The sequence below is a fragment of the Hyperoodon ampullatus genome (genome assembly GCF_949752795.1).
Source record: "Hyperoodon ampullatus genome assembly, chromosome: 3".
Classification (NCBI taxonomy): domain Eukaryota; kingdom Metazoa; phylum Chordata; class Mammalia; order Artiodactyla; family Ziphiidae; genus Hyperoodon; species Hyperoodon ampullatus.
In genome coordinates, this window is record NC_136916.1 from 148,603,476 (window position 1) to 148,735,182 (window position 131,707).

A 131,707-nucleotide genomic window follows, 5' to 3' on the forward strand; every position below is an offset into this window, starting at 1 on the left:
TGAGGAAAGAAGCGTGAAAGGGGAGGGTGCACTTCTTATTTTAGACAGTTTTACAATGGGGAGGTTGGCCGCATCACTTCTTCCGCTCACATTTTATTGACCAGAACCCAGTCACATGACCACACCTAACAGCAAAGGACATGTCTGGCCAGAGAGCCAAGTGCTCAGCTAAAGCTTCTATTAGCGTGGATGAGAGAAGACATCTTGGGAGGACCTGTGGCTGTCAGTGTTTGTGGATAGCCCCATCTTCCACAGTTCTACTGGAGGAGCCACATCTTCAGCCAGCCTGCACTACAGACTATCCCCCTCAACACCTCCCACTTTCTCCTCTCCAACCCTTTGCTAGCCTTGTCCCCCGAGTGGGGCTTGCCTTCCCTTTTGCCCTGCCAACCCCAATCCTGTACACACTTCGAGGCTGAGCTCAATCGCACCTACTCCTTTATTATTTCTTTTTTTTTGGCCGTGCTGTGTGGCATGTGGGATCTTAGATTCCCTGACCAGGGATCCATCCCATGCCCCCTGCATTGGGAGTGTGGAGCCTTAACCACTGGACCACAAGGGTAGTCCCCCACCTCCTCCTTTAAACGTCCCCCAGATGTCCCACACCCAGAGCAAGGGCTTGCTTCTCTAACCTCCAAAAGGGTTTATTACCAGCCTGATGACCCAAATCTGAGTCATACTGGCTAGAAGGGCCCGTTGCCAATCTCTGTGCTTCTTCCCTTCCTAAAAGACTTCTAAGTTCTCGAGAGACTTAGCCCATGGTGTTTGCTTTTTCAAATCCCCACGTAAAGCATTGTATTAATTTGCTAGAGCTGCTACAGACTGGGTGGCTTAACAACAGAAATCTATTTTCTTACAGTTCTGGAGGTTAGATGTTGGAGGTGAAGGCGTAGGAAGGGTTGGTTTCTTCTGGAGGCCTCTCTCTTTGGCTTGTAGATGGCCATCTTCTCCTTGTCTTCACATGGTCTTCTCTCTGTGCCTGTCTGAGTCTTAATCTCCTCTTCTTATAAGGACATCAGTCCTGTTGGATTAGAACCCACATATACGACCTCATTTTACCTTAGTTACCCCCATAAAGTCCCTATCTCCAACTACAGTCATATTCTGGTACTAGGGGTTAGGGGTCTAACATATCGTTTTGGGGGGACACAATTCAGCCCATAACAACCATACTGTAGATGCTCAGGAAATATTTCTTATCTATCTGATTAAAAGACACAGAAGGAGAAAGAATAATCACGCTGTTAACTAACTCCTGTGCCCAGGACCTCTCAGTAATGTTCAACGTGTTTACTTCTCTTGCCTCCTCTTAGAACTCAATATTCTTTGGCTTCTATGACTCCACTCTCTCCTAGGTCTCCTTCTTCTCAGGCCACTCCTTCTTCATCTCCTTTGTGAATTCTTCTACCTCTATCATCCTCTAAAAAGTCAGTGTTTGCTGCTGTTCTTTCTCCTAACCCTAAGCTCTTTCCATGGTGATCTCATGTACTCCATTGCTGCAGTCATCTTCTGCATCCTGATGGTTCTCAGATCCATAGCTTCCACCAAGACCGCTTCTGAACAACTCATTTAAAACACTGTTGCAGAAAAAAAAATGGGGCACAAGAGGATGGTCATGTCCCAGGTCTCGAGTGAGTCCCTGGGATGGGCTGCTAAGTGAGGGTCCTTGGCTTCCAGCAGGAAATAATTCAAGAGCGAGCATAGTAAAGTGAAAGCAGGTTTATTTAGTGAGATACACACTCCATAGACAGGGTGTGGGCCGTTGCAGAAGGTGGGAGCAGAAGGCTGGAGCTGCAGTCCCAGGGCATGGGGTCATCTGGGAATGTGAGAGCAGTGGAGGTGTGGGGTGGTTAGTTTTTATGGGTTTAGTAATTTCATAGGCTAATGAGTGGGAGGAATATTCTAATTATCTTGGAGAAGGGGCGGGGATTTCCAGGAATTGGGGCACCACTCACCTTTTGGCCTTTTATGGTTGGCCTTGGAACTGTCATGGCGCTGGTCGATATGTCATTTAGCACGCTAATGTATTATAACGTGTGTATAATGAGGCTCAAGCTCTACTAGAAGTAGAGTCTTCTGCCATCTTGGGCCTAGTAGGTTCTAACCTGTTTTTGTCCTATCCTATTCTTTTTTTTTTTTTTTGGTACGCGGGCCTCTCACTGCTGTGGCCTCTCCCGTTGCAGAGCACAGGCTCTGGACGCGCAGGATCAGCGGCCATGGCTCACGGGCCCAGCCGCTCCGCGGCATGTGGGATCTTCCCAGACCGGGGCACAAACCCGTGTCCTCTGCATCGGCAGGCGGACTCTCAACCACTGCGCCACCAGGGAAGCCCTGTCGTATCCTATTCTTAATGGTTGTGTCATTATTTTAATGGTTGTGCCTTGCCTCCTTCCTTCCAGTCTCAGTACCAAGCTCTGTTTGGCCATCCTGCTGGTGCCATCACCTCAATATGCCCCAAACTGGATTATTTATTAATTCCTTCTATCTTCTCCATCATGACACACTATCTTCCCCAACACACACACACACACACACACACACACACATTCTTCCTTCTCTAAAGATCCTTATCTCAGTGAACTGTATCACCATCTCCCCAGGACTAAACTCTCCCTCAAGTTTTACCTTCTTAATACTTCTTTTCATTGCCTCTTCTACCAGTTCACTTTAGGCCACTGTCATCTCTCACTTAGATTACTGAAAGCAGCCTTCTTTCCAATCTCCCTGCCTTTAATCCACTCTCTCCTCTTCAACCAGAGCAATTTTTCGGAAACATAAATACAATGATATCACTCCCCTGATTAAGACCTTTTAGGAACTTACCACTGGCCTTAGACAAAATTCCAAATTTGTTAGTCTGGCAAAAGAATTCTTCATGCTGTGAGCGCTTTTCTATTCAGCTTCATCTCTCACCCATCCCCCTTGATACTATTATGTTACTTTACTTTATCACATTACATTATCATATTACATTACTTACAATTTCTCAAAGAGGTCTATACTCTCCTTCAGCCTCCAGCTTTTATACACGTTTTTCACTCTGCCTGGACTCTTTTTCTTTTTTTTTCTTCTCCTGGTCCATTCTTATTGATATTTCAGGTCTCAGTTCAAGATACTACTTCCTCCAAGAAGCCTGATCATCATTTGAGAATCAGTTTGTCTGCAAACCCCTTCCCAGGAACCAACCACCTCCCCCGAACTTCACACACATTAACACTCTCCCCGGCAGATTTCATTTCCTGACCGCTGAGCTCCTCCTGTCCTTTGCTCATGTCTTTGTTAAAGCATTTATCGCACTGTAATTTGCACTCCTGTCTCCCCTTCTGGTATGCAAGCTCCTTGAGGACGGAGGCTGTGCCGGACTTCTGAGCTAGAAATCTGTTTGTCCTTCCAGATCCCCACTCTGCTCTTCTCTGCCCTGCTGTGAACCCCAAGAGGCTGACTCATACCAACTACATCAACAGAGTTCAGCCAGTGGAGAGAAGTGAAGGAGGTCAAGGTTTTCACTCCACCAGCAAGATAAGTCCTTCAACCTAAGGTCACACACAGCTCCTGCCAGGTGGCCCTCTCCACGTGACTCTCTCTTTGGATTCTGGGAATGTTCTCTCCGTTTACCCCTTCAGCCCAGGGTTGATAACATCATCTTGATATTACTAGCTCCAGGGTACTACACTACGCCTTGTTTTTCTACACTCTATCCACCTTTGAAAAGTCTCTTTAGTAAGTCTCCTCAAATGACTAATTACCCAATTTAAGTTTGCCAGGAATTGACTAGTTTCCTCTTTGAATCCCTTGCAAATAATCTAGGACATAAAAGTTGAATGAATGAATGATGAGTAAGTGAATGACTCAGTGAGGAGAACAACCGAAGCCATTGGCTAGCTCAGCTTAATCAACCTCCATATCACCTCCATTTCACAAGGAGGGGGAAAAATCCCAGTTTAGAACTTGGGACTAAAGTGAGACAGTTTTAGGGTTGGCAAATAAGGGGATCCCGGGGGCTCTTTTGGCAGGACGTGTGGTGGGGAATCGGAAAGGGGCTGTTGAGCAGATGAGCTTTTACAAGCAGTGCCCAAGCCCTTCTGCAGAGCTTCCAGAGGGCTCGGCATATCTCCCCCGTGAGCCCACAAGGGAAGTCCATTTCCTGCAGTGATGTTGTCCCAGGCAGTGACTATGGGTGGGAAGGGCTCTCAAGCCTTCCTTTTATTTCTCTTGGTCTCACCCCTAGAGAAGTGCTTAGAAAATCACTAGATATGTTGCTTCCTCCACCCTCCCCCTCAAATCCAGCAGCCAGAAATTCAAGCTCTAGAGGTGTGGGAGGGGAAAGGCCAGCAATTGTCAAAACAGGATAGACTGTATTATTGAGGAGAGTGGGGTTATGGCCACAGCCTGGGGGGCAGGATCTTCCCTCATGATTCATACACCCCACAACCCGGTGGTGTCCTCCCACGGTCCTGAGGGCTGTTTTGAGCTGGGAGAGACCTCAGTGCTCATCAAACCAGTAGAACCTGGGGCCCAGGGAGGGGACGTGATTACCCAAGATCACACAGTAAGAACAAACCTACCATCTCTCTGCTACATTTACCACGATGCCTCCTGAGGACAGGGCATGCTTCCAAGATGTCAGCTTTCAGTGGGAAGGACAGGTTCACAACAGAAGAGGGGGCAGACGGGCCACAAGCTTCTTATGCTCTGTGACTTGGAGAAAGGAATTAGCCCTGGCCAAGCCACGGCTACACAGCAGGCCCTGTGCACGATGCTGTCAGGGTTAAGAGTGCTGGCTCTGGGCTCAAACAAATATGGACCTGAATTGTGTGTGACCCTGGATAGATGACAACTTCTCTAAGCCTCAGGTTCCTCTTCTGTAAAATGAAGATAAAAGGAATACCTCATAGGATTTGGGGGAGGATGAAACAAAATAATCCCCATTAAGCACATTTGAAAGCTGACACTGAATAAGCAAGCACGAAATATATGTTGGCTGTTATTTTTATCTCCAGCAGTTGTCTTATTTAATTCTCACACCATCCTTTAAGAGAGGGAGGACAGGGCTTCCCTGGTGGCGCAGTGGTTGAGAGTCTGCCTGCCGATGCAGGGGACACGGGTTCGTGCCCCGGTCCGGGAAGATCCCACATGCCGCGGAGCGGCTGGGCCCGTGAGCCATGGCCGCTGAGCCTGCACGTCCGGAGCCTGTGCTCCGCAGCAGGAGAGGCCACAAGAGTGAGAGGCCCGCGTACCGCAAAAAAAAAAAAAAAAAAAAGAGAGAGGGAGGACATAGGCTCAAAAGGTAAGTGACTTGCTCAAATTTATGTATCCATTTGTATTTGTTAAGTTCCTACCAATAGCCAGGCAGACACTGGGGTTGGAGCAGTGAACAAAGCTGATGAAAATCCCTGCCCTCGTGGAGCTTACATTGTAGTTGGGGAAGACAGACAATAAATAAGAAATATAGGTGAATTGTACAATATGCCAGAGGGTGATAAGTGCTGTGGAGAAACAGAGCAAGGAAGAAGATGGAGTGAGGGCGTGGCGGACTGCAATTTTAGAGAGTGGCCATGAAAGGCCTCCACCCGATCACATTGAGCAAAGGCTTGAAGGAGGCAGGGGTGTAGGCATGTGGATCTCTGGAGGAAGAGCATTCCAGAGAAAGGAAAGCACACATGCAAAGGCCCTGAGTCAGGCACCAAGGATTAGAGGCATAACCTGGAGGCTAATGCTCTAAAACAGCATTAGAAAAGTGTTGTCAGTTATGATGCTGGAAGCTGGGGTTTGAACCCAGGACTGATTCCCAAACCCAGGCCACAAACACACTCTGCCTTGCTCGGGCCCCCCGTCACAGGCTCCCTAGATAATTAGCTGGTGTGATTGTGAGGGCGGGGTGTTGATTCTGTTCTTTGTGTGGTTCAAAGTCAGATACCAGGAAGGGGGTGAAGAATTCCACTTCCAAATAAGTGTAATGTCTCTATCTTTAGAACCATAAACGGGAATATAAATTTCGGTAAGTACATGAACTTATAAAGGCAGAATATTTGAAATCAGGGCATCCAAGACATCCAGGACATGGTCACCGTAAACAAACAAAAATGCTTTTCAATCCCAAAGATCCTCAGCTATTTCTCCTTTAGCCACCCCTAATAAAGAGCATATGAGAAACTCCTCCTTCACTGGCCCAGGGAAGGGGAAACTGGGTCTCGTTCAAATCCTCTCTCTGCTGCGGTAGCAACAAGGTCCAAAGAGGCAGCATGAAGGAGGGGTGGCTGGAAGGCTCAGAGACCCCGTCCTGACTTCTGGTCACTCTCGGGACCTTCTGTGTGCCTTCCTTTTCGTCCTCTAGGAAGAGGCCCTCCACCTGCCCCCACCCACCCACATTTCTGAGCGCGTTGCTAGGAAGGATCGAAGAGAACCTCTTGAAAGGTTCCCACTCCAGATTATTGCCAGGTAAACACACAGTGTACTTATGATGTAATGGGCCTGTGCAGGCAGAGCTGAACAGAGGAAATTGCTCACTTTGGGGAGGGGTGGGAACTCTTCCAGGCCATTACGGTCCACTAAGTACGTTGCCTTTGCCAAGGTGAAATGGTTCCCTCGTGACTTGAAAAGTGAACTATCGTCTACCATTTCATAAAGCATTTAAATTACCTGGGCCATGACCTTCCTCTTCTCTCTCCATGAAACATCTGCAGCAGGGCTGCCATACTTCTGGTCAAAAGACTGGGAGAACAGCAATATTTCAAGAGGGTGGGAGTTCATGTGGAAGGAGGTTGGGCAGGGAGCAGGATGGAGAAGAGACAGCCTAGAGCTATGGGAGGAGCCTCAGGGTTCTACCAGAGAGGACCCTGGGCCCAGGTTCCCGTCCCGGGCATTTCCTGATACCACCCATCACGTGAGCCACCTTCAGGAAGTACACAACTCTGGCCTCAGATTTCTCAGATATAAAGTGAGAAGGTAATTGCCAAGTTCATATTCAGCTCTAAAATGCTGTGATGATAATAAGAAGAAATTGCATGGGAGCTTTTGTAATGACTGGGATGTCATGGTTGGGCTGAGATGATCCATCTTTGTTTCCGATCCACAAACCCCTCAACTGAATGTTACTGCCGCAGAACAGACTGAGACCTAGATGGGGTTTTCATCCGGGCGCCAAAACTGAACACATGAAGGGAGCTGGTCATTTTTACGTGGAGCTTGGAGGCCCAGAGGAAAATTGTACAAATAGGAGAGGGACACACACAGACACTCAGCCCCTGAAATTTTAATATCAGAAGATCATAAGCTGTATCAACAACCTGGTATCCCAGTTGGTGCCAACTAAGCCCGCTCGCTTAATTACATGCCGAGAGTACTACAATTTAAAATTCTGGCAACCGTGTTCTATGCAATTAAAAACAAACAGGCCTTCCTTGCGCCCCAGGATTTTGTTAGTTTGCTCCTGCTGTTCTCCCACATCCCTGGTAACACAATGCTTTTCACCAAACATCCTCACTCCCCTGTTCCCCTAATGCCTGTGCATCATTCTCTGACTTCACACAAGGGGCCCATGGTCAGCTATGATTTATTGCCATGAACAATAGCTTTGCTTACTCCCAGCCCCAGCTGCCAGGTCACTGTGCTTCCATTTTTCCCCATTAAGGAACAAGATTCCTGGACTGAGCTGAGGATGCCAAGTGGATTTTGCATCATCACTGGCTTTGAAAGTGAGAATTGAGCATCCAGCCTCAGTTAGCCTCCATTCATTAATCAGCTCTGCTTTTTCTGCCTTTCCAGGTTTCTGAGCAGAAATCTTGAGTGCCTAAGAGATGCTCTCCATTGGCCAGAATCACAGGGGACAGAGAGCCCTGAGCCCAGCACGCACACTTCCAGGGATCATCCCAACCAAATGTTAACGCCAACTACATATTCTCGCGAGAGCTAGGAACCAGAAGCTATCGGGTCGGGCGTGAAGTTTAACATCTCCCCAACCTCCCACCCTTTCCTGCCCCAGCAAATACTGACACTTCACCAGGGAGCAAAGGAGGCCCCATGGGGTACGCTTAGGGATGGAATCTCCACATCAAATCCATCAGCAAGACCTGGGTGTTCTCCTTTTCTTCACCTCCGGTGCCACAGCCCCAGTCCAGGCCTTCCTGGGTGTTGGGCAGACAACTGTAACAGCCTCCGTTGACAGCTGTGACTTTCTCTGTTACTCTAGTTACTCCACTCCACAGCCTGGAGCTTTTCAAAATTCAAAGTAGATGATGTCACCTATGACTAAAAACAATGATTTCTTTGTACTTAGAGTAAAATCCAAACTCTTTTACTATGGCCTCAAAGACCCCCCAGTGCAATCCTCTCTTGAGGGACTCCTCATCTTTCGGGTCTCAGCTTAAATCAGTGGTTCTCAATCAGGAACAATTTTGGTCCCAAGGGACATCTGGCAATGTCTGGAATCTTTTTTATTTTTATTTTTTGGTTCTTACAAATGGGGGTGGAAGGTCCTCCTCCTGGCATCTCGTGGGCAGAGGCCAGGGATGCTGCCAAACATTCTACAATGTGCAGGATAGTCACCAAAACAAAGAAATGTCTGGCCTGAAATGTCAATGGTGCCGAAGTTGAGAAATCTTGGCTTAAATTCATTTTCTCAGAGACGCCTTCTCTGACCGTCTTTATCTCAAGTTGGTTCCCACCCCATTGTCCTTCACATCACTAACCACAATCTGTCAGTATGTTTTTGTTGTTGTTTAACTACTTGTATTGTTGTTTACATACTTGTACGCTCCACCAGGTTAGAGACCAAGTATGTCTTGTTCAGCTCTTTTGCCTCAGCACCTATCACTTAGTAGATGCTCAATAAATATTTGTGGGAAGAAGAAGGACAGGAAGGAAGGGAAGAAGGAAAAGAGAAAAGGCAGCCAGGATTGCACAGCATCCCCTCCTATTATTTATGAGCCTCTTGCAGTGTCACGCCCACCTTCATCTTTATGTGGAAAATCTTCCGCTCAACTTGGCCAATTGCACGGATGGTTTTACTAGAGAATAAGCTTCCTGAACTTTGTTGTTTTTTGTTTTTGTTTTTTGCTGTACGCGGGCCTCTCACTGTTGTGGCCTCTCCCGTTGCAGAGCACAGGCTCCGGACGCGCAGGCTCAGCGGCCATGGCTCACGGGCCCAGCCGCTCCGCGGCATGTGGGATCTTCCCGGACCGGGGCACGAACCCGCGTCCCCTGCATCGGCAGGCGGACTCCCAACCACTGCGCCACCAGGGAAGCCCCTTCCTGAACTTTGAAGCGTTTAAAAAAGTCTGTGCTGGGGCTTCCCTGGTGGCGCAGTGGTTGGGAGTCTGCCTGCCGATGCAGGGGACGCGGGTTCGTGCCCCGGTCCGGGAAGATCCCACATGCCGCGGAGCGGCTGGGCCCGTGAGCCATGGCCGCTGAGCCTGCGCGTTCGGAGCCTGTGCTCTGCAACGGGAGAGGCCACAACAGTGAGAGGCCCGCGTACAGCAAAAAAAAAAAAAAAAAAAGTCTGTGCTGGGTTGTGTGGCATGAAGATATCTAGATTTCTTCAGTATTGACTTGGTTTCTTCATAAGATGTTACGGAAAACCCGAATGAACATTTTGGCCAACCCAATATGAGTGGAAGGCCCATGTAAACCCCCAGCCTAGAGGGGAGGGGTGGGCGATACCACACTGCATCCATTTCTCTAGCAGCTGGTAAACCCATTTTGAGGGCCAGCCCCCAGTTCAGGCTCTAGTTCCTTTTCTTTGTGACCCTTAAAAGAGCATTGCCAATAAGCACTTCACCTTTGGAAGAGCATTCTGTCCTTTGTCAGCTATTTTAGACTGTCCTTGAAGGAAAAATAAATTTGGCTTCAAGTTTTCCCAACGCCCATTTATAATTCCTCACACAAAGCCCAGCCATTTACACTATTTTGTCCTCTAGAGGCCAGCTAACTCTCTCAAAGATGACCTTCTCTCCACCTCCACCGCAACGACTCCCAACCCAGTCACCTCTCCGCCCACTCAGGGCCACCAAGGACCTGTGGGAAGGAGCTGCCAGCTCGGAGGTTACTACAATGCACTCCTTACTGGAATGAATCTGCCTACATTTCACTCTTAAACCCCAGAGATTAATGTTATCTTATTAACAACACAAAATGGAAAAGACGGAGCTCTTTCAGTTTAATCTGCTTAGTTTCCAAGGCTGCACAGAGCTTCTCCAGGGAATGCACTTGGCTTTTGTTAGAGGAAGTAAAAAAAAAAAAATGTCCAACATATTATTTGGCATAAATCTGCCTATTTAATTTATATTGTGAAAACCCACTGATTAAATCCTGGGCCTGTTACTTTCTTCCTACGGAGTCTACAAATATCATTGCTATTAGGACGTCTCATACCATAAAATTCCCTACTGCAAATCCCACGTTTATTCACACGCGCGCGCACACACACACACACAATCTGCTCTTTATTTTCATCAGCGCCATCTGGTGGTCTCTCAAATCCTCTAGGACTTTTAAAAATTATTGAAGCCCCCAAAGAGTGCCTGTGTATATATGTGCTTTCTATCTATCGTATTTGAAAATAAAACCAAGAAAAAAATTTTTTAATTATTGATTCAGGGCTTCCCTGGTGGCACAGTGGTTGAGAGTCCACCTGCCGATGCAGGGCACACGGGTTCGTGCCCTGGTCCGGGAAGATCCCACATGCTGCGGAGCGGCTGGGCCCTTGAGCCGTGGCCGCTGAGCCTGCGCGTCCAGAGCCTGTGCTCCGCAACGGGAGAGGCCACAACAGTGAGAGGCCCGTGTACCGCAAAAAATATATATATATATTGATTCATTTCAAAATAACAATAAGAAACTTGTTAAATTTTAAACATAAGTTATCTTAATGAAAAATAACTATATATTTTTAAAAATTCTATGAAAAGAGTCATTATTTTACATTTTCGCACATCCCTCTAATGTCTGGCTTAATAAAAGGCAGCCGAACTCTCCTATCTGCTTCAGCATTCAGTCTGTTTCAACATCTTGTTTTGGTTGAAACATAGGAATAAAACCTGGCCTCACACAGATATGTAGTTGGAAAAGAGAGGCATATTTTAATAGTCTTTTCAGGTAATTGTGGGTATTCTTCTTTGATACTATACCAAAACTCAACAAGTTGTAGTTTCTTAAAGATTAGTTGGAATGTAGAATCTGAAACCATATCCATCATCTTTTTATACTATGCTGCATTAGAATCCATTTAGTCTATCCTGGGCTTTGAGTGGATTTTTGTTTTGTTTGTTTGTTTTGGCTGCACCCTGCAGCACTGGGATTTTCCCTGACCAGGGAAAGAACCCACGCCCCCTGCAGTTGAAGCACAGAGTCTTAACCACTGGACTACCAGGGAAGTCCCTGAGTGGATTTTTGAATGCTTGATTTTGTAGCTTCATTCGCTGTATTATGGAAAATATTGGTTCACTGAGTTATGCAGAACTTCTAGATGTTGACACCTTTCATTATATGACATAAAAAAAATCACAGTCATTAATATTGCTACCAATCTCATCAGAAAAACCTTTTAAGTATCAGCAGGCTGTCAAGCACATGACAGACTCAAGTTTTCCAAAATCCTAATTTTTACTTGAAAGCTTAAATTTTATCATTGGGGAACAAATACTGTCAGTTGTTTTCCTTGAAGTAACAGTCTCACTTCATTCATTTTCGAGAAAATATCCACCAAATACTCAAGCCTGAATAACCATAGTTGGCTTGACAATCATTCTCTTGAGTAAAAATGGCGACCTATGAAAAAAAAAAAGCAGCCAGTGCAGCTAGCAACTCAATCACGTGTGCTTTCCCTCGAGAAAACCTCTACAGGCAGCAGATGTGCTTTATGTGAACTTCACATTTTATCACACAGAACCTTCAAAAGATGACCTCATGAGTCAAGATGTCATTAAGTTGGTAATATTTACTGTTTTATCAAGGATGTTCTTAAGGGGAACTGGCACCTCCTCCGTTACTGTAAGCACATGGTGGGGGAGAATACAGGGAGTTCTGTGCAGTTTGGTGTCACTGCCATGGCAGGTGCTAAGGTGCCAGGAGTTTTACCTATCACTGTTTTTGTACTCCCGGTGCAGATATCAACACAGCAAAAAGACAATTCTTTAATATTATTGGGAAAATGGTTTTGATCTTGCAGACCCCGGGACGTCTGTGGGCCACACTTTGAAAACCATTGCTCTATGGGCTGTGGGACGAAGGAGGGAGGGGCCGTTATATTCTGTCATTAACATCGTTTGCTCAGAGGTGGCGTCAGCAGTAAGATCCCCATGCCCAGAACCCACCTCCTAAACCCCACATCCCATGTTATTCCCATTGCCCGCAGCCTTTTCAGATTCCCTATAGAAAGTCTCCTTAGAGATACATTTTTTCCTCACTCCTGGGCAGCCTAAATAGCACAGGTGGGAACCCAGCTGGAAGCATCACCAACCCCCCCACCCCCCCACCCCCGTTTATCACCTAACCTAACACAGTGATAAAGAAAAGAGGACAAGAACAAAGTACCCTGTGAGGCGAGGAATGCAAGATAAGCAGTCTAGCAGAGGCTAAAAATCCCCTTTACATGGGCTGCTTGCAATCTTGGAATCTCAGTTACCTTCACCACCCAGTGCCTATTTCAGACTTACTCATCTTTCAGGTTTCAATTTAGACATCACTTCCCACCTCTCCTCTCTCCCTCTCCCCACCCCATTTCTCCCTCCCTCCTCCCTCTCCTTCTCTCTCTCTCTATGTATATATACATATATACTTAGAGAGAGAGAGAGAGAGAGAGGGAGAGGGAGAAACAGTATATTCTCATCGCGCCTCATTTGTCTGTAGCTTACCTGATTTTCCCCACTAGATGGTAAACTCCCAAAAGGGAGAAGTCATTCACTCTTGGGGTTTAAAACACGGAGGGGACGTGTTTAACACATTTTTCTTTAGTGGATGCCTTTAGATGGGGCTTGCCTCTCATGTGCCACAGTTCCCCCAGCCCCGCCCCCGACTGCATCTTTTTGTCATAAGAATGCATCATTCGTTGACCTGCCTGAGCCCCCAGCCCCCCACCTCCTGCATCCCAGACCAGAGTAGGCCCTCAATAAGCATTTATCAGAGGGATGATTTTTTTCTTTTCAGGTTGGGTAAAGCACAGAACAAGATGGGAGTCAGTAGTTCTTTAGCGACCGCTGCCCCCTCACTAGCCATGACCCTCAAGACTGGACTGTCTTTACCTGCAGGAGTCCTGATGCCCAGAGCTCAGCCTCTCTGTACACCTGTGCCAAACTGAATCTAAGACAGAGTTTGGGGCGAAGTAGAAAAGGATAGCTTTCCTGCTTTGCCAGGCAAAGGGGAACAGCGGAATCCTGCCTCGAAAAACTGTGTCCCAACCCAGGAGGATTTGATGAGAGGTTTTATAGCAACAGTTCAAGGGTGGGGTTGCTGACAAGATTAGGGTGTGTGCAGGGCCTCAGGTGGTCTTCTCCTAATCTTGATGAGCTTCTCTCTCCCATTAATCTTGCCTCAGGTGGTTTCTTGGCTGCTCCTCCCTTGATTAGCAAATGTTCAAATGTGCTCTTTGGAACTCAGGAAAGATCATGGAGGCTGGAGCCTTGCCTACAAGAAACAGGGGACAAAAAGGCCTCCATGCCTGGGAGCCCCACAGGGCCCCACTCGGTTTCACTCCCATTGTAAACTTCTTCAGTGCATCCTGGCATATTTGGTCTCACCAGGGAGACTATGAACTTCTAGGGGCAGAATCCAGCCTCTCTTTCTCTGGCCCAATTCTTCATTGCCTCTCCCCTCCCCAACCCAAATGTGACCACTTAATTTGTTAACCACTTAAGTTACAGTCAGCTTCGACACCTGGGTAGATGGCAGAGAGTCTTCTTGAAACAGGAGGGAAGGGGGCAGGGTACAACTTTTAAAAGAATGACATAGCCATAGGACATGACAAAAACTGGTTAGAACCAACTAAGTCCAAGATGGCGGAAGATTTGACTTCCAGTAGACCTTGAGCCCTCATTATACACTCATTGTAACACATCAGCATATGCTAAATGACACACCCACAGGCACCATGACAGCTCTGAGGCCAACAATAAAAGGCCAAAAAGTGGGCAGTGGCCCAATTCCTGGAAATCCCCACCCCTTCTCCAAAATAGTTGGAATAATCCTCCCACTTGTTAGCCTATGAAATTACCCAGCCCATAAAAACTAACCACCCCATATTTCAGGGCCACTCACCTTCTAAGATAGCCCACTGTCTGTGAAATGTGTTTCTCCCTTGACCGCTCTCACTTTCCGAGATGACCCCATACCTTGAGGCTGCTCTTGCCTTTTGAGACAGACCGCATTCTGTCTATGGAATGTGTCTCTCTCTAACTAAATCCACTTCTTACCTATCACTTTGTCTCTCACTGAATTCTTTCTGTGATGAGACATCAAGAACCTGAGCTTCACTGAGTCCTGAGACCAGGTGTGTGATCTCAGATGACTACGAGTTCAAGTCCCAATGTGGGTTTCAGCTGGGTTCAAGTCCCATCTGAGTTGTGCAGTTTCATGCTCATGAAGAAGAGAATGCTCTCCAAGCAGGAGGCCTCTGTTCCTGGAAGATCAAGTCTTACAGAAAACAGAAAGGGGTACAGTCTTATGTGTGGGGAAGGGCTGGGGGCAGGGAAAGTGTGGTAGGAGTTTGGGAAGGTAGGTTAGGAGCAGATCGTGAAGGCCGTGCTAAAGAATGTGGATCTTCTACAGACGTTGGGGTGTAACATGATCAGACCTGTATTCTGTGAGCATATTCGCTAGGGCTGATCTTTTGTCCCAACACTCCCCCTTTCCCTCTTATCACAAGGAAGTCTCCAGCGCCTGCCACTGAGACTGCACAAGAGGCCCTGCTGGTTGGGTGGTTGCCGTGGGACCAGCACCTGAGAGGAGGGGCGGGGCAGACGCCCACCCTTCCCCACCACCACCCAATGCCCCTATGCCAAAACATGTTCTCCAACTCAAGCTGGTTAGACTCGATCGGTGGGGACCGGAGGGCTCAGAGGATTAGTACATCCCAGCCTTGAATGAAGCACATTCCATAGTCAAGTAAACAGGGTGTGGTGTACCTTGGTCCAGCCCAGCTCCTTTCATGGAGGGGTGTGTCCATGTGTCACAAACCTAAGAGCACATTGCAGGCCCGTCCAGGACCTGACATTCCTAACCAGCTATGCCCTCTAGGAGACCTGCATGCACCTTCTCTCTTAGAACTTTCTCTGCTCATGTATTCTCACCAGGTTCTGCTTGCATTGTGCAGGTGGCTCCCCTCTCTCAGTTGGGAGGAAGAGATGAGCAAGGGAGTGAGGAAGAGATTCCATTAGGACCAGGAAACTGGTCCTGGCCCTGGCCCCAATTCTACTTTTCAAGAGCAGGGCTTCTGTAGTTACCTTGCTGTATTGCTTGGGGCAGGGGGGCAGCCTCGAAGCAAATGACCTCTGGAACATCTGCAGAGAAACCTGAGATCATGAAGAAGTACCCTCAAACTACTGTATTCACCGCTGTTTTGCTGACTGTAAAAGTAACATATATTCATTGAAGAAAAAAAAAGGCCTTAAAAGTTCTGAAAGTAAAGAACCTTTTTAGATTATCCATGAGACCTCTCCATAAAGATATCAGTAACTGACTATGTTTCCATCTTTTTCTTATGCCTATCAAGTGGATATTTTTTTAAAAAGATAGAAAGGAAAGGAAATATATTTTCTGTATATAATTGGGATCAAGTTATTTTTGAAGTTTTTGGTATCCTGCCTTTTAACTTTTGAACACTACCTTAACTATTCTTGAACAATCTAATTTTAATGGCTACGTAACCTCACATATGGTTGAATAATAAAATCAGAGATAGGAATTGAGGGTGAGGTATCGCCTGGGGCCACTTTCACACAAGGAAGAGACAGGCGTGTACTGCTTGCTATGAGAGGAAGCCATCTCAAGCCTTTGTGCCTTTGTGCTCCTCCTTCCCTTAAGACTCAACTCAGGTGTCACCGCCTCCATGAGGTCTGTGAAGCCCCAGCTCAGGCTAATGCCAAACCATGGTGTTCCTGTAGCACCATCATAGCACTGACCACATTAAACAGATTTCTGTACATTTCAATCTCTTCCAGCAGACCATAAAGTCTTGGAGAACTGGGCTGTATTTGAACAAGCTGTAAATCTCCAGTGTCCAGCTGGCACCTGGCACATAGAAGATATTCAACAAATGCCTTGCAGAGAGGCAAAGTTTAAGCAATCCCGTTGCTAGGCATTTAGACTGTTTAAAATTTGTAATTAAAAACATGCTCTCATTGGGACTTCCCTGGTGGCGCAGTGGTTAAGAATCCGCCTGCCAATGCAGGGGATACGGGTTCGATCACTGGTCCGGGAAGATCCCACATGCCATGGAGCAACTAAGCCCGTGCACCTCAACTACTGAGCCTGCGCTCTAGAGCCCGCGAGCCACAACTACTGAGCCTGTGTGCCACAACTACTGAAGCCTGTGTGCCTAGAGCCCGTGCTCCGCAACAAGAGAAGCCACCACAATGAGAAGTCCCCGCACTGCAATGAAGAGTAGCCCCCACTCACCGCAACTAGAGAAAGCCCAGCAGCAAAGACCCAATGCAGCCAAAAATAAATAAATAATTAAATAAAGTTTTTTAAAAAATGCTCTCATGTTCTCAGATCCCATGTTGACTGAGGAAGAGGGTAGAAGCAGACCCCCCACATCTTGTTTGGGTCATTTGCAGCCACTAGAACCCTCCTGTAAATAATGTTGAGATGACTCGTAAACAAGTCTTTGTCTGCATCTGACTCATTCTTTTTTTTTTTTTTTTGCGGTGCGTGGGCCTCTCACTGTTGTGGCCTCTCCCGTCGCGGAGCACAGGCTCCGGATGCACAGGCTCCGGATGCACAGGCTCAGCGGCCATTGCTCACGGGCCTAGCCGCTCCGCGGCATGTGGGATCTTCCCGGACCGGGGCACGAACCCGTGTCCCCTGCATCGGCAGGCGGACTCTCAACCACTGCGCCACCAGGGAAGCCCCTGACTCATTCTTTGATATGAGTGCAGAGGCTAGAATCAGACAAATCTCAGCTTCACTGTTTGAGAGTTCTGTGGCCTTGGCCCTGTTACTTGACTCCAATCTTCATTTTTCTCAGTATAAAATGGAGAGAAAAATGGGATCTACTCTTAGGATGCTGAGATGTTGTACATGAGATAATGCAGGTCAAGTCTTAGCATGAGGCTTGGCGCGTTGTAGCTAGTTGTTATTACTAAATGAAATTTCTGGGTCCACGTTATAGAATTAATGCCACATGGTCAAACTGCTTTGCAGAAACATGGAGCAATTTATATACATACTCCTCTCATGGCATCTTCTCAAGCAAGGAGTTGGGTCAATTTTTCATCTTTGCCCAATCAGCCTGACAAAGGTTATGTGGCCCTGGTCACTCCTACTTTGAAGTCTAGCACAAGGTCAACTTTCCCCTCACAGTCTTAGCACCCAGCACCCACCAGAGTCACTGTCCGTGGGTAGCAGAGGAAGGGGCTAAGAGGGATGCAGTGAGTGAAGGTCACAGTATTAAAGCATGAACGGGTCAATATAGAAATTCAGAAGCCACTTTTCCACATGCAGCTGAATAATGAAACAGTGGACTAAAGTGCCAAAGAATGCCCCCAAACAAGATTCTTCTGTTTTCACCCTCATCCCCACCCAAAGCACAATCACGGAAAGTGAGAGCACAAAGGCTGCTTTGTGATCAGCCTGCTCCAGAAGAGACCCAGAGAGATTAAGTGGTTTGCCCAAGGTCACAGAGCTGGCAAGTGCCATTAAGAGTTATCAAGACCGCAAGGAACCCATGACTCACAGCTGGCAAACCTTGTCCACAAGTGTACAAGTCCATTGGTGTTTGTCCTCTTAGCCACATTCACAGCTTCACCAGGAATGTCAGGGTGGACAGTGATAGTGGGTGAGAGACAGCACATACTTGCTAGAAGCTCTGAAAGCCAAAATTCACGACCTGGGCGAAAGGCAGTTATGCGAAGAAAATGAACTGCCCGGGCAGGCAGTGATCAGTGCTATGCTTCAGAAAGGCCCCTGTGGTCCAGCTGGGGGCTCTAGGACCTTCAGGGAGGTTCCTCAGCCACCTCCTTTTTCCTGCACCATATCTGCCCCTCTCTCCAGTTATTTTACCCCTACATATGGAAATTCTCGAGAAACAGCCAGTTACTTGGACATCTTGTATAATTACAAAGAAAAGAGGGGAAAAGGACAAGTTTACAAAGCACCACAGCAAACCAGAAGTCATTATTGTAATCGTTTTATTCAAGTCTGTGTGTGCTCTGGTGGTGAGACCAGGCTGAGATCAGCATCACACTGGAATACGATAAGAGGTTTAGCCATCGAACCAAGCCTGCTTGGCATCCCTAGTTAACAATTTACAGTACCTTGGAAAAAAAAAAAAAAGCCAAAGAAAAGAACCTGATAAGTTTCCTTCAGGACTTTTCTATTTTTAAATATTGTTGACAAATTACAATAACTTAAATTCCAAAGCAAAATGGGAATTCAAGGACACGGGGTCATCACACATGGACAAGACACTGGAGCAGAGAAGGCTTAAGATGAAAACTAGGAGCTACATACTGAGGAACAAAACTAACGTGTATGTGAACTTCCACTTTACCTAGACTGAAGGCTCTAAGGGGGAGGAAAATCCCAAAGAAAGGTTTACTGTGAATTAAATAAAACCCATCTCCAGCTCCTTTCCTTAACCCTCTAGAAGATACAGATACAGTCTCAGACTAAATCTCCGTGTGTGTGAACATGCGTGTGTGAGATTGTGTGTGAGCTGAGCGTGTGTGTGTGTTTATCATGGGTAGTTAGAGGAGAAAGTTGACAGGTTCATCACCTCCCTTCTTTGCTGCAACTGGGTATCAAGAGCATGTGGCTCAATACAATAAAAAGACAAAAGCCTGATTTCAAGTTCCCAAGAGGAGCTACAGTAAGGCTTCCAAACTCCAGAGGCCGGGAGGGATGTGGGTTGAAGCTGTGCTAAAGGGCAGTAATGGGGCAACTGTGGGCTGGAAACAGAGGCGAGAGGCCCATAGGCCTTCAGTGGTCCTGGGAGAAGAGCTACAGGATGGACACGTTCAACCCTCGCCCCCGTGGAACAGGTCCCTGAACAATCGTGGAGAGGAAATGATGGGCGAGGAAGCAGCAGGAGCAGAGAGGAGGTCGGCTGAGCTCCAGGGAGATTGCAAGTCCTGCTGGGTGTCTCCAGTCGCAAAGGGAGGTGATGCGTTAGCCACAGGACAACTCCTCCCTGGACAAAGAGCTACCTCAGAGCCCCAGTGGACCTAAGCTAGGCTGATTTTATCCCAGAGCTTCTAAACAGTGCCCTAAAATGTGCTCAGAGGAAAATAAGAGATGGCTTTGGAGCCAAACAGGTCAGCAACACTGCTTCCTAGCCATGTGACCTTGGGCATGTTTCACAACCATCTGAGCCTCAGTTTCCACATCCTTAGATGGAGGTAATATCCCCCACCCCACCCTCCCAGGATTATTGTGAGTCCAAAAAAAAAAAAAAAAAAAAATAAGAAAGAGCACCTCTCATCTAGAAGAAATATAATGGTTTCATATAATTTATTGTTAGTCCCCATACCCAGGCCAGGATGAACCCATGCCTCATTCTGACAGTGATGAAGAAAAGAGCCATAGCCAGTGTGGCTTCTGGAACTGGAGGGAAAGACAAATGATGAGAGTAAAATAAAGATGACAGAGAATAATAATGGTATCGAAAAGGATCCCAAGGGAGGTGATATGATGGCTGAAGGTCATTGTAGGCCAGGCACAGTGCTAGGCAGGCAAGGGAGTAAAAACACCTCTGTCTAACTTCTGTCCTTTCTTGAACTGGGAGAGAGAATGATTTATTCACTTTTCTGCCAGTTCAAAGATGTCCCAAAGAAGTTTCAAAGGAGATTCTGAAGAATCCTCTCCACTGTAATCCCTTCCCTTTCCCTTAAAACACATACACACCTCTAAGTGGCCTCAGGGTTTCCGAGAGGCTGAAAGGAAGCTAGAGGACATCCAGGAAGAGTCATCTCAGTCACAGGTCCAAGGCTGAAAACTGCCCTAGGTGTTTCACTGCTGTTAAGTCAACACATTCCTATTCAAACGCAAACACTTCCAGAGAGCTACCACCCGACTCAGGACTGAAGGGAAGGGCACCCAGGAAAGACCTAACCCTACCTCACAGTTCTGCCTGAGCTTGTTCAGGGGAGGAACAGGTAGGCCTGAGACTAGGATAAGGTGAGACACTCGCCTTGGAGACAGAATTTAAGGGGTCACCAAAAACAGAACAAAACAAAACTCAGTTATCCAGATGAATCATATTTCAATGCAATACTTTTAAAAATTAAAGTTAATGAAAAGTGCATGATGAACACAATATCAAAATTTTAAATAAAGTCGGAATTTGTCAAAGCAAATAACTGGGTGTGAAGGATTTCAGGAATGTGGGCAACACATTAAAGTCTTGGACTACAGGGAGTGTAGAGCAAGACCACCATATCCATGGGGCCATCACTGACCAGGACCCCTCTTGATAAATCAGTCTGACCTCTGGGTTCAGATTTCCTGAATGTCTCCCTCACACGTCCCAACAGGAAAGGCCTATCTCTGAACCTCTGAAATTGTACTCTGGTGTCTGTCCTGAGATACCTATCTAGCTGCCAGGTTCTCGCCTGCCAATCAGGATAGTAAAATTAGGCTGTGGGTGTTTGCAGGGAGGGTGGGTCAGACCAGTCAGGAAGACTGGGTCAGGGAAAAGGCAAGTCTGTTTCCAAGAGAAACAAAGAGAGGAGTAGAAAAACTCATGCCTCTGCTAACGAGCTGGGCCCCGAGGCTCTTCTCTATAACTAGCTGTGGTCATGAGCGAAAGACCCAAAGGAAGGCCATGGGCAGGGGATGCAGGGAACCACACAACCAGTAAGAATCAGGAAGAACCAGTCCTACTGGCTCCACATCAAGGAGCAGCTCAACCTTCGGAAGAACAAATCAGGGCTCCCTGAAACGGACAAGGGACGGGGTGAGGCCTGTCAATACTGTATCAGGGCAAATGGAAAATAATCTAAGTGAATGAGAGGCTCACCTGGCCCGTATAGCCAACCAGAAGCCCAGGGCCGGGTCAGGCTAATTAGACACCTAAGCCCCGTTAATTAGCCTTAATCAGCTAGGACTCCAGTTTCTGCCTCCTGCCCTTCCAAAGCCAGTGCCTGGGGTGGCGGGCACCCAGGAGGCAAGGCCAGGGCAAAGCCAGAGACTGAGGGCTCCCTGGAGGTAGCACTGGGTTTCCCCTTCTGATGTGGATTTTTATTCATCTGAATTCCTGATCTAAGAAAACAATGATCTGTCTGAACAAAGAGAGACATTTGGGAATGTGTTCCTCACAACAGCTGGAGCTTGAAAAGAAGCCATCTCAGGCCTGAAGCCAAGGAGAAGAGGCAGGTGGTCTAGTCGGTCAAACCACACGAAATTGCCAATATTTGACTGTTTTTGACTTCCAACTGCGCGCGCGCGCACACACACACACACACACACACACACACACACACACACACACACACACACACACACACACACACACACACACACACACACACACACACACACACACACACACACACACACACACACACACACACACACACACACACACACACACACACACACACACACACACACACTTCTCCACAAAAGGAAGCAACCCAGCAAGGGGAGGCTTACCAGTGCTACACCAGGGGCCCCAGGACCACAGATTTTCAAGCTAGAAAGGCTTCGTGCTTCATCCTCCTCAGTTCACAGCTGGGCTCAGAGGTCCAGAGTGGGGAGAGACATTTGCGACATCACACAACTCGCAGGCGGGTAGCTCCGATCACCAGATTCCTGCCGCTCGTGCTGCCACGCTCACTTACAAGGCACTGTGAGCTGCTCTCTCCCTGACCCCGGTCTACAGTCTCTGGCAGAGTCCTCAGGAAAAGCCTGCCGCTATAGAAGCGGCAGCACCTGCTCCTTCCCTGAAATTCCTCAGGAGACAATAGTGTTTCTGACCTGCCCAACCCACACCTGAGTCAAAGGCACAGGCTAAAAGAAACACATGCAGAAAAGGTCAAGGTTCTGCATTCACAAAGGGGCCTGCCGCAGGGACATTTCAACCGTGCGGTGTACCACTCAGAGCCACCCAGCCCTCAGTACCCGCTGCTCTGTGCTTTGTGAAAATCGAGCTGGATTAGGAATGCTCAGGGGGGGCTCTTTCCCTGTGGGGTAGGGAGCAGGGAAGGAGCCTCCAAAGGGAGGCTGTGGAGCAAGACTGTTGATACCACTTCAGGCCTAGATGCCCTTGGGGTGTCTTATGGCGTCCCTGAGCAACTGTGGTCTGAGGGAAAAGGGGCCTTGTGAGGAAGCCCACACCATGACCCATGTCCCAAGGGCCAGCAGGCCCTTTCCCAAGGATTCCTTCCGGAACCGGCCTGATTCCAGCCTCTAAACACATCAGACTTTGGGAATGACTCCAAGAAACAAGAGACCCCGAATCATCATTCGGATGCTGCCTCCAGCTCCCCATCTCCCATCACCCCCTCTGTAAGACTCTAATGGTAGGACCATCAGCCTGACAAATTAGGTGGGGGAATTAGGAGGGATGCTTGTAAACACCAGTGGCCACGTAATGCAGTAGAAGAGCATGTGCCTGACCACGGTCTCCATTAGTCACGCTAAGCCAACCCCAACTCATTCCTCTTCCAGAAGCCAGAGGAAGCAGGCAAGTCCCCTAGAGGCAAAGGCGGTAAGAACTGCACTGTCAACTTCAGCAGTTTGTCCTATTCACTGGCAGGGAGCCACGGGCTTCATGGACCTGCTCTGATGCACACTCTCTTGCCCTTGTGAGGGAAGCAGGTGATGGCTGCTTTCACAGGAAGGAAATTTGAGAGGGACTAAGAGACAAGCCCAAGGTCAGACAGCAAAAGCAGAACGGAGAACAGAGCCAATCTGTTCAGGTCTGCGTCTGGTGCCCGACTCAGCAATCAGTCCAAGCTGCTTTTTAACTTCTCTTCACTTGAATCTTCATCTTTAAGCATTTTCCCTTCTCTACCAGTAAGTATAACAAATGTAGACGGCAAATAATGTAATTTTGTAAAGGTCAGGAGGAAAGGTTAGCACAATTCTGAGTCATCCAAATGCAAGGTACCACCACCACCACCATCATCATCATCATCTTCACTACCAGACCTCCGGATACTAAAAGATGCGAAGATAAGAGCATCTGTCAAAGCCTCTTAGACATAACATATGAAAATAACTGGGACACCTACTCAAGCCCCTGGCAGTGGCCTGGATCCCCAAGGACAGAGGACAGTCCTGTGCAAAATCAGTGGAAGGAACTGAAGGAGTCAAGAAGGGGCAGAGAAGAGTATCTGTTTCCCATCACCATCTTCCACGTAGCAGCACCTGCCAAGAGGGGTGGGAAAGTGTCTGAGGAAAGGGAAAGGGGATCAGCTACTGCTGCTGCGGGGGTTTGATCCCCCGCTCCCAGGCCTGCCCCTGCCCATGACCATGGAGACAAGGGAAGCGGAGTGGACAGAAAGCAACCCAAACCTGTTACTATACAGGATCCTTATCCCACCTGAGCCTTGCCCCACAGAGAGAGAGAGAGTGTGGCAGGCAGGGGCCCCTCGGAGACCTGGTTTGGAGGAGCTGAGAGACGCTAAGTCCTCCATCTTCATGGAAGTCCACAGAAGCAACTTCAGAATAACCCCACTTCTGCCTCTTGCGGGTATCATCGCTCCCTTAGCAGACACCCAGGCTTCCCTGTCTTCCCCTGGATGGATGAGGAAGAACCGGATTCAACCTCTTACTCAGCGGCAGCGAGCCATCAGTCTACTCCACACCAGTTACACTACACTTCCAAGACAGACAGCTGCAATCCAACAAAATGACAAAAAGCAGAAAATGAGCAAAGGAAGACTCCCTGTCTCCTTCCACAGAGCACTGTCCAGAGCGCCAGCATGGTCTGGACTAGACTGTAGGCTGCACCCACCAGGGGGCCATTTAGTGGGGCTAAGGGTTTAGAGATGTGTTAGTGGCTTAGGGCCTGGGGCCCTGGAGAGTCCTGGGAAAGGGCACAGAACAGGCCATCTGTGTCCTTCTCCCCATCGGGAATGACGGGGAGTCACGTGGTTGGCTGAACTGCTGACGGGATTCACACTTCCCCGCTCCTAGCTGAAGAGTGGGGCATGGGGGCAAAAATAATCTCTTACGTACTGTCTTCGCTGAACAGAGAGACGGAGAGAGATGAGATGCCATACCAGAACCCTGGACAACAAAACCAACAGTGCCTCCCCGCCCAAGACTACACGGGGCCCTTGAACCAAAGTGTCTGCCAGTGGGCTCGTAAAACAACGAACAACTTGAAAGCCAAGGTCTCCCTTTTTGTCATCCCCAGGGCAGGACTTCTATCGTAGTTACAGAGCAAGCAATGGCCAAATCCACCACTCGTGCCCAGATGGCTGCTCTCCTGTCCTGGCATCCAGGCAGCAAATGCAAGGAACCTACAGGTGGCCCTCCAACACCTGCAGAGAAATAGTCCAGGATAAAAGACAGTGGAGTGATGTGTAGAGTCTTGAGGCGGGAGGAGCATGACCTAAGGACTCTACTCCTGTCAAGCTGTTATTCCCACGCAAAGACAACTGTTCACACTTGCTGCAGGAGCCTGAGGGTGAGGAACGGTGGAGATACACGTGAGAAGGCTCCAGAAGCTCAACATTCAAGTTAAGGAAACAAATACCAGAAAAGTCGGGGTTGGCCTCTGTTGTCCTTCCTACCCAGCTCATGGTCCAGAGCCCAGCAGGAGGGGCTATCTGTGCACAGAAACAAGAGGCCTTGGTTGGTCTCCAGTGTTTGGGACTTGAAGGTTACTGTACATCAGGGGCTCACTGAGCACCTTACAGACATCATCACTCACCACATCCATTCACACAAGGAACTAAAAAGCGCTCCGTTTTACTTCAAGGGCATCAGAGAGCAATGACGGATGAGAAGGAATCCCCACAGTTCCAACTCCCAGGGTCCCGGACCCACCCCCATATGCTATTCTGGTGCAGTGCAGAGATATCTCCCCACCAAATACATAACCTGAAGTCCACTAATTCCAGGGATTGGAAGAAAGATCAAGGGAAGGGAAGAACACATACAGATCAGATGACCAAACGGACAAACACAAGAACTTTGTCTCTGGTTTCAGAACTGTCACCAGTGAGTCTCCCTGGAAACTATTCCTGGGATGAGAGTGTGTTTGTATCAGAACCTGGTCTGACCACATTTGGACCCCAGGTAGGAGATGGGTGCCGTCAACAGGTGCTGGTTTCTGCCCTTCTTTGAGTGTTTACAAAAGGAATGAGGACAGACAGACTCCGTTACCCTCTTTACTGCAACTCAACTGTTTGAGTCTGTTCGGTCTCACAGAGGCAGGTCCCTACCACTGGGAGGCTCAAATGAATAAGTGGGGCGCCTGGAAGTGCAGTAGGTGGTGCTAGCTCCATCAATTCCTGTGCCCGACTTTGCCTTCAGTCCTCCGGCCGGCACCAAAGGGCTCAGGGCACAGAAAAGCTCACATCTCACACCAAACGAGATTCTGATTCATGAGTGTCAGGGAAGAATGTGGAAGAGGTGCAAAATCAATCACAGAACATCCAATACTGGTGTTTGGAAAGGCTGATCTCAGGACTAACACAGGGAGCCCAGGAGGGCACACCCAGGGGGCTGAGGAGAGGGGGCAGCAGACAGATTCGGCTGAGGGACTCTGCAGGGTCACCTTGAAGGCAAGGAAGACTGTGGAGGGTGGAGGACATGCACGCACCCCTCCCTGCCCTACACAGCCACGGCCCCTCCAGCGGACCTGGGGAGAAGGGCCCTGCAGGGCAAGAAGCCCTCTCAAGGGGCCCTGCTTCCACCCCTTCCATCTTCAAAGTGCATTATCAGTGCAAGAAGTAGGGCGGGAGCTCAGGGGGTCCAATTCTGAGACAGGGCTGTGCCAGCCGGCTCCCCCCGTCTCCTGCTTCCCCCTTGCCCGCCCCCAACCCTTTTCGTGCTAAGACCAGAACTCTTGCTGGATCTCGTAAGGGGCAGGCCTGTGTGTGTTCAGGGCGGCTCTGCACAGCGGCACGGTGCCGTCCTGACTCTGGCCCTCCGCGTCCAGGTCCAGAAGCGTCCGCTCGGCGGGTGGCAGCGGCCCTGCCTGGAGGGGGAGCAGGGCCGGCAGCCCAGGCCGCTCCTCCACGGTGCTGCTGCTGCTTGCCAAGCAGGAGTCCAGGTTGCTGGGCGTCTCCGTGCTGGAACTGTTGGCTGGGGAGGCGCTACGGGCGTGGCTGGGAGACACGAACCACCAAGGGTCCAGTCGCTGCCGGTTGGCAGAAGGACGCGGCCGAGGCAGGAACTCCAGGGTCTTGGGTCTCTCCAAGGCAGAGTCCTGCTGTGTGTTCCAGCGCCTTGGGGTCGGGGGAAAGACCACATTGGGGTCAGGGAGACGGGGGAATTCACCTGGGTCTCGGCTGGGGCTGGGGGTTTTCAACATTCCTGGTCAAAGAGACAAAGGGAGAGGCGTTCGATAATGGCACCACACTTCTGGGCCACACACGTTGCTTCCTCCCCACCTCGCCATGTCCCTGTCCACTCGGAATAACGTGAGTTACGAGCGCCTACTATTTTTCATGCAGTGTGCTGGCAGGCACTGGGGATGTAACAGTGAACTACAAGGCCACCGACTGTGTACCTGATAATAATGGGACACACGGGGCTCGGATCTGTCATGAAACAACTTGGGGAAATGTCTGTTCATTCGCAGTTCATCCATTTAATAAACGTGTGACAAGAACAAAGCTAGGTGTCAGAAATCTAAAGACGAGTTATCTAGGGGTCTCTTTTCCCAAAGAGGCCACCTATCTGATTGTAACCAAAAAATCTAAGCAGGGGAAGGGCAAGCTGAATGGTCAAGTACTATTGTCGCTCACACTCAAATCTCACTGAGAGGGTATTGCCATGTTCTCTTCTCCTACGGGATCCGACGTGGTTTCTAGGTCAGACTGAGGTCTTCTAGGGCACAAGGGACAGGGTGGGGAAGGCCCAGGGTGACAGTTAACGTCAGGGTGTGTCGGACGTCAGACGGAGGTGGTGAGCGCGTGCGCCGGCACAGCAGTTCACCTGGACACGTCTCCGCATCTGAGCGATGGGATGAGTGACTAAGGGGTGAGTGATGGAGGGCGTGATGCCCGGGTGGAAGCTCGCCTTCTGAGAGTGTCTGGACTCACGCTGTAACCAGAGGCAAGAGCCCAGCTGCGCGGCCGAAAATACCCTCCTGCGTGCAGGGCAGGATTGCTCTCGGTAACTGCAGCCTCCTCTTCAGGGAACAAACAGAGCTGGACTCCTGCCCTTGTCCTGAAAGCACCGCGCCGCACACTCCCAGACCCAGGGCCTGAGCATCCCACCGGGAGTCCTGATGGGATTCTTCCCAGAACCTGCCTGTCTGCTCTCCCTCCTCAGGGAAGACCCCGAGGCACAGGACGGAGAGAAGTCGGTCACCTCCCGCGGCCCAGAGCGGCCTGTCTTGACTGGCTGAGCCAGAGGAGAAACGGCGCTGACCCCGGTATCTCCACTCCTGGGGGAAGCCCGAAGGCGGGCAAGAGAAAGGAGGGGGCGGGCAGGCCTCACCTGCTCCAGGGCTGGGGCTCAGCCCGTTGCTGGAGGGGCTCCTGCTGGCTCGAGGGGCCGCCGGCTTGAGGGCCCCATCGGAAGGAGTCCGCCGGTGAGCGCTGGGCTCAGCGCGGGGGGCCGTGAGGGTGACGTGGGTGGGGGTCAGGGACTGCCGCGGGTCTCGCTTGAAGCGCTCCACTCGGACGTTGACCAGGGGATTGCGGGTGCAGGGGCTCAGGGGCGGGGCCTCCCCGGGGCTGACGGGCATCTCGTACACCACGATCTCATCACTGTCAGAACGCAGCAGGGAGCGCGTGGAGTTGCACTCGGAGATGGAGGAGAGCGAGAGCAGCGTGAGGGAGGCAGAGGGGTCTCCTAGCAACAGCACGGGCTCCTCCTTCTTGAAGAGCTTCCGGGATGGGGGGCTGGTGCTCCGACGGGGACGGCTGGCTCTCTGGAAAAGGCCCTCGCGCCTCTTCTTCTCCTCCCGGGCTGGCGGCTCGGGCTCCTCCGGGGGGAGCAGCTGGCACTTGCCAGCTTCCAGCAGATCACAGCCGAGGCCCGTGGCCGCCAGGACGGCCCCACAGCCGAGCAGAGCCACCTCACAGCGGCGGTGGTGGGGGCCGCCCCGCTTGAGGCTGTTGGTTGGCGTCAGCTGAGGGGTACTGGTGGCCGAGTTGACTGGGGTGGGTTCCTCGTGGACGCCGTCGCTCGGGGGGCCGTCCCCATCCTCTCCACGAGGGAATGGGATACAGAGGTAGGACTGGTTGGGTGACGGCTGTGGACGACTCTCCCCACTCCGTGGACCTTCGCTGTCCTCGTCCTCTGCGGAGATGAGAGGAGTGGAGGGGGAACAGAAAATGGGAACGGAGCGGCAAGAGTAAGAACCTGGTCCTCCTCCCCAAGCCCAGGCCCCCGGCCTAGTGCCAGGGATGCAGACGTTGAACAGTCTGAGGTGCAGGACAAAGAACCAACAGGACTTCATGCCTCCACACTCAACTGTGACCAACGTGGGGAAATCACTCTCCACTCCACAGCCTGTTTTCCTATATGCAGAAAAGACAATCTGCTAATTTGCTCCTTCTGTCGTAGGGACCCTCAACATAAGAAGTGCGGTATGAGTTTCCTAGAACAGACAGATCCCTAATTATTTTACAACTTGAAACTGGAAGGGACCTTGGATTTCTAGAATAATGGCCTACAGACTTGTCTTAAGACTAGCGTCCTGCAGGACATCCCTGGTGGCCCAGTGGTTACGACTCTGCGCTCCCAAGGCAGGGGACCCAGGTTCGATCCCTGTTCAGGGAACTAGATCCCACACGCATGCTGCAACTAAGAGTTCGCATGCCCCAACTAAGGAGCCCACGAGCCACAACTAAGGAGCCCACCGGCCACAACTAAGGAGCCGGCAAGCCGCAACTAAGGAGCACGCCTGCTGCAACTAAGAGCTGGTGCAACCAAAATTTAAAAAAAAGAAAAAGACTGGGCTTCCCTGGTGGCACAGTGGTTGAGAGTCCACCTGCCGACGCAGGGGACATGGGTTCGTGCCCCGGTCCGGGAAGATCCCACATACCGCAGAGCGGCTGGGCCCGTGAGCCACGGCTGCTGAGCCTGCGTGTCCAGAGCCTGTGCTCCGCAACGGGAGAGGCCATAACAGTGAGAGGCCCACGTACCACAAAAAAAAAAAAAAAGAAAAAAAAAGAAAACGACTAGTCTCCTGCAAAGGATTAGAACCCCCTGCATGGGTGAAGGCCCATCTACTCTATGGACTGACTTATTATGATCTTGGGATTCTAGAGAGAAGAGTACTTTCTGAGAGAGCCTGGAGAAGGCCTTACCCATTCAGCAATCACAGGGCAACACTGGAAAAGCTTCCTTGGAGGAACACTGTGGTGTCTTCTAACACCATCTCCCATTCTGTGGACTCCCCACATTAAAATACACAGAAATAGACCCAGGAGAGGAAACTGCCTGATTCCAGGCCTCCCCCTTCTTCACTGCCCTAAGGAGACTATAACTGGCCCCCCGGGATAGGAGGCCAAAGGCAGGTTCCATGGCAGCAGTCGTGATTTGAGAAGACTCAGTGGAATGCGAGTAGAGCAAACTGAGAAGGAACAAGCGGGGCGTTTCGGGGTGGGGGGGACCAGGAGTTGAGGAAAAGAGGAAACACCCCCATGAAGCAGTACTAGGGGTCCTTAAAGAGTCCGAGAAGCTTGGCCAAGAATTCCCTGAGGCAACAGGAGGAGAGTCAAGACAAAGGCAGTACTTACCCATCTCCATAAGGCTGGTGAACCCTGGCAGGGCTGGACTATTCCTCGGCCCCTTCCCCAGGTTGGGGGCACTGGACGACCACTGTTTGTATCCATCTACCAGGGACTTGAGGCTGAATGAGAGGAAGTGAGGGAACTGTGAGAACTGGTTACTTCCTTTACCCTCAGCTCCCTGGGCCTATGGAAATGCCTCTCCCTGTCTGCTTGATTACAGCAAAGCCCAAGAGCCTCGGGGTATAGGCAACAAGCCTTACTGAGCCCACCCGCTTCATTAGCAAAAGTGCACATGCTCTAGGGAATGAAAAGCAGAGACATAACCCACCCCTCACATGCTGCTATGGAGCTGTGGGAAGACCTGCTGGGCAGGCTGGCAAGAGGACAGCAAGAATAAGGACTGCCCGGCACTGGCCAGGGTCTTGCCGAAGCCCGACTTAAGGGAGAGGCAATCACTCCGCAGGCGCTGACTACAACACACTGGTGACATTAGAAAAACTGCAGTGCTGAGATCTGCAATGCAAGGCAAGCACCGGGCAATGAGCTAGCAGAGATGGGCCAGGCCAGGCCACTCCACTCACACCCTTTCTCAATTTCTCCTTCCAAGCTTACGGCATGCTTAGGCAACTTTCAAAGCCATCCATGTTTCAAAAACAAAAATCAACCAACAAGGCTGCACCAACCCAGTGCACTTTGGGACAGACCTATGTGGGCAGTACATAATGCTGGACTCGAACCCTCGGTTTGTCTGGGAATGGAGAGGAAAATGACAGGAGCTTGCTTTCAAAACCCTGTAAACAGCTCACAGTGGCAAGCCAGTAACTCGAAGGTCACTGACTGGGTACCCCGCCAACTCTCTTATAGGATAGGGGCATCAAAGGCTCAGAAGCACTGGTCTTTCCCCTAAAGAACAGTAAAGAAGGAGGACTGAGGAATCTGTGGGCTATGACTGCCTTGGAGATACCAGTATATAACCAGGGGTGGCTCTCATTTTAGGGCTAGAGAGAGCCATTCAACTAAAGCCCACTCTCCCCAGCCCATCTTGAGGGAGGGGGAAGGACCAACTTTTTCCCTGACTGCAGACCTCTGCTTCAAGTGCTATCAGAAATACCACTGAATTAAAGTACCTCCCAGCTACCAGTGGTTTCAACCAAAATACACAGCCAGAGAGAAGCGTGCTGCCCAACCCACAGCCTGAGACTTCTCACTGGAAGTCTTATAACATCACCTCCAGCTCTGGGTCCAAGGAATCCAGATCAGCAGAGTCAAAGCCAGTGCTGACGACCAAAGGATAAACAGCCATGGACTGTCTCCCTAAAACTAAGGATGCTGGGAGAATCCCAACAACAGGGGTGGTCAGGGGAGCAAGGAAACATCAAGTCAGACCAACACAGGAATTTTCCCAAGGTGCACAATGGTACCGCTTCCAAAAAAAAAAAGGAAGTCAGCATGGCCCTGGCAATAATGAGGCTTGATTCTGCAGGGTGCACTGTGAGGACAAGGAAACGGAGGGAGGGTTATTACCAGTACATGTGATGAGAGGGTGAAGATTAGACTCACCCCAAGTGGAAATGTGGAGATTCTGATGGGGTACTTAAACCATTAGCTTTCTCACGTCTCTGAGGGGATCTTCAATGAATAAAGAGAATCAGTAGCAGGCAACAGTGGGTACATGCAGCTCAGCCTCTCCCACATGAGAACCCTCAAGGCTGGGCTCCAGCCAGGTCACCAGCTGCCCTCCCCTTGTCTGGTCAGCAAAGCCCCACACCATGAAGGAATCTTAACAAGATGACCATGCCGGAACTACCACAGGCCCAGGACCTCCCAACCTGTGGGACAAACATCGCTGGGCAGCCACAGCTTAATTACAGGGGGCTTGTGAATCCATAGATCCCCGCTGTCTACAGACAGTGCATATGTTTCCTACAGATATGTACTATTTTTTTAAAGGATTGGAGATGCAAATTCACTTAACATTACTGAATTCAATACAGCTTTTTGTCATTACATATTTTCTTCAGTCAACAAGGACTAACATTAGAAATAGTATCATATAGAGGCTCTCAAATTTTTCTGACATAGAAGAGGTCTTTTCTTGAGACTGGGTGGATTCACCTTATTTCTTCAATAGGAACTGAGCATCATGAAAAATTAAGTCACATATTTTGAACTGCTTCAAAAGTTTTGAGGGCAAATCTATGTAAGTTAATGTAATGTAAGAAAATTCCAAAGTTAATGTTTTGTGTAATGTGAAATGCAGTTAATTTACTAGCAAGACAAAAAATACCTTTAAATGAAGCAGAACCAGAGAAGCTATTGGGATCCATACCCAACCTGGTAAAGCCTATCTGGAAACACACTAATGTCAGAAATACCAAGGGACTCAGGGTGATGGAGTTCCTCAGGCCCAGCTCAACCCTACTTCTAGCCAAGGCTCAAAGGACAAACTGAGGAGTGCTTGTACCTACGGAACTTAGTATAGCAGAGCAACCTGCAATCCCCAGAGGACTCAATCCCTGACTTCTTATACAGCTTAGGCAGTCTGCCCTACCTATCTAAATATTCTGTTCTAAGGTAGCTAGTGATTTCCAAAGCCTGGCTTCAAAGAGTCCATCCTTCATGAAACAACCTGTTATTTTCACCTTCAGCACAGATCTGACATGGGAAAGTAGATTCTGGACATGAAATCGTAGTATTCAGAGAAATACCAAGGCTTGTTACAGGTTCAGGGCCCCTCTAAGTCTAATAGTCAACCTTAGAAGCTCTTTGAAAAGCCACTAAAAAGGATGAAGGGGGCTACTGCTTATCCTCCCACTTGGAAAAGTCAAGAAATATGGCTCTAGATTCTAACACAAGAATAAGAAGTATATCCCATGACATGCATTCTTCGAGTATGAAGGAGAATTGCATGAGAAGCACGGACGAATCATGAGAGCAAGTATTTACATATGCTTACTACGAGCCAGCCCATCTTCTAGGGACTTCCCAAATATGAGCTTATTCATGATCAACTCCATGAGATGGGTATGGAGAGAATCCCCATTTGATAGATGAGAAAACATAAGGTCCCACAGCTGGGCATGGAGGAGCCGGGATTCACACCCCGGCAGCCTGAGCTCAGCATCCATGCTCTTCACTACACTACAAGCAACTGGTCTGTGAAGGACCAGGACCCCTGGGTCACAAGCCCACAGTGAGAACACAAGCACATCCAAGGCACCAGGGCGTGCCATGTGCTTTGCCTAGAGGGGGCACTCGTACACCGTAGGCGTGGCTAGGGGGTGGGGTCATAAGGAAGTGCTAATGGCCTCTGGAGTCACCTCCAACTGCACCTCCAGGGCTGGGTTATTCTGCCTGCCCCTGCTTCAGGATGAGCCTCCATTCAAGGGCCGTGTCACCTCTGTCCTTCCTTCTCTCTCCTCTGGGCAGACGTTTTAAGGGGAAGAGCCAGGTGTAAATAGAACACTCAGGCTGAACTCCCACATGTCGTGAATGCTTGGGCTACTTGCTCCTCTGAACAGGAGGCCTCCAGGGCTGGGCAAACTGTAACTCATGGGCTAAATCCTGCCCATCCCTTGTTTTTGTACAGTTTTACTGGAACACAGCCATGCTCATTCATTGACATAGTGTCCATGGTCTGTGGCTGCTTCTGTACTACCACAGTGGGGCTGAGTACTACAGAGACCACGTGGCCCACAAAGCCTAAAATACTTACTATCCGGCCCTTTATGGAAAAAGTATGCCAACTCCTGTCCTAGGAGCTTCCAGGGAACAAGGAGATTGGAAAACCCTACTGTAAAGATCAAGAAGCTTGTCATTTCTCTGAACGCGGCGAAACACGCAACAGAGAAAAAGGTATTCCACATCATATTTTTAAAGGATTTCCCATCCTCTGGCCCTTACCCTTCGTCTCCTGAGGCGAACTCCTTCTGACCAAGTGTACCTGGCCCCCACGTCCGTCCCTTCTTCTTGGGGGCCCTCTTCTCCTCCTCTTCCCCCTCCTCCTTGGGGACGACACAGCTCCGGCCCCAGGTTTTGCTGCTTTCGCCTGGTGTCACTGTGAATAACAAAGGTCGAATGGGAGCTGGAAAGCAGAGAGGTCCCCCCAAACTAGCCTCTCCCCGACCAGACACGCACACTCACATAATTGGAGCTGCGGGGGATAGTCAGACCTTGTCAAAAACTCTGTGCCCGAGTGGAGCCTGCCAGGCAAGTAAAGGAGTTCCCAGCCACCACTCACTCAGTGCTTTCAAAGTACCAAACGTGAGAAAACCTCCCAGATTCTCCAAGCCCAGCATAAAGTGGGCAGAGCTCCAAGCAGACCTGACTTCGGGAACATGTTTTGTTGCCGGGGACTGGCTTGGGGGGGCGAGGTGGCGGGTGAGGAAGTAGGTGAGAGATAAGGGGTAAGGAAGATGTAGAAGTGAAGACATTTTGGTAAGAAAATGTTGGAAAGGAAGAAAGTGAGGAATTCAACACTGTGGAGAAGGAAGTCGGGGTAGGAGAGGGGGAAGGAACAGGCCTGGAGAAATGTAACAGATAGGAGAGGAGGCGCCTTCTTCTGACCCTGATACCTTAGAGCAAGGGTTGAAAGCCAAATGCTTCAGAGACTGGCCTTATATCATAAATGAATGGAGTGACCCAGTTACCAGAAAACAGGGAGTTGAGGGGACTGAGGCGAAATACAGAGCATACGCAAAAAAGAATCCACTGATTTGATTTGATTTTTCAAGGAAAGCCAGAAATCCAGGTCTTGGGGGTTTTTTTGATGAAATCTCTCTATCTTTAAATTAGGGCATACACACACTTTACATATATGCATATATGTGTGTTTGTGCAAGTTCTTTTTAATAAACACCATCATAAAAGAAAATTGGTTCGGATTCGGCCTATCACAAAGTAGCTGGCAAGTTTACCTTGGAACCTACACTTTGACAAAGCCCTTTCCTGGGAAGCATGGAAAAGAAACACCATGATGCCCCAAACATGGCAGCGAGTGCACAAGGTCCCCAGGCCAGGGTACCTTCATCGCATCCCAGATTGCTCTGTAATTCACTAAAGAGCCCGCTGATACCCACAAACCCCTTTGCTGGTATCTGACTAAGAGGGAAAGGGTCAAGGTCATGGAGAGACGAGGTGGGGGGTAAGGGTCTGCGTACACATGTGCATGTATATACATGTTGTGGAGGAGAGGTGGCAGGGTTATGCGCGGAGCCAGCCTGGACCAGTTGGTGGCTGGACAGAGCAGGGGACAGGTGCCCCTGGTGTGTTCTGGCCCCAACTAAATTTGGGAAACAGCCTCACACTGGATGGCTCGCAGGCGAGGAATGATGGTGGGGCTTGCAGGAGGACTAGAGCGGCTGTTGATGAGACTCTTCCTTTTATCCATGGTGGGCGAGGCCTGTACCGTGAACTTGTGCTGGAAATCTGCTTGGGGAAAGACAAAGAGATGCGTGTGCATTAGAATTTTCCCATTATCAAATTCCTATGAGCTACAAGGATATATACTGCAACACAGGGAATACAGCCAATATTTTATAGTAACTATAAATGGAGTATAACCTTTAAAAATTGTGAGTCACTATGTTGTACACCTGAAACTTGTGTAATATTGTACATCAACTATACCTCAGTTAAAAAAAAATTCCTATGAGAGAACTGACACTTCCTGGCAGGCTTGAGGGACAGGCCCTATTTCCTGAGAAGCTCCTTTTCACCTGGAAAATGTTCTCTTTCAGAACCATTTCTTTTTCCCATAGGGACGTGGCAAGATGGACGTATGAAGGAAACTTCATTACCCAAGTGAACTTCATTATATGGTTTTCATAAAGCCATCTATATAATGTACATATGTGTATATAATGTATATAGGTGTAGCAAGTACGTGCTTAGAATAGTTTTTAAAAATATCATGAGACCTTGTCGATTATTCTAGGAAATCTAACTTAAAATTCTCCATCTCATACAGTCTATCCGTACATGCCTCCTTTTCTCAGGGACCAAAGCAGGGAGACTGATGCTCCTTGCTAAGTGCGGGGTAACAGGACTAACCCACAGAATCTGGGGAAGTGAGAGAGATGCGGTTAATGGTCCAAATTCTGACGTATTCCAAAGGCATTTACAGCGTACATGAGGAATGTAAAATGTACATTCTCTGAGTTTCTGAGCTTCTCCCCATCTATCAAAAGGCTATGAAAAAGATCTGCATGTTTGCACCTAGGTCTCCCCTCTAGACTGTGATCTCCCTGTAGGTGAGCTCCATGGCTTTTCTATCTGCTTCCTTAGCACACAGCAAGATGCTGGCACATGCCAGATGCTCCAGAGGTGCTTAAAGACTCTGTGTTGCCTGAAAAGAAAAAAATGTGCAACGACACATTCACTGAATTTCACTAGATGGATTCTCTTGTCTGTACCTAAGCCACCATCCCTGTGCTTAAAATCAACCACTACTACTCCTATTATGCCATTTCCCCTTGGTTCCTTATACTTCTAATAAGCTTGCTTCCTGGGGCCTTACAGACTCAGAATACAATGAACTTTATTTACATAACACACACTTGAGTACTTACCTCCCTCCGTGGGTACGTTATGCCCCGCAGAGATTCTAATTCATAGTTTCATATTTCTTTGCATTTTCCCAAGGCTGTACCTACTGCAAATGTACCTTTGTTCAGCTAATGTGTTTCTGAAAGGTTATGTGTAAATCAAATTCTTAAACGTTCATCCTAATCTCAACTGCACACAGAGAGCTAATTATTTACAGAAACCCTGAGATGAGTTATTTTGTAGACTCCCAGGCACATACACACATACCCTGGGATTTTTTTCCCCCAGTGACATATTCCTTCTCCAGGTTTGCCTAAAGTGAGATGTGCCTGTGTGCACGGCCGTGCTTCTAGCAGCCTGGACTGAGCCTGCCTGCCAGGCCTGTCACACTCGCGGCCTTCCCCTCATATTCTGTGTGTAGTCACACTACAAAATCCCCCTGGAAGGCAGAAGCTTTCCAGCAGGCCAAGCTTTCCAGCAGGCCAGGCTTTCCACGGAATAGAATGGACCTTCCTAAACCGGCTCTGTGATGAGCCCTGGGGTCTCACGTTTCTGAGCTCAGTCCCTGGTTCCCACAGAACCCCTGCCACACCAGCCCCTCGGTCCACTCCCACGTCCCCCAGGTCCCCGGCCACCAACCGGAAGGGAGGCTGATGCGGTTTCCGTCCTTGAGCTTCAGTCGGTTCCTCCTGAACTTGCCCTTGCGTTTCTTGACCCGGGGCTTCTCCTGGCACAGCTGGTGGATGATGATGTGGAGCTCCCGCTGCAGGATGTCGATCTCCCGCTCAGCCAGCTCCCGCTCCCGGCGCCGCAGCAGCTCCTCCTGGTTTTTCTGCTGGAGTGCGGCCCGCGTCAGCTCCTCCTCCCAGGTGTGCAGCTCCTGCCAGGCAGGTAGAACCATGGCGGGGGTGGGGTGGGGGTGGGGGGGTGTGTGGCAAGTGGTCCGTGCAGAGGGGGGGGCTCGCCCCTGGGGGGCCAGTGCTCACAGCAGCCTGGACAGCTCTCCTCTGACGCCCCACACTTCAGTCCCCGGCGGAGGTAGGGGCTCAAGAGCTGGCTGGAAAATGAACACCTGACCGCCGCAAATGGAGGCAAGGCAGGCTCCGAAGAGCCATCCTGAGGATACGGCTAGAGGAGCCCTGGAGTAAGGGCCTGATAGTTCCCTGTGCCCCTTGATTGACTGATTAAAGTTACCCGTGACCAGGAAAAACGACGGAGTTTGGGTAGAAAATATAATCGTATACTCAAATTGTACAGATTTGGTTCTATTTTGATTTTTTTTTCTGTTACATAAAGGAAAGTTTTTTTAAAACCAGAGCCAACTTAATGTGATCTAGCTTAAAATGTGCATGCTGTAAATGAATCACCCTCCAGGCATCGCCTAACATTCAAATGAAAATAAATATATTTCCAGGGTGGCTGTTCAAAAGGTTCGTGAGGCGCGTCATCTAAATCTTTGTTCACTTGGTGAGTGAATCCACTGAGCGTGTGGTTTAAACTTGCACCTTATCTTAAAGGACAACCATTTGCTTTGGAAGGATGGGGACAGCACAGCAAAGAGAAGAGGGAACATTTCCTGAAGTCTTTACCAGGCACTTTCTCTAGAAGGTGGGCAGAACCTCTTCCCTCCCTCCCCTTTTTCCTCCTGCATGATTTTACAAAAGAACTCACCGTGGAATTCCTGGAAAGACGTGGGGGCTTATGGCATCAGGAAATAGGAGAGAGCCCAGGAAAGAGAACAAAGCATGCGTAGAAAATTTTTTTTTTTTTTTTTGCAGTACGCAGGCCTCTCACTGTTGTGGCCTCTCCCACTGCGGGGCACAGTCTCCGGACACGCAGGCTCAGCGGCCATGGCTCATGGGCCCAGCCACTCCGCGGCATGTGGGATCCTCCCGGACCGGGGCACAAACCCGTGTCCCCTGCATCGGCAAGCGGACTCTCAACCACCGCGCCACCAGGGAAGCCCGCGTATAAAATTTAAACACATGGACTCTAAACTGTTAACACTGGTTACCGCAGGCCTAGGATTGAAGTGGGGTGTGGAGGCAGAGGACTAAAACTTAAGAAGCTTCATGTCAACAACCTGAGAGAACCATGTCTAAAAAGGGAGAAGTTTTCTTCAATAAAGCAGCCAGAGCAACACTTCTGTGGCTGAAATTCAAAATTCTCAATGAAATGCTCCCCTATAAGAAGTCATTCTGGACTAGAACAAAATATAGAAATGGAACCCAGGGCTAGAAAAAAGTATGTGAACACATATCGGGGAAGCAGAGCAGCAGGCAGAGGGCAGAAGAGAAAACAGAAACAAAATGGGAATAAAATATTCTGATGAAAGGAGTTTTCCGTTCAACTTGCCTTCTATTCTCAAGAGTATATGAAAATGACCATAAAAATGATGGAAAGGAGAAAAATGAGAAGAGGATGAGCACCTTGAAAGCTGTCTGGTACGTGGTAGGTCCTCAGTAGTTGCTGATTAACTGTTGAGTTGATGAGTGAATGAGAGAAAGAAGGAGAGAGAAGACAATTTTATAAATGCAGGTCCTTCTTTATGGGAACATGGATTCATCACAGTGCCTGAGAAATGAGCTTGAACTTTTGAACTTCTCCTTCTTTGATGAAATAAGCCCCAAATAAGCCCCAAAGATTAACTGTTGTGTGCCCTCCACATCCTTGGCTTCCCGGTCCCACCGCTTTGTTTTCACAATCAGAACAAAAACACATAGAAGATTCAGAAAAATTATTCCTGGTTGGTTATTTTGCTGCTAAATGGGAAAGCTGAAAATTAGTTCGAGCTAATCTCAGCCTTCCTAAGTCCTCTCTCCTGCATGCTCTTGTCTAAGGGATGACTTGGGTTTAAGCTCCTTCCTTTAAGGGAACTTGAACCCCAGCCCAGAGACCAATCCATCCTCACATACACAGAAGCACTAGTAGGTTGAGCCAACCTGAAGAGTGAATCATATGGGAAAACAGGACATTTATGGAGTACTCAACTATGGCACCATATACCTGGAAACCCTCCAGCATGGTAAATCCCCTTCTTGCGAAACACCTATTTGGGTATCAACTCCATAGTATGCAAATCACATCTTCCACATACAATGATTTAAGAGGAATCTCTCCAGAGAGAAAGCTCATGATCCATTTCACCCTCACTTGCCCAACTCCAAGCCTTATAATGGAGAGGTATCACAGCATGGGTGTTAAAAGCAAGGACTCTGGAACAAAGTGGCTGATTTGTGGCCTTGAGCAAGTTAAAATGGGCATCACATGTTATATGGAGTTAATAGCACCAATATCGCAGGACTGTATTACATAAGGCAATTATTACCTTATTATGCAAGATTATGTAAGAATTCATATAAATTACTCATAACAGAGCATGGCAAATAGCACATACTCTACAAATGTTAGCTATTACGAGAATTGGTTTGACTTTTTCTAGTAACTACTTCCTGACAAAATCCAACTTTCATTTTTCTTATTGGCTGGTACCCTTATAATTTCATCAATCAAAAGAAATAACCACGGAACTATATTCAATATACTGTGATAAACCATAATGGAAAAGAATATGAAAAAGAATACATATATATATATCTATATATATATATATAATATATAACTGAGTCACTTTGCTGTATAGCAGTAATTAACACAACATTGTAATTCAACTATACTTCAATAAAAAAATAAATTTAAAAAAAGAAAAAGAAGGGCTTCCCTGGGGCGCAGTGGTTGAGAGTCCGCCTGCCGATGCAGGGGACACGGGTTTGTGCCCCGGTCCAGGAAGATTCCACATGCCGCAGAGCGGCTGGGCCCGTGAGCCATGGCCGCTGAGCCTGCGCTCCGCAACGGGAGAGGCCACAGCAGTGAGAGGCCCGCGTACCGCAAAAAAAAAAAAAAAAAAAAAAAAAAAAAAGAAGAAATAACCAGGAGTCAGTGATTCATCAATCTCAAAAAAGGCCAGGAACTCTGGGGTTCTTCAAGTTGGAACAGAACTAGTAATTGGAACAGTCTCTTTTAATCATTCTGCTCAATGGTCAGTACAGATCCACCCCTCTCCCCCCCGGGTCCCTAAAGAATTGTCATAAGCTCACTGCATCCCCCTGCAGAATGCTCCTTGACTTGCCAAACAGTACAAGGATTGCTATGTTGCATCAAAAGAGTTATATCTCCAAATCAGCTCCAGAAATGATTTTTAAGTCCTTTGTTTAGGGAAACGATGATATTGGAAAGAAAATGGTTTTGGAATCAGAAGACCCCAGTTCAAGATTCTGCCTCCTCACTTACTAGCTGTGTGACTTTAGACAGACACTGACCCTCAGCTCTGAGATGAAAAAGTTAATAACACCTGCCCTACATGCTGGCAGCAGGGGCCATAAGACTCCTGGATAGAATGGGTGAAGAGGTCTCATCAGACCTTTCAAGTGAAAGAACTGGGAAGCCATAAAGATCATTTTAGATTCTACTATTATTATACTGCTTCCTAAATTTCCACAGGGGGGAGTGAGAAGGGAAAGAAGAAATTAACCAAGGCTATCCATGGACACCCCTCATGCCCCTAGCCACTGGCCCCACAGGATAAACAACATAACTACTTTGATTAGCTTCCTCTGTGTGACGCTGACTGCTAGCCAGACACTACGGGCATAGAGAGGGCCATTGAAGGAAGGTCTCCAAAACAAAAAGGCAGATCTCTAATGGGCTATGGGTCTCTGAACGCCTCAGTTGGTTCAGCCTTTAAGGCCTTTTCATAAAAACATGGAGAATGCCAAACAATTTCAGACTCATGGTATTTTTAGCCCATATGCTGTTTCTGATTCTGATCCCCAAAGACACTGGCAGCATGTTCTGATAATTGCTCTCAGTATTGAAGTATCCCTACACCCAGTTAAACCCCTTCTACAAGTCCACTGCAGAACAAAGAAAGCTTTCTAGAACGCTCTCGTATTCCCAGCCGGCGGGGTGAGACACCCTGCTGGTACTTGCCCAGTGGTGCTCCTCCTCCAGTTTGGACAATGAAGTAGATACTCTGCAAGGAGAGCTTTGGATTCATGACTCCCCCCACTTATTCCTGCCACATCCCAAAAAGAAAGAAAAATTCTCGATCGTTTCAGGTCACACCGGAGGCCTGGAGAACTCTCCATGTAAAGCCAGGAAGGAAAAAGCTGCTCTGTTGCCACAAACCAAGCAGGAACATGGTCGTTGTCAGAATCGGTCCAGAGGCCCCAGTGGAGAAGATCCACTAATTCAATGCATGCCTTTTGCTTCTCTTTCTTACCTTTTCTTTGGCCCTGAGTTGGTCAAACATCTCCTGAATCTCATGTTTCCAGTCATCCTGCAGGCAGTGGAAGGAGTCCTTGGGCATTTCAAAGAAACCAGACTCCTCTATGGTAGTTAGCTGGTCCAGGATATTCGTGAAAGATGGTCGTGAATGCGGGTCAGGATTCCAGCAATCTGCATGGGGCACATGAGTCAGCAGGAAGCATTAGCGGACAGAGGCAAATGTAAGATTTAGGATATTACGTGACGTCATTTGACAGAAAACCACCTCTCATTTCTCCTTCCAGAAATAGAGACTGGGACTTAGGGAACCCCAAACAGGGCTCAGGAAGTAAAGCAATCTGCCCAGCATCACAATCATCAGCAGTGAAGCTGGAAACACAATGCAGCAGCTCTGCACCCATTCCATTCTGACTATTGATTTCACATAAGTAAGGCAAGTCCAAAGCGTTTTCTTGCATGAACTACAGCTATCAGTTTATCAAGTTACTACACGATTCCAGTCCTGACAATGGGTAACTACACCTTGGGCCCCAATTTCCCATAAATAAATGAGCTACCCTTCCCCAACTCAACGTGCTGATGAGAAGGCAAGGATGAAAACCACAGGAGTCAGGAAGAGTGAATTCTATCTACTCTCAGCTGAGCCGCTAACCAATGGAGTGACCACCTATCCATTTAACCTCTCTCAGCTTAGGATTTCTCACTGACAAAATCACAGGGCTTGCCTAGATGAATTTTAGAATTCCTTTCTTCATAGATCTTCATTTCTACATGTAAGACACTCAGAGGTCTTGAGATAAAAGCTGCTATACCTTCTTACTTTGGATTAAATAATAATATTCTGAAGCACTGGATAGCAGCCTTCAGTTTCTAAGCTACGTTCTACAGTCACTAGATGGACAGAAGGGACATCGGTGACACCAGTGTAGCAGGGTGCTGACATCATCTTGAAGTAGCTCTTCCAACCATCCTCAGGATTCCTCCTCGACTGACTCATACTTCACCTCCTCTTTCAGTTACTGATCCTGCAGAACTGGCCACAATCTATCGAGTGCCGATAGAAAAATAAACGGTCTCCAGTTTTGTTCCAGCCAGGGGTCACTCACCTTCCATGAGTTTGGCAAAAGGTTCTGGGCATGTAGAAGGAATGGGAAGGGCAAGCTTGTTCATGGCCACTCCATAAGCGACTGCTAAGCCATCGATTCCTCGGAAGGGCACCTCACCGGTCAGGAGCTCCCAAAGCAGCACCCCATAGCTAAGGAGAGGAAGAAGACAGAAGCCGCACCATGAACCATAGGTGCAACTTCATGCAAATATCTCGTGAGGCTTTGACGAGCATCCCACATCCTCTCTGAAATGTAGGGAGACTAACAAAACAGAAGTACTGCTATAATATAAAAGGGAGACCATAAAGCCTACTGGCTATAAGCGAAAACTCTGGAGTCAAGCACACTTGGTCTTGTTCCTCAAATTCCTCATGTGTGAAGTGCAAATAACACAAGCAGTCTGACAAGGCTGTCATGAAATGAAATGCACTGCTCTAGTGTTTTAATCAGTGCTCAAGGGCCACATCTATTTTGTGGTTGCTATTGTGAATGTAATAAACTAGGAGAAGAGGCAGGCTTCTGGGAATACATTTTTTCCTGCTTTAAGAAAACTTCAGCTTAAGTCACAGATACATTATTTTTTATTCTTTTTTATTTTATTGAAGTATAGTTGACTTAACAATGCTGTGTTTAATTTCTGCTGTATAGCAAAATGATTCACTTATACATATATATATTCTTTTTCATATTCTTTTCCATTATGGTTTATCACAGGATATTGAATATAGTTCCCTGTGCTATACAGTAGGACCTTGTTGTTTATCCATCCTATATACAATAGTTTGCATCTGCTAATCCCAAACTCCCAGTCCTTCCCTGCCTCACCCCCTCCCCCTTGGCAACCACAAGTCTGTTCTCTATGTCTATGAGTCTGTTTTTGTTTCGTTGATATGTTCATTTGTGTTGTATTTTAGTTTCCACATATAAGTGATATCATATGGTATTTGTCTTTCTGACTTACTTCACTTAGTATGATAATCTCTAGGTCCATCCATGTTGCTGCAAATGGCATTATTTCATTCTTTTTAATGGCTGAGTAACATTCCATTGTGTATATATACCCCATCTTCTTAAACCAATCGTCTGTTGATGGACACATGGGTTGTTTCCATGTCTTGGCTATTGTAAACAGTGCTGCTATGAACATAGGGGTGCATGTATCTTTTCGAATTATAATTTTGTATGGAAATATGCCCAGAAGTGGGATCGCTGGATCATATAGCAACAGATACATTTTTTTTAGCTTTATAAAAGCAGAGAGATGACCATCCGAAACAAACATATTTTGCTCCTGTGAAAGATTTCTTTCAGTGCCCACTAGGTTGAATAGATTCCTGCCCCCGTCAGCGTGAGTGCATCCTTAACGGTGACCTCTGTCTAATTCAAAGGGGAAAGTTTCACAAGGGTGGACTGCATCGGTAGAGCAGAGCAGCGCATCAGCTGTGTGGGCTTCGAGCTCTTTCCCTACCTTTCAAGTCCACATGAAGAATTTCTTTTCACATGTTCTGTGAGTTAGGGAATGGGGAGCACAAAGCTTATGGAATAATTTTTCTATGAATTCACAATCAGAACCAGGCAAACTCATGTAGTGTTTAATCCTTCCAGGAATAAGTCAGGACCAGAAACCATAAGGCCATGAACAGTTGGAAGAGGGCCTCTCCTTATATTTTCAACACAAAGCTCAATTTTTTGGTAATACTCATCAGTAGTTTACAACCAACAAGAAGACATATTTATTTTTAAAAAATAATAATAAACCCAGCAACTATTCGATCATGGTACCTTGTATGTGCAGCATGCTAAGACATTTACAAACATGATCTTGAAATCCCTACAACAAACCTGCAAGGTAAGTATTATCATCATTTTGCAGATGAGGAAAGCAAGTTTGAGATAGGGTTAGCAGCATATATTAAGGGCATATGTGGAGTAAGTCACGGTGGACCTGGACCAATTCTCAATTCTTTCTCCCTAGAATGCCCTTCCACCAGTTCTCTGCTTGGTAAACTCTACTAATCATCTTTCAAGATGATTCAAATGTACCACCATTTATTCATTCATTTTAAACATCTACTAAATATTTACTATGCATCAAACTCAATGCCAAGAACTGGGATACAGGATAAAAAAACACAGATCTTATCCACTAAGAGACTAGCAAGAGGAATAGAAAAAGCATCAATTAGAATATGGAAAGAGGAGTCACAACAGAGATACTATGACAGCACAAAGGAGGGTCACCTACACCAGACCAGGACGGAGGCAGGAGGCAGCTGAACCCTGAGTGAAACTTTGCTAATTGAGGGAGGAGCCAGGGCTCCAGAGACAGGGATCAGAGAGCACAACAGCATGGGCTTGCCCTCAAAGGATCCCACGGCCTGGCCTGGCATGGCTCCAAAGGAGAGCAATGGGCCCACCAATGTGCCCGGGCATCCCGGGGGTCTCTACAGAGGGACCCTCAGAGTGGACTGGCCAGTGTCCTTGGACAATGGCTTTCCCCGAGCAGCGCAAATACTATCATTTTCTTTATGTATTTTGGCAGGAAAAAAAAAAAGCCTAGTAGACTGGTAGTTGCAGGTCTTGTCTTGTCCTGACAAGAAGGTGGATCTTAGTCTGAGGCTGATGGGAACAACTGGACACTTTAGGAAGCCTCCTGACACCCCAGCATGTTACTCAGCCCTTGTTTGCGCTGTCAGGTATTCTAGTTGTTTGTTTACCAGCCTGTGGGCTCCTAAAGGACAGGGAGAGTAGTTCCTAATCTTTGCATTCTCAGGGTCTTGCCCAGGCTCTTGGATGCCTAGGCCCTCACATAATGAATGAATTGGTGGGTGGGTGTAAGAGTGAGTGTGTAGTCAGATGGTCCTTCAGGCTGCATTGGGTGCCCCGAGTAAGCCCCAAATATCATCAAGAACTGCACTAGGACACGTCCTGCCAAACCTTTCATGTGACTTATCCAGACAGCAGTCATGCTGGGCAGTGTCCACCAAGTGACCTCTATGAGCTCTCAGCGCTGCCAACTAGATTCCCGCTTAGAGAGACTCCCATCTTCAGTTGCCTGCTCTCGGCATTACTGCCCACTTCCACCCTGAGGAACAAAAACTCAAGGTTCCCGAAACCCCTTTCTTCCATCCAGGCAAAGACAATCGATGTCTCAAGCCTAACTACCTGGAAAGACAGGGTGTTTTCGAAGATCCAAACACGTGTCCTGTTTGTGTCCTGGCGTTTCCTCTGTGGTGGTGTTTACACTGAGCTCTACTCTGTGGAGATGTCTCAGGCCACCTGGAAGGGAAAGGAGCCAGGGACCCTCCCCTCCCAGCTTCCACAAGGGCAGCTCTGCTCTCACCTGGCTTGGGCCTTTGTTCATGGGCATTCCATTCCATTTGAAGCGCTCTACAACTAGGAAAAGTGGGAGAAGTGCTGCTCAAGAAAGACTTAGACAGACTTGAGTCGAATGCCTGCTTTACCACTTACAGCCGTGGGACCTTAAGAAAACAAGTTCACCTCTCCAAACCTGTTTCCTCATCTGTGTAACAGAGACAGCAATCCCCACCTCATAGAAGAGCTGCAAGGAAAGAATAACAATAACTACCCAGCATCCTGAAACCGCCATCTATGGCTCGTAAACACTGTGTGCTTCCCTCCCGGAAAGGCCTGAAATGAGAAAGTGGCTGGGGAGAGCCGTGCCGAGGGGTGCCAGCATTCAGGGAAGAAGGCTTTCTGGGGATGACTAAACCAGTCAAAGTGTTCCTCTGCCAGTGTTCCTCTGTATTTTTATAACAGAAGGTGGGTGATGTAAATGAAGGCTTGGTGCTCCTCTGGCAGGAACAGAGTCCAAAAAGGGGACTGGAGAAACACACATTGGATGGATCTGAGCCTCAGGGAGAGGTGGACAGTAGAAGTCCACATGATTTACCTGTTTAGCCTACTTTCTTGCCCTCCCAGGGTTAAGAGAAGGTCAAGAGGTCTGTTCAAGACTGTTTACAAGCAGCCTCCAAGTATCAGCTCAGCTAGAACTCTGCCTCGGAGTCCCGTCCACCCAGAGAAGTGCCAGATCCCACAGTGCTGCCGATGATTTCCCAAGAGTCATAGCCTAAACCCAAACCCTCAGAAACGCACCCTGTGTCAATAATTAACCACCTCCAGAGATGCAGTAATCTTTTCCACTGTTTGATAATATCGGATGTGGGAGAGGGATGTTTTATTTTTTTTCAAAATGAAGAAAAGCCCTAGAGTGAATAGCAACCCTTCCCAACCGAAGGTGCAGCAATTCTGTACCTGTGCTGGGCCAGGGCTGTTTTTCTTATTAACCTGCATGGACTTTAAGCCTGTCAACTCAGGGACCCACCCTCCAAAAGGAGAGGGTGTCCCTTGAATGGGCTCCTGCACTTGGTCATCAGCTGTGAGCCCACATCACAGGAACCAAGCTGACTGTTGAATAATCTTTGGCAAAGACAACTGAACTACCATATGTTAAAGTACTTTGTAAACCGTTAGGTAACACACAGTTTACTATCCTTGCTGTTAACCAGACCCTCATTCAAAATGACAACATATTTACTAACTTATGTATAAATGTATGTGTTAATATATTTATTGACATAATAAATACTTATTAACATGGCAATATGTTCATGCTCTGTTACATTCAAAAAGCAGCTTACAAAACAGAATGATCCCATTTTAAGGGATGGGTGGGTGATCACAGGAACAGGAATAAACACACCAAAATGTCAACATAGATTATCTTTAGAAGTGCGTTGTGGGTGATTTTTTCTTTTCTTTCCTTTTCTTTTTCTTTTTTTTGTTTATCCATATTTTCTAATTCTTTTCTATAGTGAACATGTTTTCCTTCCGTAATTTAAAAAACGTAAAATGATTAATTAACAAAATGCCTCCACCTCATCCTACACACGACAGGCAGAGAGTCACCGTGGGATGATGACCTCTGGCTATCACCAGTGCCCTCCCTGCACAATACAACCAAAGGGAAAAACTGCTCTTCTTGAGGGGGGTCTGGGCCATTCTTATCCTACGCTCCACCACAGCACAGAGGAGGCCTAGAGAACTATACTCGAAGAACAGTGAGACAAACTCAGCTGGTCCTGGGCATCCACCAACTGCAGAGGCCCAAGGCCCTGCATGAGCTCCAGGAGGGGAGTGGGAGGGAAGGGGGTTGGATTCAGGCTCAGCCCCGTACCTGACACTGGAGCCATACCCTTACCTTACACACTCAAGGCCCGTAAGGTAGAAACAAGATAGAAGTAAAATGATACATGGAAGACACCAAGCTTGTTTCGCAGAATACCAGGGAAACCACAGATATGCAAACAACCTGCTGACAGCCCCTTCAGGCACACTAAGGGACTAGGACAACCAATAGTGAACTTTGATAGTGAACTTTAGACGTCACAGGCTGAAAATCCCCCCCATGTAACATAGGAAACCCCCGTGAATTTGCACATGCAACCCATGAAGAGGCATGAAGAACAGTCGAGCCTGGGCAGAGAACTCCAGAAACGTACAAATTACTTTCCACTGACCATTTCCCAGCGCCCCCACCCCGCCTCTTATTCCCTACTTCCATGATAAACATCCCAGTCAACAGCTGATCAACTGGGGAGACATATCTGGGCATTGCCTCCTGCCTCCTTGCTTGGCCACCCTGCAATAAATCCTTTTTCTCTCTGCAAAAGACCGTTGCCTTAGTGTTTGGTCTTTCCATCGTACAGCGGGAAGCAAGTCCACTTGCTTGGTCATAACAGAGTAAGTATGTATTCAACAAACATTTCTTGGGGGAATAAATGCATTACAAGTCAGTCTGGGAACCAGCTCCCGAGTTCCTAGACATGCTTTGGCCCTCTTGGGACAGGCTGCTGGGTCCCAGGCATGGTGGGCCAATCACCCTGGAAGAGGGTGCCCAAAGCGCAGGAGTAAGAGAATATAGATGGTGATGTGGCTAAAAGCACAGAGTTTCAAGAGACACATATCTAGTTCAAATCACAGCTTTACCTCTACCACCTGGGTGAACCTAGGCAACTGATTTCAATCATCTAAGCCTTGCTTACCTCATCTGTAAAACGGAAATAATAATAGCTACTTTTGGAGTCATCTCCAAATTAAAGACAAGCTTCTTGCCATGGATAAGCTCTCTTTCTCCTTTTCTGTGGGATATAATTATTCTGAAGTCACTTTCACTCAGATGTAACCATTCAGAAAAGAATAACACGCCGAGGGATGCTGAAAGGACCTGAGTTCCTGAATGATCTCAAGGTGCAAAGCTGCCCCACCAGCGTAGACAGGCTGGACTACTCTTGAAAAAGAAGTACATTTCAACCATCAGTAGGTCTCTTTGCAATAGCAGCTTAGCTTAATTAATACATTAACTAATCTCATTAGCCTACAGTCAAGCAATGAAAGTGTAGGTTGAAGCATATGAAATTGCTGCTTTTGTGGGTGAAAAACAGTTGAATATCAGGATACAGCTCAACCTAATGAGATCTAGTCAGATATTTTAAGGAAAGGAAAACTCTTTTCTTCACAATAGGTACTTCACCCATAATTAATGTGTAATGAAATAAGATTCAATATACAGAAGCTATCATTGAAAGAAATTAAAGAAGGTCTAAATAAGTAGGAAGATATCCCATGTTCATGGATTGAAAGACAATATTATTTAGATGGCAATACTCTCCAAAGTGATCTACAGACTTAACATAATCCCTATCAAAATTCTAGCTGCCTACTTTTCAGAAACTGAAAAAATGACCCTAAAATTCATATGGAAATTGAAGAGATTCGGAATAGCCAAAATAATCTTGAAAAAGAAGAAAGTTGGAAGACTCACACTTCCTAATTTCAAAACTTAGTACAAAGCTACAGTTCTTAAAACAGGTGGCACTGGCATAACGGGAGACACATAGATCAATGGAGTAGAATTGAGAGTCCAAAAATAAACTCTTTCATTTGTGGTGAACTTCTTCTTGACAGGGATGCCAATACAATTCAATGAGGAAAGAAACAGTCTTTTAAACAAATGGTGCTAGGACACCTAGAGAGACACATGTAAAAGAATGAAGTTGGACTCTTACCTCACACCACATACAAAACTTAGGTCAAAATGGAACAAGACGGAACAATATGGACCCATATGTAAGAGGTAAAATTACAAACTCTTAGAAGAAAACATACGCATAAAACTTCATGATAAACCGAACATCGTCAAAATTAAAATGCTTGTGTTTCAAAGGATACCATCAAGAAAGTAAAAAGAAAACCCACAGAATGGGAGAAATTATTTGCAAATCATGTATCTGGTAAGGGACTTGTATCTGGAATATATAAAGAACCCTTTCAACATAAAAATGGAAGGACATATAACCCAATTTTAAAATTGGCAAAGGATTTGAACAGATATTTATTCATATAAGATATACAAATGGCCAATAAGCACATGGAAAGATGTTCGATGTCATTAGGGAAATACAAATCAAAACCACAGTGAGATACCACTTCACATCCACTAGGATGGTTATAATAAAAAATAACAAGTGTTGAGAGGATGTGGAGAAATTGGAACCCTCATGCGTTGCTAATGGTAATGGCAGTGGTAAAAAAAACTGTCTGGCAGTTCCTGAAAAAGTTAAATATAGAATTACCATATGAATCAGAAAATTTCACTCCTAGGTGTATATCCAAGAGAACTGAAAACATATGTTCACACAAAAGCATGTAAACAAATGTCCATAGCAGCATTATTTACATTAGACAAAAAGTGAAACAACCCAAATGTCCATCAACTAAAGAACAGACAAACAAATTGTGGTATACCCATATGATGGAATATGATTCAGCTATTAAAAGAATGAAGTTCTGAAAAACATATATGAGCCCTGAAAACATTATGCAAATGAAAAAAGCCAGTCACAGAAGATCACATACTGTATGATTCCATTTATATGAAATGTCCAGAAGAGGCAAATCCATAGTGACAGAAAGTAAATTAGTGGTTGCCAGGGTGTAGGGGTAGGGGTAGGGGGTATTAGGGAATGACTACTAATAGGTATTGAGGGTTTTTTTGAGTGATAAAAAATATTCTGGAAATAGTCAGTGGTTGTCATGGGTTGAATGGTGGCCCTGAAAAGATATGTCCATGTCCTAATACCCAGAATCCTTATTTGGAACAGAATATGCCCCAGAGTCTCTGGAGAGAGTATGGCCCTGCTGATACCGATGTCAGACTTCTGGCCTCTAGACTGTAAATTTGTTTTGCTTTAGGCCACCAGGTTTGTGGTAATTTGTTACAGCAGCCTTAGGAAACCAATAACAATGATGATCAGTGTAAAACATTGTAAATTTACTAAAAACCACTGGCTTATACATTTTAAAAAGTGCACTTTACAGTATGTGAGTAATATCTCAATAAAGCTGTTATTTAAAATAAACACACACACAAGCTCACTTTACAACACACTGAGAAGCAACAACTTCATAGATGAAATAAGATGATAATCTACAGTCCTTTCTTTTGCATACCAAGGTGATGCTACTGTCTCACAGTCATGAGGATGCTTACTCTGTATATGCTCCTCCTCCCATCAGTGGGAAAAAGATTTTTAGATCCATGTCCTTGTGACCTCTTGGGCTGACATTAACTAAGGGGAGCGGTTGGTCTAATCTTTGACTCTGCAGTTCTGGGTGCACGCTTGAGCCCTATCTTTTCCCATTTCTATATCAATGCTCAACAGGCAAGACAGCCTTGACTAAAAGCTTAACTGGATAACTGGAAAGGATAATTTCCAGCCCACCCAGAAAAAAGAGACAGCACGAACACTACTCATCAGCTGAAGGGCTTATAGTGAGAACAAGTGCAACAGTAACAGCCACTGTTGCTAAGGAAGCCAGGGTGGCTGTGGGGAAGGTCTCCAGGAGTGTCTGGGTACCCTCACCACCCTGGAGGTCAGTACACACTGCCCCTAGAATCTCCTGGTCCTTCCTAGGGAGCAATCACCAACACAAAGGGGCCTACATGGAGGTGGTACTTGCCCCATAGCACTGGGGGGCATTTCTGGCAGATGAAGGTGTTAGAAACTGTCCTTTGGCAACGTGGGATTTAGTGTAGATTGCTCTGAAGGGGTCACCTAGACCTACCTGGGGTGCCTGGGATTCTATGCAACCTCAATTCTCCAAGTCCTGAAGCATCTGTGCAGCCAAAATAGATCTGGGGAGCGCTGACCCTGCACCTCTGGACCTTACCTCCACACGTCACTGCCTTTGGAAAACATGGAGGCACGAATGACTTCAGGTGCCATCCAGGCATATGTCCCTGCTGCGCTCATCTTGGTGGTTCGGTGCCATTCCCGAGCCAGGCCAAAATCGGTGATCTTCAGAACCTTTTTGCTCAGGTCTCCGTTCTCCACCTTCTGGAGGATCAGTACTGGGCAAGGAAAGGAATACAGAAGAAACCAGAGTCTGCGTTAATCACAGGGAAACCACACAATACAGAGCCCTCCTGCCCTCCTCTTGTCCTCTCCTGCAGGCTCCATCATGTGGCTACCATGGGTGGATGGTGGGAGCCACCATCTTTAAACACCTAGGCTGCATCTATTTGGGTGCCAAGTATTTTACAGGCATTATCTTCAACCCTCACAACAACCTTATGAGGTACATACTATTGCCATCGCTGCTCTACATACAGATGAGGAAACTGAGATACAGCACCACTAAATAAATTTTCCAAGGCCACTCAACTAATAAGCCAGGACTGAAACCCTGGCAGCCTGGCTGGAGAGCCTTCCCTGTTGCCATGACACCATACGGCCCACTCACACCCTACGAAAGAAGAGCTGTGGGGTCACAGCCTACCCTTCTGAGGAGCGGCTACCCGGCCTTCCTGACTTCCAGGCCACCGCTGGGCTTTAAGCACTCTCACAGCACCAGGAGTGGAGGTGCACGCTGGGCTTTTAAGGTTTCCGACAGTGTCTCAACAGTTTCCATAAACCTCTCCACATTACTTTATTTAAAGTCTTAAGAAAGCATGTCTTAGTTTCAGGTGTACAACACTGTTAACCAACTATACTCCAATATAAAATAAAAATTAAAGAAAAAACAGCATGTCATTTGGGCAGAGATTTTCCCTTAATCCAGGAACTCACCAGCACCCACTGGGAAGTGGCTGACAGGTTGGAGGTCAGAGGGCACACACGCTGATGCTCACCCACATGACGGCTCCAGCGAGAAGCATGCCCTTGTGGGAGCCAATCTCCCCCAAAAGAGCAAAAACGCCCACTGACTCAAGTGCTGTAAGCAAAGGCCAGGAACTCTGCCTGAGTCGGCAGCTAGCGAGCTCCTGGGACATGAGGAAGCCGAGCCTCCATTTCCACAGGTGGGACGGTTCCAAGGGCCCTGGGTCAGCACCACCTCTGTGGGCCAGATGCTGAGCCACCGGGAGTTCAGAGCTCTGTACACGGGATTTCAGGGAAGGAAGGAAGATTCTCTCTGCCTTTCAAGTCTAAATGGGGAGAGTGGGGTAAGGGGGCGGGATTTTAGGGCAAGAGCCGCAGGGAGTCCCTTAAGTCCCACGACCGTACTTTTCCCTTCCTGCCCCCACAAACCCCGCCCGGGCACACGTCCACTGAAGTGTTACATAATGAAAGGACGTGGGCCAAAGATCTCTACGTCCTACATGCTTCCCAGAAAATCAGCAGTAAAGAGGGATTACAAGCAGCTATAGGGCTGGAAGCATAAAAGAAGTCAGTGCCAGCCACTCCCTAGATCTAATGGACTAAGTCTCCCTTCTCCACACCCTCTCCCCTGCTCCCCTGACACACCCCGCCCACTCCAAGCTTCCAGCATCCTGATGGGTCCAAGCCTCTAAAAGCTTGGGCAGATGAAAACAAACAAACAAAAACAACTTCCTACATCTCATCTAATCACAAAAATCTTTCCAGATTCTTCTGTGCCTCTCTCCCCTTCTCTGCGGGTAGACAGATAACAGACTGACATGCATTCAGACTGCTGGGGAAGTGGCAACACAGAAACCCACCATGCCCTCTGCAGTGGCGGCAACCAGCTGCTGAGCATTTCCCTGAGTCGCCCTTAAACCGAGGATTCAGAGAGAGCCCCTCCCCTTACAGATCTAATGGGGTTCAGTGCTGTCACCCGAGGCCTCCAGGTGGCTGGGACAGGGTGAGGTAGGAGGAGGGTAGCAGTTTCACGATGCTGTATGGGTCCAGCTGAGCTTTCTCAGAGCCTCTGAGGGAAAGGGAAGGCAGAGAGGTTTAGACTCTGCGACAGGAAATTGGTTTTTACAAATGGGATGGCATGTTGAAGATGATTTTTAAAATACATCAGTCTGTCTGATGGCTTAAGAGGGATGGCCGAAAGATGAAGACGGGGCAAGAACCAGCCCAGGGGCAGTTTGTCTAAACTGGAATGCATTTAGACAGTGCATGTCCAGCCCAGTTCCACCTAATCTCCATAACTCCCTGATGCCTTACATCCAGCTGACCTCAAACATTTATCCCAACAGGATAAATGCTCCTGAAGGCATCTGAGTTAGAAAGCCCTGGCCTAGGGGTCCTGCCCCCAGCAAAGGAGAGCAGGCTATAATCCTGGCAGCTAGTAATTCTGGCAGATGGTTACAGCCAATGATTCTCAAGAACAGTGTCCTGAAAAACTGATATCTACCAAGTACTATTGCATAGTACTTGGTAGATATCTACTGCATTACTATTAACAATTAAAGCAACAAAGTTTGTGAAAGCTTTACTGTATTTTTTTTTTGGAGATTTAAAAAATTGAGATGAAATTCACATAACATGAAATCAACCATTTTAAAGTGAACAATTCAGTAGCATTTAGTACATTCACAACGTCGTACAACCATCCCCTCTACCTAGTGCCAAAACATTTTCATCACCCCCAAAAAGGAAATTCCATACCCGTTAAGCATTATTCCCCATTCTCCCCTCTTCCCAGCCTCTGGCAACCACCAACCTGCTTCCTATCTCTATCGATTTACCTATTCTGCATATTTCATATAAATGGAATCATACAGTATGTGACACATCTGGTTATTTCACTTAGCATCGTGTTTCCAAGGTGCATCCACATTGTTGCTCACACCAGCACTTTACTCCTTTTTCTGACTGCATAATATTCACTCATATGTATATACCACTATTTGTTTCTCCTTCTGTCCACTGACAGACATTTGGATTGTTTCCATCTGTTGATTGCTGTGAATCTGCTATGAACACGTGTACACGTATACTTGTTTGAGTACCTGCTTTCAATTCTTTAGGAGTGGAATTACTAGTTTATATGGTAATTCTATGTTGAAACTTTTTGAGGAATCACCAAACTATTTTCCACAGCAGCTGAACCATTTTACATTCCCATTAGCAATGTATGAAGGTTCCAATTTCTCCACATCCTCACCATACTTGTCATTTTCCTTTTTCTTTTTCTTATTATAGCCATTCTAGTGGATGTGAAGTGGTATCTCACTGTGGTTTTGATTTGCATTTCCCTAATGACTAACGACGTTGAGCATCTTTTCATGTGCTTTTTGGCCATTTGTATGTCTTCTTTGAAGAAATGTCTGTTGTTTTGTTGTTGAGTTATGAGTTCTTTATATACGCTGGATACTAGACCCTTATCAAATATGTGATTTGCAAATATTTTTCCCTCTCTCTAGGCTGTCTTTTTACTTACTTGATAATGTCCTTTGATGTACAGAAGTTTTTAATTTAGATGAAGTCCACTTTATCTATTTTTCCTTTTGTTGCTCATACAGTACTTTTGATGTAATACCAAAGAGCTGTCAAATTCAAGTTCATGAAGATTTGCCCCTATGTTTTCTTCTAAGAGTATTACGGTTTCAGCTCTTATATTTAGGTTGTTGATCCATTCTTCGTTAATTTTTGTATATCATATGAGGTAGGGGTCCAATGCCATCTTTTTGCATGTGGATATCCACTTTTCCCAGTACTGTTTGTTAAAGGGGAAAGCTTTACTTTTTAAAACAGAGTGGAGCATAGTTCTCTCCAAACATGTTTTCCTGGGTAGGAGAGAAAGGTTATATTCACAGCAGCTTACTTATCTGTACCACTGCTGTGAGCCCATTCCAAGCTTCTACCGCTGACAAACAGCTGCAGCAGTAACAAACTACTGTGCTTTACTTCTTGGAAAACTTAAGGGTGTTTTATCAAAATCTGGTGAAGTCCATGAAAGTGTATTGTGTAAACCTCCCCTTTCATGCGGGGCAGTGGAACAAATGTTGAAAACTAACAAATCCAAGTCAAGAGGGGCCCAGCCAGGATAAGAGAAAGAGGGAGAAAAAGATGCATTTGAACTAAAATCCTAGTGATTAATCAGATATAGGGGCTTGATGGAGAAGGGAGACATCTCCCGCCTTTCAGACATGGATGACAAGTAGAATGGTAGTGCCCCTGACTGAGAAGTTGAAAGACAAAGCTCATTTGAGGAAACCAAGTTCAGTCTGGGGCATAATGGATTTAGGGTGACAGTAACAACAGTCAGTGCAGAACAGAAGAAAGAAAGAAAGAAAAAAAAAAAGAGCAGACAATCTAAATCCCAGGCTTGACATTTTCTATGCAACCCTGGGTAAGTTTCATAGACTCTACATCTCTATTCCTGCTTCTATAAAATGGGGATAAAGATTAAAGGCAATACAGTAATAAAGCACCTAGCAGAATGCCTGACACATAATTAGGAACTCAGGACATTACAGCTATCATTACTACTATTACGACTAAGTGTCTCATACATAAGTGGAAACCATGGGACTCCAAGTTCAAGGTATTGAGAACCCTGGTAGGAAGCCTGGCAGGCCCTGACACATAATAACCATGTAATAAATTTTTACTGTATAAATAAATGGAATGGTTGATTAAATAATAATGATAGCTACCCATTATTGCTCATTTACTATGTACAGGCATACCTCATTTTATTGTGTTTCACAGATATTGCATTTTTTACAAATTGAAGGTTTGTGAGAACCCTGCACTGAGCAAGTTTATTGGTGCCATTTTTCCAACAGCATTTGCTCACTTCCTGTCTCTGTGTCACATGTGGTAATTCTCACAATATTTCAAACTTTTTCATTATTATTACATCTGTTATGGTGATCAGTGATCTTTGATCTTACTGTTGTAATTGTTTTGGGGAATCACAAACCATGCCCACATAAGATGGCAAACTTAATCGGTAAATGCTGTGTGTATTCTGACTGCTCCACCAACTGGCTGTTGCCCCATCTCTCTTCCTCTCCTCGGGCCTCCTTATTCCCTGAGACACAACAATACTGAAATTAGGCCACGTAATAACCCTACTATGGTTTCTAAGTGTTCAGGTGAAACTCTCACTTTAAATCAAAAACTAGAAATGATTAAGCTTAGTGAGGAAGGCATGTCAAAAGCCAAGAAAGGCCAAAAGCTAGGCCTCTTGTATCAGTGAGTCAAGTTCTGAATGTAAAGGGAAAGCCCTTGAAGGAAATTAAAAGTGCTACTCCAGTGAACACACAAATGATAAGAAAGCAAAACAGCTTTAGTGCCAACATGGAGAAAGGTTTAGTGCTCTGGATAGAATATCAAACCAGCCACAACATTCCCTTAAGCCAAAGCCTAAATCAGAGCAAGACCCTGACTCTCTATGAAGGCTGAGAGAGGTTAGGAAGCTGCAGAAGAAAAGTCTGGAGCCAGCAGAGGTTGGTTCAAGAGGTTTAAGGAAAGAAGCCGTCCCCATAACATAAAAGTGCAAGGTGAAGCAGCAAGTGCTGCTGTAGAAGCTGCAGCAAGTTATCCAGAGATCTAGCTAAGATCATTAATGAAGGTGGCTCCACTGAACAACAGATTTTCAATGTAGGTGAGACGGCATTCTATTGGAAGAAGATGCTACCTAGTACTTTCATATCTAGAGAGGAGAAGTCAATACCTGACTTCAAAGCTTCAAAGGACAGGCTGATTCTCTTATCAGGGGCTAATGCAGCTGGTGACTTTAAGCTGAAGCCAATGCTCATTTACCATTCCCAAAATCCTAGGGCCCTTAAGAATTATGCTAAATTTACTCTGCCTGTGTTCTCTAAATGGAACAACAAAGCCTGGATGACAGCACATCTGTTTATAACATGGTTTACTGATCACTTTAAGCTCACTGTTGAGACCTACTGCTCAGAAAAACTCCTTTCAAAATATTACTGCTCACTGACAATACACGTGGCCACCCAAGAGCTCTGATGGAGGTGGACAATGAGATTCTTGTTGTTTTCATGCCTGCTAACACAACATCCATTCTGCACCCCGTGGATCAAGGTGCAACTTCGCCTTTCAAGCCTTAAAACTATTTAAGAAATACATTTCTTAAGGCTAGAGCTGCCATAGTGATTTCTCTGATGGATCTGAGCAAAGTCAACTAAAAACCTTCTGGGAAGGATTCAACATTCTAGATGCCATTAAGAACATTCATGATGTTCAAAATATCAACATTAACAGGAATTTGGAAGAAGTTGGTTCCAACCCTCATGGATGACTTTGAGGGGTTCAAGACTCGAATGGAAGAAGTAACTGCAGATGTGATGGAAACAGCAACTAGAATTAGAAGTGGAGCCTGAAGATGGGACTGAATTGCTGCAATCTCATGATAAAACTTTAACGAATGAGGTGTTGCTTCTTAATGGATGAGCAAAGAAAGTGATTTCTCTAGACGGAATCTACTCCTGGTAAGATCACTGAAATGACAAAGGTAAAATATTACATAAAACTTAGTTGATAAAGCAGCTGCAGGGTTTGAGAGGACTGACTCCAATATCAAAAGAAGTTCTGGGCTTCCCTGGTGGCGCAGTGGTTGAGAGTCCGCCTGCCGATGCAGGGGACACGGGTTTGTGCCCCAGTCTGGGAAGATCCCACATGCTGCGGAGCGGCTAGGCCCGTGAGCCATGGCCACTGAGCCTGCGCGTCTGGAGCCTGTGCTCCGCAACAGGAGAGGCCACAACAGTGAGAGGCCCGCGTACCACAAAAAAAAAAAAAAAAAAGAAGTTCTACTGTGGGTAAAAGGCTATCAAAAAGCATTGTATGCTACAGAGAAATCACTTGTCTATAGATGAGAAATAAGAGTCAATCAATGCAGTAGACTTCACTGTCTTATTTTAAGAAATGGCCACCCTGATCAGCCAGCAGCCCTCAACACTGAGGCAAGACCCTCCACCAGCAAAAAGATATGACTCACTGAAGGCTCAGATGATGGTTAACATTTTTTTAGCAATAAAGTATTTTTAATTAAGATATGCACAGTTTTTTGTGGACATAATAGACTACACTCAATAGACCACAGCATAGTGTAAACATAACTTTTATATGCACTGGGAAACCAAAAAATTCACGTGACTTGCTTTATTGCAATACTCACTTCATTATGGTGGTCTAGAACCGAGCCTGCAATATGTCCAAGGAATATGCCTGTAGTGGCTTGATGCTCTTTACATGATGTATGTAAAGAGCCTGACAACCATCACCTTAGTTAATCCTTAAACCAACCCTATGAAGTAGGCATAATTATTTTCCCTATTTTACTCACGCTGAAACAGACACAGAAAGGTTAAGTCAGTTGTCCACAGTTAGGGAGGGTTGGAGATGGAGTCCAAAGCCAGATCTCTGTTCACATGCTGTGCCATCCGGAGGACAGAAAGCAATCCTATGAGTCTTTAAGGCCTGGCTCCATTTCCACCTGATCCCTAACACTGTCATTAATCAACTAAGTCTTCACTGCTCTCCTTGTTCGTGAAGGACTCCTTCAGCACCCCAAACCAGGACCATACAATTTAACACTATATGCTTCTTTTAATTATTCCCAACTGCTGCATGTACGTGTCTCATCGCTTCCTCTAGAATGTGATGGAATATGACTCCTAGAGGGCAGAAACCCCATTCTCTTTCTTTTTTTTTTTCTTTTTTTTTGCGGTACGCGGGCCTCTCGCTGTTGTGGCCTCTCCCGTTGCGGAGCACAGGCTCCGGACGCGCAGGCTCAGCGGCCATGGCTCACGGGCCCAGCCGCTCCGCGGCATGTGGGATCTTCCCGGACCAGGGCACGAACCTGCGTCCCCTGCATCGGCAGGCGGACTCTCAACCACTGTGCCACCAGGGAAGCCCCCCATTCTCTTTCTTCTGGAACTCATAACCATCCCCCTCCAGGAACCAAGCAGAGGACCAGGCTCTCTGAAAGAAATGACCCTTCACTGGTTACTCATTTCACTGAAGTCGTCACTGTGCATCTTCTCAGACTATCCACTTCCCCTTCTATTGTTGCCGGGACTGGGGGTGGGGGGGGCATCCCTCCAACGTTATCTAACCCTGAGGTGCTAAGGGGAGCTGGGTGGGTACCAGGCAAGACAAGGAGACTGGAGAAAGAGGGCTACCTCAGCCAGGGTTACTAGTGACTACACATTCTGCTGGTGTCAGGTGGCGTGGGGGGACACAAGGACAGATAAGCTCGAGATTTTTGTCCTTAAGGGCCCTATACATGCTGTATGGAAAGATACACGACAAAACTGAGTATCTCGTTGAGATAACATGTGCTTCAATGAAGGGCCCACTTTTTTTACTAGAAGCAGTAAGATAATCACAGTTTTCCAAACCTCAGTAACCTAAGGACACTATTTCCAGATCAGGCCACCACCTATATACCATTTACTTAGTATTTTTCTTTAAACTGACTTTTTTTTTTTTTTCTTGCGGTACGCGGGCCTCTCACTGCCATGGCCTCTCCCGTTGCGGAACACAGGCTCCGGACGCGCAGGCCCAGCGGCCATGGCTCACGGGCCCAGCTGCTCCGCGGCATGTGGGATCCTCCCGGACCGGGGCACGAACCCGTGTCCCCTGCATCGGCAGGTGGATTCCCACCCACTGCGTCACCAAGGAAGCCCTAAATTGACTTTTTTTTTTTTTTTTTTTTTGCGGTACGCGGGCTTCTCACTGCTGTGGCCTCTCCCGTTGCGGAGCACAGGCTCCGGATGCGCAGGCTCAGCGGCCATGGCTCACGGGCCCAGCCGCTCCGCGGCATGTGGGATCTTCCCGGACCGGGGCACGAACCCGCGTCCCCTGCATCGGCAGGCGGACTCGCAACCACTGCGCCACCAGGGAAGCCCCTAAATTGACTTTTTAAAAATTATGAAAAGAAGAAATTTTATATCATTATTATAAATAGAAAAAACAAATATCCTCCTAATGTCAGGTAACCTGTACAAATAAATAAAACGAGAACCAAAATAAACGTTATTAAGTTTCAGTAGATCCTGCTACTAGTCAAAGTTCTGAGCCTAAGGCCAGCTGCCTCTGTCAGAAAGAAAAGATTACAAGGGTTAGAGAGGAATAAAGGCAAACCAGCACCAAAATGAATCTTGATCCTCCATGAATATAGAGAGGGTGAATGACTTTCTATGGAATTCGACGTTATCTAACACAGACCACCTAAAAGGACCTCAAGGCCACCCCCTGCTAGGACAACAGAGGGAGAAATGAGTCAGGCAGGGGTGGCCACAAAGGGCTTTGTGAGTCTGACCTAATATCATTTAGCTGGAGGCCAGGCTCTCAAAACTTGGTATAACTGAGGAGACTCCCAGATGTCCTAATGGTAAATTTAGCTTTGGTTGATGATTTATCATTTTGAGATTTATTATTAATTATTCATCTCCATTAGCACAAAGGGCTCTGATTTGCTAAATGCTCACCTTGGCACCAAGGTTCCCACATCCCCAGGCCTTCATCTGGCCCAAATGATTCAACATCATCTCTCCCAGATTAAGCAATAGGTCTAACTCTGTTTTGAGGGCTGTGTCTTGCTTGGTTTAGTCTTTTTTTTTTTTAAAGTTTACTGTCAAAGGTATATACACATAAAAGAGTGTATAAAAAACACATGATTTAAAGAAAATAAGATGAAAACCCATATGACTCCATCCAGTCCCTTAGAAGCTCCACACGTTCCTCTCCATCACATCCCTTCCCTCTCCCCAGACGTCTCACAATCTTGATTTCTGTTATTTATCCCTTTACCTCACTTTGTCATCTTACCACCTATGTATACATCCATAAATGAAGATATTGCTTAGTTTTGTAAAAGTGAGTGACAAGCACAAATGTAGCTGTGTATACTAGTTTCCTAGGGCTGCCTAACCAATTAACACAAATGTGGTGGCTTAAAACAACCGAAATCTACTGTCTCTCGGATCTGAAGGCAAGAATTCTAGTCTAAAGTCAAGGTGTCGGCCATGGCCATGCTACCTCCAATAGCTGCAGGGAGAATCCTCCCTTGCCTCTTCCAGCTCCTGGTGGCTTCCAGCAATTCTTGGTGTTCCCCAGCTTAGGGCAGCATAACTCCAATCTCTTCACTGGCCATCTGCCCTCTGTGTCTGTCTCTGTTCTTCACATGGCATTCCCATCGCTATGTGTCTGTATCCAAATTTCCCTCTTCTTATAAGAACATCAGGCACTGGACGAGGTCCAGTCCTTATCCAGTAGGACCTCATCTTCACTTGACTACAGAGATCCTATTTCCAAATCAGGTCACATTCACAGGTTAGAACTTCATCATGTCTTTTTCAGGGGGACACAATTCTACCCACAATACAGTAAAAATATTGCCTTTGCTAGATGAAGCCTCTCAAGGAAATAAGCTAAACACAGCGTCTGGCCATGGTCCCAGGGAGCTGACTAGAGCCCTTTCTGGGAAAGTCAGTAAGCAAGATCATGTATGAGTAGTAGAAAAACTGCATAGATGACCACAGTGGGGACATTTGGCAGCAGGGAACTGCGGGGACAGATGCAGATACTGGACATCCATCAGAAATTTGGTTGGGAAGTGGGCTCCCTGTATTTTCTGTTTCTAAATTCACTCGGGTTCTTGGGGTTGGGCAAAGAAAACACTTCTGTCTATCCAGCCAACAGGACAAAGAGCTTCATCAGCACATGAGCAAGACAGCCAAATACAGAGAAGAATCCTGACCAGGCTCCCCAGGTAGTCATTCCTCAGGTTAAATTGATGGAACACCAGCAATAGGTGAGTTGGTGATGAGCGTCCTGAGTCACACTACCGGATCTAAACTGCCCCCCTCTATGTCCGATGCACAGCTGCTCTCCTGGGATCTCCTTTCACAGTCCTCAGGGGTTTCCCTTCATCTATCTCCCACGTCCTGTACCCCACTTCCTCTTTCTGCTGCTTTCTTCTTTTACTTTGGTGATATGCATTCTCCAACAGCTCTTTAGAAAGAACGCATGGAAGGTACATTTTTTTTGTTAGAAAATGTCTACATTCCATCCCCATACTTGACATAAAAATGATTGGAGATTTTCCTTCATCATTTTGAAGGCATCGTGCATCAATTTCTTGCTTCCAACATTGCAGTTAAGGAGCCCCGAGCCGTTTTGCTTTCTGATGCTCTGTATGTGACATGTATTTTCCTTTTGGGAAATTTTTAGTCTCTTCTTAATCCCCAGTGTTCTGAAATATCAAAGGAATAGGAATGTGCCTTGGGTGGGGACTTCGTGAGTACTTTCAAATATGAACACTCATGCTCTTCAGTTACAGGGAATTTTCTTGAAGTATCTTACTGTTACATTCCTCCCCTATATTTCTCTGTTTTGTCTCTCTCTAGAACCTCTAATATTTAGGTATTAGTCTTTCCTTACTGGTCCTCCAGTTTTCTTATCTTTTCTCCTCTATTTTTCAACTTTTTTTTCTTTTTGATCTTCTTTCTGAGATGTCATCACTTTGTCTTCTAACCCTTCTATTGGGTTTCTTCTCATTTCCCCTATCATGATTGTAATTTCTAATGGACCTCTTTTTTGTTCTCTGATTTTTTTTTTCAGTTGAGTGGCAAGAACACATGTAGCTGTGCAATGCCTGTTTTTGTAATACGGGCACAATATCCTTTCTTTTACCTGAGCGTATTACTAATGGTTCCTTTTTTATTTCTTTGTTTCTCCCAGTGCAGTTTGTCTCAGCTGCTTTTTTCTATTTGTGCTTTGGTCTCTAATGCACTTTTGCTCAGAGTTACTGTACTCCTTGATTGTCTGTTCATGATCAAGAACCAAATTGGGCTTATGCTTTAAAAAGGAAGTCCTTATGTTTCAAAGGTACATACTGAAATATTTACCCCAAAAAATATAATGTTGCAGATGTCCTTCAAAATAATCAAGGGTGGAAATGAGTGGGGTGACTGAAGAGACAAGATTACCCATGAGTTAGTCATTATGGAAACTGCCTGAGTACATGGGGGTTCATTATGCTGTTTCTCCTTCCTTGTGTGTGTGTTTTCCATAATAATAAGCTTGGGCGGGGGTTGGGGGCAAGGAGTGAGGGATCAAAAGCTAACTAGAACCTCTAAGCACATAGGAGGAATCTGTCAACTTCGAGCTTCCCCGTAGGGAGAGCCAGGGAAGCCTAGACAAGAATACCTGCGGTCATTCTGTTGAGCTGGTCAAGCACTCTTCCAAGTGTAGGAAAATAAAGGTCTGGCTGCCAGTGTGCTGGGAATCAAGTTGGGGGAGGACCAAGGTGGTCGCAGGCTTCAGTATGTAAAGTTATCTCATCACTCCATTTTTAAAATAAAGTCCCCAAACCCATAACCTGTGCCTGCGTCCCCCAATCCAGAAACCGTTTTCCTCTTCCAAAAGGAAAGGCAGTCAGGTGGCTGCACGGAGTGGAGGAGGAATGCATTTCCTATCATTGTTACCTGACCCTTTTTATTTTAGCACCCCCTTCACTCCAGTTCTGAAGGTACCTGGTGCTGCCAGTTCCTAGACTTTTAGGGATTCTGTGATATAAATTCATTCTTTGCTTTCCTCACTGTCAGGTTAAAATTATCTTTCTCAAACGTCCTAAGTTAGTTACGGCTCATCTACCTGTTTTCCAGCTTCTAAAACTTCGCTACTGTTGTCTACTCTGCTGTTGGCCTTGTGAATTCCTGTAGTTCTAGCTGGGTTTTAAGAGACAGCACAAGCAGAGGTAGTATTTGTATGTGTTCAGCCTGCCATCCCAGCCCAGATCCTGCCTTTGCTTTCATTTGTTTGCTGGGGTAGGGAGAAGGAGACTGATGTAGTCTGTATCCAAAGGTATCCTGCAGGGGCTTCCAGCTTTCCTTGGCTTGGTTCTTCTATCTCTCCCAGTTGGAGAAATCTGTCCTCTTGCTCGCTCCTGTCAAAGCTCAGAGTTCAACCACCAGATGTACGTCACAGCATCCTCTCCTACCTTAACCAGAACAACCTCTGAGCTTCAACAAGGCAGAAAGGAAAAAGCAACAGATGAAGACCCAGAATGCCTGGGTTCTGGCTTCATCACTGTGCGATCTTCACCAGGCCCCCGTGCCCCCATCTCTGACATTCTCAGAGTCTATAATTCCCTGAAAGCTGTGTTGGTCTCTCCTGGGGTCAGCCAAGCTCCACCACCCACCTGACCTGAAGGACAGCTACACTCAAGGGCGAAGAGGAGTTAGGCCAAATGATTCTACCCCAGAGAAAAGCTCCACTCACCAGACACAGCCAGGCCTTGGGGTGCCTGAGTCAGCACTGGAGACGCTTGCTTCCTGCAGCCCATTGCCTGCAGTGGAGGCGGGAAGAAGACCTTGGGCTCCAGCCCCACCCAGCAGCCCAGGGTACCAACAGGCCAGCAGTAAGCACACAGCAGGCCCTCTGTGGTGCTGAATCAGCCAGAGCCACATAGAAGAGCCTCACTCATGGGGCACTAGCATGCAGCCAGAGCACGGCCAACATCCAAGCTCCAGCCTCTCCTGTGCCCTGGCCCTCAGCCCACTGTCCCTCCAGGCAAGACCAAGAGAGGCCAGACAGACTTGCTTGCCCAGGCAAATGATTCACCGCCTAGACTTCTCGACTCTGCGTCTCAGCAGAGGTGTGGTGCTGCCATGCCGGCAGCCGCTGAGGACCCAGCCGCTTTCAGCACTGTCAGCAGAGCTGCGCTAAGCCAGCATAGAAAACCGTGCTTCCCAACAAACATTTGGGCACAGGCAGCCAGAAATCCCTGTCGGAAGAACTACGGAACGGTGGGGAGAACCGGGTGCTTGGGGATTTAGGTTCCACCCCCTCTTGGTAAAGAAGAGGAAACCAAAGTTAATGGATGTGTGCGATGCACTCCTGGCAAAGCCAGAGAACATTCAGTACGATGGGTGACCTTGTCCTATGACCCAGAGCCAGGGCAAAGCTGAACTGTAATGACCTCCCTTTCTGGGCCTGTAACCTGAAGAGGCATAATAGGCGCTCAATAAATACGTGTCCTGAATGAATGAATACAAACCATCTGCAAAGGTTTCTAATTAAGTCAGTTAAGGAGTGGCCCCCAAATACCTGTTTGAGGGCTGACTACACTGGCTTCACCAAAGAAGCTACGGCAATGATTCCTAATCTTTTAAAGTATGTCCAGTCAGCTTACAAAATGTTATTATGATGGCAGATGTACTTTTAGTGTGTGTTGATTAAGAAAAAAACAATAACCAGAGCTCACGTTTTGGGGGAGGCCTCCGTGTGTGCTGCAGCTGAGCTAAGTTATTTAAATGCATAATCTTTTTTTTTTAAATTAATTTATTTATTTTTTGGCTGCATTGGGTCTTCGTTGCTGTGCACGGGCTTTCTCTAGTTGGGGCAAGCGGGGGCTACTCTTCGTTGCGGTGCACGGGCTTCTCATTGCGGTGGCTTCTCTTTGTTGCGGAGCACGGGCTCCAGGTGCACGGGCTTCAGTAGTTGTGGCACGCGGGCTCAGTAGTTGTGGGGCACGGGCCTAGTTGCTCCGCGGCATGTGGGATCTTCCTGGACCAGGGCTTGAACCCGTGTCCCCTGTACTGGCAGGCGGATTCTTAACCACTGCGCCACCAGGGAAGTCCTACGTGCATAATCTTATTTAATTCTCTCAACCATTCGGGAAGCCACTTCAGATGTGGAGAGTGAAATTCAGAGAGGCTGGTCCACAGGTGCAAGAGGCAGGGTCAGGACACAAGCCAGGTCTGGATGAAATCACAGTGAGAGCCCAGGACCGCCATGCTGTATTTAAACACCCCGATGAAAAGTGCTTTTAAATGAATTTGTATTTTATCAACACAACAGCACCTACACACCTTTGAAAAACAGAAATAGGAATATTGACACTTTCTACAATGCATTTAGATTCAAAGGCACCTAGCAGTAGCCCCCTCCCCAGGGGTCTGCAGCCCACCACTGGGAACTGCTGACCACCGTGCTGCCACTGGAAGACCGTTCTGCAAAAACAACAGCCGGTAACTGTCCCTGAGGGAAGGATCCACCTGTCTGCCATCATCTCGCATCCAAGCAGGTGTCCCAAAGGCTCTGCCTCCAGAGGAGTGGCTGGGAGGGCATCTCCAAGGAAGGGTTAAAAGAGAAGAACAGAGTCAGCAGCATTTGTGAGAAAGAGAAAACAAAGTGAAAACACAGCAGAAACGAACTGCTACTTTAGCAATCCTGGCAACGTATCATGAAAGGACTAACAAGGGATTAATGATAGGAAAAGAGCCTAAAATCTGTGACCTAGACTGCCAGTCGCCCTGCAGCGGTTACTCTCCCCTCCTCCCATAGTAATAGAACCCTCCATTTCAAGATGGGCACCTGGCCACGGAAAACATTAACATTTCCCAGGCTCCTTGTCCCAAGGTACAGCCAAGTGACTAAAAAGTATCATGTGGCTGCTTTCTGCAACCTGTCTTGAAAGACATCAGCTCAGGGCCTTTGGCCCTTCTTTTCACCCCTTCCTCCACTGTGCTGCCCAGAACATGAATGTGACAGCTGGAGCTACCATCTTGGACCAGGAGGAGAAGATCCTGCCCAAAAGCTGGCAGAGCTATGGATGGGAAGGAGTGTAGGGCTCGTGGAACAGAGATGCCATGCCAACCATGGACTGCTCCCCATCCAACTTTTACAGACAAGAGAAAAACTTCTTATTTCAGCCACTGTTACCTTGGGTGTCTGTTTCTCAGAGCTAACCTAATCTAACTAATACAAAGTTCAATTCCACGACTACAAAATCTCTTTATAGCAAAACAGAAGTAGACATATTAAAATGGAAAATCTAAACCAAAAGCAATATTCCAGGCAATAAAATCTCCATAAGATATAGCCAAAGATTTGGATGGCCTCTCCAAGCTGCTAAAAAATGATTCAACTTGAAACGTGTTTCAGCTGCATATTTTTTTTAAGTAGAATGTCATGTTCTATATTAAGTGTTTACTTAAATCCCTCCCCCCCCAGAAGCCCACATGTATAGAGGGCCCATATGCATTGTGTTAAGTACAGAGTGTTCAAATATAAATTAAACCAGTACCTTCCCTCAAGAAGATCACTAGCCAAGAGGGAGATTCAGGGTGTAAGAAAAGCTAGAGCAGGAGGTCTTTATTTTTTATTATGAGCCTTGTGATATAATTTGGCTTGTTAAACTAGATAATGTACGTGCATTACTTTAAAAATACGTGTAAAAGAGATGTAGTAGGCAATTTAATAATATACGTGACTATATTATAATAAAGTATTATTATACCAAAATACGTAATTTGATCATACTACTTGTTGTTAAGAATATGCTATCTATCACACAGAAAAACACCTGAAGGACATATACCTAAACGCTATCAGTAGTTATCTCTGGGTACTGGGATTTGGGGTGACAAGTTATTATTATTTTTTTTATGTTCATCTATATTGTTGAAATCGTCTAAAATAAACATGCATTTTTTGTTAAAATTTTTAAAAATTATGTCATTTAATAATAACAATAGCTACCATTTCTTCCTGCTATGTCCCAGGTATAATACTAGGAACTTCACATACATCACCGCATCCAGTCTTCATCGCAACTCTGGGAAAGCTGGGCTCAAAGGTTAAGTAACCTTTCCACATCTAGGCAGAGAGAGAGGCAGGAGGTGACTCCTGCCCGTGCTCCTTCCCCTATACCTTGCTGCCCCCTCCCCTCGGGGGTCCCAGGGTTTAATAGTTTCATCTCTACAATACCTTGCACCTCCACAGTGCTGATCTCTCCTATGCCACGGTGTATGAACCACATCTGCATTTGATGTGCCTTGGGGTGGGCTCAGATCATAAATTAATTGGGCAGGCTGCTCACCTAATCCCATGTCCTGTATGGACAGAGTCACTGCTAAGAGTGCTTTTCTCTGTCAAGTTTATGGCCAATTCTCACTGGGAGGGACAAGGAGGGATAACTGTGTTCCGAGCTGAAGAAAACTGGCAGAGAGGGCTTCCCTGGTGGCGCAGTGGTTGAGAGTCCGCCTGCCGATGCAGGGGACGCGGGTTCGTGCCCCGGTCCGGGAAGATCCCACATGCCGCGGAGCGGCTGGGCCCGTGAGCCATGGCCACTGAGCCTGTGCGTCCGAAGCCTGTGCTCTGCAACAGGAGAGGCCACCACAGTGAGAGCCCCACGTACCACACACACACAAAAAAAACTGGCAAAGAAGCCCCGGAAGCTAGGAGTCAAACCTAATTCTACTTCTGAGTCCACTGTCCTTTCCACTAGAACCCTGAGGGTCTCTAAAACCAAACCGTTTGAGTATTGCTCTAGATACTTCTAAGGAAGGGAACCAGCCCCTTTACATTTAAATGGGAGTGCTTTAGAAGTGAAGACTGTAAATACCTGAGGAGCTAGAAGACACTCAAACTAGGACAGCTTTGGCAAGGGGCAGTGGCAAGAGCTTGCTGGGGGGCAGCCTCTCACCAGCATTAATTCAGGGCACAGGTATGCTAAAAGCACTACAGCTGAGACAGTATATTAGCTTGAGGGTTGGGCGAAAGGTACTGACAGCGGGCAGGACAAGTAACCCTCCTGCACTACCATTTTAGATGTTTTGAGTTTTGCTTTGGGTCATACAGGCTGACCCTGCAAACTAAACACCACTGATCATCTTTAAGTCACAGCCCTCTAGATGGCATAGCTAGGCAAACCATCAGTAAGGTCAGTGGGAGAGCTGGGGAGTGAAAACGTAAATGTTCAAAAGTGTGAGAATAAGAGAACTCATAAAGCAGAGAAATCCTAGGATCCTGAAGTTCCGCTACCAACACTGGGCCTTCATCCTCGAGACAGGTGTGTATCTGGTGCTAAGCAGTAGCAGGTGGGCCCAACACAGTTGTTCAGTGGAGCCCAAAACAAAATGTTCTCAATCCAGAATCTCCACTTCGATTTACAGAATCCTCTCCCATCAGCCCTTCAGCCACTAGGCTGTAAAGACTATGAAACACCCAAGACTGACCCATCTCTAACTTTCCACCCACCTCTAGGGCCCCTGGTGCTTGGCGCAGTGCATATCTAACTATCCCTTTCACAGGGCAATCTTCAGTTCCTGCCCCCACCCATACCAAGCCACCATCTGCATCTTTTTCCTTTTCTAAAACGTGTGCCCTACCCAGTGATTCACCTCCCGAACAGCAGAAAGGCCCTCCACAGAGTGGTAAGAAAGACTGAGTCTCATATATCAGAAAGGCAAAGAATAAGCATCAACTCTGCAACTCTGGACCTGGGTTCCACTGCCCACTAACAGGGAAACATTACTCATTGCTCATTCATCCCAGAAAGGACCATTCTTCATATTCAAAAATGGGGGAAAAGGTTATTTCAGAGAGGAAGATTCTCCTTGCTCCACCATAGTCCAGGGGTCAGAAAGTCTCCCCTATAAGTCCAGCCTGGAGCTATTAAAAATGGCCAAGGTTGGGCTTCCCTGGTGGCACAGTGGTTGAGAGTCTGCCTGCCGATGCAGGGGACACGGGTTCGTGCCCCGGTCCAGGAAGATCCCACATGCCGTGGAGCGGCTAGGCCCGTGAGCCATGGCTGCTGAGCCTGTGCGTCCGGAGCCTGTGCCCCGCAACGGGAGAGGCCACAACAGTGAGAGGCCCACGTACCGCAAAAAAACAAACAAAAAAATGGCCAAGGTACACTGGATGGAATTCTGAAGCAACCCCTCACCAGAGGGTCACATGCCCCAGCAAGTCAACTCTTGAGATGCTGGGCTTTGTCCACAGACCCCAGGGCCCCACCCTGAGTAACTGGAGCATCCACCTCCTTTCTGGGAAGGAGGCACCACCACCATGGGTGGAAAGGGATTTGAGGTTAACTAAAGCCTCTAAAATACAACCAACATCCAGGATCACACCCAGAACTGGGAGAGCATCCGGGTTGTTACTCCAAGGGATCAAACGGGATCAAACGTTAGTTCCTGCGTGAGAATCCACTGACTTTGGCCAGTAGAAGATACCACCTGCTTTGGTTACTGGAAAAAGTCAGCAGACACCCAGATAGGCAAAAGTGGGAGGAACAGAGAGAGGGATGAAGAGATGATCTTATAAAGGAAAACAGGATGGCACTTCCCTCATTCTCACGTTTCTACGCCCATTCATTCTGGCCACAAGGCTACACCTGTAACCACTACCATCATCATTGCTAGTATTTATGGAGCACTTCCTACATGCCGGGCACTGTACTAAGCATTTTACATGCACTATCTCATTTAAAAAACTCAGGAGATGGGTAGTGTTTTCATCTCTATTTACAGATGAAGAAGCAAGCTGTGGCTGAATCAAGTGAGGATCTGCCTCAAAGTCACACAGCCAGGAAGTGGCAAAGCTGAGATGACTGGCTTCAAGCTGCCATGCGCTTACCGATGATCTGATTCTGCCTGATCTTATTTGAGCACCTACTGTTGAGGACTCTGGAAATAACAAAGGAAGAATCTCCTCCGAAGACGGTCACAAAATACACATGTGCTCTTGGAGCTGTAAAGAAGGGTCAGGGCTTCGTCCAAGGGAGAGCATCAGAAGGCCACTCTCGGTAGGCGGAGTAATGTGATTCCAATCCAAAGAGGGAAACAACCTTGACGCCTTGGAGAAATAGGAAAGAGTCCCTTGTAGCTGGAGCAGAACCTTCATGAGGGGGAAAAGGAAAAGATGGAGCTGGATCACTGGGCTGGGGCAGGAGTGAAAGACGCAGGCCACACGGAGGAGCTGGTATCTACCCTGGAGTCACAGGCAGTTTTTGTTTGTTTGTTTGTTTGTTTGTTTGTTTTTGCGGTACGCGGGCCTCTCACTGTTGTGGTCTCTCCCGTTGCGGAGCACAGGCTCCGGACGCGCAGGCTCAGCGGCCATGGCTCACAGGCCCAGCCGCTCCGCGGCATGTGGGATCTTCCCGGACTGGGGCACGAACCCGTGTCCTCTGCATCGGCAGGCGGACTCTCAACCACTGCGCCACCAGGGAAGCCCCCACAGGCAGTTTTTAAGCAGGGAAGTGGTGTGATCAGATTTGTGTTTTAGCAAAACAAGGTTGCAGTGAGACAAATGGAACTGAAAAAGCAAGAGGCTGGCTGCAAGGACACAATAAGCAACGTATTACAGCTGTCGAGGGCACGTGGTGAAGAATGAACTAGATACTACTGGGGATGGGGATGGAGATGGGGATGATGGGAGAAGAGACAGAGTCATTAATTACACGTACGGGGAGAAGGAATGGCGGCTAGTCACAGGAAAACCCTCTGGCTTTGCACGGCACACGGGAAGCTACGAGCATCCAGTGAGTACAGGGGCTTTTAGGGGCCCTATTCCCCTATAGCTGCACCAACATCCTCCCACCCACCCTTCCCTTCCAACAGGGGCCAAAGCTGCCCATCCCCCTCCAGCCTCTCCACAACCACGGAGGAACACGGCTCCTTTGCTTCCAGTTGTAGCCACCAACTCACACATCACTAACTGCTGCTGTCTGGACCATGCGCAGCTTCACGGTCCTGGCAAGCTGAGACCAGACGTTATTTGCCAGAGCAGCTCCGTCCTGCACTGATCTGGCACAATGGGCCAGCCCCAGATGCCAGGGCTCCGTGCTTCACAGTGTCGGCCAAAGGTGTGCAGCTGAGAGCTCGGGGAACGGCCCGGGCTAAGAATCAGGCCAGAGGGGACGGATTTGATAGATGAGTTTCCCAGGGCCTGCTAGGGTGTTACTCTGGAGAACCAGTCCTCAGACAGGCACCCGCGCCTTAAGCACAGTTCCGACAGGCTGGATAGTTACCACGACTGCGATATGGGGGCAGTATCACAGTACCCCAGGAGTGTCCAGGCTTCTGGGCCACGCCCGACTCTGGCTGGCTGTGTTGTGACTATGTGCCATGGGGAATAAGGGAAAATCATGGGCACATGTGCGGACCAGCGCTTGAGAAACAGCTCAGAGCACCAGCCTTCTTCAGAATGTGCCCACATGTGTGCTTGGCACGCAATTCAACAGCAAGAGAGGTGGATTTCTGCTGCCTTTTTGAGCTGAAGGATAGAAGGGGACATGGTAGGGAACTACTCTATTTAGAGACCGACAATGGCTGGTCTCAAGCAGGCACAGCAGTTCATCAGGCTGTTTCAAGCTATTTTTCAGTGACCCCTTGACCAGCCCCAGCTTTCCACAGGAACTTCCTCTTCATCTCTTCTTTGGATGCTCTACCCGCTTCCCACCTCGCTCACGCTGCTGAGGAAAAGTCTTCTTACAGCCAAGCTTCCTGTGATTAAAACAGAAAAGCCAGTGCCACCTTGCTGGCCAGAGCCCCCAGCGTGTGTTTGCTGGACACCTTGCTATTGGCAGCATCCTAAAATATGACTATTTCAAAAGACGTCCGTCCACCTGGGCACCTATAGCCATTGCCATCTTGTGCAAATTAAGCCCAGATAACACAGCTGGGACTCCAGCCCTGAGCTCGTCCAGACACAGATGGCACCAGCAGGAGACAGAAAGCCGAAGGCAGAGCCCCCCTGCAGCCACTTTCCTTATTAAAAAAACATCTCCGACACCCGCCTGCCCTGAATACTCCCACCATCCTGGCTCAAAGTGACTGAGGACAGATGCCAGATCCCTGTCAGGCCTCGGACGCACCCAGCTACAAACTAGATAAAAATAATCACAGAAGAGTCAGCACCTCAGACCGTTGATGATTTTGTCAACAAAGAGTCATTCTTCTTTCTTGGCACGTGGGTGTGGGGTTCTGCTACATCACCGGCTCCCCAGAACCTTGTATCCCCAGCTCTGCCACCAGAGTTCCCAGGCAGGCACAGGAGGTTGACTTTCCAAATGGCACAACAACATCTCCCATCTTATATGCTTCCTCCAGTGGGACCCTGACACCCCTCCCACTGAAAGGTGGGTCTACTTCGCCTCTGGGTGAATCTGGGTGGGCCTGAGACTCACTCTAACTGCCAGGATGCAGAGGAAGTGACACTGTGGGACTTCCAAGCCAGGCCAGAAAAGATGATGCAGCTTGTTCACCAGATCACCTGTGCTTGAAGCCTTGAGCCACCACGTAAGTAGTCCGAGAGCCCCAAGACAGCCACGCTCAGGGAGGAGTGACACACGGGCAACCCCACCAGCCATCCTAGCCTTCAAGTCCTCCCAGCCCAGGCACCAGACATGTACACAAACAAGCCTTTCAGAGGATTCCTGTCTCCATCTGTGGCCTCACCCAGAGCCTTCACATCTTCCCAGCTGAGGCTCCAGACGCTGAGAAGCAGGAACAAGCCATTCATTCCTACTGAGCCTTTTCCAAATTCCTGATGCCAAATCCCCACGAGCATAATGAAATGGCTCTTGTTTGGGGTGGTTTGTTCCAAGGCAATAGGAGTGGAAACAGTTGGTGACATACTTGTGAGTCTATTCTCATATCTGCTGCCACCAAAGAAGCAGCTGCTCTTGGAAATAGAATTTTAAGAAAAGGAAAAGCTCCCTTTTATTGAGCATTTACTTTGTGCCAGGCCTTGTGCTAAGGGCTTACGTGCACAAGTTCACTTAATGCTCATTACAGTGCTATGAGTTAAAGCTAGGATTATCCCCATTTGACAGAAGAAGAAATGGGCTCAGAGGTTGAGGACCTTGCCCAAAGCCAGGTCTGCCTGACTCAGAGGCCCTAACACTGTACCACACTCTGCTCTTCAGCCACATAGAGACAGGAGCCGTATCTACAGGGAAGGCTCAACTACTTGGGAGCCTGGCTTTCCTGTTCAGTAGCCCAGGTCTGGGAATTCCCTAAAGAACCCGGGTGACAGGGACACAGTGTCGACAAACACTTGGCCTTGTCTGAGCTGGGACAGGCCCCTTCCCTGGAAAGTCACTGCTGTGGCCCACCACCCTATTACCAGTTCCCCCTGAATCCCACTCCTTCTTCTCCTAACTCCTCCATCAAGGCCTTCCAGAGAATTCTGACTGCTGCAGACACCATCTCATGTTCCCTTGGCACACTATTCCACACTGCTTCATACTGTTCTGGTTGTTTGGGTGTGTTTACACAATATGGCTCCTGAGGGTTGGGAAGAACATGGTGGAAGAGACATCTATGTAGGCCTATGATAGAGTGACCTGTCATATTGCCTACGGCATCTTTATAATAGCAGACACATCCATTTCTCACAAGGATCTATTGGGTTGAGAATCATCACCCAGGCACAGTGCAAACACTCCAGGCTCTGTGACCTGCACTTCACCCAGGGCATCAAAGGGGAGAAAGGATTTTTTATTTTTTTTTTTTTATTTTTTTTTTTGCGGTACACGGGCCTCTCCCTGTTGTGGCCTCTCCGCTGCAGAGCACAGGCTCCGGACGCGCAGGCTCAGCGGCCATGGCTCACGGGCGCAGCCACTCCGCGGCATGTGGGATCTTCCCGGATGCATCGGCAGGAGGACTCTCAACCACTGCGCCACCAGGGAAGCCCAGGAGAAAGGATTTGAGGGCGGAGGAGGAAGCAGCACGCCCACTGCAGACACCCATCACCATCACCTTGCAAGCAAGGAATCCCCAAGCACAAAGCCTCAACACAGTGGAAGTTGCCACTTTGAACCACAAGCCCTTCATCGTCCTAGAAAGCTAAGAAACGCAGATTAAAGTTTCCTGTGAGTCATCTCTCAACCTCTCTGCCTCAGAGTAGGGAGTGACCAACCTCCAGGCCTCCGCAGGTCAGACTATCTTTGTTCTGACTCACCGTCTTCCTCTCTATGCTATGGATGTCCTTCCTAGTACCCTCCTTCCACCTCCGTGCCGGCTGGGTGAGACAAGGTAGGTGCCTGCACCTTTCCAGCCTACCTCCAAAGAGTACTCTAGAAATCCCACTCCCTGTGGGATGGAGTTGAGGATCTTACTATGGCTGGGAAAACTCAAGACCACACAGATTCTCAAGGCGGTACAGCTCAAGTTTCCAGGGGAAAGCCGGTCTGTTCCTTCCATCCCTGCTACCTGGGAAGGTGCACATATTGGGCACAGCCAGAAACTGCTGGGAATAAGCTCAAGTGCCTTATTTGCTGTACTTAAGGGACGTCCTTCCTTTTTCCTGAGCGGGGACATTCTTACTCTTCCCAGAAGGTCATTATGGTTGACTTTCTCATCTCAGCTGCTCCTCCTATATACTACATATCAAATCGAGCACCAGAAAGCTTATGAGCCTCCTATATACTACATATCAAATCGAGCACCAGAAAGCTTATGAGGGGCCTAAAACTGACCAGATTCATGATCCATCCAAGCTAGAGCCATGCATATAAAGCCAGACTCACATGTTAGAATCACAGGGCAGAGATGTGTTCATTGCAGGGAGAATCCTAAAGTAAATCTAACTTAGGTGGATGTGACTTATTTTGTCAGGCACCGGAGGGCTCATAGCACACTTCTTAAATCCTTCTTTTTTCTCCCACTCATTGCCCTTACACAAACAAGCTCACAAATTTCCTGCTTAGAATTCCTTTTTAAAAAGTGTTTCTGGGCTTCCCTGGTGGCGCAGTGGTTGAGAGTCCGCCTGCCAATGCAGGGGACGCGGGTTCGTGCCCTGGTCTGGGAAGATCCCACATGCTGCGGAGCGGCTGGGCCCGTGAGTCATGGCCGCTGAGCCTGTGCGTCCAGAGCCTGTGCTCCGCGGTGGGAGAGGCCGCAGCGGTAAGAGGCCCGCGTACCACACACACAAAAAAAAAGTGTTTCTGTCGGGCCGAATGTGTAGGATTCTAGTCCTTGTCTCCTCTCCTTTCCTCCCATCACAAAAGCTCAAAGGTACTAGTAGCAACAGAGTCAAAATTCTCTTCGTGGGGCAGGCAGGAAAAGGGAACAGCTGGGAAGCTTTGCTCATAAGAGTTTGGGTGCTGTTCCCCAACAAGCAATCCAAATCAGAGAACTAAGGAATGAATGGTGAAAAGTCAAATTTCATTTTCATAGCGTTCATCTAAAAATATAAGTGGGCACCACAAAACATGCCTAGCGGTCCGTCCTCCTTGGGGCATGGAATTGCCACACTGGTCCAACACGGTCCATTTGGTTACAAACTCAGCTGCAAAAGCAATGCCCCCAGGAAGGCCTGCTCACCTCCCAGATGACACGGAGCTAAGAGTCAGGGCATCTGAAAAACCACGAAGGTCTCTGCCATTAACAAATGTGTCCAAACCCTTTCTGAATGTTTACATTACTCTTCCGGTTAGAAATTTTTAAATTCCATAAACCAGCATCTGTGAATTTATCTGAACTCTATACATACGTCCCTTGTTTAACCAAAAACAAAACCACAACACAAGCACAGGCAAAAACAAGAGTCAATGAAGCAGAAACTTCTGTTATGGCCCGACTTTTGCACAGCTGTACGTAAGCATAATTTTGGTTCAGGGCCAACACTAACAAGAAGCAAAGCTGAGGCAGGCTACAGAATGACAGTTGAGTTCATGTTGTGCTTCTGGGGGGTGGGGGTAAGGAGAAATGAGAAACTAGCTCTCAGCTCCTGTGCATTTTAGGACCTTAGGTCTAGAGGTGTCAGAGGCCCCTGAGCTGGAACAGTGAAGGATCCCCTCCCTGCAATTCTAGATGCGGGGATGATCTGCCCGACAAATGCCCAGGATTCAAGTTCAGGCACCACCATTCTCTAGCTCTATTCTTGCACAAGGGAGTAAACCTCTCTGAACCCCATTTTCCTCTACTGTAAAATGGGGGTTATCACCACCTCTGCCTGGAGTACCTTAGATACTGTTCCAAACAAAATTCTATAGCACCAAATACAAAATGTGATTATTCTTCATCCTATCTCTAAGAATACTGGGGAGCACCATTTATTGCTTCACCATGAATAATAAGCTAAGGGGAAAAAATCAGATAATGCCACATTACACTAATAATCTTAAATCAACTGAGAGAAGTTTTATGGGAAAAATTTAAGTTGATTTTCCATTACCATCCATGGGACTTGATGGGGCATCCTTCCTTGTCACTAGCTGCTATGCACATGGGACAGACAAATAATTTAATCCAAATATTAGAAAGGGTAGGTCTCCTATCGGGGAGGGGGGAGCGGGGAGAGAATAACCTCCAGTAGCAGGGAGATTGTTACTGATCCACCCCCGGGACTCTTATCCCTAAGCTCAGGTAGCCAGGAGTTGACTGCTTAAGATATAAAAATATTTTTCAATCTGATTAAAAAATGGGCAGAGGACCTGAATAGAAATTTTTCCCAAGAAGATATACAGATGGCCAACAGGCACATGAAAAGGTGTTCACCATCACTAATATCAGGGAATTGCAAATTAACACCACAATGAGATATGACCTCACACCTGTTAGAATGGCTATTATCAAAAAGACAAGAAACAAATGTTGGTGAGGATGTGGAGAAAAGGGAACCCTTGGGCACTGTTGGTCGGAATGTACATCGGTGCACCCACTATGGAAAACAGTACAGAGGCTCCTCAAAAAATTAAAAAATAGAACTACCATATGATCCAGCAATCCCAATTCTGGGTATATATCCAAAGGAGATGAAATCACTATCTAGAAGAGATATCTCCACTCCCATGTTCATTATAGTGTTATTCACAATAGGCAAGATACATAAAAAACTAAATGTCCATCTACGGATGAACGCACAAAGAAGATGAGGTGTGTATGTATACACACACACACACACACACACACACACACACACAATGGAATATTATTCAGCCATAAAAAAAGGAAAGCCTGCCATGTGTGACACCATGGATAAACCTTGAGGGCATTACACTAAATGAAATAAATCAGAGAAAGACAAATATTGTATGATCTCAGTTACACGTGGAATCTTAAAAAGCCAAAGTCATAGAAACAGAGAGTAGAAAGGTGGTTGCCAGGGGCTGAGACATGGGAGAAATGAGGAGAAGGGTACAAACTTCCAGTTACAAGATGAATAAGTTCTGGGGATGTAATGTACAGTATGGTGACTCTAGTTAACAGCACTGTATTATATACTTGAAAGTTGCTAGGAGAATAAATCTTCTTTTTTTTTTTTTTTTTTGCGGTACGCAGGCCTCTCACTGTTGTGGCCTCTCCCATTGCAGAGCACAGGCTCCGGACGCGCAGGCTCAGCGGCCATGGCTCACAGGCCCAGCCGCTCTGCGGCATGTAGATGTAGGATCCTCCCGGACCGGGGCACAAACCCGTGTCCCCTGCATCGGCAGGCAGACTCTCAACCACTGCACCACCAGGGAAACCCAAGGAGAATAAATCTTAAACGTTCTCACCATACAAAAACATGGTAGTTATGAGAGGTGATGGATGTGTTAACTACCCCTCCTGTGGTGATCATTTCTCAGTATATATGTGTGACATCACATTGTGCACCTTAAACGTACACAATGTTATATGTCAATTATATCTCAGTAAAGCTGAGGAAAAAAAAGAAGCAAAATGTTTCTACTGGTTTGTTTTTTTTCCGGAAAATTCAACTACCTGGAAGAGCAGTGAATCCTGTTATCCTCCTACATAACACAGTGAAGAAAATGACCAAGTTCATGATGGCAAGCAGGAAAGACACAGACTTCACCCCTCAGCTTTGACCTCTGGGCCCTGTAAGTCAGTCCTGCCTGATTCCTCAGGTGGTGTCTAGAGCCTCGTGCCACCACTGTCTACCATACTGTGGACTGGCTGGAAAGCCAGGCAGAGTAACTGGCCATTGTCAGGGTCTGGGGGTGGCTGAGAGAAAGAACACAGTCACGAGACTCAGGGATGGGTAGACAGACGCAGCCTTCAGAGGTGGGCGATTCCAGAGGCAAACAGTAGGCGTCTGACTTTCCCAGCAACTCCAAGGAACCCCTTCCTTAGGGTCCCAAGATCCTGAAAAGTTTATGAAATGAATATATAAAAGCCAGGGCTGGACACGAGCAAAGGCAGCTCACTCAATAAAGGAGTTTGAGTCCATCCAGAAAGGAACTATGGACAGAAAAGGCAAGATTTCATAGCAAAATTGGAATTTCTGCCAAACATCTGGACTGCCATATGCCAGTCCTGTATTAGGCAGGATTCGAGGGATGGGGGAGGTAGGGAGCAGGGAAAGGTGGAAGAAGGAAAAACAACACCTCTGCTGTCAAGAATCCTAGTTGGGGGGGGGAGGGGTAAATTAGGAGGTTGGGATTAACACATATGCACTACTATATATAAAACAGATAACCAACAAGGACCTACTGTATAGCACAGGGAACTATACTCAATATTTTGTAATAACCTATAAGGGAAAAGAATCTGCAAAAGAATATATATATATACGTATATTCTGTATACCTGTAACTAACCATGACATTGTAAATCAACTATACTTCAATAAAATTTTTTTAAAAAGGAAAAAAAATAAATTCTTCAAGCTCAAGGCTTAAGATATATATACTTTACTATATGTAAATGTTATGCTTTAATAAAAAATTAAAACACTAAGAAAGAAACAAACACCAAAAAAAAAAAAAAGAATTCTATCGGGATTCTTGTTTTCACGAAAAAAAAATTGTTAAAGGAGACCAAAAAACCCCTTAATTTCCTTTGCTTCTAAAAAATAAATTTAGGGTAGGAAGGAGACTGACTTCTCTTTATATTTCAATTGTACTATTTTGACCATGTGTACGCAATGCATTTTGTATTGTAAAAATCTATAGTGCAGGGGAATTCCCTGGCAGTCCAGTGGTCAGGACTCTGCACTTTCACTGCCGAGGAACTAAGATCCCACAAGCCGCGCAGAGTGGCCAAAAAAAAAAAAAAAAAGCTCACTGGAAAAAAAACATCTATAGTGCAATTGGAGAAAATACGACTAAAATATTGAAAATGCAAGTATAAGACAAATTATACTCAAAAGTACAAGATCACAAATTGTGGATCTAAATACTGAGGGAATAAATATAGCTGCTGGAATTACAATACTACTGATCGCTAGATATATGGACAACTTACTGTGTGCCAGGCACTGCTAAGAGCTGCACCTAGATGATTTTATTTAATCCTTACTTCTACCCTGTAAAATGAGAGAGGTGGGATTATGATCATTCCCATTTCACTTTTACAGAAACTAAGCAAGTACATCCTTTTCTGAAGGTCCCAGCTAGCAACAGAGCCAGGACTCAAACCCAGTGTCACCCAGAGCTCACGTGGGTTCATCTCCAGCAGAAATCGGGGTTTACATCTCAAGTGTGGGCTCTAAAGGAGGAGAGTCTGGGCATTGTTTGGAGCTTTGGGGGACACTGGGAGGCAAGGGGGTTCATGCATGGGAAAAGGCACAGGGCTGGAATCTGTTGATGATCAAAACCACAAACATTTCTTGAGAACCTTCTAAGGGCTGGGCACACCCAGATTTGGAAATAAAGCCGCAATACAGAGAAGGAAAAGAGACAATCACGCTCCATTCTCCTTCCAAAAAAAGACAATAATACTCAAAATAAAATCTCTGAATATTCCAGAGTCTTAAAAGAGACTGTGCCACAAGAATGCTAAGTTGATTTGGGGAACCCAGGAGGGGGATATGAGAAAGGGCATTCTCTTTGACCCTGGCAGCAGACAAGGGAGCGACAGGAATATACTGCCTTCCTCCTGGGGCAAAAGCATTTTAATTATCAGCTGAGAAGCCAGCAGAGCCATAAAACTGGCCAGCTGTCCCATGCAATCAGGCCAAAGGCCATAACAAGACGAGGCAGCATTTCTCAGGAGGCCGAGCACTGCGAGTTCAGGCTGGGTCCAGAGAGAGCAAGAGGCACAGGCCTTTCCCACAAGAGGCCCATGCACAGTAGGAAGGAGCCGCAGGGGATCGATGCCTTTCTGTGGCTTCCGCTGAAACAAACCTGCCCATCCATAAAACTACCCCTGGCTGACCCAGGAGAAGGCAGCTCAGGGCTGCCTAAAATCCCCATACTACTTTAAAAAGGGAAACCCAACTATACCCTGTGTACACCTAAAATAACAAGGGATAGAAAGAGGGGGGAAAGGGGCGGCCCCTTCACTGAATGTGGTTCCTGGGTGATACCTGCTAGACATCATTTCATGCCATCTTAAAACAGCACTGCTCTCTTCTGTCTCCTCCACATTTTACAGATGAGAATCCTGGTGCTCCAAGACGTGTGCCCCATGTCAGGGACTCAAGAAGTAGTTTAAATCCCAGTCTCTGCCTCCCAAGCCGGTGTTCCTTCCATCAGGCCACAGTGGCTCCCGATGCCAAGCTTAAGGGGGAAATGCTTCCTTCCCAAATCAAAACCTCCAAGTTTCCCACAGAGAGCAAAAATCCCAGGGAAATTAGAAGAGAAGGGGACGCGTGATCTACAGCTTTAATGCCTCGTTTCTGTGTCTCATGGCCACGTCTAGTGCGCTGCTCAGGCACAGCCTCCCGCTATTCTGTGGGTGAGTGGGCACAGAGGCACACGATTAAAACCATCTGAAATAGCCTTATGTTGATTCAGAAAACTGAGTGGGAAAGCAGCAGCAGGGCTCTGAGACGCCAGGATGCCCCTCGCTTAGCTCCAAGGACAGAAGTGGCATTTGACTAACTGTGCCCTGCTTCCAGGATGAAGGCTGCCCTTGGTGTATTGTGAGTCTCCGTCATGATTCATGTGACCGGAGTATCTTGTCTCGCCAAGGCCATCTGTCACGCCCCGGGGAGCAAAGGGGGAAGGGAGCACCTGTGGGCTCCTGTCAGCTGTTACCCCGCTGAACCGCTTGGCGAAGACTCCCCATCAGAAGCTTTGGCCCCTGCAGTGAAGCCAGGAAGCGGGGAGCCTGGGTGTGCTGTAGCCTGACACACGGACTCAGACAGACCGTGTGGCCATCACGCACTCCCAAACACACACATTCACACTTCAGGTCACGTCACGTCAGTCCTGGGAGGGAAGGACTTCAGGGACCGTCTCGTCCAAACCTCTCATTTCATAGATGAGGAATCTGAGGCCCAGAGAGATCACCAGACGTGCCTGGGAGCACCCAGCCGGTGCCCTGCCCCCATGCTCTTCTTACCCAGATGCCCAAATAAAAAGTTCTCCTTCCTTCATAACCTTCTCCGAGTCTTAGATGAATAAAAACTGTAACCCTCTTCCCCCCAAATGAGCCTACACACATTTTGTACAGATCCTTGCTTAATAAGAGGAGTATGTGTGGTTCAACAGGAAGCCGATGGGGGTCCTGACAGGGACTCCAAGGTGAAGAGATGGGTGATTTGGGGAAGAAGTTACATTTTTCTCTTGCCTCAACCAGACTGCTGTCCCCACTCTGTGTCCCAGTCTCCTCATCCATAAGTGACCCTGAGCTACCTCACGGGAATGAGGGAAAGCACCAAGTCAGGAATGGAAAATTTTCCAAGAGCCGTGGACGAAAGGAGACACAGGCAGGCTCTTGTCTCCTTTGAGATCCCGAAGCACAGATCTTGACCCTGAGCGATGACAGTGGCAAAGGCCACCTGCGAAAAGGGGAGATCGCTACTCAGCTGGTACCAAATTTGTTTGGGGAGGATTGTGGGGAAGGGAAGACATAATAATTTACCTGACTTTCAATCGTGGCTCAAATCAGAGGAAACAGAGGTAACGGGGAAGAGGCTAAAGAATCATGTGGACATCAGAGCCCGTACACCTTGCAAAGCCCTTCTTGCCCTGAACCCAACCCCTCGCTGTGGCTGTTCTTCCCAAGCTCAAGGCTCAATCCCGGTCCAGAAATGCCTACCAAGATCCTTCACACAACACAATCCTCTGGTCCAACTCCAACACAGGCTTTCTAGGTGTCTAAATGCTGCCCACGGCCCCAAGCTTCTCCCTGCCCCTGAGTAAGCTGCAGAGAAGTCCCCAGAGTCACCAGAGGAAGGAAAGGTAGGCAGCTTCCCCAAGCAAGCTGGGGAGAATGAGGGCAAATGTTCCATGAAGAGGGCAGTTACCCTCATGAATCCTTAGAAGGGGTCCCTCAGCCCTGCAAACTTTAGGAAAGGGCTGAGGCAAGAGAATCCAGGGGGATTGTCCAGGGCACCATCGCCTCCTGGAGAGCCAAACTCACACTAGGCATTTGTGTGCTGGTTTTAGGTCCTTCTCCGTGACCCCACGGGGAACTCCTCGAGGGCAGGCACCGTGTCTGGTTTTGCTTCCTGTTATAGTCCCAACAGCAAGCGCTCAAAATGACACACAAATGAGAACCATCTCGGCACAGGAGACAGCCACGGCCAAGTGAAAGGGGGAAAGCAAGGCTCCCAGGCAAAGTTAAAGAAGTGAGAGGTGCAATGAAGCCTGCAGGTCAGACCTCCTGGCCTCGCCAGCTTCTCCTGCTGAGTCACCTGACTGGTTATTTGCCTCATTTCAGCTTTATTCACTTATGTATTTATTTTGACGTGCAGAACGTGTCTCTGTACTCATGGAAAATGCTACCCGTCAACTGAACACAATACTTTGGGACATGCCTGGTACCTGTTGGCCAACCTTAGGTATAGCATCCCGTAACCAAAGGAGAAATCTAATTCATTGAGTGAGTGCTTGTACACTTTTGCCAGGAAAAACTCTCAAAACATGTCTGACATCCTCCAACTCTCTGTGCAAGGGAACTTGTAGCAAAGAACCACAAAGAGCAGAAATGGGGAGAGAGACTTGGCAGTGCCTGAGCCAGGTACTGTTGGAAGTATCTCATTTGGGGATGCGTTCATGAGGCACAGAAAAAGTCATTTATGCACCTTTCGAAAAGAACTGGGAATTGGGTGCTCTGGCTGATACTTTGCTGCCTGCCAGATCTACCCTGGGAACGTCGTATAGTTTATCTCATTCTCCTATAGGAAAATAACAGCTACTCCTCCTTCTTGTCTAGGTAAGTCCTTTCTGCCATATGGCTCCTTGCCAGGATGCCTGTGCCTTAGCGGCTGCATCCCTCAGGCAGAAATAGGTTCCACCTCAGTGTACAGGAGAGAGGACGCTAGGGCGTGGATTCAGTGGGTCACAGAGCTCCACAAGCCTCACAGCGGGCAAACCCTCAGCCTGGAGAAATTCTGCACAGGAAACGCAGTCAGGGGCTGTGGCCAGTATGCGGTCAGGGGGCACTCCAGGGCTTAGAACGTGATAGCCAGCCCGACGCCAAGGGCGAGATGGACGCTCTGTCCTCCTCACACTTTAAGAAAGCAGGTCTTCCGCTTCCTTGGGAACTTTGAGAGAAGGCTGGAGAAAGGCACAGAGCACATGTGAGCACAGAACTGGGTGGCAGGGGGGTGCTCCCAGGCATCCAGTTGCCAGAGGATCAGCCAACTCAACAATTCAACAAAACTGGAATGGATGGGGTGAGGAGAACCACAGAGGATTCACAGCTGGGGACAAAAGGAGAGCTGAGGCTGGAGGGGACAGACAGGCAGTGGACCCAGGTGACGGGGGGAGTGGCCTGCTCCTGCAGCACCTGGCAGCCTGCACCTGGCCACAGGGGAGACATTGGCCAGTGAGAGTTATTCGGGCCTGGCATCCAGGAAGGGTGTGGGGAAAGAAGAGGGCAGGGGCGTTAGAGGTTGGAAACGAATGCCCTGTAAAAAATGCCACACTTGGTACCTGAAACAGGTTGACATTAGGAAGGATCAAGGGCCTGGAGATTATGAGGATGAAGAGCAATGTCCATGCGAGTGAGGCATGAGGGATGTCCTCCAACAAGACAAGGGGAATCTTTACCCTTCGAGATCCTGCAAGGAGACCAATTCAAGTGATACTTTCTTCACTCGTTCATTCATTCATTCATGTGCCTGGAAGCTAAAGACACAAAATCCATTTGGAGATGTAGCGGATGCTCCCGACAGCAGAGCCAACAAAGAGAGGAGGCCAGGGGATGCGACAGGGCAGCGGGCTGCAGGCCAGCACGGTATTCCGATCTGTCCTTCAATGGCCTGTGCTGGGTAGAGCCTGCACTCACTTCACCATCATGCCCACCATGCCCTACAGCATTACACCAGCTGCTTCCCAGACTATGGGCCCTGAATGGAAGGCAGCTGAGCTTGCAACCACTGGACTAGCGGCTCTGGTCCCTTGTCCCCCTAGTAATTCTTCTACATACTATCAGGTCATCTAGATTTAGCACCAAATGACTACTTAGCATTGACTCCAGTGACAGGCCAGTGGGAAGGAGAAGTGGCCAGGTTTGAGTTGAGCACAGGAAAGTGAGTAGCGTTTGGATAGGCAGAGGGACGAGGCAAGGGTACTCCTGAAAGCAAGGTTATTCCCATAGCAACATAAGTGTGATGAGGGCCCAGTGGTTGGGAAGTAGTACACAGTATATTCCAGGGGAAGGAGGAAACCGGCTTGGCTTAAGGGGAAAATGCCTTCAGAGGAAGAAGAGGGCGATAAGGCTGCAAAGACCCATGAGAAGTTTACATTGACATTTGAAAAGAGGAAGGCAGGGATGGCTAGTCCCAAACCAAATACAGTTCACCGCTCACCTCTGCTCTTTCGGCTATGAAATTAAGAATGAGTTCATCAGGGCTTCCCTGGTGGCGCGGTGGTTGAGAATCTGCCTGCCAATGCAGGGGACACAGGTTCGGGCCCTGGTCTGGGAAGATCCCACATGCCACAGAGCAACTAAGCCGGGAGCCACAACTACTGAGCCTGCGCATCTGGAGCTTGTGCTCCACAACAAGAGAGGCTGTGACAGTGAGAGGCCCGCGCACTGAGATAAAGAGTGGCCCCCACTCGCCGCAACTAGAGAAAGCCCTCGCACAGAAACGAAGCCCCAACACAGCCAAAAATAAATAAATAAATAAATTATTAATTTAAAAAAAAAGAGAGAATGAGTTCATCACATGTCAATGGAATGTGGACGCTCCCTGTGCGCAGAGGAATATTATTCCTAATTATATAAAACTAAAGCACTACAGGGTCGCGCAAAATAAACAGGGGGGCAGTGAAACACCCTAGCTGCCCCACTGCACAGTGCCGGCAGCAGTGCAGCCATGAGGAGTCAGACCTGGGCCCAACAGCTGGTCTTAGGACTGGCAGTGAGAGCCTAGAGGACTGGCTGCCCACTGTGAGCCTCCACTTCCTCATTTGTAAAACAAAGACATTCACAGTCTTTACTCTGCAGGGCTGCTGTGAGAATTAGACGAGAAGCCACATAAAATGCTTAAGAGAGTGCCTGACCTAAAGAGAGCACTCAATAAGCATTAGTTGCTTCTTGCTGTTATTATTATATAGGGGTTTGGTGGTGGTTATTATTATTGCTATTATTATTATTATTATTTAGGGCTTTGGTTATGATGATGATGATGATTATACAGGGGTTTGGTTTAGTTAATATACTGTATCTAAATAGTGGAATAATGTAAAACCTTTAAATATCTTGTGGTAGAAGACCATTTATTTAATAAGAAAGTGGTCACAATACACCAAGCAGTCGGGGGCAGTGGGGAGGGGAGAAAGCATACTACAAGCAATGGACTTAAAAGGGTCTCCTGTGTAAGATTTAGGGGTGAAAACAAATATGCATAAATGCCAAAAAAAAGGAAAAACATACATTGTGTTTAGCTCTATGTTCTTCTGTGCTTTCTAAGGGGAGGAAAGAAGTTATTTAATAATAAAATAAAGTAATAACACTACCTTCACTTGGAGTAAGGCTTTTTGTTTTCCAAAGCTTTTTCACATATCTCATTTTTATACTAATTTTATCTTTAATGGCCCCTATTAAACTGCTATTCTGCCAAATGCCCTTAAACCAAAATCCTGAAATCCACTTATCTACCCCCAAAAGGACAATCTTTCCACTAAAAGACCATCTTTCACTAACACCTTTGCTAACAATCAAGTAGCTGGTTTTCCCCAATGTGAGGAGCAGAGACACATAAATCCACGTTTATAGCCAGGGCTTTAGTGAGTAGTTTCATGAAGAGATGTTTAAGTTAATGATGCACCGTAAGAAAGTAGTAGAAACCATCAGTTAAATCAGGGGTCTGAGCCACACGTCCCAGGGCCTGGCTAACCCTGCTCGTTTGGCTCTAAGATGCTAAATATCTAGGATAACACATCCTCCCAATGCATGTCCCCAGATTCCACGGTAAGACTGCCAGCTGCTTCCCTACCAGCCATGTTCTCTCTCTTCCTTGATAACAGACCCTGATTATTAGCTAGGCTCCACGCCACCCAGAATAAAATACTCCGTCTCCCAGCGGCCCCTGCGCTAGCCATGGCTGTGGGACTCCATTCTGGCCATTGAATACATGCAGATGTGTTGTGCTGGACTTCTGGGAAGTTAATGGGAGTCGACTCAGCCACAGGAGCAGCTTTTTTCTGTGCTTCTACTTTTCCTGCTCCTTCAGGCTTGTGACTTGGACCAAATAACTGGCATTTCACCAGCCACCTTGGACCATATGACAGCCCCAAGATGCAAGCCATGTACTGGGGTGATGGAGAGAAAAACAGAAGCCTGGGTCCCTAATGACATGTGGAGATGCTCTAAAACCCCATCCCGGCCTTCTTTTCAAAGACAAATGAATGGATACCTTGTTTTAGCCACTGTTATTTTGCTTTTTTTTTTTTAGATTATGTGCGTCAAACCTGAACTTACTACAGATGATATATGAATGCAGGATATTATATGCTATACACATCTGGCAAACAGCACATGACTTTTTTAAGTGGGTCATCAGGATAATGAAGCATTTTAATAAATCACTTTTTTACTGAAACTTTTATAACAGCTAGATGTTTATCACCAACTACTTTCTTTTTCCACAAAGACAGCCCCCCTATATACTTTACTCTTTTCTCTAGTGGTTCAAAGTCAACTAACACATATAATTCATAGAATTCTGCCCTCACATGACTGTGATCAAAATCCAACTCTCTGGAGTCCCTGATAAAAACCAAGAGAACCTGGCCAGTATCCCCAGGTCTGCAAAACACAAAGAAGTTATGATACTCAAACTGGAGGCAAACAAGCGGCATAACATTTCTAAAATGATTTTCAAGTCATGCACACACAGCAATGGAGTAAGAGCAATGGTGTCGTCAGGGCTCATATTGGATAAATTCAACCCCAGGCAAACACCCGTCCACAGACAAATGTCAAGGAGCCACCCCAACACACATGTGAGATTTATAGCAGGCATTAACATCAGCACCACCCATGGAGCCCAGGGCGCTATGGACATTTCAGGGCCTCAGCTGTCTTGATGAGGTCCTTTAAAATACTGCCCTATGTGGGCTTCCCTGGTGGCGCAGTGGTTGAGAGTCTGCCTGCCGATGCAGGGGACACGGGTTCATGCCCCGGTCCGGGAAGATCCCATATGCTGTGGAGCGGCTGGGCCCGTGAGCCATGGCCGCTGAGCCTGCGTGTGGAGCCTGTGCTCCGCAACAGGAGAGGCCACAACAGTGAGAGGCCCGCGTACCGCAAAAAAAATAAAATAAAATAAAATAAAATAAAATACTGCCCTATGTGTAAGTCCAACTCCTGCCACCATACACTGTACCTAAAGGTCCCCCTCAGCAATCCTAAAACCCACGTACAAAGAAGGACCAGGGCTTTGTCTCCGGGGTAACAGAATGACATTCAGGTCCCTTGTCTGCTGCAAACAGCATAACCTTGGCAAGTTAGCTTTTCCTTCACAAGAGCCTAGACTTCTAAACACAAGTCACAAAAGGTAAAACCTTGTACTTACATCTTGAAATTACACCCAGATTTAAAACTTCGTAGAGGAAATTATTAACATTTACAATCATCCTAGCCCAAGTTTTTAAATGGGCTCAATTACATAAGGTTAGTGCACTTGGCCTTATCTCCCAGATAAGGATGTAAGAAAACATTTTAAAATTCAGCTTCTAGATCACACTTTCTAGCAACACATCTGCTTATGCTTACCCCATCATCCAAAGCAATCTCTAGGTAGAAATTATTTTGAAAAGGGGGTCGCCAAAAGTTTTAACTTATTTAATACATTTATAGAACAGAATTTTGCAGGAGGGATGAGAATAATCATACAGTAAAGAGATAGAATATGGCAGAAGGAAAAGAGAAACCAGATTTTATTTTATGCAACTTAAATCCTTCACATGCATTATGTCTAAAATACATATCTAATGCTCCATACTCTCACAAGGATGAATTTTGCTTTTATATAGGGGGAAGATGGTGCAGGCAGAAGAGGTAAGGGTAATAAATGCTATTTTAAAGTAAACCAGAAAGTATACTTGTGTATATATAGGCCATATATGCTTTTTATTTTTATTTTATTTTACTTTATTTTCTGGCCACACCACAAGGCATGTGGTACCTTAGTTTCCTGACCAGGGCTCGAACCCGTGCCCCCTGCAGGGGAAGGAAGCATGGAGTCCTAACAACTAGACCGCCAGGGAAGTCCCCACATATGCTTTTTAAATGTCTGGAAAAATATGCCAAATGTAATGCTTATACTACTGGGAGGAAAACATTATGGGTGATCCTTCTCTTCTTTTTGTTTATCTACACTTTCTAATTTTTGTACAACAAAAACACTTACTACCTATGTAATTTAAAATGTATTTTTTAAAGTTAACAGATTCACAATAGCATCAACAGAAAAATAAGCCACATCTGGAACAGCTCGCGACAGAACAAAGCCTGAAGGATTTCTGGGCTCAAAGCTGAAGGATGCAGACAATGATGTTCCTGGGGCCCCAAAGTCCTAACGCCCTCCTCTCTGGACAGGATGCTCAACGTGATTTTAAGCATATGCCATTTAGCAAACTGTATCCTCTCTACCATGCAGTTTAGGCAAGGGAAAGTCTAAATTACCACAGAAGAGAAGCATACTCCCAGCGCCTGCTGATTCAGCCAAGGCAAGAGACTGAAGTTTCTACCAACTCACCATTTAATTATGTGTAACACTTGCTTTACAATCCAGTTTACGGGTCCTAGATGCTTAATAAAGTTACTTCTCAGTTCCCTGCTATTAAACACTGGGTAGTTATGACAGTTAATTAATACCACCCCAAGGCTACCAGGAGGGCTGTAGTGCTACCAGCCAGGTCGTGCTCTCCAAGTTGAAATGGCCACCTGAATGGGCCTCACAGCTTGAACAACATGCCTCTTCTTCCTTATACCCCTTCTCTGGTGGGGACCTCAGGTTGCGGAGTTAGGTAGAAATGCAAACAGGTGGTATTGGTTTGCTTTACCTGTTGTTCCACGGAAGAGGAAAACCCCTTTTGAGATCACAGGCACCCCTTCCTCAAGTGGAAAAATAAATCTCTATGTTTTGTTTGCACAGTACATCAGAATTACACACTGCCAACCACGCCTGCTAATAAGAGCTCAGAATTATCCCAAACCCCTCCGGTGCCTCATTCTTCTCCTCCTAAACCAATTTTTCCTGGCATTCATCCCACCCCCTACATTTCAAGTCAAGGATGGACTGGTTTTAAGCAAAGCGTTTCACTGCCCACTAAGATCCCTGACGAATCCACTCCAACCGAAGCCATGGACTGAGTCTGAAAGTGCTTGGAAGCCCTCCAGCCTCATCTCTCCATACTCACTGTTGCTGGATTTAAGGTCGCGGTGGATGATGGGGACAATTGCCTCATCGTGTAAGTAGTTCATCCCTCTGGCAATCTGCACGGCCCAGTTCACCAGGATGTCTGGGGGAATCCTTTTCCCAGATAACACTCTATTCAAAGGCCCTCCACGAGCAAACTCCATGACCAAGCAGAGGTTGGGTTCCTTCAGACACACCCCCCTAAGGGCAATGATGTTGGGATGCTTCAGCATGGCGAAGAGCTTGGCCTCCTGGCGAACGTTCTCTATGGTCTGGCTGATGTCCTCGTCCGGGTCGTGGCGAGCTGCTTTCACAGCGACCTCATCCCCTATCCAGAAAGCACGGTAGACCTTCCCAAAGCCCCCGATGCCAATAATCTCTTCCAGGGTTAGCTCCGCAAAATCAATCTCTAACACTGAGAAAGAAAAGACAAAAAGAAGCGAGTCAAAAAAATGTGAAAAACACCATTTCATCACCCATTTACCTGGGTGGGTAAACACAGCAAGTTGTCTGTGCACTTAGATTTTCTGTCTTCTCACTATAAACTCCCTAAAGACAGGAAACGTGATTAACTTTTTTTCTGTTACGTTACCCTTAGTGACTAGCACAGAGTAGGCATTCAATAAATATTCATGAAATAACGTCCACTTGGGAATTCACGCAGAATCTTGTACCGAGATCAACCATTCTGACTAAAAGGAAAATTGGGGGAGATCATTTTTATGGGACTTATTTACATGTTACTGTGCACATACTAGGTAGTGAGAAGCATAAAATCCAGTGCCACGGCAGACACACAACAACCAAACCACTTTAGTAGCAGTATGATCCAAAGACGAGGAAAATCACTAATTCCCACCGCAGGGCAGGGATTAAGGGCGAGTGGGGAAGGGATTCTGAAGGAAGGAAACATTTGAAAGGGGCCCTAAAGAATGAGTGGGAGGGATCTCATCAGGCAATGAAGATCAGGGTGGAGAAGGACAATCCGGGTAGAGGGAAGGTCATGAGCAAGAACCGTGGGGCATTCACAATGCCAAGACATGGAAACAACCTAAATGTCCATCGACAGATGAATGGATAAAGAAGATGTGATACATATACACACTACTATATATAAAATAGATAACTAATTAGGACCTACTGTACAGCACAGGGAACTCTTCTCAATACTCTGTAATGACCTACATGGGAAAAGAATCTAAAAAAGAGTGGATATATGTATACGTGTAACTGATTCACTCTGCTGTACAGCAGAAACAAATACAATATTGTAAATCAACTATACTCCAAAAAATTTTTTTTAAAAAAGCATTTAGTTGAAAAAAAAAAGATGTGATATATATATATATATATATATACAATGGAATACTACTCAGCCATAAAAAATGAAATAATGCCATTTACAGCAACAAGGATGGACCTAGAGATTATCACCGTATGTGAAGTAAGTCAGACAGAGAAAGACAAATACCATATGATGTCACTTATATGTGGAACCTAAAATACGACAAAAATGAACTTATCTATGAAACAAAGACACTCACAGACACAGAGAACGGACTTGTGGTTGCCAAGCAGAGGGTGGGGGAGGGAAGGATTGGGAGTTTGGGATTAGCAGATGCAAACTACTATATATAGGATGGATAAACAACAAGGTCCTACTATATAGCACATGGAACTATATTCAATATCCTGTGATAAACCATAATGGAAAAGAATATGAAAAAGAATATATATGTAAAACTGAGTCAGTGTGTTGTACAGCAGACATTAAACACAACATTGTAAATCAACTATACTTCAATAAAAAGAAAAAAGAACATAGGCCATGAGAGTATATGGCCTATCAGGAACTTCAGGGAGTCCAGGGCAGCTGGATTAAAAGCATTAGGGTAGATGAGGCTCAAAGCCTTGCTGGGGTCAGCCAGGTCATGAAATGTCATTAAAGCTACTCTGAGGGGCTTAAACTTCACACTGTAAACGGTAGGAGTCATGCATCTTTAAGAAGGAGAGTGTTGTCACTCTTGTGACTTAGAAAGGAAACCAACTCTGGCAGCCATGTGGAATATAACAGCAAATGGAGGCCACTGCAGTAACCCAGGAGCACAAGCACAAGGGTCTGAACCTCAGCAGCCATGATGACAGGAGGAAAAAGTAAGGAGGAAATTGGGAGATCTTCAAAACTTGGTTCTACCACGACCTGGTGACTAAGATGCTCGAGTAAGGAGTCTCCTAGGCAACATCTTACCCCAGCAGTCACCTGGGCCACAGGTCCACCCGTGAGATTTCCAGTATCACACCCAACCACTCATTCCCCATCCCAAATCCAGAGTTTGAATCTACGGTACTTGATTCTATCTTTAGCTCTGCTTAGAAAGGCTTCCATGGATAGGTAATAATAACCACCAGTGATTATAAATCTTGGGCTAGATATGGTGCTGCTATATGAGCAAAGTGCTATTTCATGTTTCTCTCATCAAAACCCTATTCTCTGTCTTCTAAGTCTCTTTCTTTGTCTTTACCTAGCTGAGTCATAGGCATCCCTCAGGTCTCAGCTTAACCATCGATCTAATAGAGGAACTTTTCCTAACCCCCCGACTAAATGAGGTCAGGCCCGAGTCAAGCACTTCCATAGCAGTCTCTATTTGGCAAGACGCAACAAGGTTATAACTACTTGTTCAACGTCTATCGTCCTGCTAGACTGTGAGATGCACAAGGGTGGATCCTGTCTGCCTTGCTCACCACTGTCCTTATCGTGCCAAATATTCAGCTGGTGACCGATAGACAGGGAAGTAAAATGAGGGAAAAAAATCTACCTCAGTATGAAATAAACCAAACTCAGATCTGGGGGGAAGAAACTGAATTGGACCTCCTGAAACAAATACAGAGAATAGTCACACTTGCTAAAAAACTAAGAACACAAAGATATATTTCTGAACTCTTGGCAAGACCAAAAGAGGAACTGCCCACCACTGACTGTTCTCTTCCATTCTTAGCCAGCTCCATGATGACTTCATTCTCCATTCAGATGCTGGTGGTACTCAAAACTCTGTTTTTGCTTAGTTATAGCACTTCTATCCTATCTAGGGCTAATATTCATTTGTATTTTGTAATGCACCCAGCAGTCTGCACAAAGGAAACTCTTAGGAAAAGTTAGTTGGACTGCCTTTAGGTATACAAGTTATCACCTCATCTAGCACTCTTTCTGAAGAATAAATGGTGTGGCAGGTCCTGCAGACTAGCAATCAACATCCCTTCTACAATCCTCCAGCATACCTTTCAGTACTACACAGGTCAGAAAGCTAAAACACTACATTTTCAAGACTCCTTGACAGAATGCTGGTTAGCCAATGAGATGCACAAGATTCAGAAGGCAGAAGTGAGATGGAGACCATCTCCTTGCTGCTTCTTCTGGCAAGCATGGCTGAGGAGAAGTGGGGTTTTTCCTGCAATAGCAAGACAATGTCCAATTAGCTCTGTGGATGTGGAAAGGAATGCTGCAAGGGCAAGCAGTCACCTAATCTGACAGCAACTACGACAGGGTGTTTGAGAAGTCAACAGCTTCAGTGGCAACTCCTGATTCTGTACCTTCTCAGTTAGAGAAGCAGCAGCTTGCCTGGTGGGCCAGGTCTGCAATGTTCTGGGAGTTGGTCCTCTAGGTCCAGCTGAGAGCCCCTTCTCCCCAGCCTTCCAAAAAACCTATAAGCAACTAACTTCTGTGCTAAATCATTTTCTGCTTTAAATAGCTTGAGTGTTTCTGGGTCCTAAAATGAATCCTGACTGATTACTAATTCTTGCCTTATCTCATCTATATGAATGAGAAAAATATGCCAATGTCAAAGAGAGATTAGAAACCCTCTTGGAGAAAACTGTAAGTTATCCTAGGAGTCCCCATGGTCATAGATGGAAGAAACACTCGTTTTTTCTGCCAGATTTTTCACTGATGAAAAGATATGTGCCTTTTTAATAAATGTGCATTTACATACCTTATTTCCTCAACTGAATATCTGAATTCTCCTTAAGGGAATTAACTGTTGTATTTTCTCTTGTACCCACCCTCTTCTTTCCTCTGGTCTGAAGCATAGCTGTGAACACACAGGAGGTGTTAGATATTTATTTAAACATATGAGGATTTAAAAGATGTGATTCTGAACCGGGGTGCTGAAAGGACAGCTCCTCCAATGGTATTTCACAGAAGATAGAAAACCTCTGTGGGGAAGGCGAAGCAATGATCTCTCTCTGGGTAGAACATAAACTCTCAGGTTCTTGCTATTTCGTCGAGGAAATATTATGACCAGCCTTCAGGAAAAGTATAGAACAGAGCTTATAAGCAGACAGAAGACAAAACAGTGGGGGATGTGGGGAGGGTCCTTTCTTTTCCCTTCCCTGCTAAGAAGTCCCTTTGGATAGAAACTAGACCTTCACTGGAGCTGCGAGGATGTGGGACTCTCCTCCCTTTCCCTGCCCCAGTCAAGACCTGGTTGTAAGTAAGAATCAGGTCAAGTCTCATACAGCACATTTTTCAGTTTCTGTGGAAGAATATTTCCAGGAATATCAGGAACAAAACCTTATCTCTTTCAGTCTCGGAGTCAAGATGTTATTCCCTCTCAATTATATCCTTGGAAACTAAATATACAGGCACATTCTGGTGAGTTTGGGGCAAGTGAATGGTACATACCTCACTCATTTAAAAATCTTAAGTACATCTGAAAATACATCCTTATATTGCTAGTGAAGGCAAGAAAAAGAAATGTAAATTAGTAATATCCTTAATTTATACCCTGCTTGAAAACAGACACAACGCTCCTGTAAGAGAAGCTTTTTTTTAATACCTAGGGTTATATATCTCTGAAGATGATACATTTGGAACTTTACATTTTCCATCTTTCACTAAAATAAGGAAGATGAGCAAGCTCCTGGGTTATTTATATTTGTCAGCCCCGTGGAGAGCTAAACTCTAATACCTACATTGGAGAGGATAAAAGAACTCTATAAACGTTAGATGATTCATAATATCACTCTTATATGCTTTCTTTGTCACAAGATTTAGTAATTTCCCCCTCTTCTGTTTCGATTAAAGTTTGAAACAGAAGTTTCACTTTGAAAAGCAGTATTTGAAAGTAAAGCTGAACATTATTACTTTACTTTGTGTCTTCTATTCACAACCTAATATCAAAATTCATGTCCCAGAGAGGAAGTTGAAAAAAGTAACTGGGGAAAAGTTGTCAGAGGCTCAATTTCATTCTAAGTCTTTGGAGACCAGGTCAACAATCACCTTTATTTTCTGAGTGACACTAACTGAACCAGTGGACACAGCATACAGACCAGAGGCCCTTTATCAGATCACCAACTTCCTTGAGCAAAGCTCTGCACTGAAATTATATATTTACATCACCAATTTCCCTCACATGTGACTTCTAAGTACCTCCTCATCTTCTCATTTCTTTATCCCCTGGTATTTAACACAGTATCTCTCTTTCACTAGGCACTCTAATTGGTTTTTGACTAGAATTAATTTTTCTGAATTATCAAAAATTAATTCCAATCAAGATCAGAATTTAGTGTAGCTAAATAAAATAACGTACCAAGACCTTCAAATGCTGTTGTTCAAGTCAATTCTTTCAATAAGTACAAGGTACTTCCTAATTTCTCATCATCTGAGTTTTAGATATCAGAATCTACTCTCTCCAAGGTAACTTTTGTTACAGTCTGGGTGAAGTCCTGGGCACCCAATGGAGAAGAAGCTTCTAAAGTGGCACAGTGTAGACCTGCCTGGCTTTCTGTGCATGTGTTCTTCCCACCTAAGTCACATTCGCTCCTGACTGCTCTCACAGCAGCAAGCACAAGATATTAAAGAAACTCAGCTCCTGTTCATGAACCTCACAGATACTAATACTCTGGTATTAGCTGTCTCTGAAAAAAAAAAATCACCAAACCTCACCCACAAAGACCATCAAAATCTGACACATTTAAAACTACACTGCTTTCTAACGTGCCAGGCCAACATCTCTTCCGGTATGTGACCAAGTTCATCTTCAACACTATTTGAGACATTATCTGCTAGGAGCCTTAGCCTTGATCTTTCCAGCACTAACGCCAAAAAGGTGTAACACCTGGAAACAATTTAAAGTAATTTGTCACCTGCAGGTATTATAAAGATTAACTGTAGAAGGAGGAAGTTTTAAACTGAATAAGAGGGAGAGAGAAACAAAGGAAATTAAACATTTGAACATCAATTTGACAGTCAAAACACCAATTAAAAAAAAGGACAGTAGAAAAACAAGAGGTTATGATTTTGATATTAATAAATGGTATTTAATAAACATCTTAAGATATAATTGTTCAGGTGAAAATAAGTTACAGGACCAGAAAAATAACTGTTACAAATAAAATTTTAAAATTAAATGTTTAAAGTTGGCCCTTGGTAATGATTTTTTTAAATCAGCTAAGAGACAAAGTATACAAAATATGGAATAAATAATGATATAAGGGAATTAACAACACTTTTTTAACAGGAAAGAAATTACGGAAACCCTCAAATACAAAATAGTGTAAACTGCACCGGGAGATATTTACATCTTTCTTCTAAAACCACCTAGCATCACTGATTAAAGGATTCTAATGGCAATTTAACTCCCTTGAAAAAACAAAGAAAATTTCATTTCAGGGTGTGGAAAAGGGGAGCTCCTGGGAAACTGGTGAAAACCAGGACCCTAGAAGAAAGGCCCTGGGAGGACCCCTGGGCATGGTCCCCCTGAGATTTGGCAAATACCAAATATAGGCAAGGATCTAGGGTGAGAAGAAATGAGAAAATATATTGTCTGGGTGTCAAGGCCCTGGGGTTTAGCCACTATACCTTGCGCTCCTGATCTCTCATGGGGGAATGACATACTTTTCCCTTGCTAATCACTTCTTCACTCATCACCTGCCCCTACACACACACACACACACACACACACACACACACACACACACACACACAATTTGGTGAGACTCCTCAAGGGACCACTTTTGAAATACAAGATTAGGATCCAAGAAATCAACACGGTATTTCAAAGATACTTCAGCCTTGAGTTCACATAGGCTTCCGGGACTTGTGAGCCAGCCCAGCCCTGCGGGAGACACCCCCGTCTCCTTTAAAGCAAATGCCTTTCAGGGGCGGGGACGGGCGGTAGAAGAGGTCGGGAAGGTCCCTGATTTGGGGACTAATGTTATGACAGAAACCACCAGCTTGCCTAAAATCCTTCCAGACCGGGGGGGCGGGGAGGTTGGAGACAGGAAGATTCTCCTGCTGGGGCTTCAAGATGTGGAATCAGGAGCTGCTGCTGAGGCGGTAGCGTTAAGGTGAAGAAGCCCAAGTGCCCGAGGCTCCAGGCGAGGCCTGCGGCATGTCTATCTTACTGATTGCACCCGCCAAAGCCCCTGCAGCCCGAGCGCGCGCACACACACCCACCCCCAGGTCAATCATTGCCCACCCAAGCTTAACCCTCGAGGAGGGCTCCCCTCCCCCTGCGACCACCCCAAGGCCTCCATCATACGCCCCCCCCACCCCGCTCCCCGCCAGGCTCCCGGGCCCCGCCTTCGCCTTACACTGAATGGGCGGGTAGCAACTGGGGTCTTCGCCTCCGGGCTGGCAGCGGCTGGAGAAGGCGCTGCGCGGGGTCACGTAGTTGCTGGGGAAGATGCCCACCCGCTGGTTCAGCTGCCCGGTCCACCAGCCCTCGTCGCCGGACACCTGCGAGTCCTTGGACAGCACCTCCACCACGTCGCCCAGCCGCAGGGTCAGCTCGTCCTCGCCCGCCGCCTCGTACTCGAACACGGCCGTCCAGTAGGGCAGCGGCGCGTCGGAGCCCAGCTCCCTGGGGACCGCCGCCGCCGCCTCCTCCTCCTCTTCCTCCTCCTCCTCGGCCCCGGCCCCCGCTCCATCCTCCCCCGGCGGGGCTGCAGCGGCGGCGCTCGCCAGGCAGCCGAGAAGCGCTCTGGAGGGCTCCATGGAGCGGCCGATCCATAGGGTGCGGGGCTGCTGCCGCCCGCAGGAGCCGCCGCCGCCTATTGTTCATGCGGCTCCGCAGAGCTGGGGGGACCCCCCTCCCCCGACGGCGGCCGCAGGTAGGGGCCGGGCTGGCGGGGCGGGGAGAGTCGGCTCGCTAGGGCTGGGGCTGGGGCTGGCTCAGCGCGGCTACAAGTGCGCGGAGCGCGTAGTGCTCACCGCAGCATGGGGGCGCGGCGGGCCGGAGCCCCCGCCTTCGCGCTCGCCCCCTGGGGCGGCCTGGCCACCTCCGCCGCGGGTACCTGCTCGCGCAGCTGGTGCCCGGTGCCGCCAGCCGGCCGCCGCTCACCGCTCGGCGCAGCGCCCCGCCCCCTGCGCCGTCCGCACGCCTAGGACCACCTGACGCGGACCTGGCTCCGCCCCAGACCTGCGGACCCTAGGAGGCGGGGCTTCACGGCGCCCGGGCCCGCCCCCGCACCATCCTGCCTTCCCATTGGCCGCCGCTGACCGGTCCGCAGGTTCCTCCAGCCGCGGTTGGGGCTGCCCCGCCAGCCGCCCGCCCCGCCCCTCTCCACCCCCTGCGCCTACGTCGCCCTCCCCCCCCACACCCCGCCCCAACGTGCGGGCTCTCTCATTCTCAAACCCCAGGTTGACCCATTTCTCTCTCCCATTGGACCCCCGCATCTCCAACCATTGGTCAGAGGTACCTGTCCGTTTCCTGGGAGAGTTCAACACCGCCCGTCAGGAAGAGGCTGCGGTCTCATTGGGCGCCTGAGGAAGGATGGGTGGATACTCAAAGGTAAAGCCGAGCCCTCATTCAGACCAAAAAGGGTGAAGGAGACCGTTCCCTTTGTTTGCCGGGGAGAGGTAGGGATTCCACTGGGCAGCACCTGTGTTCTTCATCCTAAAGTGAGCTTTTGAGAGTGAGCAGAGGAGAAGCGAGGTGGGTTGCGGCCCCCGGGAGAGCTCTTTCTTCTCCAGCGACTTCTTACCTTTGGATTTTTCCTTCTCTTGGAGCTGCCTCTGCCCTGGTCCTACCAGGTGGATCAGCTTCCACTCCAGTCCGACTGAATTGCACCCCGACTCCTTCCGTAACCTTTCATCTAGTAAGACCTTCAGGCCCACTGGAATGTTCTTTAGAACTCTTAAAACTACAGTTCTCGCCTCTGTGAAGACTGCATACAGCTCGCCCTTTCCGAGGTTCCTGTAAGAAGATATTCCAACACCGTTGATTTTAGAATTCAGACGAAAGACCACTTTACTGGAGCGCAAACTGAGGGTGGGAAAGCTGTCGGTGAAGTGGGCTTGGTCTCTCTGAAGAGGCTCAGTTTCTCTACAAATCTTGGAAATTTTTTTGCCTGGGGGAATTGCACCTTGGATCACAGTGACCTTAACAGAAATCAGATTAAGAACCAAAGCTGAATATACATTCAAAACGATACTGCAGTTCATGAGCAAGGCTGACTTTTCCTACATCCTTTCGTTATCCTCCACTTCTCAAACATAAAGAAAGAAAGAAAGAAAGAAAGAAAGAAAGCCCCTAACATTTCTTCTGTGCTTTAATCCTTTCATTGCAATATAGATTTCCAGTGAAATGGTTCTCTGACATTTCAAAACAAGCCCATGCTGAGAGATCTAGCCTGATCTCTACTAAACTTTTCCCCTAACGTGGTAGGAATAGATCCGATTTATTTGGCATTCACTGAGTGTTTTTTGTCTAATTATAGTTTGGGGGTAATTGTTAGACACACTGAAGACAGTGGGGCAATTTGGAAAGGTAACCAGGGCTGGCATCTCCAGCTTTGCTGCCACCAGCTGCAAGATCTTGGGCAAGTACTCAACGGACTGCTCAACCTCAAAGTGAGGGGGTGGACTGGAAGATCTATGATCTTGTAGGCCTACATTCTGTGGTTTGTACATGAGTATGGCTACACTCATGTGTCCCACATGAGTGTCCCACCCATTTCAGACCTTGAAGAAGTTAAGGTAGAGCGCCATACCAAAGGTCAACTGCAGTAGGTCTTGAGAAAGAATTTCTGAGTAAATGCCCTAAAAGAGTGTTCAGATTCTTATTGTGCATAGGATCAGTGAACTGGAAAAGATATGGATGAGTCTTTGAGTAAACTCCCTAAATTTTGTTCAAAATAAAACTATGGCACTCCCAAGCAGAAGAGAGCAAGTAAGGATGGGGTAAGAGATATTTCATGTTTTAAAAAAAGACCATAAGAAGAAAGGTTTTCTTGATAAAAATTTAATTTGGAGGAAGAAGGAATTTTCCAAAATGATGTAGACACATGGAGAGAAACAAACAGAAAAAAAAAAAAACACTAAAAAGATATAGAGAAAAATTGTCAGTGGTGATCTCTTTCAAGTGGTAGGATTATGAGTAATTGGGCAATTTTTATTGTCATTTTGCTTATTGATAATTGTGTATGTTTTACTATACAGTTTCGATCTCGACTTCTTCCCCACCCAGAAGAGAAGAAGAAAAAAAATCCTTGATCCCTCTCAGTAGGAAAAGTCTAATTACCCACATAACTTAAATCTTTCGTGAAGTGTCATTCATCAAACATTTCAAGAAGTCATTCAGTAAATATTTGTTGAATGGATAAGTGCTAGGAATTCAAATGAGGGAATATCCTTCAGGCTAGAGCTGTCTAGCAGAAGTTTGTCTAGCCAGGTTTCAGGGAAGAGGCAGAACTAAAGCCAGTCCTGGAGGTGGATGTAGGGGAACAGGGAGGAACCTGCATTCAGGATTGGAGGGTGAACATGGACCCACCACAGAGGTGGGGAAGCCTGGGTAAGCCCAGGGATACAGTAAAAGGATGAGAAAGAACTCTGAAAAGATAGGTTGAGACCAGATTTGTCGAGGGCCTTGGAATTACTTGTTTCAGACAAGCAAATATTTAATTGACTATTTGTAATTATTTAATGTCTAGCTTGTTCACCATGAGGGCAGCAACCCTTTGGTTCTCCACAGTTGTCCCAGCACCTAGAGGGCTCCTGGCACATAATTGGTTCTCAGTACATATTTGTGACTGAATGACTGACTTGAATACCAGGCTGAGGAAAAAAAGCCTGTGTTTGGTTTAGCAGATAAAAGTTTAGCCCTGAAAGCTTTTGAGTAGGGCTGGGAGGTGATCAAATGTTACCATCTCTGAGGATGAGAATAGATGAGGAATGGATGAGGAGGTGCTTAAGCCGGGCATCCAAAGGTGTATACAGCTTGATTAGTGGAGAATAAGAAGCATGGAAATGGAAATTAATGCAGTGGATAGAAATCACAGAAATACCAGCTTGAGAAGAGGTAAGAGAGCAAAAAGGGAGTGATGGAAAATAAACTTTACTAAATAAAAAAAGGGCAGATTGCAAAAGACTTTGAAAGGCAAGTAGAATTACCAAGATTTCACCACTATTAAGCAAGGGGTAACAAATGTCACCCCAAAAAGAATCATTCTCTCTACCACACTGAAAGGTATAGCATAAGGCAGGGAGAAAATAATAGCAAGTGGTGATGCGGCTTAGCAATGGACTTACGTCAGAAGATCATGCTTTCTCCTGGCTCTGTCCTTTGAAATCCATGTGACTTGGGGCAGGGTACCTGTTTGAACCTCAGTTTCCTTATTTTTAAAGAGATGTAAAAATAGAACCTGATTTTTATAGAGGTTTGTAGGATTAAACGAGACAAGTCCTACAAAAGCTCTTAGCATGCTGCCTAGCACCCACTAGATATTCAGCGTATTTATTTTCTTCTTTACCCATCACACTCAGAAACACTCAAGGGAAGTAATTAGTTAATTGCACCCTAGGAAACTGCAGAGGCTTTTTGACTGGGAGTTAAACCAGGGTTTTTCCCTTAAAAAAAGAAAAAAAAAGGAAGGAAAAGGGAGAAAGAAGGAGGGAGGGAAGGGAGGGAGGGAGGGAGGGAGAAAAAAACAGTCATCGTAGACTGATGATTGAAGTTTGGGGCCTTGGCTTTTAACTGAATCGGAATCCATACTCACTGTTTGCAATTAGGCAAGTTAATCCCCTGGTCCCCCCAGCTCCCTCATCTGGAAATTGGAGATAATAACTATCTCACTGGGCTCCTAGAATGATTAAATGACAGGATGTATATTATGTGCTTAGCACAGAGTCTGTCAAGTAGTAGTAGTTATTGTTATTATTTGAGCCTAAAGCATGATTTGGTAAATGAATATCACTCTCTCCTCAGGTCTTCTGGGAAGTATTTTAAATAAGTACTTTGGTGCTAAAATCCCTCAGGCAGATGCTCAGATTTCCCAAGAGTCAGCCCGCCCCTCTCACCTCTCACAGTACATCAGGAGAGGAGCCCTAGTTCCTGATTCATAAACCCCATGTGCAGTAACATGACATTCAGTAAATGTTTTGGGACAATGTGTGGTAGGGCTGATAGGACAGAAGTTGGAGCCAAACACTCGGGTCCAAATCATTGTCAATGTCACTGTCATTGTCACTGTGGACAAGGCACTTCATTCCTCTGAGTCTCCATTTCATTTGTTATAGAATGAGGCTGTTTTGTTTTTTGTTTTTTTTGCGGTACGCGGGCCTCTCACTGTGGCCTCTCCCATTGCGGAGCACAGGCTCCGGACGTGCAGGCTCAGTGGCCATGGCTCACGGGCTCAGCCGCTCCGCGGCATGTGGGATCTTCCTGGACCAGGGCACGAACCCGTGTGCCCTGCATTGGCAGGCGGACTCTCAACCACTGCACCACCAGGGAAGCCCTAGAATGAGGCTGTTTTGAGCATTAGATGAAGTCAGGGGGACTCCCTGCAGTACCTAATACATAATAGGTGCTCAATAAATTGTAACTGTTCTTATCACAATCGATAGTATTTTAATTCCTGTCTTCTGAGAGTTAATGGGGCTTGAAACAACAAAATGGTAAGAAATCTTCCCTCCTTTCTTCTCCCTCGCATCTCCTACAAAAACCTCAGTTCAGAAAACAACTGTACCATGGCAACTCTTTGTTTATTTTTTTTTTGATATGGATCATTTTTAAAGTGTTTATTGAATTTGTTACAATATTGCTTCAGTTTTGTGTTTTGGTTTTTTGGTCATGAGGCACTTGGGATCTTAGCTCCCCAACCAGGCCTCGAACCCACACCCCCTGCATTGGAAGGCGAAGTCTTAACCACCAGACCGCCAGGAAAGTCCCATGGCAACTGTTTAGAATGTCTCATCTCTGGAGACCAAGTTGCATTTTAACAATGATCAGAGTCTTTTAATAAAGGAATAAAGATCAAACGTAATTTCTGCTTCTCTCAGCCTGGTTACAGAGCTAGCCCCGTGGGACGGCTCTCTATGAAGTAACACCTCTTATGACCATGCTGGGTTTGCAAGGATTTCATTTAAGCCTTTTAGTCAGGGACCCCAAATAGGTCCAATCAAAAGAGAATTAAAGGGAAGTTTATCCGTACAATTGGAGTTTTTGAAGAACATGTAATGACTGGGAAAATGATCACATGAAGTGGAAAGGAGAAAAAGATAGAAAACTATCTGCTGTAATCTTAAAACAATTTAAAAGTAAATTGGATAAATCAAGAAAAAGAACTGTATATGTAATATATTTCTAATTTTATGGAATGTATATTTGCATTAATATTATTGAAAGAAATATATCAAAATGTAAACTGGGCTCCCCTGGTGATGCAGTGGTTAAGAATACACCTGCCAATGCAGGGGACACGGGTTCAAGCCCTGGTCCAGGAAGATCCCACATGCCACGGAGCAACTAAGCCCATGCACCACAACTATCAAGCCTGCGCTCTAGAGCCCGTGAGCCACAACTACTGAAGCCCGCATGCCTAGAACCCGTGCTCCACAACAAGAGAAGATCCCCACATGCCGCGTAGCCACTAAGCCTATGCTCCACAACTACTGAGCCTGTGCTCTAGAGCCCGTGAGCCACAGCTGCTGAGCCCGCATGCCACAACTACTAAACCCCACGCACCTAGAGCCCGTGCTCCACAAGAGAAGCCACCTCAGTGAGAAGCCCGTGCACTGCAAAGAAAAGTAGCCCCCACTCGCCGCAACTAGACAAAACCCACGTGCAGCAACAAAGACCCAACTCAACCAAAAATAAATAAATGAATAAATAAATTTTTTTAATGTGAATAATTATCTCCAGTCTAGATGATTATCTCCAGTCTAGGAGTGATATTTTTTCTTTGTCCTGTACTATTCAGTATTTTCTACCATTAAAATGTACTGATTTTCAAATCAGAAAAGTATGTTATTATTAATGATCATTATGAAAAATTTTAAGGATGTGGAAATGTGCATAGTATAAAAATAAATGAAAAAGTAGTGAAAAAAATCCTTCATACAATACGATTACAAATGTGTGTGGGTGCACGCGAGCGTCTGTGTGCATCAAGTGTAGTACCCAAAATCTCATTATTAGTTATTTCTGAGCTGAGTGGTGGAGTATGGGTAATTTGTATTGCCTTCGTTTTACTTTTATTTTCCATATAGCTAAAATAACCGTGCAATACTATTATAATTAGAATAAAGAACCACAAAATTTTTTTTTGGTAATAATGAAGTAGATTTCAAGCTGAAAGCATTATTGCTAGTTAGAGAGATGGTAGAGGAGGGAAAAAAGACCCCGAGGATGACAATAATAATAATATCAATAACAATATTGATAATGACTCCTATGCATTGAGGGCACACTGCGAATGCCATCACTGTTTACAATCTTTTTTATTTTTCAGAGTCTTTAATGACTCTTCCAAGCAAACAAAAATTCCTGGAATATAAACAGTCCATTGCTTGCCTATCTTTTCCACCTCCTGGAGGGAACATTCTTGGTTTTGTGCAGACAGACATGTGGCTAGGTACTTTTAGAACTATTCAGTAATTTAGTTTAGCTGTGGTCTTACTCACCTAACATAGGCATAGACTTCTTTTATTCTTCAGCTTTTCAAATCTCCGTCTTTAAATCATGTTGGTGACCAAGACTTAATTGAAACTTCAGCTCACTGTTTCGCTTTTGAGATTAATGCCTCCTTATCAGAAAAAAAAAATCAATTTAAAGATTTTTGTTATTTCTTATTTAAATAAACCAGTAAAATCTGATGAATGAGCAACTCTCACAGTTGTTCGTGAAAAATAGATTTTATGAGAGCAGGAGCTGTGTAGTTACGGACATGGCACAGCAATGCCCTCTTAGAGACCATGGTGGACAACCTCGCCACCGTGTGGTATTGAGGAGTATGGCGGCCATATTTCTCTCTTTTTTAATGACTTTTTTTTCTACTTTTACACTCCTTTTTAAAATAAATTTATTTATTTTTAATTTTTGGCTGTGTTGGGTCTTCGTTGCTGCGCGTGGGCTTTCTCTAGTTGCAGCGAGCGGGGCTACTCTTTGCTGCGGTGCACAGGCTTCTCACTGTGGTGGCTTCTCTTGTTGCAGAGCATGGGCTCTAGGCACACTGACTTCAGTAGTTGTGGCACGCGGGCTCAGTAGTTGTGGCTCGCGGGCTCTAGAGCACAGGCTCAGTAGTTGTGGCGCTCAGGCTTAGTTGCTCCATGGCATGTGGGATCTTCCCAGACCAGGGCTCGAACCCGTGTCCCCTGCATTGGCAGGCGGATTCTTAACCACTGTGCCACCAGGGAAGTCCCTAGTTTTATACTTCACGTGCTGAAAGTAACCTTCGTGATCGCTGGGTGGAGCCTCTTCAATTGTTATGGAAACCAAAACCTAGACCATGGATATCACTGGGGCTTGAACCCAAATCTTCAGACCCTCTTCTGACCCTTTCTTGCCACACAATTGCTTCTAGTCCTTCAAGTTCACTCAGAGACTAGCTGCATGTCATTAGCGCCATCTAATGCAATAACTCAATTTTACATCCAAGGAAGCCCAAGCCTAGAGAGGACAAATTACTTGCTAAAGGGTCCACAGCTAATTCTGTGTCCCTTGTTTTTTGTTCCATTCATTCATTTACTCACCAAACATTTACGCATGTGTCTACTATGTGACAGGCACTATTCAAGGCACTAGAGATACAATAGTGAACAAAAATAGACAAAAGGCCCTTCATAAATCACATCTTCTAATAGAGACAGACAAATAGAATAAGCAAGTAAAATACACAATGTAATATTATTACAGAGGGATCAGTGTTAAGAAGGGAGAAAAGGTAGTGGAGGGAGAGAGTGGAAGATGAAATGTTAGAAGAGGTTATATTTCAGAGTGGCCAGAGAAGTCCTCCTTAGCAAGGTGACTTTTGAAATAAAGATCTGAAGAAACTGAGGAAGCCAACCATACAGATATGGGGGAAGAGCATTCAGGCAGAGGAAACAGCAGTGCAAAGGCCCTGAGACAGGATCGTACCTGTGTATTGAAGAAAAGAGCAAGGAGGCCAACCTAATGGGTATGAGAGTTCAAGGGTAGCAAGAAGTAGGAGAGGTAATGGGGTGCCAGATCATGGGGTACTTTCCAGTCAAAGGAGGACTTTGGCTTTTACTTTTGTGAACAAAGAAGAACAAAAAGCATTACTCATCACCCAGTTCTACCAGGGTGAAGTCGCAACCCACTGGGGTCTCCCACTCACAGTGTGCCCTGAGAGGAATTCAGAATGCAAAACAAGATGAGGCACTCTGTGCTCGGGATAAATGGGCCGCTAGATAGTAGACACATGTCTCAGAAAGAATTTCAGTGACCCCAGATTCTTGCATCTTCCATACATAGAAAAACACTGAAGTCATTAACTTGAGATGTCTGTTCTTTGTGACCAGCAACACTCTTCTACCCAGATGCATGCTTGACTGCATGTGTTCCCTAGCCCCAAAAATTTGTATGTAAACTGACTCCCTAATTTGGAGCAGTTCCTCAGAGCTCAGTGGCTGTCTCCTGGGCTACAGTCCTTAGTAAGTCCCCGAATAAAACTGAAACTCAACAACTCTTATGTTGTGTGTTTTTAAGTTGACACTTTGAATGAGATGGGAGCCATTGAAGAGTGTTCAGCAGGGGAGTTGCGTGGTCCGACTTTAACAGGAACACTCAGGCCACTAGGTGCACAATGGGCTGCAGAAACAAGGGCAGGGGCATGAGGTGAGGAGGCTCTTCAATAATCCTGGCAACAGATAACAGCAGCTTAGGCGATGAGGGTGACCAGGAGTGTGGTGAAGGGTGGTCAGAATTGTAAATTATATTTTGAAGGTAGAGCAGCTAGCTTTGCTGGTGGATTGGAAGAGGTGGGAAAGAAAGAGGAGTCAAGGATGACACCAAGGTTTATGGCCTGAGCAACTGAAAGCATAGCATTGCCATTAATGGAAAACAGAGAGCATCTCAGCAGCTCACTATTAGGCATGCTCAGTGTGAGATCACCGCCCCACCCCCAAGGGAGATGTCGGGTGGGCAGCTGATTATGTAGGTCTGGAGTTCAGCCAAGAACTGTTAAGTAGTAACAGTCCCGTCCAGAAAACGTGAACTCCATAAAGTGACTAAGGGCACCATAGAAAACATTCAAGCCCAAGTGGTAAAATACTTCCTATTTTAGCATGGAGCTTTCCAGATTTCTATCCCCCAAAATTTGTTTTTTATTTTCATTGAATGAAACGTTCTTTAAATTCTATAGTGCTTTACACTTTTCAAAAGTTTCACACACATGATTTCATATAATCTCATAATAACCCCTTTTTCCCCCACCCCTAGATTCCCCCTCCCACCCCCACTGGTAACCAATAGTTTGTTCTCTATATCTGTGAGTCTGCTTCTTTTTTGTTTTATTCACTAGTTTGTTGTATTTTATTTACTCTTTATTTTTACTTTTGTGGGGGCTGCGTTGGGTCTTCGTTGCTGTGGGCGGCCTTTCTCTAGTTGCGGCGAGCGGGGGCTACTCTTCGTTGCGGTGCACGGGCTTCTCATTGCGGTGGCTTCTCTCGCTGTGGAGCACGGGCTCCAGGCACCCGGGCTTCAGTAGTTGCAGAACACAGTCTCAGTAGCTGCGGTGAGCACGGGCTCTAGAGCGCAGGCTCAGTAGTGTGGCACACGGGTTTAGTTGTTCTGCGGCATGTGGGATCTTCCCTGACCAGGGCTCGAACCCATGTCCCCTGCACTGGCAGGCGGATTCTTAACCACTGCACCACCAGGGAAGTCCCATTTGTTGTATTTTTTAGATTACACATATAAGTGATATCATACAGTATGTGTCTTTCTATGTCTGACTTATCCAAAGAAATATTTTAAACGGCTCTGCCTTGCAGCGTTGAAGGCTGTTCACCTTTTGCTCACAGACGTGACATGAGTCTCGCGACGCTGGTCAGGTCTCTGGGATGACGTTTGCGTGTTTTCTGGGTTACAGAATGGAGCCCCGCATGGGCCAGTGGGAGCCCCAGAGGGCGGCCTGTCAGGCCAGTGGAATGTCAGGGAAGTGATCTTGTGCTTTCTGTTGAACTAAAGGTGGCTTGATCCCGATTTGAAGACTTCCCTTCTTTGTTTCTTTGGATTGTGTTGATGCCCAGGTAAGGCGCCATTGCTTACAGCAGGTGTGATCTGTCTCTTTATTGTTTTATTACTTGCCCTTAACCCACCCCCTATTCCCCCCTCCCATAGCTTTATACGTGATGGAATTCACATTCTTTCTTTTGCATCTTGTCGTCTCTTGGGGACAACAGCAAGGGATGGCAGAGTGACTGAGAGCTTATTGAGTACCAGGCAATAGGTTAGGAGTTGATCCACATGCCCTCATTTGGCGTACAAGGACAATGCCACTGACCTACCAACTAGGCCACCACTTGTAACAACAACCAACGTTGAAACAGCATTGTCAGTTCCAAAAACTCTTTTACATATAGGTGCACTGATTAGGAGTATAGCTTCTAGAACCAGACTGTCTGTGTTTGAATCCCAGTTCTGTTATGACTGGCTGTGTGTTCTAGGACAATTTACTTAATGTGTCTGTTAAACCTCAGTTTCTTCATCTGCACAATGGGGATTTTAAAAATCGTACCTACCTACCTCCTAAAGTGCTCTTCTATAGCTTTATTGCAGCATAATTGATACACAAAGAACTGCACATACTTAATGTTTTAAATTTGATAAGTTTGGATGTATGTAAACACCCACAATCTGAAGTGGTTTTAAGGATTGAGGTAATGCACAGGCAGCTCTAAGAACTGTGCCTGCAGTCTAGTGAGCCCTCAATAAAGGCAGATGGGATTATGTTACCTCTTTGGGCCCTCAAAAAAAAAATTCCTATAAAGCAGGTATTCTTTTTAACCGACTTTGCTAATAAGGAAACTGAGGCTCAGGGAAGCTATTTAATGTGATAACTCAGTAATAAGTAACAGAAGCCCTAGACCCACTCACGGGTAACAGCCTTCGATCCCCAAACTTTTCCTAGTTGGAATGCATTTCCTCCAGAGGGTTGGTTTTTGTGTTAACTTTCTCACCAAGTCTTCTCGTGTCTGCTGGCTTTGTGAAAGAACACACTGAGATTGGAGAAGAATAACAGCAAAAATAACCTTTCTTGGACACATCAGTGTGTCAGGTCAGTGTCCAGCACTTCTCATGCCTTTCAGGTTTCATCTTCACCAAAAAACTATGCGCTGGGTACTTTTAATAACCCCTTTGTATATAAACTGGGGCCCAGAGCCATTAAGTTACAGGAGTGGTGTGAGTTGGGGCAGAATCCAAGATCCACCCGTTTATGCACAGGAAGACTTCCAGGTTCTGATATGGGAAGGCTTTTAGATCCGGACTGGGGGAGGCAGATTGACTCCCGCCCCCTATGCTAACCTGTCCCCAGGCCAAGCTGTGACAGCCAAACAGTGACACCTGGGGCAGCCTCACCCACCCTTCAAGCTCAGAGGCTATGCAGGCTCTCAGCCCTCCCAGTCCAGGGCCAGGCTGAACCCCTCCACTTGAGACGCATTGTAGCCTCCAGTTCAGAGAATCCCTGGTCCAGAGGGTGTCTCCAGGCGTGGAGGATGGACTGAAGATGTCTGTTTGGGGCCAAGGAGAGCGCAGAGGAAGTCTGAGATTTGGACTCAATCCCACGCCCCGTCACGGTCCCCATCGCAGGCCTCACCCACCCTCCTGGGTCAGGGTTGGCAGTCTGCGTTTATTCCTTGCCTCTTGGCATTTAGATTCCCTTGCTCCTCTTCTGGGCCTCCAGCAGATCATAAGTAGAATTTCTCATGGGTAAATGGGACAATTTCCCCACTCAGACGTGAGGCTAGGTGTGGGAGAATAGAAACCTATGGGGGCTTGGCCTGAGCTTAGGTTTTAATGTGAGCAACCTGGTGTTTCTCTCTCTCGATCCTTCCTTCCCCTCCCTCCCTTCCCTCCTTCCTTTCTTCTTCCCCCCACTCCTTCCTTTCTTCTTCCCCCCACTCCTTCCTTCTTTCCATCCTTCCTTCTTTTTACAGAGAAGGGCAGAGCCACACCATACAGCTTGAGCAAGCTCCGAGGATCTCCCTACTCCCACCAGAGGCAGCCTGCTTCCTATCCTGGGCGAGCTGGGTTCAGAACAGGCACTTTGCACATTTCAGGTGTCTTTGGTGTGGGGCACGGATGTGGCCGGGTGTGACTGTTCTCCCCCTAAGTTAAGCCACTGATCGTAACTATATGTCCGAGTGCCTATTAATAACCGCAGGCAGCCCACTTGTCCCCTGTCACTCCAGCTGCTCCAACAGTGACCCACTCTCTGCCCTGCCCTCCTCCCTTGTGAGCTACAGCTGGGTCTACAGATGCCATCTGCTCCACATTCCCCCCTCTCACGTGCCTCATCCTCCATGCCTGTGTTGCTCTCTTCTGGGGCCATGACACCAGGTCACTAATATGGGAAGTGAGAAGGAAAGGAAAGAGAGAAATAAAATAATAACAACTGATTCTGATAAACCCTCCAACCCTTAACATTCTACACCCGGGTTCCTTCCAGTCATTGACGATGAAAATAGCGCTCCTGGGTTTCAGAGTTCCCAAGGCCTGTAGTTTGGATAAGAAGCCTTTCCACTGGGTAGGCTTGCTACAGATGCTGAACCCACTAACAGCCGAGGAAATTTATCTTCTTGTTGGTGAAGCCTTCAGCCCTCCCATTCTGTTTGTTTCTTCCCTGACTCAGCTTCTCTCCTTTTTTATAAACTGCTACCAAGGAAGGACTTGAAATTTGAAGTATAAATAAATAATGCCTCAACTATTACCTGAAATGAAGATTTGAAACTTAAAAGGGACCCAAGAAGAGAAGCATCTCAATAGAGAACAAGAGCTCTAGGAGAGTCGGTTCTGGGTTCTATGTCCCCAGTTACTGACTGGAGCATCTCTCATGCACATTCGCATCATCAATAACACCAACCCATTCCTACCTTGAAGCAGAGGATGGCACCAGATCGTCCTCAAGATCTCTTCTACCTCTGAAGAAACGGAGATGAACAGAGGAATGGATGCCACCAGCAAGCTGGGAAAAAGGAATCTTAAGAGCCTGTGATTTCAAAGAGCCTTCTGGTTGGGACCCCTGAAATCAGATGGCCAAGTGTGGCCTATACAGCATAAATATGGCTCTGACAGTAGTGATATCAGCCTCAGGCCCTTTTGTAATTCCATCTCTTCAAAATCATCCTTCACTACTTCCTGCAAACATAACTTCCTTTGCCTAGTGGACTCCTACCTATCCTTGAAGACCAAGCTCCAAAGCTCCACACTCTGGGAACACTTTCCTGACTATCCTGAAGACACACAGGAGGTTTCCTCTCTGGGTCACACAGGACTGACCTGCACTCAGAGCCCTCGCCACTTTGCACTGCCATCTCCTCCCCTCCCTTGACCATCAGATCTTTGAGGAAAGAGACTTGGCCTTCATCTTTGCCTGGAACATTCCTGGTTGTCCTACTTTGAATGGAGAGAGATAAGAGTGGTTATATAATGATCTACTGTCATAAAGGCTTTCCCCTACATTTTCTCATTTAGCCTTCACACAGCCCGGGTGACATGACTTGCCCAGGTCATTTAGTAAATAGTAGAAGATTTCACCCAGTTTGGGGACCATCAACCCCAGCTTGTAGGTGTCCCTGAAAGCCTCCTGTCATGTAGGAGAAAACTTCCCCAAAGTCAGTATTCCCCTCACCTTCCTTCTCCTCTCTCTCCCATCAAGTTCAAATGTCAGACAGCTAAGATAGCCGAAAGAGTTTTTTTTTGGCCGGGGTGAGTGGCTTGCGGGATCTTAGTTCCCGGACCAGGGACCTAACCCATGCCCCCTGCAGTGGAAGCATGGAGTCTTAACCACTGGACCACCAGGGAATTCCCTAGCTGAAAGTTTTGATAACCTGCCTTCTTTCCCTGCTTGTCTACCTCCTCTGGCAAAGACCCTACCTGAAGAGCAGAAACTATTCTCCCTGAGGCCACCAGACTTCAGGCCTCTAACGTCAGAACCCGGGCCCTCTGCCTTAAAGCATGATCTTTCTGAGTTGTTGCAGACCCCAGCTCTAAGATGGCAACCTAGCGTAAGCCACGATAAAATTGGGGGCTCTTGAGGGCTTCTCTGTAATTGCTAAGAATCATCCACTGGATAGAGAGGAATGATATATATTCTATATTCATCATCACAATTCATCAGGTTCTCTTCCTTCTAGCTGTGTGTCCTATAGCAAGCTATTCAGTACTCTGGACCTCAGTCTTGTCATCTGTGAAAATAGGAATTTAACTTAATCAATACAAATTAGATGCCACCACATACAGAGCCCAGGCTAGGTAATAGGGCTATAGATCAACAGAATATGGTCTCTGCCCTCAATAAATTAAAGTCAAATGGGAGAGACAGGAATTAAAAAGCAGAACCCACAACAGAGTGAGATAAAGTAAATATGGAAGAAAGGCTATTAATACCTGATTTGCCAACCTGATTTGGCAGTTGGACCAAGAATCAAATGAGGTCATGAATATCAAGTATTCTTAAAGCACTGCAAATGTAAGCAAATATGTTATTTGTCTTCTGTAGGAGACACCAGATGCATTGTCTGCTCAGATCTCTCCTTTTCCAAGAACTGCTCCTATACCCAAATCCACATCATAATGGTGACGCCGCCCCCCTCCAAGCGCCACTTTGGCCATTTTGGTTGATTGAGCCAGACGCAGACCCCTGGCCCAAGCTGGGCCACATAGCCTCTGTGCTCTAGGTTTGGAGTGGGAATGAAGGTAACTCAGACTCAGTCACCCTGGGCTCTTGATTAGAGCAGATGCAAATCCTGGAGGCACAGACAGCTATTTTCTGACAAGATGGACTGAAAAATTAAAGAATGCCAAACTGCCACATCTGAATGGGAAAGTGGAGCAGATTTAGAGAGGAGACAAGACAAGGGGCAGAGTCTACCTGGCATTCAGGCCTTAGTTCAGGTCTGTCCCTGGCTGCCAGAAATGGCATCCCAGTAAGGACCATCTTTTGCTAAACATAGCTCTGATGGCCTTCAATCCCTTGCAACTAAAAGATTTGTCATGAAGCAGTTTCTAAACAAATTCAATTCAGGCTAATGTAGGACAGAAGTCCCTCCCTAGCCCGTGTAAGAGCTGTGCCACTCTTTCATTCATTCAGTCAGTCAATTAGTCAATGAATATTATTGAATGCCAACTATTTACAAGATTCATAAGAAGTAGAAGAGAAGTTGGCTGTATCTTCTATGATATAAACCAGGCACTGGGTGTCAGCCTTCAGGCCAGCCAGCTCTCAGAGCTCCTGAAATTCCCCAGTTGTGCCCTGGAGCACTTTGGTGGCACCTGATTATGCTGTCACTTGCAGTTATTCCTGAGAGGCTCTGGAGCCTTGGACACCATGACATTTGTCTGTGCATCACCCCTCCCCTTCTGGTAGCAGCCACTAGACCCTACTCTTACCCCCACACACATACACACATACATTTGGGGAGCTGCCCTACCCCATTCCATGGTCTTTTGGTGAAGCTGTTCATCACAGGACTCCTCCCCTGATCACGGTGTGGACAGAGGACCTAAGTGGGCAATCAGAATCTCTTCCTGGGGAATCTGAATTTTAAGTTGAGACAAATACAGAGAGTCATCTTATAGCAGCACCCCATAAAACAGATTCCCCCGGTGCCCTGCTGAGAGCAGGGCAGCCCACTCCCTGGACTCAGTTGTTCCTTTAAAGCTGTAGCCACTCCAGCATCCATCACTCAAAAAATAAATATCTTCTGAACTAAATTGGCCAATCAGTTACTTGTAATCTAAGAGTCCTGAACTGTCTCCTTTTCAGATCAGTGCTCATGGATGAATGAAGAAAAGAGAAAGAAAGTAGAAGAAAGAGGAAAGTTGCTTCAGGTTCCCTACCCAAGCCTACAGCCCAAGCCTCGATTCTATTTTTAAGACCCTTTACTGAGCCTATATTTATCATGAGGTTTTAAAAAAATTTATTTATGGAAATCTACACAAGTAATTTGGCTGAAGGCTGGAGCTTATTTCAGGAAAGCAAGTCTTTCATTTCTCCAAAGCCCCTGTTAGCTCCTCCCGCACCTGTTCTCTCTTCTGTCAAGCCACCTATGGCTAATTTCCAGAGCAAAAAGAACGAGGATCCAGATTCCAAAGCAGGATGTAAGTGATGCTTAGAGAAACAGGTGTGTGATTTTTGTCATAAATTGTCTTAATATAATCTTTCCAGTCAACACAGATGCCTCGTGAAAATGCATTTCTTATCTCACAAAGGTTGCCTCCCAAAGTAAGAATCCCCCCAAATAAACCATAAATCCAAGCCCCTCATTTTACAAATGAGGAAACTAAGGTGCAGAGCAAGTAGCTTGCACACTCGATAACATGGAGCTAACCAACAGCAGATCCAGGACCAGAATTCAGGTCCTTTCGCCACTAGGTCAGAGTTTTTCCACTATTTCATGCCTCCTCTCACACTACAACTCACTTTCTCTAAATATAAGAATTTCCTTAATCTGTATATATATAAATATTCCATCGGGCGATAAATACTTGACAGAGAATCTGTATACAAAAACCCTAAAGTATGTGCCTCCACTAGTATTCAAGATCCATACTTTATGCAAATTGTCAGTACGGATATAGAATTCAATTGCACAATTTAATGTACATTCAACTCTTAACTAAATACAATGTAAACAAAGTTACCTGGTGCTCAGTTATTATTATTTTTTCACTCCCCAAAGTGAATGGTAGCATTAGAACCAATGAAAGAAAAATGACAAGGAATTTGATTTGGGCAAGACATGTTTAAGGGGATGCTCAGAGGTGGTGAGTTCTCCATCACAAGAGGTCAAGCAGAGGTCAGACAAACAATCATTTTTCAGGGATATTGGAGAACGCTGGTTCTCCAACTCTTTCATAAGCACCAGAATCATCCCAAGAGCTTGTTAAACAGAGATTGCTGGGATACCACCACCCCCACCGAGTTTCTGATTCAGGGAGTCTGGGATGGGGCTTGAAGCTGTGCATTTCTAACCAGTGCCCAGGTCATGTGATGCTGCTGGTCCACACTTTAAGAACCACTGTGGTGGTTAGGATGAGACATTTCACTTCAGCTAAGGTACACAAAGCTAGGTCACATTTCTATTCAATGTCTTATCAGACAGCTTGGGTTCAGTGTTGCCTTATGAAAGTGGGCTTCTTTCCCGCCTGGGGCTACCTTTGATGATAGTCAAAATCCTGCACATACCTCTGTGCTCACCTTGAAGCTGGGACAAAGAGAGCCTCCTTGAGGCTGACAGACACCTAATGTTGCTCGTAGTGTAGGATAGGCGGCCAGAGACACAGTGTCAAAGCTCGCACCTGGACATGACAATCCTCTGAAATCAGTACCATGGGCACTGGAACACACTGTTGATGGTCATGACGAAGCACCAGTCCTTACTTGTTCCAAGTGCCTCTCAGAGGGAGAGCCAGAGAATCTGCCACTGCTGCCCATGGGACCACAGTTGAAAAAAAGGACATTTGCTCAGCCCTGTGATCCTTGCCTACACCTGTGAGAGGACACAGTCAACACTTACTGATCTTTCACTCCATATGAAGTATTGCTATAAGCAAGTAACACGTAGCTCTTATTTAATCCTTTTGACAACACTATAAGGTAGTAATTGGTAGAATTGGGGTTTGCACCCAGGTACTTCAGCTCTACACCCCACACTCTTTTTTTAATTGAAGTATAGTTGATTTATAATGTTGTGCTAATTTCTACTATACAGCAAAGTGATTCAGTTATATATATACATACATTCTTTTTCATATTCTTTTCCAGTATGGTTTATCACAGGATATTGAATATAGTTCCCTGTGCTATACAGTAGGACTTTGTTGTTTATCCATTCTATTTATACTAGTTTGCATCTGCTAATCCCAAACTCCCACTCCATCCTCCCCCAATCCCTGAAACCACAAATCTGTTCTCTATGTCCACAAGTCTGTTTCTGTTTCATAGATAAGTTCATTTGTATCATATTTTAGATTCCACATATAAGTGATATCATATGGTATTTGCCTTTCTCTTTCTGACTTACCTCACTTAGTATGATAATTTCTAGCTCCATCCATGTTGCTGCAAATGGCATTATTTCATTCTTTTTTTATGGCTGAGTAATATATCTATATCTATCTATATCTATATATAGATATAGATAGATAGATAGATACCACATATTCTTTATCCACTCATCTGTTGATGGCCATTTAGGTTGCTTTCATGTCTTGGCTATTGTGAACAGTGCTGCTATGAACATAGGGGTGCATGTATCTTTTCAAATTATAGTTTTGTTCAAATATATGACCAAGAGTGGGGTTGCTGGATCATATAGCAACCCTATTTTTAGTTTTTTGAGGAACTGCCACACTGTTTTCCATAGTGGCTATACCAATGTACATTCCCATCAACAGTATAAGAGGGTTCCCTTTTCTCCACACCCTCTCCAGCATTTGTTATTTGTAGACTTGTTAATGATGACAGGTGTGATGTGGTATCTCATTGTAGTTTTGATTCGCATTTCTCTAGTAATTAGCAATGTTGAACATCTTTTCATGTGCCTGTTGGCTGTCTCTATGTCTTCTTTGGAGAAATATCTATTTAGTTCTTCTGCCTATTTTTCTATTGGGTTGTTTGGTTTTTTGTTGTTGAGTTGTAGGAGCTGTTTGTATATTTAGGAATTTAAGCCCTTGTTGGTCTCATTGTTTGCAAATATTTTCTCCCATTCCATAGGTTGTCTTTTCATTTTGTTTATGGTTTCCTTTGCTGTGCAAAAGCTTGTAAATTTGATTAGGTCCCATTTGTTTATTTTTGCTTTTATTTCTATTGCCTTGGGAGACCAACCTGAGAAAACGTTGGTATGATTCATGTCAGATAATTTTTTGCCCATGTTCTCTTCTAGGAGTTTTATGTATACCCCACACTCTTAATCAGAGATAAAATTGTCAGTGTAAGGAATAGAGAAAGAGCTTGTCCTTCCTCACACTGTTACACTAGGCCAGAGTTTTAGCCCCTGGTTTTTATAACAGTCTTCCCTCACCTCTAAACACCTGGGCTCCTGAAGTTTCATCTGTGTGTTTCACACACGCACACAGTTATTGATTCCAAAGCTCACTCAAAGTACTAGGTGACTAGGTCAGGAAGGGTTTCCAGCCTTAGACACATTCTGCCCACAGCAGCCTTTCTAATCTGATAATCTCAGTACTAGTGTTGAGCCCAAATGGCCATTCTAGGCTCACCCTTGCCATTGATTTAATTTACCCTTTGGTGAGCCTTGGTGTCACTTCCTGCCTGCTGACCTTAGCTGGGACCATCTCAGGCATCGGAAGTGTTGAATAATATTAAATTGTAAAGAGATGTAGTCTGGGGCTTCCCTGGTGGCACAGTGGTTGAGAGTCCGCCTGCCGCTGCAGGGGACACGGGTTCGTGCTCTGGTCCGGGAAGATCCCACGTGCTGCGGAGCGGCTGGGCCTGTGAGCCATGGCCGCTGAGCCTGCGCATCCGGAGCCTGTGCTCCGCAACGGGAGAGGCCACAACAGTGAGAGGCCTGCGTACAGCAAAAAAAAGAAATGTAGTCTGAGTATGAAATCCCTTTCATTCAGGTAGACTCCTTGGCCCCTGATGCATATTTATCCAAACTCTTCCCAACAGTCAACCACACACAAGGCATCAGACCAAACCCTAGCCACAAAGCTTGTCATATTTGCTTCCTTCCTCCAGGACAATGGGCCACCACTGGCTCTATCTTTGCATAATTAAAGCGCCAACTCAGACAATTCTTGCAAAACAGGATTTGCCCCAAGGTCCTTTGTAGTACCCATCCTAGACTTTAGCAGGTGCCTCTTTGAATAGGCAGCTTCTCTCTCTAATGAAATAACTAAACTTTTACCTTCCATAGGCCCTTCTATCCAAGCATTGGCAGTTTAATAGTGTCATCATTCAACATATATTGAGCACCTATTATATGTAGGGCACAGTGCTAGGAGCAAAAGATAGAAATAAGATAAGAAGCCTTCCTAAAGGTAAAGGATAAAAGCTGTACAAGGCTGCAACATCCCCAGGTCTCCTGCCCCAAAGATGACAGGAAGGGCGTGGGGAGGGGAGCAGTGGTAAACAAGAGGGAAGAGACAGTAACCAGTGGTCCGAAGACTGTCTGCTAGTAAAACCAGAACCGGCTGACATTAAGTCTATTTAAGAGCAGCCTCAACAAAGAAAACTTATTAGCCAACACTATCAAAATAGACCCACTTTCTAAATATGTAGCTAAACTTTTCACTTCCCCACAACTGTATATAGAAACATCTCACAAGAATAACTTTTTACAACACACCCTCTGCAATACATGATGCTGTTCCCATCTGAATAGCAAAATAATTGAGGTGCAGATGGTAAGTGACTTGCCTGCTATTGTGATGCAAGGCAGTGAAAACACTAGAAACGGGTTCTAAGGAGCTTCCTGGGAACTGCCTTAGATTTCACAAAGGGTCCTTAGATAAGCATTGCAGTTACCTATGACTGCATAACAAATAACCTATCACCCCCAAACTGAGCCACTTACGACAATAACCATCTTTTGCTCATGATTCTGCATTGGGACCGGGCTTACGAGGGCAGTTCTGCCAGTCGTGCCTGGGGTCTCTCATGAGTTTGCAGTCATCTGGTTAACTTAACTAAAGCAGGATGATCTAAGATGACCTCACTTATAGGACCAGGGTCTTGATGCTAGCTGCTCCTCTCCAGTTGATGTCATTCAATTGTCTACTGCAGGCTACATGGCTGCAGAAGCATGCCAAGAGGGCTAGGGTGGAACTGCAAGATCTCTTAGGCCTAGGTTCTCGAACTTGTACAGTGTCACTTTTCCAACATCTCATTGGTCAAGAAGCAAGTCACAAGACCAGTCCAAATTCAAGAAGTGGGGAAATAGACTCCACCTTCTGATGGCAGGAGCTGCAAAGTATTATGGCCATGCTTATCACAATGAGAGATAGCTAGGTCTCATTGTTACCAGGCTACACACATTGTCTGTTATTGTCACAGCTGGGACCCAACCAGCATCCACAAGCCCCTGCTACCTATGGGGATGGTTGCAAGAAACATCTTCTACATTGGAGTTTGAGAACTTCGGAACTTAGCTTTAGTCCCTGGATGATGCCTGAACTCCTGGGATATCATCACATATATATATGCTGAAATTATAAATGAAGTTGCAGACCAGCAATCATTGAGTAGATACGTTAGTGGTAATTGCTGCCATCAATGCACAGGTACACAGAGCAGACATCATACATTCATAATCACATCATCACATGATTTCTCAGGTGATAGCCTTGCATCCCCAGTCATGGCATATCACTTCTTCAAAGACAAGTTAATACAGAGCAAACTAATTTTCTTCAGATTTCACAATATGTTTTAGAAGAAAACACTTTGCTAGACCTGATTATTGTTTTTCTTTATAGGCAGGCCTCTCAATATTTGGTAGAACACAAGAAATTCCTGGCTCAGGCAAGGAGATGAAGGAGTGAGGAAGGAGCAAGAAATGGCTCTGTACAAGATACCTAAGAGAGGCCAACCTTGCTACAAATGGGTTAAACTTGTCCGAGTGAGGGCTAATGAAATCTAAAAGTTTTACAGCTTCATTGAGGTATAATTGACACAGTAAACTGCATATATTTAAAGTAGACGATATGGTAATGAAACCATTACCTACGAAACCATGGACACAATCAAGATAATGAACATACTCACCAAGCCCATAAATTTTCTCATGCCACTTTATAATCCCTTCCTCCTGTCCCTCTCTGCTTTACCCATCCCCAGGCCATCACTAACCTGCTTTCTGTTGCTAATGATGACTTTGCATTTCTAAATGCAAATAGGAATACCTAGTATACACTCTTTTTTTGCCTGGCTTCTTTCACTCTGCATGATTATTTTAAGTTTTACCCACAGTATTGAGTAAAGCAATAGTTTATTTCTTTTAATTGATGGGTAGTATACCATTATATGGCTACACCATAATTAGTCTGTTTATTCCCCTGTTGATGGACATTTGGGTTGTGCTATGTACTGAAGTATGTCCCACCAAAATTGAAGCACTAACCTCCAATGTTACTGTATTTGGAAATAGGGTCTTTAAGAGGTAATTAAGGTAAACTAGGTCATAAGGGTGGAGCTCTGATGGGATTCAGTTAGTGTTCTTAGAAGAAGAAACACCAGACAGCTCTCTCTCTCTCTCTCTCCAAGCATAATCAGAGGAAAGGACAAAGCAGCCATCTGCAAACAAGGAAGAGAGCCCTCAACAGAAACAGAACCCTGCTGGAATCTTGATTGTGGACTTTCTGGCCTCCAGAATTGTGAGAAAATGAACTTCTGTTGTTTAAGTCATGCAGTTTGTGGCATTTTGTTACAGCAGCCTGAGTAGACCAATACAGATTGTTTACAATTTGGGGCCATTCCAAATTAAGCTGCTATGAACACTTGTGTCCAAGTGCTTGTGTGGACACATGCTTTTGTTTCTCTTGGGTAACTAAATAGAAGTGAAATGGCTGGGTCATATGGTCCATGCATATTTACCTTTTTAAAAAACTGTCCACACTATTTTCCAAACTGGCTGTACCATTTTGCATCCCACCAGCAGTGTATGGAATTTCCAGCTGCTTTACATTCTTGCCAATACTTAGTATGATCAATCATTTTAATTTAAAAAAATTTAATTTTAAAACAACTTAATTTTGGATAGAAATTTATTATTCACCATTCTAGTGAATATATGTTGGTATCTCATTGTGGGTTTAATTTGCATCTCCCTAATGGCTAATGATGTTTATCATCTTTCCATGTATTTGTCATTCCTGTATCTTCTTCTTTTTTCTTTTCTTTTTTTTTTTTTTTTGTGGTACGCGGGCCTCTCACTATTGTGGCCTCTCCCGTTGCGGAGCACAGGCTCCAGACGCACAGGCTCAGCGGCCATGGCTCACGGGCCCAGCCGCTCTGCGGCATGTGGGATCTTCCCGGACCGGGGCACGAACCCATGTCCCCTGCATCGGCAGGCGGACTCTCAACCACTGTGCCACCAGGGAAGCCCTCCTGTATCTTCTTTAATGAAGTATCTGTTCCAATATTTTTGCTCTTTTAGTATTGATTGAGAGCTAATTAAATGTAAATTTGAATAAGCATAAGCATAGAAAATTAGACCCAGAATCTTTCTGGCTGTCCAGTTTGGGCAAGCCTGGGAATGGGGACCAGAACATGCAGGAAGAGTGTGTGGGCTTTGAAAACTTGGAGGAGGGTGGTCAGGGCTGAACGGAGAGTGGGTGGTAGGTCTGAAGATAAGTTCTGCCAGCTTCACAATTTTGTCTAAGTTTGGTCTTGAGCCCTGCCTAACAGTTTTCTCACCATTGACACTTAATTCCAGCCCCCGGATGCTTTGAGAGCCCCAATTTCATGACACTTTCTGTGGGAATTTATTTTAGGAATGCACCATATGTCACTCCTGCCTGAAGAAGCTTGCCAAGTTTGTCAGCAAAGACAGAGACACCCACAAGAAGTATCTAGATAAGATTTGGCCCAGAGTCCTGTCTGGAAGTAGAGTTGAGAACAAAGTAGTATCTAAAACACATCCACTAAAGCGAAGACCTAGGAAAGGAGGAATGAAAAGAAAGGACCGAGGGATGATAGGAGTGAGAAAGTATCATACACTTGGTGCTGTGATCAAGGACACTGTGGTCACCATGGATAACTCCTTGCCAGAAAGAGACAAGTGGGAGAGAATCCAGGAGAGAGCAGAATAAATGATGAAGGATCAGAGAAGCTGATTTATGAAGCCAACTTAATAGAGCTCACTGAAGCTAGTTCATGTGACAAAATGCGACTGAAGCTGATTTTCCATCAGAGTCTGAAAGAAAATGGAAATGCTCTTTAAAAAGATTAGGAAAATAGCAAATGTAAGAGTCAGCTTGTCTAGCAAGCCCATTAAGTAAAGTGAAAATAACTTTTGCATTAAGCAGACCAATTCTTTTTTTTTTAACATCTTTATCAGAGTATAATTGCTTTACAATGTTGTGTTAGCTTCTAATATATAACAAAGTGCATCAGCTATATGTATACATATATCCCCATATCCCCTCCCTCTTGCGCCTCCCTCCCACCCTCCCTATCCCACCCCTCTAGGTGGTCACAAACCACCGAGCTGATCTCCCTGTGCGATGCAGTTGCTTCCCACTAGCTATCTATTTTACATTTGGTAGTGTATATATGTCAATGCTACTTTTTCACTTCATCCCAGCTTACCCTTCCCCCTCCCCGTGTCCTCAAGTCCATACTCTACATCTGCATCTTTATTCCTGTCCTAAGCAGACCAATTCTTGATGTGAATATGTCCTCTCCATGTTCTGACGAGCCGCTCATTGGCATTCTCTTATTCTCTTCAATCTTTCTCCTCATTCTGTCTTTCTTTCTTTTTGTCTGGTGAATGTCATAATTATACAAAAATCTTCAGTTCTGGGAGTCCTTATTTCTTCACCTTTTAAAGGAATCTTCCTTCTTGGCCCCCATCCATAGGTCTGCCCATCTGTGGCCATATCTGTATTCCTTTGGCTCCATGTAGTTGGTGTAGGCTGAGATTTACCCCACCCCTTCCCTTATAGACCAACTCCTCTTGAATTAGGACTTTCTTCAAGCCAGGAGCTCAGGAAAAGATAATAAATGATCCTTAATTCCACCATCCTAAGTAATACAATCACCCACAGCATTCTGGAACACTTCCTTCTAATCATTTTTATCCTGTATTGAAATAACTCTGGTAAAATTACATCATCTCAGATTGGAACCAAGATGGAGAAGTAGAAGGACATGCTCTCACTCCCTTTTGTGAGAGCACCAGGATCACAACTAGCTGCTGGACAATCATTGACAAGAGGACACTGGAACTCACCAAAAAGGATACCCCACATCCAAGGACAAAGGAGAAGCCACAGTAAGACACTAGGAGGGGCCCAATCACAGTAAAATCAAGTCCCATAACTGCTGGGTGGGTGACTCACAGACTGGAGAACACTTATGCTACAGAAGTTCACCCACTGGAGTGAAGGTTCTGAGCCCCACATCAGGCTTCTCAACCTGGGGGACTGGCAACGGAAGGAGGAATTCCTAGAGAATCAGACTTTGAAGGCTAGTGGGATTTGATTGCAGGACTTTGACTGAACTGGTGGAAACAGAGACTCCACTTTTGGAGGGCACACACAAAGTGCTGTGTGCATCAGGACCCAGGGGAAGGAACAGTGACCCAAGGGGAGACTGAACCAGACCTACCTGCTAGTGTTGGAGGGTCTCCTACAGAGGCAGGTGGTGGCTGTGGCTCACCGTGGGGACAAGGACACTGGCAGCAGAAGTTCTGGGAAGTACTCCTTGGCGTGAGCCCTCCCAGTGTCCATCATTAGCCCCACCAAAGAGCACAGGTAGGCTCCAGTGTTGGGTTGCCTCAAGCCAAACAACCAAGAGGGAGGGAACCCAGCCCCACCCATCAGCAGTCAAGCAGATTAAAGTTTTACTGAGCTCTGCCCACCAGAGCAACAGTCAGCTCTACCCAACACCAGTCCCTCCCACCAGGAAACTTGCATAAGCCTCTTAGATAGCCTCATCCACCAGAGGGCAGACAGCAGAAGCAAAAAGAACTGCAATCCTGCAGCCTGTGGAACAAAAACCACATTCACAGAGAGATAGACAAGATGAAAAGGCAGAGGGCTATGTAATAGATGAAGGAACAAGATAAAACCCCAGAAAAACAATTAAATGAAGTGGAGATAGGCAACCTTCCAGAAAAAGAATTCAGAATAATGATAGTGAAGATGATCCAGGACCTCGGAAAAAGAATGGAGGCAAAGACCGAGAAGATGCAAGAAATGTTTAACAAAGACCTAGAAGAATTAAAGAACAAACAAACACAGATGAACAATAAAATAACTGAAATGAAAAGTACACTAGAAGGAATTAAAAGCAGAATAACTGGGCAGAAGAACGGATAAGTGACCTGGAAGACAGAATGGTGGAATTCACTGCTGAGGAACAAAATAAAGAAAAAAGAATGAAAAGAAATGAAGACAGCCTAAAAGACCTCTGGGGCAACATTAAATGCAACAACATTTGCATTATAGGGGTCCCAGAAGGAGAAGAGAGTGAGAAAGGACCACAGAAAATATTTGAAGAGATTATACTCAAAAACTTCCCTAACATGGGAAAGGAAATAGCCACCCAAGTCCAGGAAGCGCAGCGAGTCCCATAAAGGATAAACCCAAGGAGAAACATGCCAAGACACATAGTAATCAAATTGGCAAAAATTAAAGACAAAGACAAATTATTAAAAGCAGCAAGGGAAAAACAACAAATAACATAGAAGGAAACTCCCATAAGGTTAACAGTTGATTTCTCAGCAGAAACTCTACAAGCCTGAAGGGAGTGGCATGATATACTTAAAGGGTTGAAACAGAAGAAACTACAACCAAGATTACTCTACCCGGCAAGGATCTCATTCAGATTCCATGGAGAAATCAAAAGCTTTACAGACAAGCAAAAGCTAAGAGAATTCAGCACCACCAAACCAGCTCTACAACAAATGCTAAAGGAACTTCTCTAAGTGGGAAACACAAGAGAAGAAAAGGACCTACAAAAGCAAACCCAAAACAATTAAGATAATGGTCATAGGAACAGGCATATCGATAATTACCCTAAACGTGAATGGATTAAATGCTCCATCCAACAGACACAGGCTTCCTGAATGGATACAAAAACAAGACCCATATATATGCTGTCTACAAGAGACCCACTTCAGTCCTAGGGACACATTCAGACAGAAAGCGAGGGGATGAAAAAAGATATTCCATGCAAATGGAAATCAAATGAAAGCTGGAGTAGCAATACTCAGATAAAATAGACTTTAAAATAAAGAATGTTACAAGAGACAAGAAGGACACTACATAATGATCAAGGGATCAATCCAAGAAGAAGATATAACAATTATAAATATATATGCACCCAACATAGGAGCACCTCAATACATAAGGCAACTGCTGACAGCTATAAAAGAGGAAATAGACAGTAACACAATAATAGTGGGGGACTTTAACACCTCACTTACACCAATGGACAGATCATCCAAAATGAAAATAAATAAGGAAACAGAAGCTTTAAATGACACAATAGATCAGATAGATTTAATTGATATTAATAGGACATTCCATCCAAAAACAGCAGATTACACTTTCTTCTCAAGTGCGCACAAAACATTCTCCAGGATAGATCACCTCTTGGCTCACAAATCAAGCCTCAGTAAATTGAAGAAAATTGAAAGCATATCAAGCATCTTTTCTGACCACAACGCTATGAGATTAGAAATCAATTACAGGGAAAAAAACGTAAAAAACACAAACACATGGAGGCTAAACAATACGGTACTAAATAACAAAGACACCACTGAAGAAAACAAAGAGGAAATCAAAAAATACCTAGAGACAAATGACAATGAAAATACGATGATCCAAAACCTATGGGATGCAGCAAAACCAGTTCTAAGAAGGAAGTTTATAGCTATACAAGCCTAGCTCAAGAAACAAGAAAAATCTCAAATAAACAATCTAACTTTACACCTAAAGGAACTAGAGAAAGAAGAACAAACAAAACCCAAAGTTAGAAGAAGGAAAGAAATCATAAAAATCAGAGCAGAAAAAAATGAAATAGAAACAAAGAAAACGATGGCAAAGATCAATAAAACTAAAAGCTCGTTCTTTGAGAAGATAAACAAAATTCATAAGCTATTAGGCAGACTCATCAAGAAAAAGAGGGAGAGGACTCAAATCAATAGAAATAGAAATGAAAAAGGAGAGGTTACAACAGACATCGCAGAAATACAAAGCATCCTAAGAGATTACTACAAGCAACTGTATGCCAATAAAATGGACAACCTGGAAGAAATGGACAAATTTTTAGAAAGATATAACCTCCCAAGACTGAACCAGGAAGAAATAGGTAATATGAACAGACAAGTCACAAGTAATGAAATTGAAACTGTGATTAAAAATCTTCCAAACAAACAAAATCTGGTCCAGGACCAGATTGCTTCACAGGTGAATGCTATGAAACATTTAGAGAAGTGCTAACACCCATCCTTCTCAAACTCTTCCAAAAAAGTGCAGTGGAAGGAACACTCCCAAACTCATTTTATGAGGCCACCATCACCCTGATACCAAAACCAGACAAAGATACTACAAAAAAAGAAAATTACAGACCAATATCACTGGTGAATATAGATGCAAAACTCCTCAACAAAATACTAGCAAGCAGAATCCAACAACACCTTAAAAGGATCACACAACATGACTAAGTGGGATTTATCCCAGGGATGCAAAGATTCTTCAATATATGCAAATCAATCAATGTAATACACTATATTAACAAACTGAAGAATAAAAACTATATGATCATCTCAGTAGATGCAGAAAAAGCTTTTGACAAAATTCAACACCCATTTATGATAAAAACTCTCCAGAAAGTGGGCATAGAGGGAACCTACCTCAACATAATAAAGGCCATATATGACAAACCCACAGCAAATATCATTCTCAATGGTGAAAAAATGAAAGCATTTCCTCTAAGATCAGGAACAAGACAAGGATGTCCACTCTCACCACTATTATTCAACATAGTTTTGGAAGTCCTAGCCACGGCAATCAGAGAAGAAAAAGAAATAAAAGGAATACAAATTGGAAAAGAAGAAGTAAAACTGTCACTGCTTGCAGATGACATGATACTATACACAGAGAATCCTAAAGAAGCCACTAGAAAACTACTAGAGCTAATCAATGAATTTGGTAAAGTTGCAGGATACAAAATTAATGCACAGAAAACTCTTGCATTCCTATACATTAATGATGAAAAATCTGAAAGAGAAATTAAGGGAACACTCCCATTTACCATTGCAACAAAAAGAATAAAATACCTAGGAATAAACGTATCTAGGGAGACAAAAGACCTGTATGGAGAAAAGTATAAGACACTGATGAAAGAAATTAAAGATGACACAAACAGATGGAGAGATATACCTACCATGTTCTTGGATTGGAAGAATCAATATTGTGAAAATGACTATACTACCCAAAGCAATCTACAGATTCGATGCAATCCCTGTTCAATTACCAATGGCAGCTTTTACAGTACTAGAACAAAAAATCTTAAAATTTGTATGGAGACACAAAAGACCCCAAATAGCCAAAGCAGTCTTGAGTGAAAAACCAGAGTTGGAGGAATCAGACTCCCTGACTTCAGACTATACTACAAAGCTACAGTAATCAAGACAATATGGTAATGGCACAAAAACAGAAACATAGATCCAAGGAACAAGATAGAAATCCCAGAGATAAACCCACACACCCATGGTCAACTAATCTATGACAAAGGAGGCAAGGATATACAATGGAGAAAAGACAGTCTCTTCAATGAATGGTGCTGGGAAAACTGGGCTGCTACGTGTGAAAGAATGAAATTAGAACACTCCCTAACACCATACACAAAAATAAACTCAAAATGGATTAGAGACCTAAATGTAAGACAAGATACTATAAAACTCTTAGAGGAAAACATAGGAAGAACACTCTTTAACATAAATCACAGCAAGATCTTTTTTGATCCACCTCCTAGAGTAATGGAAATAAAAACAAAAATAAACAAATGGGACCTAATGAAACTTCAAAGCTTTTGCACAGCAAAGGAAACCATAAACAAGACGAAAAGGCAACCCTCTGAATGGGAGAAAATATGTGCAAACGAATCAATGGACAAAGGATTAATCTCCAAAATATATAAACAGCTCATGCAGCTCAATATTTAAAAAAACAAACAACCCAATCTAAAAATGAGCAGAAGACCTAAATAGACATTTCTCCAAATAAGACATACAGATGGCCAAGAAACACATGAAAAGCTGTTCAACATCACTAATTATTAGAGAAATGCACATCAAAACTACAATGAGGTATCACCTCACGCCAGTTAGAATGGGCATCATCAGAAAATCTACAAACAACAAATTCTGGAGAGGATGTGGAGAAAAGGGAACCCTCTTGCAGTGTTGTTGGGAATGTAAATTGATACAGCCACTATGGAGAACAGTATGGAGGTTCCTTAAAAAACTAATAATAGAATTACCATATGATCCAGCAATCCCACTACTGTGCATATACCCAGAGAAAACCATAATTCAAAAAGACACATGCAGGGCTTCCCTGGTGGCACAGTGGTTGAGAGTCCGCCTACCGATGCAGGGGACACGGGTTCGTGCCCTGGTCCGGGAAGATCCCACATGCCGCGGAGCGGCTGGGCCTGTGAGCCATGGCCACTGAGCCTGCATGTCCGTAGCCTGTGCTCCACAATGCGAGAGACCACAGCAGTGAGAGGCCTGCATACTGCAAAAAAAAAAAAAAAAAAAAGAAAGACACATGCGCACCAATGTTCATTGCAGCACTATTTACAATAGCCAGGTCATGGAAGCAACCTAAATGCCCATTGACAGACGAATGGATAAAGAAGTTACGGTACATATATACAATGGAATATTACTCAGCCATAAAAAGGAACGAAATTGGGTCATTTGTTGAGACGTGGATGGATCTAGAGACTGTCATACAGAGTGAAGCAAGCCAGAAAGAGAAAAACAAATATCGTATATTAATGCATATATGTGGAACCTAGAAAAAATGGTACAGATGAACCAGTTTGCAGAACAGAAATTGAGACACTAATGTAGAGAACAAACGTATGGACACCAAGCGGGGAAAACGGCAGGGTGGTGGTGTGATGAATTCGGCGATTGGGATTGACATGTATACAGTGATGTGTAAAAAATTGATGACTAATAAGAACCTGCTGTATAAAATAAATATATATATATATATATATATTATTCAAGTCATCCAAAAAGAAAAATTACATCATCTAGGTGTGTAGTACTATATTAGAGATAATAGTTCCCACATCATTAAATATCGCTAGTGATGTAGCTAACATTAAAAATTCTAACAATGTGATCATAGGCTTCCTCAATGAAGAATCCAACCTGGGATATAAATTCACTGAAATTATGATATGCTCGGGTAGGAGATTTTGCAAGCAAATGAGGCAACAGCTTTTGGAGGCATTTTCAAAAGATAGTACAAAAGTCCACTGGTGAGAAAGAACACATATTGCAACCCTCTTTGAATCCTGTGTATTAAAATTTTTAAATTAAAATGTATCTTATGTCAACATAATCAACAATAAAATTGTCTTCTTTCCATTTAATCGCCTCTCCCTCACAACTAAAAGATTTGCTAGCAGGTCTTTATTTTGCAAATAGAACCTGTTACCAATTCCAAAGGGACCTAACAACTTTAGTAAAAAGGGAGCAATCCCATCATCATCAACATGCTTTGTCAGGTGTCCTCTTACATGAGGTACTCTACAGGAATTATACAAAGACATTTTCTTAATAGCTTATAATATAAGCTATAACATAATAACA

The 131,707-nt window shown here is 46.0% G+C and overlaps 1 protein-coding gene across 3 annotated transcripts; it reads right to left on the reverse strand.

Annotated features, from left to right (window-relative positions):
• Nucleotides 1–26,155: 26,155 nt before the first annotated feature.
• On the reverse strand, nucleotides 26,156–99,712 carry MAP3K9 (mitogen-activated protein kinase kinase kinase 9; the record flags this gene model as incomplete). 3 transcript variants are annotated; one of them, XM_079701236.1, is made up of 12 exons in its annotated part: nucleotides 26,156–26,640; nucleotides 27,772–28,578; nucleotides 30,024–30,136; nucleotides 31,578–31,646; nucleotides 33,921–34,074; nucleotides 35,322–35,444; nucleotides 37,203–37,443; nucleotides 41,845–42,020; nucleotides 42,956–43,104; nucleotides 52,208–52,388; nucleotides 91,721–92,134; nucleotides 99,310–99,712. In XM_079701236.1, 12 exons carry the CDS (start codon nucleotides 99,710–99,712, stop codon nucleotides 26,156–26,158), a joined length of 3,315 nt encoding a protein of 1,104 aa, XP_079557362.1. The 3 variants fall into 3 exon arrangements, with proteins under 3 accessions (XP_079557362.1, XP_079557361.1, XP_079557363.1); XM_079701235.1 differs by having other exon boundaries at nucleotides 27,772–28,641; XM_079701237.1 differs by lacking the exon at nucleotides 31,578–31,646.
• Nucleotides 99,713–131,707: the final 31,995 nt, after the last annotated feature.